Genomic DNA, 132,702 nt, shown 5'->3' with positions numbered 1-132,702 from the left:
ACACTAATCTAGTGACACCTCCAGAACTTATATATCGGAAGGGTTTAGGGGAGGCAATCTGTTTGGAAAGAAGAGCCGTTTTGCATAATGTTTAGGAAAATTCGAGAAAATACTATATGTTCTTATTAGACGGTTGGGTGAGGATGGAGGGTTAGTGATGGAGATTCAGGCACGGCCACTGCAGCCATGTCATACAGAAGTGTTTCAGACTTTCAGACGGTTCTGCCAAGTGGGGAATAAAAACTTCTAGGCCCCAAATTTCTTTGCCTCAAATCTTAATTTTCTTGAAGGTCCACCTAGCTAAACAGGTCTTCTTCCCACCTCTGACTTGGGTGCTCAGAGAGGTCATGCAGTGCCAAAGACTTGCAAAGATGAGGGCCCTGCCTCTCTACTCCCACAGCTGCCACTTCTTTTCATCAGAAGGACAACTCTTGGGGCTTCCCTGGTGGCGCAGTGGTTGAGAGTCCGCCTGCCGATGCCGGGGACACGGGTTCGTGCCCCGGTCTGGGAAGACCCCACATGCCACAGAGCGGCTGGGCCGGTGAGCCATGGCCGCTGAGCCAGCGTGTCCGGAGCCTGTGCTCCGCAACGGGAGAGGCCCGCGTACCACAAAAAAAAAAAAGAAGGACAACTCTTAGCAAGAAAGGCAAAAAAAAAAAAAAAAAAAAAAGAAAGGCAGCTCCCCTACTTTTTTTTTTTAAGCTCTCAGCCCACCCTTAACAAAGACATCACAGTAGCCTTCTCCAGATTTTGACTAAGCAACCTTCTTCTGAAAATATTTAGGTTGAAAAATAACTAAATTTAATGGGGAGTTTGTAATGTAATGTGAAGATTAGCTCACCAAATGTGTGTAATATGTTTGTATATGTGTATGAATGTACATTCAAATTACATACCATGCTGGTGGGACTGTACATGATCTAGCCCCTGCATACCTCTCCACCGCATTTGGTCCTGTGCCCCCTTCACTAACTGGGCCCTAGTCATGCTCACAGCTGCCTCAGGGCCTTTGCTTTTGCTCTTCCTTCCACCCACTAGAATGTAATTCCATTACATGAGGGTCCTGTCCTCTTTCTTACTGTATCCCCAGAACATATGGGCACACAGTAAATACTTCAGTAAATAAATGAAAGAATGGGGCTTCCCTGGTGGCGCAGTGGTTGAGAGTCCGCCTGCTGATGCAGGGAACGTGGGTTCGTGCCCCGGTCCGGGAAAATCCCACATGCCGCGGAGCGGCTGGGCCCGTGAGCCATGGCCGCTGAGCCTGCGCGTCCGGAGCCTGTGCTCCGCAACGGGAGAGGGCACAGCAGTGAGAGGCCCGCGTACCGCAAAAATAAATAAATAAATAAATAAATAAATAAATAAATGAAAGAATGAATGAATATTTCACTATATCCTAAGCACCCCAAAGGCAAGGATCATTTGCCATTGTATTATTACAACTAACGGGCAATGTGTAAATGTTGAATAAAAGAGGGGATAATTGAATAGGAAGCATAAATAATATAAAAATAGTATTTGTTGAATAAAGGAATGACTGTATGAATGGATTCAGGAATAAAAGAAAACTGAGATTTGAGGCAAGTGATCTAATTTGGAATACTTTTTGGTTTTATTGAAACATAAATGTATATCACCGAGAAGCACTTGTCCTTTTCTAGTTCACTTTTTTTTTTTTTTTTTTTTTTTTTTTTTGTGGTACACGGGCCTCTCACAGCTGTGGCCTCTCCCGCTGCGGAGCACAGGCTCCGGACGCGCAGGCCCAGCAGCCATGGCTCACGGGCCCAGCCGCTCCGTGGCATGTGGGATCTTCCCGGACCGGGGCACGAACCCGTGTCCCCTGCATCGGCAGGCGGACTCCCAACCACTGTGCCACCAGGGAAGCCCTCTAGTTCACTTTTGATAGAACTGTAGTTCCTCTGGGGATTCCCATCTCATTCTATAAATGAATCTCTTTTATACCTTTTTAAATTCATCTAAAGACCTGTAAACCATCCACTCAAAGCACATTCCGTTATCCCAATTACTGTCATCATTAAACACTTTTGTGATTCACAGTGTGCTAAGTACTCTATATGTTTCTGTCCTTAAGGGTTTTCATCAAAATTGGACTGAACAAACCACTTCACATAATGAGTGGCATTTTGTCAAAGGTGTAGACAAAAAAAAGTTCATTTACTGGTTAAAAGATATAGCGATCCTAGGAATGCAGTTACACCTTGCTATTTTTTATGGCCCACAAGAATTGGAGAGCGCCCAGAATGAGGGGGTGGAGCTTTGTGGATCCTCTGCTTGGCATTTATGTCTGTGCCAGCTGTGCTAAAGGTTGTTCTTTTAAGCACACACCACTACCAAATCCCAGCCAGGATGTCAGGTAATTCTACCCCAAGGACAAACTTTTTAAAATAGCACGTCAACCCCTGTTCCTTGCCTCAATTAGACTGCTCCTACCTTTCATTTTCAGGGCATATATTACCTGATTTCCATGTCACTCACAAGAACCGGTTGGATGAGATGAGCAGCAACATAAGATGTGACTCTGACGCTGGTAACCTCTGCTCTGTTGGGGTGACTGTTTTCACAGTTAAATGATACGAGTGCCTTGAGTTTCCTGCAAATGAGTTTTCTGCAAATGAGTTGCTCTTCAGAGCACAATGTGAACAGAATCCTTTCTCAAAGATCCTTTGCACCTTTTCGGAAAGGAGAGGAGACAGGGCCTCATGTTCCCTTGAATCATTTATTCCAGAGCCAGTTCTAAAAAGTTTCACTATGTGGGGAAGCCAGGAGAGGGTACTTTGAAAAGAAAAAGAAAACCGTCTTCCCCTGCCCTCCCGCAGGAGCACAATTCACTTGTGACATTTTGCTAGACTTAAAAAGCCCTAAGAGTTTTCTTCCTTAACAGAGTTACATTCCTAGCACTTCAAGGATTCCTGGGAGGTCACTTGTCACTCTCAGAAGCGAGCAAGTGGTGAAAATACTATCTGTGTTCCCAGAGCACCTCTAATGGCATTAGGAAAGAGCTTTGCACTGGACTCACCCCCAGCACCTAAAAAAAGAAAAAAAAAAGGCATGAATTCCCTAATGAGATTTTCTGCCACACTGGTACACTGATCTTGTCTGATTTCTTTCTGCTAACCTATTCAAAATGAGAATTAATTAGTTTCTCATCCTTGGTACTATTGACATTTGGGGCCAGATAATTCTTTATTGTAGGGGGCTGTCCTACACATTGAAGGGGGTTTGGCAGCATCCCTGACTTGTACCTACTAGATGCCAATAGAACACCTCACCCCCTAGTTGGGACAACCAAAAATGTTTCCAGAGTCTCCAGATATTGCCAAATGCCCCTGGGGCTGGGGGCAAGCAAAATCACCCCCAATTTAGAACCACTGGGTTATACTGATGCCTTGCAAGTGAACAAATATTTGGGGAGCACTTGTTAAGTCTGAGGCTCTGGGCTAAGGATAAAAAACGTTGGTGCCTTCATGGCAGTCACAGTATTGACACAGAGGGTTAAAATTAAGTAAATTTAGAGAGAAAATAAACACCACTTGTTGAAATAAAGGAGTGTGAGGAGGAGAAAGAGGACCCATTGGGGTGGGAGAACACTCAGGGCACCTCACAGAGGGTGACATTTGTGAGAGGCCTACATGGACAGAAGTCTGAGGAGGGGGTATAACCAATCCAAGTGAAAGAAATGGAAACTCAGCGAATGCAGAATGATTGGAGAACAACAAGTAGTCTAGTGCAGCTCAACCTTAGGGTTTGAATGAGGAATAATGAGAAATGGAGCTAGGAAAATAGTTTAGGAACTATTTAGCCATAAAAAGGAATGAAGTGCTGATACATGCCTCAACATAGAGGAACCTTGAAAACATTATACTTTTTTATTTTTAATATTTATTTACTTATTTATTTGGCTGCGTCGGGTCTTAGTTGTGGCACACGGGATCTTTTAGTTGCAGCATGTGAACTCTTAGTTGTGGCATGCAGGATCTAGACCACACATTGTATGATGCTATTTATATGAAATGTCCAGAATAGGCAAACCCATAGAGACAGAAAGCAGATTAATAATTGCCAGAGGCTGGGAGGAGGGAGAATGGGAAATGATTGCTAATGGGTTTGGGGTTCCTCTTTGGGGTAATGAAAATGTTCTGGAATTAGTAGTAACGGTTGCATAATCTTATATATATACTAAAAAACAATGAACTGTACACTTTAAAAGAGTGAATGTTATGATATGTGAATACCTCAATTAAAAAAAATAGGACCTACTGCAGAGGGCCTTACATGTTAAGCTGAAGGTACTTAATGCTGGAGACACCAAGGAGTCACCAAATGCTTTTAATATGCTAGTAATAATAATAAAATAATAAATAATATTATAATAAAATAATAAAACAAGAATAGTAATGAAAGTGAGAGCAATAGATACCATGGCTTGAGCAATTCCTATGTGCCTTACCTGCATGGTCTGCACTGACCACCTATTTACACATGAAAACACTCAACAGTCCCGTCTGCATTTCACACAGGACTTATTTTGTTTATTGTTTGTTTCCTTCCTGACTAAAATGTACGTTCCATAGGAGCAGGGGATTTTGTGTATTTTATTCACTACTTTATCTCAAGGGTCCAGAACACTGACTAGCATACAATAGGTACTGAATAAATACGTAAGAAGTGAATGTTGTTGATTAAGAGAACCTTAGAGGTCACATAGAACAAGCAACTTGTTTTACAGCTGAGGAAAGGGGGGCAAATAACATGTTCCTTCCATAGGAATTTAATGGGTGGAGCTGGGCCAACTGGAGAGGTATCCAGGAGACTCTTGGTGCCTGCCCTGCAAAGCCCCTTTGAAGGCACTAGCCACAAGCTGTTCTCTCCATTGAACTTACCTTTCTTTGCATTGTGTGTGATGGTCATGTTTCTCCCACCTAATATCCATTCCCCCCATTCTCTGAAAATAGTATTTTGATTCCTTGGAGGAATAATCCATGTTGGTTCATGTGGTTTGTGTGGAAATAGATGGCAGAGAGACACATGACCCAGGTCTGACCAATCAGTGCACTGCATTCTCTTGGTCACGATTGGTCCAGTAGGAGGGCACATGACTCAAGCTAGATGAGTGAAACTCCATCATGGGATTTTGCTGAAAGCATTAAGGAGACATTCTCACACGGTTTCTAAGCTGGTAGAGTGAAAGCTTGGAGCTGCTGATGGCCATTTTTGCCACTGCTTGGGAAGAGCTAGCCTGAGAATGAAGGGAATTCAGAGAGAAGCAGAGTCTAGAGATGGTAGGAAACAGGCTTCGTGACAACGATTAAACCCCTGAATTCAGCTTTGCCTGAAGAAAGATCAATCCCTCTACTCAAATTAATTCCCTGATTTGCTTAAGGCACTTTGAGTTTGGCTTGCAAGGAAGTGAATCCTGACAAACACATCATATGATCCTCATAGCATGACTATAATTACTGAATCAAGAATAAGTCACCAGGGGCTTCCCTGGTGGCACAGTGGTTAAGAACCCGCCTGCCAGTGCAAGGGACATGGGTTCGAGCCCTGGTCCAGGAAGATCCCAGGTACCGTGGAGCAACTAAGCCTGTGTGCCACAACTACTGAGCCTGCGCTCTAGAGCCCATGAGCCACAGCTACTGAGCCCACGTGCTACAACTACTGAAGTCCACGTACCTAGAGCCCGTGCACGTACCTAGAGCCCATACTCTGCAACAAGAGAAGCCACCACAATGAGAAGATTGTGCACCACAACGAAGAGCAGCCCCCGCTTGCCTCAACTAGAGAAAGCCCATGCACAGCAACAAAGACCCAATGCAACCAAAAATAAATAACAAATAAATTAATTAAAAAAAAAAAGAATAAGTCACCAAACCAAAGGCAGCTTTTAGAAGGAAACTTATCCTCCGCCAGTTTACATAGAGGAGAGGGAACTGCCACTTCTCAGTAGAAAAACTGCTGAAGCAAAACTTCTGCTCTCTTTCTTTACTACCTCCATGAGATGAGGATAGGGTCTGATTGGTGGATTCAGAAAAAGATGCTGACGTTACTGAACTGAACTCGGGTCCACTTGCCTGATGCTCAGCAAAGCCAATCTACTGAAGCCAGGTTGTGGTAAAGAAAAGTACAGCATTTATTTGCAGGGCACCAAGCAAGGAGAACAGACAGCTAGTGCTCAAAAGACCAAAACTCCCCAATGGCTTTCAGGCAAGGGTTTTCTGTTTTTTGTTTTTTCTCTCTATTTGTGGCTTATTTTTTTCACCTCTTAACATTGTGTCCTTTGATGAACCAAAGAATTTTTTTTTTTTTTTTTTTTTGGCTGCATCGGGTCTTCGTTGCTGCATGCAGGCTTTCTCTATTTGTGGCGAGCGGGGGCTACTCTTTATTGCGGTGCACAGGCTTCTCATTGCAGTGGCTTCTCTTGTTGAGGAGCATGGGCTGTAGGCACGCGGGCTTAAGTAATAGCACGCAGGCTCAGTAGTTGTGGCTTGCAGGCTCTAGAGTGCAGGCTCAGTAGTTGTGGCACACAGGCTTAGTTGCTCTGCAGCATGTGGGATCTTCCTGGACCAGGGCTGGAACCCATGTCCCCTGCATTGGCAGGCGGATTCTTAACCACTGCACCACCAGGGAAGCCCCCAGGCAAGGGTTTTTAAAGGCAACATTGGGAGTGAGGGTTGCAGGGTGCATGATCAGCTCGTGAACATTTTTCTGATTTGTTGGTTGTGAGGTAACAGGGTGATGTTTCGGGAATCTTCATCAGCCTTCTGGTTCCAACCAGTCTGGGGTCTTCGTGTTTGTGGTCAGCATGTTGTCACCATCCTCCACCTTGGGGGGAGGGTCTTAATTTCTGCAGAACACTTCAAAGATATGTGTCAGATTGTTGTCTATATCCCTTTGGGAGGAACTAGGAATTCTGTGACTCTACTGTTCTAGTCATTAACTGCTTTAGTCTGCTTTTTGAAACTTGGGGAAGGCCAAATAGGAAGTGGGGTACACGGAGGGGCTTGTACCTGGGAAGGCCCTGCAGGGTCCTGCTCAGTTTCAGTCCCACCTTTTCTTTGATACTGCTCAATCCTGAGCGGAACAGGGGTGGGACAAGAAAGGGTATAAAGTGTAGGATAGAGAGGTTAATCATAAAGGTGGCAGGGGAACTCAGTTTTAGGGGGACTGGGTTTCAATGAGCATGTTGCCCAGTCCTTTCTCTTTATTCTTTCTTGCTGTGGTCTGTCCTTTGGATACTTGTTTCCTCCCCTGCCATGGGGAGCCTGTCCCTCTGGAGGAGGCCTGCAGTCTGTGACCAGATAACTCAGTGTAATCCAGATGTAGATTGTGTGCACAACAAAGCCATATTCTCCAATCAGGCTCATCAATAAAGCTGATACTTGGAGCCCCAGCTGCCTGATTCATGCATCTACATCTCAGTGGGTTTAGAATTTGGAAGGGTCAAGAAGGGGTAATTAATTATCACTCCATGAACCTCAAACATGTTAATTTTCTCTTCAGAAAACCTCAGAGATGGGCACGAAGGCTGACATTTGGGGGCTAAAATAACACATGGGATCAGGTTTCTGGTGTAGTCAGGGCTCTAGGCTGAAAGGTAATTGTGGGTTAAGTGGATTCTTGACCTGAGCAGTTTGTGACAGCTACAGTTGTTCGGTAAGATTTTAACTGGCAAGGGCCTGAGTACGAGGGCCTCTGGGGCAGGCCTTGACCTAACCCATGAGAGTACAGCTTTGACCTCAGCAGGCAGCTGGGACAGGGATTACGTTATTGGGAAAAAAGCCTTTCTGTCCCAGGGAAGGCTTACCTTAAAGAGGGCAAAGCTTTAGCTTACAAACATTTAGGCTCTGATGGGTAGAAGATTTTTGCTTCTTGTATTAGGTATTTCAGCAAAGCTTCAGGATGGATTTTAAGCAGCAAAGACAACTAAATTCTGGAGCCAACAGAGATCTTGTCTGTGAGATCGTAGCCTTTTTACAGCATGAACACAGGGAATAGTAGGTGGATGCTGCAAATCTGTTCTTCTGTAGGTCGTTCTGAGCTTCATTCAGGGTCATGAGCAGAACCTGTGAAGGGGCTGATCTCTTGATTCCATTTGGCTTGTCACATGCTGGTAAGGTTCACCCCACTACTGGGATCGAGGTTTGCTCTGATTTGTTAATTGCATAAGCCTTGATCATGACTTTGGATCTGGGGAGCCAAGACCCTGAGTTTACCTGCAGAATGGGGGCATATTTTGTTAGTGAAAACAAATGAATAGAACAGGACCCTTATATAGGAGATATGCTTCTTCTGGGGTTGAGGTAGAGAAAGCTAATGAAAATCCAAAAGCTAAGAAGGCAGTTAATGAAGCTTATGCCTAAAAGACTTTGTCTCTGGGAAACAGGTTTGTTCAGGCAATCAAGGAAGAACTAGGTTGTTTTAAAAAATATGATTCTGGGGCTTCCCTGGTGGCGCAGTGGTTGAGAGTCTGCCTGCCGATGCAGGGGACGCGGGTTCGTGCCCCGGTACGGGAAGATCCCACATGCCGCGGAGCGGCTGGGCCCATGAGCCATGGCCGCTGAGCCTGCACGTCCGGAGCCTGTGCTCCGCAACGGAAGAGGCCACAACAGTGAGAAGCCCACGTACCACAAAAAAAAAAAAAAAAAAAAAGATTCTGTCATGCATATTTGAAAGTTGCTGAGAGTGGATCTAAAAAGTCTTCATCACAAGAAAAAACATTTTTTTTTGTAACCATGTATGGTGATGGATGTTAACTAGAATTACTGTAGTGATCATTTTGCAATATATACAAATATCAAATTATTTTTAAACTAGTATAATGTTATATGTCAAATACACCCCAAATATAAGTTTTTAAAAACAGCTTCTGTCATGCCACCAGAACAGAACCAGTGGAAGAGTGAAAGGCAAATAAAAGAAAAATGACTGACTAAACTGGAGGAAGGCAGGGATTTTTTTTTAAATTTACAATATTTTTAATCATGCTAAAGAGAAACAGACACATAGATCTGGAAGTGAGACTGGCAGAGGTAACAGCAGATTTCTGTCTTCTCCCATCTGTTGCCCCCTGTGGGGCATGAATCCTTGGTTCAGGGAGGAGAATGGGGGGATGTTTGCACTCCTTAAACTGCTCTTTTTTGCTTGGAATTTTCTTTCAATGTGGGTATAATTGACTTCACCCAGGTTTTCTGTGCCCTGTGGGATGCTTTTCCTCTGTGGTCTCAAAAGTCTTTGCTTCCAGCTTGCTCCCATCTTCACAATGATTACTCTCCTCAGCAGGGCAGAGATTTTTTAAAGCTAAAGCTGTGATCTTAGTAGACAGACCAGACAGATATGAAAGGGAAATGAGTTTGGTTTTTTTAAATTATACTTAAAAAATTTTTTTTCTTTCCCTTTGGCCACGCCCCGAGGCTTGCGGGATCTTAGTTCCCCGACCAGGTATCGAACCCGGCCCCAGAATGGAAGCGTGGAGTCCTAACCACTGGACTGCCAGGGAATTCCCGGGAAATGAGTTTTTGAAGGCTCAGCTAGGTAGATATTAAGAGGGTGAATAGATTCATACCTATGTGGAAACGAGAGGAAATAGAGGTAAAATTACAGATTTGTGGGAAGATATTATTTTAAAAGTGGTGGGAGGACATTGATAATCCCTCTGGGGGAAAAAGAAATTAAACTGGATCCCTAACTCACAACATATACAAGAGTAAATTCCAGAGGTCAAAAGCAAAAGCAGGGGCTTCCCTGGTGGCGCAGTGGTTAAGAACCTGCCTGCCAATGCAGGGGACATGGGTTCAAGCCCTGGTCCGGGAAGATCCCACATGCCGCGGGGCAACTAAGCCTGTGTGCCACAACTACTGAACCTGCGCTCTAGAGCCCGTGAGCCACAACTACTGAAGCCCGCGTGCCTAGAGCCTGTGCTCCGCAACAAGAGAATCCACCGCAATGAGAGGCCCGCACACCACCACAACGAAGAGTAGCCAGCGCTCGCTGCAAGTAGAGAAAACCGGCTCGCAGCAACGAAGACCCAAAACAGCCAAAAAAAAAGAGAAAGGACTTGAATAGACATTTCTCCAAAGAAGGTAAACAAATGGCCAATAAGCATAGGAAAAGATGCAATCACTAATTGCCAGGGAAATGCAAATCAAAATCACAAAGAGATACCCCCTCACACACATTAAGATGGTTACTATTTAAAAAACACAAAACCCAGATAATAAAGAAATGTTATCAAGGCTGTAGGAAAAATGGAGCTCTTGTGCACTGTTGGTGGAGCTCTTTTGTGTAAAATGGTGCAGACTCTGTTCCTCAAAAATGAAACAGAATTACCATATGATAGAGCAATTCCACTTTTGGGTATATACCTGAAAGAATTGAAAGCTGGGACTCAAGCAGATTTTTTTTTTGGCTGCATTGGGTCTTCGTTGCTGCACCCTGGCTTTCCCTAGTTGCGGTGAGCGGGGGCTACTCTTCGTTGCAGTGGGCGGGCTTCTCATTGCGGTGGCTTCTCTTGCTGCGGAGCACAGGCTCTAGGTGCGTGGGCTTCAATAGTTGTGGCTCGTGGGCTCTAGAGCGCAGGCTCAGTAGTTGTGGCGCACGGGTTTAGCTGCTCCGCAGCATGTGGGATCTTCCCGGGCCAGGGCTTGAACCTGTGTCCCCTGTGTTGGCAGGCAGATTCTTTTTTTTTTTTGGCAGGCAGATTCTTAACCACTGCACCACCAGGGAAGTCCCTCAAGCAGATATTTGTATACCCATGTTCCTAACAGCATAATTCACAATAGTCAAAAGGTGGAAGCAACCCAAGTGTCCATTGATGGGTGACCTGATAAACAAAATGTGATATATACATATGATGGAATATTATTCTTTCTTAAGAAGGAAGGAAATCCTGATACATGTTACAACATGGATGAATTTTGAGGGCATTATGGTAAGTGAAATAAGCCAGACACAAAAAAGACAAACACTATATGTTTCTGCTTTTATGAGGTAGCTAGAGGAATCAAATTCATAGAGACAGAAAGTAGAATGGTGATTGCCAGGAGCTGGAGGGCAGAGAGAACAGGGAGTTATTGTTTAATGTGTACAGAGTTTCAGTTTTGCAAGATGAAAACAGTTCTGGAGATGGATGGTTGTGATGATTGCAGAACAATGTGAATGTACTTAATGCCACTGAACCATACATTTTAAAATGCTGTCTTATTTCTCCAAAGAAGATATACAAATTGCCAACAAACACATGAAAGAATGCTCAACGTCACTAATCATTAGAGAAATGCAAATCAAAACTACAATGAGGTATCACCTCACACCAGTCAGAATGGCCATCATCAAAAAATCTACAAACAATAACTGCTGGAGAGGGTGTGGAGAAAAGGGAATCCTCCTGCACTGTTGGTGGGAATGTAAATTGATACAGCCACTGTGAAGAACAGTATGGAAGTTCCTTAAAAAACTAAAAATAGAACCGCCATGTGACCCAGCAATCCCACTACTGGGCATATACCCTGAGAAAACCATAATTCAAAAAGAGTCATGTACCCCAATGTTCATTGCAGCTCTATTTACAATAGCCAGGACATGGAAGCAACCTAAGTGTCCATCGACAGATGAATGGATAAAGAAGATGTGGCACATATATACAATGGAATATTACTCAGCCATAAAAAGAAACGAAATTGAGTTATTTGTGGTGAGGTGGATGGACCTAGAGTCTTGTCATACACAGTGAAGTAAGTCAGAAAGAGAAAAACAAATACCGTATGCTAACACATAATATGGAATCTAAAAAAAAAAAAAAGTTTTTGAAGAACCTAGGGGCTGGACAGGAATAAAGATACAGACGTAGAGAATGGACTTGAGGACATGGGGAGTGGGGGAAGGGTAAGCTGGGACAAAGTGAGAGAATGGCATGGACATATATACACTACCAAATATAAAATAGATAGCTAGTGGGAAGCAGCCTCATAGCACAGGGAGATCAGCTCAGCGTTGCTTTGTGACCACCTAGAGGGGAGGGATAGGGAGGGTGGGATAGGGAGACGCAAGAGGGAGGAGATATGGGGATATATGTATATGTATAGCTGATTCACTTTGTTATAAAGCAGAAACTAACACACCATTATAAAGCAATTATACTCCAATAAAGATGTTAAGAAAGAAATGCTGTCTTAAATTTCATGTCATGCATGTTTTACCATAGTTAACATTTTTTAAAAGGTTAGAGCTTCTGCATAACAAAAGTCACCATTAAAAAAATACTTAAAGAAAAACGATAAGCCACAGCCTGAGAGAAAGTATTTGTGATGCATAAAACCAAAAAAGGATTAGTATCCAGAGTACATCAAGAACTCCTTCACATTAGTAAAGAAAAAGAAATAACTCAATAGAAAAGTAGAAAAATATAAAAAATGCCCAACAGTATGTTAAATTAATTAAACAAGGAGGCCATTAGATTGAGGTGGTTCTAAGGCCTTAGCAGCCTGCATAAGCCAGCCGAAAAGTGCCTCAAGGTTAAGAAATCGAAACCTAAAGACAACCAATCACAAACAGCCAAATAGTCTTTCCCAAATAAGGCAACGGCTTAAGTACAGCCAATCAAATAATTTCCTTGCTTTGCTTCTGCATCTTCTCAATAAAAGTCTTGCCCCTAGCTCCTGTCAGTGAAGCACACCCAACCACTTCTGGTTTGGCATTGCCCTATTCAAATTAATTTTTGCTCAAGTAAACTCTTAAATTTTTTTTCTTTTTAAAAATTGAAGTATAGTTAATTTACAATATTGTGTTAGTTTTATTAAAATTTTTGATTTGCCTCAGTTTATCTTTTAACAAGAGGCATTTCAGAAGAGAAAACCCAGTAGACATATGAAGAGAGACCCAATTTCATTAGTAATCAGGGAGATGACTGGAATGGGGAGGCTAAATTACAGTGGGCAGAGAAAGCCTCTCTGAATAGGTGTCATTTGAACTGAGATCTAAGTGAAAATTTGAGCAAAACAGCCATCCGTACAGAGTTTTGGAGGGGGACTTCCCTGGCTGTCCAGCGGTGAAGACTCTGAACTCACAATGCAGGGGGCCCGGGTTTGATCCCTGGTTGGGGAACTAGATCCCACATGCCACAACTAAGAGCCTGCATGCCGCAACTAAAGAATCCCACATGCTGCAAGGAAGATCCTGCACATGGCAACGAAGATGCCGTGTGCCGCAACTAAGACCTGGTGCAGCCAAATAAATAAATAAATAAATAAAGTTCTGGAGGAAGGGCATTCCAGGCAGAGGGAAGAGCAAATGCAAATGTCCTGGGCTGGAATAAGTTTGGCGATGTCTCAGTCAGCCCAGGTTGCCATAACAAAATACCACAGACTTGATGGCTTAAAGAATAGAAATTATTTTCTCACAGTTCTGGAAGCTGGAAGTCTGAGAACAGGGTGCCAGCATACTTGGGTTCTGATGAGAGTTCTCTTCCTGGCTTGCAGATGGCCACCTTCTCATAGTGCCTTCACGTGGCTTCCTCTTCTTATAAGGCCACAGTCCTATTGGATTAGAGCCCCACCCTTATGACTTTAATTTCAGTTACTTCCCCAAAGCCTTATCACTAATTTCAGTCCCACTGGGGGTTAGGGCTTCAACATATGAATTTTGAGGGACACAGCATTCAGTCCATAATACCTCAGTGTGGGGCTTGCTTTAAAAAGTCAATTTGAGGGAATTCCCTGGTGGTCCAGTGGTTAGGACTGCGTGCTTCCATTGCAGCGGGCACAGGTTTGATCCCTGGTTGGGGAACTAAGATCCCACAAGCCTCATGGCTAAGAAAAAAAAAAATGTCAATTTGAGGAGGCCAGGACTTCAGTACTGAATGTGGAAGTGAAAACCTACAGATCAACTGTAAGATAGAATGACTCCTCCCACAGTCCATTTTTGGAAGTATAAAGAAGTAAAGCTTATGCAGGCTGAGGGGAGGGGAATTTGGGGGGAAGTTATATTGGCTTTTAATTCCTTGCCAAAGGCACAAAAACTCTGTTCCCCTTCACAGGGGGTTTCCCTCCTCTGTCCTCTGAGTTTGACAACAGAATGAGATGCAGTTCCTAAGTTCCTTCTTTCTTTGCTACCCTCCATGGTAACACAGGGCTCTTAGTTAATAGGTTTTACTGCTAATTACCAGGGAACAACAAAAGTAAAACAAACAACAATGTCTAAACATGACTCATTCAAATAGAGAATAATCACATGTCAAAAATTTCTTCACCTTGTTAAAGAGGAAACAGTAAGATGGTGAAGCTGGTTCAGAGAGTATTTTGAGGAAGTAGATATTTGAGGAGGGGGTCTTAGATACTAAACTGGTTAATCTCTGCAGGGTAATAAAAAATGATAAGCTTTGGGATTCTTTTTTATACTGGAAAGGAATACTTTGGAACTCAAAACAGACAAAAATCTGAGCCTTTAATAAATAGTAAATAGCTAAGCAAACAAAAATACGTTCCTTGGCCTACATATATGGCCAGTGGGCCAAATCTGGCTCTGCTGCTTGCATTTATAATAAGGTTTTATTGGACCACAGACACATCCATTTGTTTACATATTGTGTAAGGCTACTTTTGCTCTAAACAACAGAGTATTATGATGACAGAGTTGAGTAGTTGACAGACAGCAGATAGCCCAAAAGCGTAAAATATATACTATCTTGGACCTTTACAGAAAAAGTTTGCCAACCCCTGCTAGAGAATTAATCCTTGGGTGGGCTTGTTAATCAACGTCCTAGATGACATGGCAAGAGCTACACTGCCCTCTCTTGGTCTTATTTGCAAAATTTGGCCAATTTTTCTTAAAAAGGAGACGTTTGGCTTAAAAGTTGAGGGACATTTGGAGAGTTGTCATCTCTGGCCTATAATTCATAAATCCTCCTGTCCACCCACTTCAACACCCCAGCACCCGCTTTGTGCATTGGTGACTGTCTCAATGCACCTCCTTTTAAGGGCAAGGAGGCCTGAAAAATAATTGGTGGTAAGTAATGTCCTTTACAACGTCATTTTGCTCAACAGGGCATTCTGTCTTGGAATTAGGACTCCAGTTAGGGCTTGTGCCTCATAGTAATAGTACATTCACATGGAAGGGTTTCTTGGGATGTTCTCTGAGCTTCTTTGAATTAAGTTCTACAGCTGTTGCAAACTGCAAGTTTTGAGAAGGCAGCAATAGTGTGTGCTTGACCACTGCTGCTTCCCTGGTTCCTGGCACATAGTAGGTGCTCAGTAAAGTATTTGTTGATTGAATGATAGAGCCAATGAAAGACTAAAGACAGAGGGTTTGTTTTCTCCTCACGGTCAGCCCCGTGTGAGGAACAAAGTTTTGGTGACAAAGGCTGCCACCTGCAGGAAGAAAGGTGAAACTGCAAGATTCAGAACTGCTAGGCCCCGAGGAAAATACAGTCAACTGCAAGGCAAGAGAATCAGTTTTTTCTCCTTTAGCTTAAGACAGAATTAATCAACATCATTTTGTCCTTTACAATTAAGGAAACCTGCACCCTTTCTTTAATAACATTTAAAGCCTTTGGAGTGCTTAATAAGTGCCCAGCACCATCCCACGCACACACAATTTTGCGGTAGGTACCACTAGTCATCTCCATTTTATAAATGAGGAATCTGAGCAGAGAAAGCATGACCAAGTTACACAGCTAGAAGGTGGCAAAACTAGGAGTTTGAACCCAAACATCGTGGCTTCAGAATGTGTGCGTTTAATCATTTCACTATAGTACCTCACTATGCCTGATATGGAAAATGTTTATAGGAAACATAGAAACATGGCGAATGGAACCCATGCAGATATCTCTGCTCTCTCCTGAACACTACTAAAACTCACAGAGAACAGGAGAGAAGATGACTGTTCATGAGAGATGTCAAATCCTTTTCAGAAGGCAGGAAGTAGATGGATGATTTAACTGAGTGGAGAAACCCTAGGAAGGGGAGGCCAGTGAGGAGTAAGCCTGAGCCCTTGGCAGTGAAAGCGTGGTGTTCTAGCCACTGGACAGCCAGGGAATTCCCCTGAAAACAGATCATTAACTGTACATCTATACTAGGAGCTGTTAACCCCAGATTCCCTCCTGTGACTCCTTACCCCAATCCCTGCAAAGATTATTCTTTGGAGAACTTGAAACGTGACAGCTCTAGGTTCAGAGATCACAGTCAGAGAAAAGGATGGAGCTGAGGCAACATGCTAAAAACAGAGGGGTTAAATGAAAGTGTGTAGCTAAAAAAAAATCGGAACTTTTTTTTAATAATCATGTGTTTGGTGGTAGTATTGGTATTGCTATTCTGAGACTTAGCACTATGCTAAGTGTATTTTGGGACAAATAATAAATTATGTTGGAGTTTTTGAGAACCAAGCTTTATGGTGTGGAAGAAAGGAAATATGTATGGTCAACATGGTTAAGTAAAACCCCTCTAGTCTTAATTTTAATTGGAAACATCAGTATGATGGACTTTGTCAGAGAGGTTAAATAACTTGCTCAAGGTCACCCAGCTGATAAGGGATGGAACAAGAGTAACAGCCTGGTCTTGCTCCAAAATTTGTGAGGGCCTCCTGGAGGAGGTGAAATTTGAAGGATAAGTAGGATCAATAATAGACTTCTCTCGATCTATGGAAGATGTGTTTACCATGACCCAGGAATCCTGGGCTGACCTGGAAAGAGTTTGTTTCTGAAATGTCAAAACCCAAGGCCAGCCTCCAAGTCATAGTGACCAGATGACCAACAGAAGTTACCTGGGTCTCCCCCTGTGCCATCTCTTTAAAAAATTTCAAGAACAGTGAGATGTATTTTCACTAAGTCCTCAAAGTAAACACTTCTTACAGTACAGCCATAGAAGACTACACAATTTGTTTGAGTCTAATTTTTTTTAGACTTGAAAAATGTTCACAAGATTTAAAATTTGCTTTCATGTCTAGTTTGAGCAGTAGATGTTGGGCAAGGCTGGCAGAAGGAAAGGATTTGTGCCCTAGTTTCCAAATGCTTCCCCTAATGGAACATAAGGATGATGTGATTATGAGAGGGAACATATGTTTTTTCATTTGTTTTATTGTTGTAGTTATTTAATTTAAAAATTAGTTATTGGGAGTTCCCTGGTGGTCCCGTGGTTAGGACTCGGCGCTTTCACTGCTGTGGCCTTAGGTTCAATTCCTTGTCGGGGACCTAAGATCCTGCAAGCGAGGAGGCATGGCCAAAACAAAAAATTAGTTATTAAGTGAAAAGCAACACGTGCAAAATAGATTGAAGATCGATTCTCCTTCCTTCCTCCTCCCCAGAAACTGTTACAACTACCAGCTTCTTATGTCTTGCAGAGAACATTTTAAGAGGAAACTTTTAGGCTGATTCATCTCAGAAGGTGACAGAAGTTAAAATATGACTGATCTTTTATTCCCACTATAGTAAGCAGTTGCCCTCTGAGGGAGAAACTACAGCTAGATTTAGATTGGACGGACTTTCATTATTCGTCTTAAGGAATACACAAATGATCCCTATCAAAAAGAGGTACCAATTTAAGTCTTTGTCCAAACAGACCTAGTTAAACTTCATCTTTTCTTATCAGGCCATCTTTTTTTTCCCCCCCTAATAAGTGGACAATAATGTAGAGGTGGGGATTCTGGGGTTTGGATTTAGGGTTAATTCCATCCAGATTTTTCATAACTATGACTATAATAATTCTGATGTTTCCAGGACATTCTAATTTTTAAATTGTCTTCTTAACTACCTGCATGCTTGTCAGACCATGGATTCTGATTTGGGGCATGGAGAACATGCTTTAACAGTGTGAGGTTGGGGCTTTTGACATAGGCTTATGCAGTCTTGTATTTGCTTTTCTTTGGTCTCCACATTCTTTCCAACAAATTTGGGTTAACAAAAGGTAAAGTCTTTAAACAAGCTGTAGCAGAAATGCCTGACCCCATGGCCAGGTAAAATGAAGCAGGTTCAGGCCTCAAGAAGAACTCACTCACAGGCTGCCAGTAAGGGGTGGATGAAAACGGGGCTACCTGCAGATCCTGAGAACAAAACGATGAAAACATGTTTACAACATGGAAACAGAAATTGAAGTGGGGCAGGAGTGAGCAGTGCCCTTCAGTGGTACCAAGAGGTCAGCTCACTTCCATTTTTTTTTTTTTGTGGTACGCAGGCCTCTCACTGTTGTGGCCTCTCCCGTTGAGGAGCACAGGCTCCGGATGCGCAGGCTCAGTGGCCATGGCTCACCGGCCCAGCCGCTCCGCGGCATGTGGGATCCTCCCGGACCGGGGCACGAACCCGTGTCCCCTGCATTGGCAGGCGGACTCTCAACCACTGCGCCACCAGGGAAGCCCACTTTCATTTTTTGAGGCTCTTTGTTTACAGAAAAATGAAGAGTTAAGTTCTTCATTTAATATTTAACAAATTCATTTTAACCCCAAGGTTAAAATGCCATGTAAATGTGCCATTACAAGATGATTGGATTTATTAAAAGCCAACTAATAAAACTGCAGTGAGATACCACCACACAATTATTAGAATAGCTAAAAATGAAATTGCAAACAAAACTGACCATACCAAGTTTTCACGAGCACGAGAAGCAACTGGAGTCTCATACACTGTTGGTGGGCATGCAGAAGGTACGTCGCTTTGGGAAAAGGTTGGGAATTTTCTTATAAAATTAAACAGCCACTCACTATACAACCCAGAAATCTCATTCCTAGGTATGCACCCAAGAGAAATGAAAATCACACAAAATCTGTATGTGAATGTTTGTAGTGGCTTTATTTGTAATTGCCAAAAACTGGAAAAACTTAAATTCCTTCAATTTGTGAATGAATGAAGAAATGGTGGTATATCCATTATGGAATACTTGTCAGCAATAGAAAGGAGTGGATTGAAAGAAACTCTTGCATATATGGCCAAATTATTTTTTAACAGTGGTGCTAGGACTATATAAGGGGAAAGGACCGTCTCTTCAACAAATGGTGTTGGGAAAACTGGATATCCACATGCAAAATAATGAAATTAGACCCTTACCTTATGCCAAATACAAATATTAACTCAAAATAGATTGAAACTATTAAATTCCTAGCAGAAAACATAGGAGAAAAGTTTCAGGACATTGGATTTGGCAATGATTTCTTGGATATAACACCAAAAGCACAGGCAACAGTGGGACTACATCAAACTTAAAAACTTCTGTGTGTCAAAAGAAACAATCACCAGAGTGAAAAGGCAACCTATGGAATGGGAGAAAAATAATTGCAAATCACATATTTGATGAGGGGTTAATATCTAGAATATATAAGGAACTTCTACATCTCAAAAACAGTAACAAAAACCCAATTAAAAATTGGGCAAAAAACCTGACTAGACATTTCTCCAATGAAGATATACAAATCGCCAATAGGCACAGGAAAAGATACTTGATATCACTAATTATTAGAGAAATGCAAATCAAAACCACAATGAAACATCACCCCACACTCCTCTGGATGTATGTTCTAGAGATCTGTTGCACAACAATGTGAAAACACTTAACACTGCTGACCTGTATACTTAAAAATGATTACGATGGTGTTTAATGGTATGTGGGTTTTTTTACAATAATAGTAATAATAAAAGTAATAAAAGAAACACCCCTTTCCTCAGCTGCCGCTAAGGTGCTCAGTCCTTCCAAGGAAGCTAAGGCTGCCTTGGGGTGAGGCCCTCACTTCATCTGGTGACGAGCCCCTGCCTAGCACTGGCCCGTACCATGGCCTCCGTCTCAGGGCTCACCTGCATCTACTCGGCCTCATCCTGCACGACAATAAGGTGATGGTCACCCAGGATAAGATCAATGCCCTCATTAAAGCACTGGTGTAAATGTTGAACCTTTCTGGCCAGGCTTGTTTGCAAAGGCTTTGGCCAATGTCAACATTCGGAGCCTCATCTGCAGCGTGGGGGCTGGTGGGCCTGCCCCAGCAGCTGGTGCTGCCCCAGCATGAGATCCTGCCCCCTCCACCACTGCTGCCGCAGCTGAGAAGAAAGTAGAAGCAAAGAAAGAAGAATCTGAAGAGTCCGATGATAACATGGGCTTTGGTCTTTTTGACTAAACATCTTTAGTAACACAGTCAATAAAAAGCTGAGCTCTTAAAAATAAATAATAATAATAAAAGAAACAGACTGTTGATACATGCAATGTGGATAAATCTCAAAGGCATTAGGTTAAGTGAAAGAAGCCAGGCTCAAAAGGCTACATACTGTATGATTCCATCCATGTGACATTCTGGAAAAGGGAAAATCACAGGGACAGAAAATAAGCAGGTCAATGTCTTACAGGGCTGGGACAGTAGGAGGGGCTGACTATAAAGGAGCATGAGGGGAATTTTCTGCGTGGTAAAATTGTTCTGTATCTTGATTATGGTTGTGGTTATATGACTGTATGTGTTAGTTAAAATCATAAAACTGTATACCAAAAAAACTGTACATTGGTGCATGAGAAAACCTGTATATAAAAAACTGTATGCAAAAATTTATACTGTATATAAATTATCCCTCAATAAAACCGACTAAAAAGAAATGTGGAGTAAATGTGGAAAAATGTGAAATCTGAATGATCTCGGTGCAGTGTACAGTGGTCTTTTTTGTACCTTTTATTGTGATTGAAATGTTTCAATCTGAAAAAATTTTTTTTTTTTGCGGTACGCGGGCCTCTTACCGCTGTGGCCTTTCCCGTTGCGGAGCACAGACTCCGGACACGCAGGCTCAGCGGCCATAGCTCGCGGGCCCAGCTGCTCCGCGGCATGTGGGATCCTCCTGCACCGGGGCACGAACCCGTGTACGCTGATCGGCATGCGGACTCTCAACCACTGTGCCACCAGGGAAGCCCTTTAAAGTTGTTCTTAAGAAGCCAATTAGTTGGGACTTCCCTGGTGGCACAGTGGTTAAGAATCCCCCTGCCGATGCAGGGGACATGGGTTTGATCCCTGGTCCGGGAGGATCCCAGATGCCGCGGAACAACCAAGCCCGTGCGCCACAACTACTGAGCCTGTGCTCTAGAGCCTGCGAGCCACAACTACAGAGCCTGTGTGCCACAACTACTGAAGCCCGCGTGCTTAGAGCCAGTGCTCCGCAACAAGGGAAGCCACCGCAACGAGAAGCCGGCGCACCACCGCAATGAAGAGTAGCCCCCGCTCACCACAACTAGAGAAAGCCCGCATGCAGCAACGAAGACCCTAACGCAGCCAAAAATAAAAGTAAATAAATACATTAATTAATTAATTTTTAAAAAGCTGATTAGTTTATTCAAACTTCAGTATGGTCCAATAATAGGATGCAAGTTTAAAGTTGTCTGGTAAACAAAGAATTGTTTCATTCTTGTCAATGCATGGCTGTGACTGTATTTATTACTTCACTTTCAGAAAAGGTCAAACTTGTAAATTTGAGACCTTTCAAGAATGTGAAGTCTGCTCAAATAGCCCTTCTGCCCCCATAATGTTTCAGAAAACATTTGAAGAACAAGAATAGTATCTGGTGGTTGACTAGGCATGTGGGAAATGCAAGGAGGAGAGAAGCTGGGGATTATTTTCTTCTGGGTGTTGATTTAGAAATGAATTACTCGACAGTTCACTTCAGTCAAAACAATAGAGTCAGTCCTTTCTCCTCACACAGGCTTCATCTCCTGTCGTTCTAAGAAATCCCTTTATAAAGCCTAATGATTCTGCCTCCCTATTTGTAAAATATTTGGCTCAGATGTATAAAGATGGGTGTATATACTTAATCATAGGCAAAACTGCATACTTAGTTTTAGACAGATTAGAAGCCACGACTTTAGCAATAATAATAACAACAATAATAGTCAACTCACCCCAAACCACACCAAAGACCAAGACAGAGGGGTATCACTGCTATATGAAGTCAGACTCAGCTATTTTTCCACCCAGCTACTCCTGTCTTTGGTTTTTCAGGCTCCTCACGTGCGGCAGCTTCCAAGTGCAGAATTCCAAAAAGCTGAAATTGTCTTGATTCCTCCCAACGTTGGCACAGGCTATAAGGAATTGAGAATGCCAATAATCCTAGAGAAACAGATGGACATTTTAGATCACAAACATTTACGCACAACGCAAATGCTGCAGTTTTGGACAAAATATGGAAATAGATCTTGGCCATTCTTTGTGTCCTTCCATCTTAATGAGGGAATCTGCCAAGGCCGGGGGACAAGGAAGAGAGAAAGGATCCTTTGGGTTGAAAGATGAAAAAAAAACCTGGCAGAAAGGAGTCGGCTGTGAAATGAAAAGTTTCAATGTTCCCAAGGTTTGCAAAATGGATCTGAGCTGATGCAGCCCTCATCTTGACTGTATAAAATGTCATAAAATTACTTTTGGGCCACCTACGGAGTGTTTGAGATTGAACCAAAAGGGGTGGTGAGATTATTTCCCAAACCATAAACTCGAAAATGTTAGAACTGACGGTCACTTTATCAAAATTTAATCCAACAGGCTAAAATTTCAAAACAGAAAATAGGACAACATGATTGACAGATACTAAGGTATAGAAAAGAAAGTAGAGGCCTGGAAGTAAAGAGAAGATTGAAAAACAAGTCATCCTGGATTTAGAAGTTGTGAGATGAAGGTTTGGAAAATAATAGTTTTTTTTTTAAAGGAAAGCGTTACATACAAGCATTATTAAAAGTGGTCCAGAATTTCAGGTGGATGTTAAAACAATCCTCTGTAGAAAAGAATTGGAAATATCTGTATTACACATTTGATCCAATTATATTTTATACACTTTCTCTGGAATGCCATAGGAAGGTGCTAAATATGTCATTTTGATGATTTAGCTTTGCTGTATAAATTTAATAAACTAGGTATATATACTGTTTTGGCATTCTTCTTTTTTTTAATTTTAATTAATTTATTTATTTAGTTTTGGCTGCGCCGTGGCTTGTGGGATCTTAGCTCCCCAGGGATGGAACCCAGGCCCCCAGCAGTGAAAGCGCCAAGTCCTAACCACTGGACCAACAGGGAATTCCCTTGGCATTCTTCCAAATTGGAAAAATGTGTTTCCTGAATAATTACCATGATACGTTTAAGTATTTTCACATTCACTTCTGAATTGTAAGGAGATTAAGTATCAAAGATATAGCCAACATACCTGGGCTGGAATACTTCTATAAATATGGCAGCTTAGAACTGAGGGGCTTCCCTGAGTCTTGTGGTCTTCAATTCATTTTGTAGAGTTACAGTAGATTTGCCTTGTTTTTTCCTTTTAACACCTATAAATCATTCTATTTAATTTTTGTCAATTTTTTTTGTCTGTAGAAAAAGTTATTAAGTTTTCATCTGTCCCCCTTATCACAACACAGTGAACAGAAGTTATCTGGCGACTTCCTGGGATACAAGCCCTAGAGGTAGTTACTATCCCTGTCATACAGATGAGAAAACCGAGGCTCAGAGAGCCTAAGTGGGCTAAAACAAAAACGGCAAAGAAAGTGTCGACAGGTGTGAGACAGAGAAAATTCAAGGATAGTGATGTGATCTCTGCTCCTTCAAAAAGCCCTATTTAGTAGCTTTAGGAGAGTGGGTCCCCAAATTTCTGTCCCCCCCACTGGTTGCATTAGGACATTTGTTAAAAATATTGATCCTTGGACCCTGCCCTAGGCTTATTGATTCAGAATCCCCTGAGGCGGAACCTGGAAATCCGCATTTTTTAAACAAGTACCGCAGTCCGCTTGGAAACCACATGCGGGATTCACAAGCCCCAGGTGTCCACTGGCTTCACACTGCCCCGGGCCCGCGTTCCACAGTCCCGCCCCTCTCCCCCGCCCCCATCCCCGCCTCTTGTGCCGGCCCCGCCCCCGCCCCGCCCCTGCCCCGCCCTCCGCCCTCCGCCCTCCGCCCGCCTCGCCCAGGCCCCGCCCTCCGCCCCCAGCCTCTCGCGTCCTCTCGCGACCCTTCCCGTGATGCCCCGCACCCAGCCGCCGCGGTTGCCAGGTAGCGCGCGGTCCTTGGCTGGTAGCTGCGCGGGTTTCCGCTTGGTGATGGAGCTGCGGGATCTCCCGCCGCTCCTGCTCTTGCTCGTGGACTGCTGGGCCTCCGTGAGCGCCCAGGCCGGGGACACCCCGGTGGTGACGACGGAGGCCCTGAGCTCCACGAAGCCAGCCCCGACGACTTTCCGACCTGCTGTATCTCCTAGGCCCCATGAAACCCCCAGAGCTCCCAGGCCCTCCTCCGACCCCAGGCCCACCCCGGTCACGGACGGTGGGTACCAAGTGCCAATTCCTGGGGATCTACAGTGATCCAGACTGCGGGGGGTGGTAGCCCGGGTGAGGATGTAATAATAATGATAGTAAACGTTTATTGACCACTTGTGTGCAGGCATTGCTAAGTGTTTCATAGGCATTAATTCTCTCAACAACCGTTAGAGGTAGATGTTATTGTTCACTGTCAGACAGATGAGAAAACCGAGGCTCAGAGAGGCCAAGTGGGACAATATAAAAAGCTTTGAAAGTACTTGCAGTGGTCTTGGACAACATTAACGCTAAAGGTGATAATGAATGAATACTTGCTTGCAGCTTTGCAGCTGAACACGAAATTAAATCGAAAGTTTGTAGACAGTTGTGGGAATTAAGTGCATAGGATACATTGAACTTTTCACTTATCAAAAAGAGACGCAAAAAGTCTAGTTTACTGAAAGTGACTAGGTCAAGGCCCCTGTCTGTTGACTTGAATTATAAGAACCCAGGATTCCTCCTGTGTTGAGTTGGAGGTGGGAAGTTATGGGGTGAGGGGTTATATCCACTTCTCAAGATTCATCTTTAGGGATAATTGACATATTTCTCAGAAAGTGATCTAATCCTTGAGTCACACATTTGGTGACTATTTAGTAATCTGATTCGACATGGATGACTTCAGGGGATAGCTGTGACTCCAAGATAGAGTGCAAACTTTTGTGAATATGCATTTTTCTGGGGTGAGAGTTCGTAGCAGTGAGTAGTTTGTCAAAGGGGTTTGTGATCTCAAAAAAATCCCTTTTAAGCCCTCTGACTGTAACTCCAATAGGTATGCAGTATTTTTTATCCCTTCTTAAGAGAAAAAGATCTTTTCTTAAATTGAGTAAGGTTCAGTATTAGTAGATAGAAAAGTCATCATTGGCTGACATTCTGAACTCTAGGACTTCAGTTACTGAACCATTATTTCTCCTTTATAAATTATGAGTAGTCCTGAGAAAAAGTACAGAGAAATATATTTGCTATTTCAATATAAAAAAAAGCTTTGTTTTATATCAAAACTATTTATTTGATGAATTAGGGAAGTTAAGTGATAAATTGGGACAGAATACAGCAGAGTATTCAATATCTGAAATTCTCTAAGATTTTTTGGACTGAGTTGTCTTTTATCCATGTAAATATTTCATCTGTTAATGCACTTTCTCCCCAAAATGAAGCTGTTCATGAACCATCATTAATAGGTGTTCAGGGCTGTTTTTCCAAAATGGGAGGGTGAATTTACACTTTCCTTTGTCTTTTTAAAGGGCCTCTGTTTAGACCTGTGCAAGTAATGATAATAAATGACAGCTGGCATTTATTAACTGCTTACTGTGTAGCAGCCCCTGTGCTAAGCATTTCATCTGTGATGTATCTCATTTAATCCTTATAACAACCTTAGGATGTTGGGTTATTCCCATTTTTCATGTTAGTGAATTACTTGCCTGATTTTAGGTCACACCCTGGGTACGTGTTGTAGCAGGAGACTGACTGGGAGTGGAGAACTGGGCAGCCGTTTGCAGAATGGGTTACAGGTGGAAGAGAAGGATGATAACTTTCATCTTGAATGTGAGCTCTGTTCATTAGTACCCTGTAGACGTGAAGAGGCTTGGAAGAGCAGCTGAGTGCTACTTAGACCCTGGGAGTGCTCAACAGATACTTGTTGGCTGATTAAGTATACTCACATGGATAGAGACCTTTTTTTTTCCTAAGTAAAGTTATTAAACACTATTGCTTTGTCCCTAGTAGTCTTATAGCTACCTACTTACAAAGGCGTTAAGTTTTGTAAAACAAATCAACATTAATTTTGAACACATAAGGCAGGGTGCCTCAACACTTCTAAGCACACAGAGGAGTCCTTGGCTAGAGGGAAACATTGTAAAATAATTCATAAATGCAAATAAGAATGTTGTATGTATTGTCTACCAACATTTGCTTGAGATCCCTTTTTTAAATTTGTTTGTGCATGAAATCCTTTTTCAAAAAAAGAAAAAACATTACAGGTAAGATTGAAGCACTGATATTATTCCCTCCCTTCCAGCAGTAATTAAACTACCATGAGTTCAGTATTTATCATTCTCATGCTCTGCTATCTCTTTAAAAGTTTTTTGCCCCCCTGTTTGACAGACTAAAATAGGGAATTAAAAATCCAGGTAGTCATCATTAGTAAAAATTAAAATTTGCTAAGTGGGGCTTCCTACCTCTTCCCATGCTTTTATTGTCTGAATTATGAAAGATATTTCTAGGATCCCAAGTACAAAGAACTTGAGCCAGTTTGATTCTTGGCCAGTAGCCTGTGAATGTGGGCTCAGCTTCAAAGCTGCAGTTGACGTCTGAGGAGAGGAACAAGATAGAGAACCCTGATTCTTGGCAGCCTTAAGTGGGCCCTTCCTCTGAATTGGAATCTCTGGAGGAGGGGCTCAGGAGTCTGCAGTGTTAAACTGGTGGTTCTTTTGGTCAGGCAATCGATTTACTGTGGTGGTTCTTAAACCTGTTTTAATTATCAGCATCACCTGGAAAGTTTTTGAAAAACAGGTGTCTGGTTTCATAGTTAGCTTACCAAATCAGAGTCTTTCTAGGTAGAATACAAACAGAACTTTCCAGGTGAGTCAGATGATTATCCACTTTGGGGAAACCTTGGATGGAGGAGTGCTCAAACTGACTTATTTTCACTTCGCAAATTTCCCCCAAAGTGCAATAGGAAAAGTAAAATGGACCTTCTGTATGAGATGGATTTTTGGTACCTTGCAGTGGCAGGGGGGCAGTCACTACCTGCTGATTGTGACGCCCCGCACCCCACCTCTCTTGTTTCTGTAGTTGCTGCTCTGTGTGTCTGTGACTTGTCTCCAGCACTGTGTGATGTCAACTGCTGTTGTGATCCTGATTGCAGCTCCGTGGATTTCAGTGTCTTTTCTGCCTGCTCAATCCCAGTTGTCATGTAAGTTTGTGACACATGCAGCTTTGATAAAATTGGACCAAGATTATAAAATTTTGGGACAGAAAGTGAAAAATCCCCCAGGCTGAAAAACGCAAACCTGATTTTCTGAATTTTGCATCATTCAGAAGTCATGCTGTCCAAACCAATATGTACAAGAGTGTCTATCCCTTATTTGCATCCAGCCAGATGATAGCTCAGGCAAAAGAGAAGAGAGAGTGTACTTTTTACAAAGGGTATAATGAAATCTCTGTGTTCAGATACTGAATTACGTTTCACTGTGATTTGTAAACAGATAAGGTGTCACATTTTTGTATCTGTGAATTAGTCTCATGTATAGCCTAGGGTGAAAAGTACAGTTTAATTTTACAGCTTTTGTTGTAGACATAATACTTGGAACAAAAAATTAAATAGATAGGAAAGCTTTGTTTATACTTTTCTGATGGACGAATCTACCAGGAATTCTCACAGTTCACATTGTCTAGGAGAATAATGGAAAACGACATTCCCAGTTGATTATAAGGTAAAGAAATAATCTCTTCTGATTTATCTGCTTCTCATAATTCAGATAAAATAGCAGCACTTAGGAGAGGTTAATTTATTCAGGATGGGACCAGTTTATTATTCAGAGATAGCTAATTTACATTTAGTCTTGTATCAAGTTTTAGCGATTGAAACTTGATAGGTTGAATGCTTTTTGGAAGTGTGATGTGTTTTTCCCATGGGAAATTTTATTGCCCAATGGGAAATTGAATCTACTTCTTTTTTTTTTAAATTAATTAATTAATTAATTTTTGGCCATGTTGGGTCTTTGTTGCTGCGGTGCGGGCTTTCTGTATTTGCGGTGAGCGGGGGCCACCCCTCGCTGCAGTGCACGGGCCTCTCATTGTCGTGGCTTCTCTTGTTGCGGAGCACAGGCTCCAGGCACGCGGGCCTCAGCAGCTGTGGCATGTGGACTCAGTAGTTGTGGCTTGCAGGCTCTAGAGCTCAGGCTCAGTAGTTGTGGAGCACGAGCTTAGCTGCTCCACGGCATGTAGGATCCCCCCCCCGGCCAGGGCTCGAACCCGTGTCCCCTGCATTGGCAGGCAGACTCTCAACCACTGAGCCACCAGGGAAGCCCTGAATCTACTTCTGATATTGTAAAAATGCTTGGAGCATGGGGTGTTGTAGTCAGATTATTTTTTTTTATTTTTATTTTTTTTTGTGGTACGTGGGCCTCTCACTGTTGTGGCCTCTCCCGTTGCGGAGCACAAGCTCCGGACGCGCAGGCTCAGTGGCCATGGCGCACAGGCCTAGCCGTTCCGCAGCATGTGGGATCTTCCCGGACCGGGGCATGAACCCGTGTCCCCTGCATCGGCAGGTGGACTCTCAACCACTGCGCCACCAGGGAAACCCTAGTCAGATTATTTTTCTGTCTAGCTGGACTATATTGTAGTTCAGTCTTTGTTGAAAATCATTCTGTTTTCCTGTCTTAGTAAGTACCAGGAGCCTGAGAGTGAGGTATCTGCTCCAATCTGAGATCATTATTTAGAATGTAATTGTTTAAAAAAAATTAGCCAGTATTGTAATTTTAGATATAGACTATTTAGAATGGGGGTCAGCCAGCTTTTTTCTGTAAAAGGCCACATAATAAATACTTTAAGCTTTGCAGGCCATAATGGTCTCTGCTGCAACTTCTCAACTCTGCCATTGTTGAGCAAAAGCAGCATTGGCAATACGTAAATGAATGGGCATGACTATGTTTCAGTAAAACTTATTTACAAAATTAGGTGTGGTTTGTGGACCTCATGGTTTAGAAGTTAGAGCTGAATTTGTAGTGCCCTCAGGAGAGGACCTCAGAATTTTTTGAGTTAGTTTTGCTTGTGACTTTCTCCTGAATATGGAGTGTAGAAATACTGAAATCAAAACTAATAGTTCTAATTAATTGTGTGTTCTTGTTATGTAGATTCCAACTCATAAAAAGTTTATTTACATTTGCTGAACTGTCATCAGCTAGTCCTATCGTCCAATAACTTGTAAATTTATTGTTAAGATTATTGGATTAATGTCTGTTTTCCTCATGAGATGTAAGCTTCTTGAGAGTAAGAATTATCTTTTATATACCATTTACCAGTAGTGCCTAGCACAGCTCCTGCCACATAGTTGGACCTCATTAAAAATGAGTTAAATGGATGAATGAATTTCTCCCCTCCACCCCTAACTGACCCTCAAGTATCCCCTTTTGACTTTCTCTACCCAGGCAGAAATCCAGGCCAGAAACCTGGAGGCTACCCTGGCTCCTGTCTCTTCCTTGCCTTCTCACATCTAAAGCCGTCTTTCACATCTCACCATGCCTTTCCTGAGCCCTCCTGTGTGCCAGTACCAGGGATTTAAAGATGAGTTAGACATGGTCTTGCCTTCAAAGAGCTCATGAATAAGGGAGACAGATGAGTGGATGGCAGTTTCTGCCCCAGACACTAGGAGAACTCAGAGGAGTGGCATCTAACCCAGAGAGTGGGAGTAGGGAGGTCTTTCTAGAAAATAACTGAGCTGGGTTCTGAAGAACAAGTAGAAGTTGGCCAGCGTGGAATCAGGAAGGGCATTCCAGGCCAAGGGAGCTGCATAGGGGTGAAGGAATACAGCCTGTTGCCTTAACTGCAGGTAACTCAGCATGGCTAGGGAAGGGTGGAGCCAGAGGAGTGTGGGGAACGGCAGGGGTCAAATTCTGAGGGGCTTTGTGTGTATGCTGAGGGGTTTGGATTTTTCCTGAATTCTTCAGGGGGCCGGGAAGTGAGGTGATTAGATACCCAACTTAATAAATTTAGCAGCAGCATGGACAGTAGATCACAGGGCCCAGGCCTGGTAACAGGGAACCAAGTAGGAAGCTATTGCAGATGAGGATTAATAGGTGCCCTCTCTTTTACCCCTGAAGGTTGTGATAGTGGGACTAAAGAGAAATGTACGGATGTGATACTGATTCACTGCACAGGATTGGAGAGCTGCCTGACTCGAAGGGGAGGGGTGAAGAGTCCCATTCTGCTGAGTTGTCTTTTACGATTGCCCTCATATTTATCCATTCCTACTTTCTTCCTCTTCATAAGCTCACGCCTCGACTTATCACTCACTTGCTAAAGAACCTTCAAAAACTCTCATTACCTACAGAATCCATAACCTGGATTCATATCCATCCCAGCCTCTTTCAGATCTTATTTCCTACTAACCCCATTTGGTATCTACCATCCAGCCCACCTTTGGTACTCTGTTTTCCAAATACCATCAGTACATTACCCATCCTTGGCCAATGTCATTCTTGTACTTGGATTAGTGTCCCATTCCCTTTCTGTCTGATTCCTACTCATCCTTTAAGGCCCAGTAGGACTCGTAGATTTTTCAGTGCTGGATCTTTTCTTATTAATACTACTCACAGTTTTTCAAAAATATTCTTTATGCCTACAATAACAACTGATATACCATTAGAACTATACAGAGCATTTGGAAAAGAGGCCAGTTACAAAATAAATCAATACCCCATCAATAAACATTCAAAAAATATAATGGAAATGGATTCTATTCATAACACCAATAGAATAACATAGTTAGAATTAAACTTAACTATTCAGAATTTTTGTGAAGAAAAACTTCAAAATATAGTGAGACATAAAACATTTGAATAACTGGAGAGATACGGTCTGTGTAGTGGGATGGGAAGAATCATTACTTATACATTTCAATTTATTATAATGTAATTCTAGTCAGATGGGAGAGGGATAATGTCAAAATGATTCTAAAATTCATCTGGAAGAATAAACAGAACAGCCAAGACGTTATTGAATAAGAAGAGCAAACTTCTAGGTTTAAAACAGTTGTAACACTATAATAATGAAAATAATGTGTATTAATTCAAGACAGATTAGTAGGTCATTGGAAGAGAATAGAAAGGCCAAAAATCAGTTGTGTGTACTGATTTTACACCAGCTCACTTTTTAAAAAAGTATTATGTTTTTTTCTACTTACGTATTTAATATAAATATGGTATTTCATCTCTGTGGAGTAAAGGTTGGATCATGATGTAGGATTTACATCCTAAATGATGTAGGATGATTATTTAAAAACAAAAAACGTTAGGTTCCTGCTTCATAGCATTACATCGAAGTAAATTACCAAGAGATAGAAACGTTAAAAAAAATTAATGAGCAAATGAAAAATATAGGTGAACATTTATTAATCTTGGGTTAGGGAATGTCTTTTAAGCATAAACCCAAAGGCAAACTATAAAAGAAAAGATTGGCAACTTCATTATTTTTTAAAAAAATCAGGTACTTCCCTGGTGGCACAGTGGATAAGAATCCGCCTGCCAATGCAGGGGACACAGGTTCAATCCCTGGTCCAGGAAGATCCCACATGCCACGGAACAGCTAAGCCCTTGCGCCACAACTACTGAGCCTGCACTCTAGAGCCCGCAAGCCACAACTACTGAGCCCGCGTGCTGCAACTACTGAAGCCCACGCACCTAGAGCCCATGCTCGGCAACAAGAGAAGCCACTGCAATGAGAAGCCCGTGCACCGCAACGAAGGGTAGCCCCTGCTCGCCACAAGTAGAGAAAGCCCACATGCAGCAACGAAGACCCAACGCAGCCAAAAAAAAAAAAAAATATATATATATATATATATATATATATATGGGTTATTATAAGTCAATGAGAAGACAAACGTTCTAATAAAAAATGGTCAACTTACTGAAGAATAAATACCAGTAAGCAGAAACTATATGGAAAAATATTTAACCTCACTAGTAAAAGAGAAAATTCAAATTTAAACAATGAGATAACAGGCTTTTGCCCATGAAATTGGCAAAGGGTAAAAACTGAATGATAATATCCAATCTTGGCAAGAGTACAGGAAATACGCTCTCTTATTATTACAGTGTTGGTAAGGATGCATCTTGCCTTTCTGGAAGGCGATTTGGCAGTATGTCCCAGAAGCCTTAAATTACGCGTACCTACCTTTTGACCCAGCAATTCCACTTCAGGAGATATGGCCTAAGGAAATAAATGGCGATATTAATAAAAATGTATGTACAAGGATGTCATTACAGCATTATATATAATCGGGGAAAATTAGAAACAGCCTAGATCAACAGTAGAGGATTGGTTAAAAAAATTGGGAGTATCTTAATAAATTGGTATAAATGAAGCTATTTAGTATAATAATACAAAAACATATTTGATATGGGAAATATTGGGCACTATATATTAAGTGAAAAAAAGCCTTAAAGCAGTATGTAATATCTCATTTTTGTTATATCTCTATGCCATATCTATCAGTATCAAATAGATTAGGGTTTGTTAAGTCTAGGATTGGTTGAAGATTTATCTGTACTGTAACTTCTAAGCCCCGAAACTTCCAGATGACGTTACATTTTCTCATTCTCACAATCCTTTGTGAAGACAGCTTTATTCTAAAGATTAGGAATTTTGGATCCATTCTGAGTACTTATAAACAATCTGAAGTTCTGCAAAATTTTATGTAATTGATTCTGTCAGAGTTTGCAAGGTTCATTTACATCAAAATTATACTCTGATCTATATTCCATACTTGACAAGATTTTCTTAAAGGTGATTCTAGTTGTCTTCATATTTTCATTTTAAAGGCATTTTAAAGGAAGAAGTTTAAAATGCCAAACAATTTAACACTGAATAAACTAAATAAAAGTGGATTCAATTCTAACATCGCACTTTCATAATATCCTCCATGTAGTTGTTAACATAGTATAGTGCAAGCATCTGACAGTTTTAAAATAATCTTGCTAAGATTGTGTGCATTTGCCTTAAAACTTTGTCTTATTATTTTTTTAATTTTCAGGGGTGATAGTCAGTTTTGTAGTCAAAAAGCAGCCATCTATTCATTGAATTTTACAGCAGACCCACCTCAGAGAGTATTTAAACTTGTTAACCAAATCAATCCATCTATTTTCTGCATTCACATTACAAACTGTAAGTATTTGATGGTGATATACTTTGTGAAACTCTGAAAATTTTTTTCTTTTAAAAATTCTTTTATGGAAAAATGTCCCATTGTTAGATTTAAAGCAGTTATTCTGTGGTTTGGCTAGAGTTTATCTTGAGGCCATTCCACAGACAACTGCAAGTAACTTTATAAACCTGTGGCCATGCACGTTTTCTTTAATTGTGCTTGTGTAGTTATCTTTTGAAATCTCATACTTTATTTCAAAGGTGTTTATAATATGTAAACATGCATAGGAATCTAGATTTATTTGGGGGGGGTGTGTGTGTGTGTGTATGTATGTGTGTGTGTGTGTTTTACTTTATTTCCTCCTGATTTAATAGTTGAGAATCAGGTTCAGCTTTGGTTTCAGGTTCCCTTTTTCTCTTTTATTTTTACTAAGAATATTTGCATGAAAACAGGATCTTTATTTTTTTATTTCTTTATTTTTTTTTTGCGGTATGCAGGCCTCTCACTGTTGTGGCCTCTCCCGTTGCGGAGCACAGGCTCCGGACACGCAGGCTCAGTGGCCATGGCTCACAGGCCTAGCCGCTCCACGGCATGTGGGATCTTCCCGGACTGGGGCACAAACCTGTGTCCCCTGCATCGGCAGGCGGACTCTCGACCACTGCGCCACCAGGGAAGCCCCAGGATCTTTATTTATTTATTTTTTTAAATTTTTTTATTTTTTTAACATCTTTATTGGAGTATAATTGCTCTACAGTGGTGTGTTAGTTTCTGCTTTTGGGAGGTCTGAGGTCTTCTGCCAGCGTTCAGTAGGTGTTCTGTAGGAGTTGTTCCACGTGTAGATGTATTTCTGGTGTATCTGTGGGGAGGAAGGTGATCTCCGCGTCTTACTCTTCCGCTATCTTCAAGGTCCCCCCCAGGATCTTTATTTTTATCTGAGCATTTAGCTCAGTTAGGTGTCTAGTTCCAAAGTACATGTGAGTGTAAAATGTTATCAAGATATCAAAGATCAGAGACACATTTATGGTTTTATCTAACTTTATTGTCTTTTCAGAGTGTCTTTATATTTTGTTCCTTTGCACCTGAACATTTAGGCGATTGCTCTGTGATTTGTAATCTGAGGTAATGACTGGTCAGTCATTGTCATGTTCTCTGACATAACAGGCCCAGTGAACAGACCAGCCTGTTCCCTCCTCTTCCCACCTCTTATGTACAGGGCACATTATCCTCCTGGGCTTTGGAGGTGGCTGTGTGAGGGTAGAAACAGGGTCTTTCATTCCCATAGCCATCTGGAGAGAGTTGTCCCTTAGAGGTTTATGCAGCAGATGCCTCAGTCCATGGGCCAGAGAAAGAGATTGATTATTATTGGTTTCTCTTGTGCTCTTTACCTGTAGGCTTTAGAAACCATTGCTTCCACAATAGAGAAAACCCTATTTATTTAATAAGATTCAAGAAATCTTGGGGAAAGTGAATATAAAAAGAGACACTTTAGTGTCTTCACATCAACCTTAATGCTACTGAAAGTTGTTTCCAAAATACTACATATGTTATATATACTATACATGTTATGTTTTATACTGATCTAAAATGTTTTTTCTAAAAACAGATAAACCTGCATTATCCTTTATTAATCCGGAAGTGCCTGATGAAAGCAATTTTGATAAATTGATGAAAACATCGGATGGTTTTTCAACGAATGCAGAATCAGATGTTTCCTTGACAACCAAACCGGATGCTCCAAATACTGCAAAATATGAGGTGAGCCAGGAACTTAAGTCCACTCATCCCGTCACAAATATCTTGTCTTTGTAAGTTAACTTTTCAGTTTGTTCCCAGTAAACGGGCTTTCCTGAGACACAGAATTCATATTATAAACTAAAAAACTTAATGTGCGTGCTTGTAGATCAAAGATCATGAAAATTAAACTTGAGTAGTTGAATTCTAACATAGGGTTGTGAGGCATTTATTCTGTGGTAAGCTTGCATTTGTCTCTGCAGAATTTTTTCTTTTCCACCTCAAAAGATGCAGCAAAGTGCTTTTTTCTTTGCAAAAAAAAAAAAAATTTGCAAAGATGCAAATTTTATGCATCTTCCTGTGTCACTATAAAAGTTACCACTTCTTGAGAATTTCCCATGTGCCAGGCACTGTGCAGAGCTTTTCAGACATAATTGCACACAACCCTGGGAAGGATGTGTCATTGTCTCCATTTAAGTGATGAGGAAAACAGAGGTATAGGAAGGAACTAGTGTTGGAGCTATATTTTACTGGTACAAAGTATTCCTTCCATGGATGTGTCGTTATTTATTATTGAGTCATTCCACTATTTACCAGACATTCGTTTCTAGTTTCTGCTATTGTAAATAATCCACAATAAACATTCCTATAGGTACATATATATATATACATATATATATATATTTTTTTGGCTGTGTTGGGTCCGTTGCTGTGCACGGGCTTTCTCTAGTTGTGGCGAGCGGGGGCTACTCTTCATCGCGGCACGCAGGCTTCTCATTGCGGTAGCTTTTCTTGTTGCAGAGCATGGGCTCTAGGCACATGGGCTTCAGTAGTTGTGGCCCGCAAGCTCAGTAGTTGGGGCTCACGGCCCTGGAGTGTGCGGGCTTCAGTAGATGGGACACATGGGCTCAGTAGTTGTGGCTCTTGGGCTCTAGAGTGCAGGTTCAGCAGTTATAGCACACGGGCTTAGTTGCTCCGTGGCATGTGGGATCTTCCTGGACCATGGATCAAACCCGTGTCCCCTGCATTGGCAGGTGGATTCTTAACCATTGCACCACCAGGGAAGTCCCTAAATACATATATTTTTGTCTGATTAAACCTTAGGATATGTTCCTATAAACGGGTTAACTTGGTCAAAGTGAATGGGAATTTAAAATACCGATACCAGATTGCTCTCCAGAAAGATTGCAGGAATTTATACTCCCAGCTCTGGTGAAGGACAGGGCTTGTTTCCCCCTTGCTGGCACCTGTGTCAGCTTCCTACATACCCTTCCAGTGGAATGGAAATAAAATTGCCTAGAATAAAAAAGCCTGCAAATGCAGTAACATGCGTACACAGAAACACACATCCTTAAAAGGAAAAGGGTGGGGCAGCTAGTTAGAGGTAAGCTCCCTGCGGACAAGGACCACATCTGTTTTTTAATCACCCCTGTGTTCCCGATGCCTGCAGTGCTGCCTGTCACATAGTAGGTGTGCAGTAAGTGTTGAAGGAACACCTTAGTTGCACCTTGACAGCTGTTTGTTGTTCTGTTTGCAGTATGGGGTTCATTTGCAGACTTCACATTCATTTCTGAGATTTCCTTCTCCCCTTACATCATCTCTGTGCACCGATAATAACCCTGCAGGTAAGAGAGTGGGCACTTTTCTTCCTCTCTGCAAACAGAGTTTGTTCTTAGTTTATATTTATAGTAGTCATAATTAAACAGACTTCGTAACTAGAAACAGAGAGTCTTAGAGTTGAAAGAGGCCTCAACGGTTGAATAGTTCAGTTTCCCACCCAGTGCCAGAATCTTTTCTACAACATGCAGTCACTGTTTGAGCACTTGCAATGATGGGGAACTCACTACTTGTAACCAGCCCATTAAGTTGTTTAACTCTTTCAGTTGTTGGAAAGTTCTTTTTTTAAAAAAATATTTATTTATTTGGCTGCAGCAGGTCTTAGTTGCAGCATGCAGGATCTTTTAGTTGCAGCATGTGGGATCTAGTTCCCTGACGGGGGATCGAACCCGGGCCCCCCTGCATTGGGAGCATGAAGTCTTAACCACAGGACCACCAAGGAGGTCCCTGTTGGAAAGTTCTTTCCTCGCTGGAGCTAAAGTTTGTCAGTAGTTAACACTGATTAACTGTATGCTGGGTATTGTGTAAAGTGCTTGCATGTGTTTTTCCATGTGATCCTTACAATGATCCTCTAAGGGAGGGTTGTTTTCATTATTTAGATGAGGAAACTGAGAAACATTCAGTTTCTTACTCAGGCGATGGTGGAGCAGGGATACAACCCATGCAGCTGCCTCCCATGGGTCCTGCTTCTCCTTCAGGAGCATCATAGACTCCATGGAGTAACCCTCTTGGCAGTGGAAGGCAATAGGCCTGGCTCTCCAGTCCTTAGCCAGCCTCACACTATGCAGAAACCTGCTAAGCCGTGGATGACAGTATGTGACCTAATGAAGCAACACTTGCTACACGAAGGAAAATGTGTTCTATTGAATAGATGCTTAACCTTGCTCACACAAAGGAACAGTGTAAATTAAAACGAAACTGAGGGACTTCCCTGGTGGCGCAGTATTTAAGAATCTGCCTGCCAATGCAGGGAACATGGGTGTGAGCCCTGGTCCGGGAAGATCCCACATGCTGTGGAACAACTAAGCCCGTGCACCACAACTGCTGAGCCTGTGCTCTAGAGCCCATGAGCCACAACTACTGAGCCCGTGTGCCACAACTACTGAGGCCCGCGTGCCTAGAGCCTGTGCTCTGCAACAAGAGAAGCCACCACAATGAGAAACCTGTGCACCTCACGAAGAGTAGCCCTTGCTCGCCGCAACTAGAGAAAGCCTGCAGGCAGCAACGAAGACCCAATGCAGCCAAAAAAATTAATGAGAAAAAAAAAAAAACAACGAAACTGAGATACTGTTTCCACCTAATAGATTGGCAAAGCGTAAAGAAATTTAAGTCTGTGGATAAATAGGCACTTGTCTATATTGCTGGTGGGACTAAAAATTGGTAAGGCCTCTGTGAAGAGCACTTTGGTATTATGTATCAATATTGCACATGAATATGCCCTTTGACCTAGCTTTTCTACTTATAGGAGTTGGTCCTACAGAAACTCTGGCCCACATGCAAAACAATAGATTGCAGCATTATTATAGCAAAGCTGGAGACAGCTTCCATTAGTGGGGAACTGGTTGAATAAATTATGGCATGTCTATAATAGAATACTAATTCTCCCTAAAAAGAGTAGGAGGAAGCTCTTTATGTACTGAGATAGACTGAACTCCAAGATACATTGTTCAGTGAAAAAAACAAAGGGCAGAATATATATTGTGAGTTTGTTTCCAAAAGGGGAAAGAACTACTAAAAAAAAAAAATTTATACACGCACACACACATACATATACATATATATACATACATATATATACACATGCGTTTATTTGCGTAGGATATTTCCAGAAAGATACACAAGAAACTTCATGCTGACTGTCTCTGGGGAAGGGAACTGGTGGTTGCTGGGGGACAAGGGTTGGGGGGAGACTTCTCTCAATATCTTTTTGTGCCTTTTGAATTTTGAATCATGTGAATGTATTATGTATTTGAAAAATATTTTTTTAAACCCTATATTAAGCATATTATGTCTGTGTCGTAACTTTGCAGTTTTACTTAGATTACAATTTTTTAGTTACTGTTGGACAGTTAAAATTTTTCTTGTTTTAAAAATTTTTTTCCCTTTCCCTTGGGAATGCTACGATTTCCAGCATTTCTGGTTAACCAAGCTGTTAAGTGCACCAGAAGGATAAATTTGGAACAGTGTACAGAAATTGAAACCCTGAGCCTGGCTTATTACAGCAGCCCTAAAATTTTGAGGGTAAGAATTATTTTGAAGTGAAACTTGATTCATTGGGTTTATTTTCCGTTCTTTGTACCCTTTTAAAATATAAGTAGAGCATCATTTCAATACATGATTGACACTCAGAATTTTTCTTCTCCAGTTCTTTGGTATACTGATACCAAAGATATTGAAATAATCACTTAAAATAATTTTTATTTTTATATAGTTAGCTCATATTTTGCTGCCTTTTTTTTTGGTTTCATTCATTTTGATGGTAACCAATAGTCTGTCTCCTGAATTAAAATGACCTTTATTAATAACCAAAACCTTTAGAATTATAAAAACATCTTAATGTCTGTCACGGGAATGATCATGTTAGCACCACAGAGTTATCTTTCTGGTTGGCAGATGAAATAAACACCCAGGAAAGGACAGGAAATATGTTTGCTGGAGAAGAAGAGGCCCCTGTGTGAAGAGGCCCCTTCTTCCTGGTTACGGTGACTGAAGCCTGAACTGAATAGATGAGAGGCCACTGGCCTGCTTGGTGGGTGATGTGAAGGGCTGCAAGGGGAGAAGACAGTTTTCAGTGATTTAAAACTATATGATTATTTTGAAAGCCCCCTTCCCCTTCTGATTTCCGGAGTGTGGTGACGGGGGCGTCCATGGCACCTGTATTCATCTGGGCTTCAGTTTTCAGAATCAGGTTGAATCTTTCCTCTCCCTGCCCTTTCCCTCTCCCTCTCTCCTCAAAGTCAGCCATCTATGCCTGTGAATTCTTCCAATTCGTGTGACTTCTCACAGTTGTCCTGGAAGCATTCCCTCAGGCGTGCAGGCACAGTTCTTTTTCAGTTTAGCTCCCCCGCCCCACGTCCACTCATCCCCCTCCCCAAAGCTCCCATTAGCCTAATAGGGCATCTTGGGGTTAGAGAAGTGGGGTTGGCAGCGTGGGGACAGGAATGAAGGGAGGTGGAGCCCTTTAGGAAAAGAGTTCCAGCGGTGCTGGGGAGGCAGGAGCCTGGCCCCGAGGGGGCTTGGGCTACAGGCAGGAAGGCCACTTAGGAGACTGGACATTGCCTGGGCAGGCAGTGGTGTCCTTCCGATGAGGACAGGCGCAGCGCAAGTGACCAGGAGGATGGGAGCCATGTCTTCCCTACAGTGTTATGTCACTGATGACCATATGGAAAATACTGCACAATTACACTGAAGTGTGGAGGCTTCCTGAGACTAGCTCTGCTGGGCTGGTCTCCTGAGCTTCCATTCAGAAGGAAATGAATATAGAAGGGAAATGTAAAGTTATTATGACACAGATACAAAAAATATATAGGTGGCAAGTCTTGATTAAGGAAATTCTGTTTTCCTCTTTGAGAAGTCTTTAATAAGATGAATGTGCCCTTTAACCCACGGTCTGAAAAAGCAATAAAAATGCTTCTTTTTGTTGTACTTAACAAAATTTGTTGTTCTTTTTATCTAGGTGCCTGGTTCAGGAACAAAGGTAAGAGTACTTCTTAATGGAATTATTGTCTTACTTCGGGGCGTTTGAAATGAATACACTTATGGTCAGAAGGGTACCTTACTGCCAATAACAAAAACATTTGCCAAAAAGCAAGCAGAAATGAAATAGGGAAACTCCTTAGTAGACCATCCTTTTGCTATCACAAAAGGGTCAGATTTTCAAATTCCTTAGTTTTTGTAGTGCACACTTGTTCATGTTTAAATGACGTAGCTGTCTTGACTGACAATGGGTGTGATTGGCTTCTGTGATTTCAGGGCATCCCTTGATATCTTCTTGGCCTCTTGTCAAGAGAGCTGGCTAGCTCCCAGGATTCTGCCTGTCCAGTGTAGAAGATAGAAAGAAACCTTTTGCCCAGTGAATGTACACACCTGTGTAGGAGGTGTGCACTCTCAGTGTAGCTTCCAGTGTTGAGTTGCAGGTAGGTTCTATTCAAAGCCTTATGGCCCCAGCTCAGGGGCCCTATAGAACTGTGGTCAGGAGGCCACGGTCTCTTTGCAGATATGTCAGGGAGAAGTATGGTGGATCCACCTCTTACTCTTGGGGCTGCACCCTGTGCCTGCCTGTGAATACAGTCCCCAAGGAGGCCAAGGCAGTGGCCTTGTCGTAGTCTCCCAGAGCCTGTAGAATTGGTTGCCCTTGGTTCAAAGGTCAGCTTTGCTGTTGTTTTCTTGTGTGACATATGCCTCAGTCTCCCCAGTTGCAAGTGGATGGTAGGTCTCTGCTCCAGAGGCTTGATGTAAGGCTCGAGGGAGAATGCACATAATGTAAGACTTGGTGCTTGGTGCAGCAACTAGCACGCAGGAAGCACTGCGGACAGCAGTACCCACTGTGATTGATTTCATTACGTCTCTGGACACAAACATGTTTGAGGTAGGCATTTGGAAAGGAATGGTTGTGTGACTTTGGACTTCACAATACTGTGTGTGGGCCTGGATTTCCTCATCTGTGAAGGTGCTTTCAAACTTATTTCAGTTATAGTGCTTCTTCAAGTGAAAGAAGGGAGAGCCTTCCCTAGTGTGTAACATGGATTGAATCCAAAGCCCCTAGTTGGGGCTTCCCTGGTGGTGCAGTGGTTAAGAATCCGCCTGCCAATGCAGGGGACACGGGTTCGAGCCCTGGTCCGGGGAGATCTCACATGCCGTGGAGCAACTAAGCCTGTGCACCACAACTATTGAGCCTGCACTCTAGAGCCCATGAGCCACAACTACTGAGCCTGCATGCTGCAACTACGGAAGCCCACGTGCCTAGAGCCCGTGCTCCACAACAAGAGAAGCCACTGCAGTGAGAAGCCCGTGCACCGCAACGAAGAGTAGCCCCCGCTCGCCGCAGCTAGAGAAAGCCCACGCACAGCAACGAAGACCCAGTGCAGCCAAAAACAAGTAAATAAAAATAAATTGATTAATTTTTTTAAAAACCCAAAAAACAAAGCGCCTAGTTGGAGCAGGGGTGGGGTCCGAAGCCCTTTACCTGCCTGACCTCCCCATCTTTCTCCTTTCTTGGTCCCTGTGAGGAACCCTACAGCTCCCAGGGACCCAGTTTGAAAGTCATATAATAGACTAGCTCTCAAATACTTCCAGCCACTAAAAAGTGCCTTTATTATAGCATTCAAAGCTTGAACTGTCTGTGGGGACAACTGCCCTGTACGCCATATAGTGTTGGTACTAAGATGGTGCCTAGTAGGTACTGGGCACTCAGTGGGTTATGTGTTAATTGAATGACCAAGGATTGATTCAATCAAGAAGGGAAGACCTATTGTGAGGGATAATAGGACGTTACTCAAAGGCACGTACTATGTGCCAGGCACTGTTCCAAGTGTATGTGTGTCTGCAGTCCTTTAGTTGTCCCAGTGGTTCTAGGAGGTAGGTCCTGTTGTTGGCACTCTGGCATGTGAGTCACAAAGAGATGACTTAGCTTGCCCAAGGCTACACAGCGGGGAAGAGGCAGAGCTGGGACAAGAAACCAAGCTATCTGGCTCCAGAGACCTTATTCTTAACCGTGACATTGGACTAGCTCTACTGTGTGCCAAGCCCTGAGTTTGGAAGTTTCACACACGTTCTCTCTTTGCGTCCTATGGCCACACAGTCAGGAAGTGGCAGACTGCGACTTCCAACTCAGATCTGTGTGACACCAAAGCTTGTGCTCCGAAGGATATCAACTAATATCAGGGATGTGTTTAAATTCTTTTAAAGTGCAGCTTCCAAGGTCTGTTAGAGGATGAGGAATATAAAAATCGGATCCAGTCTCCCCATTAATGGAAGCCCATTGTGATTGCTTGGAATTATTGTCAATATCTATTGAACCATCAGTGAAAGATTGTCATGGCCCTGTAGTTTCATTGTTAAGTATGCTTTACTTCTTTGCCAGTGGGTAGTTTGGGAATGGGATATGATTGAATAGGACATTCAGGAAACCAGAAGAGCCGTACCATTTTCATTCTTGTGTCTGGTCCAGTGGATGGTGATATACTAGTGCAGCTCTTGCCACTTACACTCATCCATCAGTCTTTACAAAGCCAACTGAACCCTTCCGTTTCTGCCAGCCACACCCACACACCATGGGAATGGCTCCATCAGAGGATATGGAACGGTGTGCACTTTCTTAGAACACAGTATCATTGCTGAATCAGGGCCTGTTCAGATAAAGGAATCCAGGGTTATCTTTTGATGACTTGCTTAAGAGCTAATTAACTGGTAGCATGGGACTCCCTGCATAACTCTTTTTTTTTTTTTTTTTTTTTTTACGGTATGAGGGCCTCTCACTGTTGTGGCCTCTCCCGTTGCGGAGCACAGGCTCCGGACGCGCAGGCTCAGCGGCCATGGCTCACAGGCCCAGCCGCTCCACGGCATGTGGGAATCTTCCCGGACCGGGGCACGAACCCATGTCCCCTGCATCGGCAGGCGGACTCTCAACCACTGCGCCACCAGGGAAGCCCCCTGCGTAACTCTTAAACCCAGTGGTGCGACTTGTTATGCAGAGGATGTTGTGGTGACTGGTGTTGCCCTCCTGCGACTCCATCACATGACATCTAGTCTTTGCTTCTGAACCACGTCACGTTCTTATATTAGAGGTTTGACTTACAAGGATAGTTGCCGGTCTTCATGGTCATGGGAGCAGTATATAAAAACTCCTTGTTTATCTATAAAATTACAGCTTAAATACTTAATAATTTTGAATTATAAACAACGTAGTACATGGTTGAGGGCAAAGTTCAGAGCAATATGAACAACTAGATATAAATTAGATTCCTTCCTAAACAGTGGTTCTAAGAGCAGGCATTTAGAGCAAACATCAGACTTGTCTCATGGTACAAAGAGGCCAAAATATCTAGAGGTTTGAGCCATTTAAAGGATTGCTTGGTGCTTTGTCACTCTGCTGGCAATGGCCATAAGTGAAAAATGTCCTTTAATAGCATTGGTCTAACCAGGGCTTCCTGATTTTGCTTTAAAAATTTGTTTGTCTCTGTTTTTCTTACCCATGATCCTACCACCCATTGTGTGCGTGTGTAAGGGTGTGTGTAGAAGTTGTGTGTAAACTGGGTCAAGCATATATTCAGAGAGGTTGTGGGGCTTTAGGAGGATGGACCCTGGGATTGTGTGAAGAATGTGCACGTGCGTGTATACAGTGAGTGTGTTTATCAGTAGGAGCTGTGGTTTGGAGGTGAGAGTGTATGTGTGCATTTGATGGTGTGATGGGAGTTTGTGTGTATGTGTGTGTGTGTGTGTGTGTGTGTGTGTGTTTGTGATATAATTCACGTACTATAAAACTTACCATTTTAAAGTGTACAATTCAGTGGTTTTTGGTATATTCACAAGGTTATGCAATCATCACCAACATCTAATTCCAGAACATTCTCACCACCCCAAAAAGAAACCCTGTGCTCATTAGCAGTCACCCTTCATTCTACCCCAACCTTCTCCCCCAGCCCCTGGCAACCGCTAATCTACTTTCTGTCTCTATGGATTTGCCTATTCTGGACATTTCCTATAGATGGGATCATGTAGTACGTGGTCCTTTGTGTCTGGCTTCTTTCATTTGGCACAGTGTTTTCAGGATTCATCTATGTTGTAGCATGTGTTAGTGCTTCTTTCCTTTTTATAGATGATTCTTTTTATTTATGATATTCTTTTGTATGGATAGACCACATTTTATTTATCCATTCATCAGTTGATGAATGACAACTGGGTTATTTTCAGTTTTGGGCTATTAAGAATGCTGCTGTGAACATTTGTGTACACGTTTTTGTGTGAATATGTTTCCAGAGGCAATCACTTAACATTTTGAGTATATCCTTCTCAGATATTTTCTTTGTGAATGTATTCATGTGTTTACATATAAATATCTGTGTTTTTGCAAGTGTGGAATTCTAGTATGCATATTGTTCTATAGCACGCTTTTCCCTTCTTGGCAGTGTATCTGTGGAGGTGTGTTTCAAGTTTTTCGTTATTTTAACCCATTCACCTCTGTTGTGGTGTGTCTTTAATAATCCAGGACTTTACTTTGCAGGTCCCTATCACTGTTCAGTCCATCATCATTCAATCTCTAAATAAAACACTAACCCGACTGGAAGACACTGACACTGATGTATTGAGGCCGCTGGTTCTTGTCGAGGCTGGGCATGATAAAATCTGCACTAACATCATCCTTGAGGTAGGCGCCCAATTTGGCTTGAAAGTTTGCTCTGTTTGTGGGCGACTCAAGCTGCGTGGTGCTGAGGGGTAACTGGACGCCCTCCAAAGGGGGCTCTGGCCATCCGATGGTATCACTTTTCTTGTCTTGGCCTCCTACTTCCCTTTATCCTATCTCATCAGAGGTCGCTTCTTTGTCTCTGAAATAATCGTGTAATTTTTCTCCACAAACCTAGTAACTTACAAGGATACGTCAAAATTTGTTGTTGCTGCTGTTGTGTTTGTTTGTTTGGTTTTTTTTAGATGTTGGGAGTAGGAGTTTATTAATTTATTTATTTTTGCTGTGTTGGGTCTTTGTTTCTGTGCAAGTGCTTTCTCTAGTTGTGGCAAGCGGGGGCCACTCTTCATCGCGGTGCGCGGGCCTCTCACTATCGCGGCCTCTCTTGTTGCGGAGCACAGGCTCCAGACGTGCAGGCTCAGTAGTTGTGGCTCATGGGCCTAGTTGCTCCACGGCATGTGGGATCCTCCCAGATCAGGGCTCGAACCCATGTCCCCTGCATTGGTAGGCAGATTCTCAACCACTGTGCCACCAGGGAAGCCCCATGTTTTTTTTTTTAATATTTATTTATTTGGCTGCGCTGGGTCTTAGTTGCGGCACACAGGATCTTCATTGTGGCATGTGGGATCTTTTAGTTGTGGCATGCAGGATCTTTTAGTTGCAGCATGCGGGCTCCTTTAGTTGCGGCATGCAGGATGTAGTTCCCTGACCAGGAATCAAACCTGGGCCCCTGCATTGGGAGTGCAGAGTCTTAATCACTGAACCACCAGGGAAGTCCTGCTGCTGTTGTTTTAGCACATTTATCTGCACAGATAGGCTGATTACATTCTGCTCAGACCAACTGATTTGGAACTTATGTAATTGGGCACAGAAAGGCTTAGATGCCCCTGTCTGTCAGCTGGGGCTGATGCTGAGATAACACTTCCCATGATCCGATTGGACAGGAGAGAAAAGCTTTAACACGTGGAGAAGTGGGAAAGTATTTGCCTCCTAGATACATGTTTTTTTATCTGAGTTATTAATGCAGCTACAGAAATTTATTGGAAACAGGTGTATTTGAAGTATCATTTTGTTTTTTAGGTGAAGTATAGCCTCACGTATACAAATGCAGGTGAGATAATAAAAGCTGATGTCTTTGTTCTTCTGGGAGCGGTTAGCAGTGCGATGGTTCCATTCCAACAAAAGTTTGAAATTTATTTTATTCAGGTAAGTTTGATCAGTTTTGTATAAGTATGTAATTGCCAAGTATAAAGAAATCATGACTTAGTGGGGAAAAAAAAATCAAATTAGAAGTATTACCACTTCTAACCATTTGTATGGAACAAAGGACTTGCATGTATCCTGTGGAGCTTGTAATGAAATCAAGCCAGAGTCCTTGTATCTTTTCCATTTGGGAATAAGATGCTCTTCCATGTGAGCTTGTTCTTTTACAGCATGATGTACTCCTACACTCAGCAGATATATTTATAGTTCTGAGTAGGGAGAGAGATTCTTTTATTGGTTGGTAATCCCACATTATGAAAACCATTTCATTTTCTCTCTGCCATTTCCTTATTAAAATGAGAATTACTGGGCTTCCCTGGTGGCGCAGTGGTTGAGAGTCCGCCTGCCGATGCAGGGGACACGGGTTCGTGCCCCGGTCCGGGAGGATCCCACGTGCCGTGGAGCGGCTAGGCCCGTGAGCCATGGCCGCTGAGCCTGCGCGTCCGGAGCTTGTGCCCCGCAACGGGAGAGGCCACAACAGTGAGAGGCCCGCATACCGCAAAAAAAAAAAAAAAAAAAAAAAAAAAAGAGAATTACTTGGGGCATTTCTGCGTTGTCTTTCAGCAAAATACAAAGCCAGTTCCTCTCAGTGGAAACCCTGGTTATGTTGTGGGACTCCCGTTAGCTGCTGGATTTCAGCCTCAGAAGGGATATCCTTTTGGCACCATAGAGAAGCTTGATTTCCCTGTCCATGTGTGTGGGCTGCACTTCTTATTGCTGAGAGTCCTGAGGGCTGGACTCTCGCCAGAGCTTCCTGTGGGTGCCTCTGCCTGCACAGCAGGTAGGGCTGTGTGGAGCCTGACAGGGTGGAGCAGTACAGCGCAGGAGAGTGTCAGTGTCTTACAGTGAAAATCTTAAGACAGAAAGCTTGACAGACATTTAGAGGTATTTAATTTTATACTTAAACAGAGACTCTTAAACAAATTGAGTGATTTTGAAAATTTGGAGTTAATTTTGAAGGGCCTGTTTCTGAGAAGTTTTCTCCTGAGGATCTCCTAATCAAGGAAAATAGTTATAACTATTTTTTGCTTTCTTCTGGGAAATAACTGTCAAAATTCCCGAGACCTAGAGAAAGGGATATTTGGGTCTCTCCCATGTGACTCATATGACACCATCTCTTAAGAATCAGCTGCTTTAGTACTGGGCAACTCCCTTAACCTTCTGTGAATGTCTGGGATTATGCAGACCACGAACAGATACGGACAACTTACTCTTCTTCGTAGCACAGCTGAGCAAGACTGCTTAGCAATAGCGGGGATCCGGACCCCAGTATTATTTGGTTACAACATGCAATCTGGCTGTAAACTCAGGTAAGAGAGTAACTTGCTTCTGTTGGAGCCCATTTGTGTTGATCAGAAAACAAAGCATTCTTACCCTTTGCATTTTAATCAGAACTCTGCATCAGCTGACAGGCTCATTAGCATTATTATTAGTGGGTAGTAGCAACAGTAACAATAACTTACAATGTTGTAGTTTTGGTTTTCTAATTTTAATTCTCATAACCGTAAACCATTTGTCATGATTCAAAGGAAAGTGTTACAACCCTTGCGCTTATCAAATATGGCAGAGTAAAAATCTCAAGGCTTCGTATGTTTTGTTTCTAAGGTGGCATAGCTCTTGAGTTCATAGCAAAAATATGTTCTCTGCAAGTCCTTCCTTTATTTCTGAATTTTAATGTACTCAGCACAACAAACCCAATGAGAGGCAGCCTGAATGTGATCTGTTTTTAATTTATCTTTTTATTATCAAACATAATGTAAAATGTCAAACAGCTCTTCATGGCTTGTTCTAAAGACAGCAGTTCTTACCTTCATTTCCCCCATCCCAGAGACAATCACTTGCAACTCTTACAGCTGATTTTTTGGAAATTTACCCCCAAATATTTAAATAACCCACACGTAATGCTACTTCTTGATTTTTTTGGTTTTATGACTTATTTATTTTTAATTTTAATTTTTTAATTCAAGTATAGTTGATTTATAATTTCAGGTGTACAGCAAAGTGATTCAGTTATATTCTTTTCAGATTCAGATTCTTTTCCGTTATAGGTTATTACAGCAATTGAACATAGTTCCCTTTGCTATACAATAGGCCCTTGTTGCTTATCTATTTTATTATGACTTTTTTTATTTATTGAGCTCCCACTGTGGAGGATGAAGATTTGGCTCTTTCTCCTTTGATCCCCTACCCCACCACCCGCTCACTTCCCATCCTTATGTCTCCCCAGGGTATCTACATCATTATTTTGGTTAGACCAATATTCACCATTTACATCATTCTGATTGCTTTAGACTAGCATTTCTCAAAGAGGGTTCCATGGGATACATTTCCATAACATGTCAGTAGGGGTAAGTCTGTGGTCCAGTATGTTTGGGAAACACCAAATTAAAGTTAAAAACATGATTCCTTACTAAGTAAGCACTTCTCAGAGTCTTCAGTACACCAGTGTACTTCAGGGGGGACATGGGTATGCAATAGTTCCCAAATTTTTGGCCATGGAACCCTTCTTGTACAGAGCCTCTCCATGGAATACAGTTTGGGAAACATTGTTTTGGATTCATCTCCCTGGCCAACCAAGATTTCACAAAGTGAGAGACACTTTCACTTCAAAAAATCCCCTTTTAGAGAGTGAGAAAAGAAACTAGAGAGAATATGCGTGTTGTTGAGGGCTGTAAAAACTGCAGGTACGATATTCTATAATCAGAGATGTTATGGGTACTAACACTGTATTAAAGTGATGCATTTCACAGTTGTAACATAAAGGCTAATACCTTGTCTCTCATTTTTTAGTACTTTTTTTGTGTACCAGAGAAATGTCAAAATAAAATATGACCCTGACACTTATTTAAAAAAAAACCAAAAAACTGCAGGTCTGAACAATCACCTCATTCGGTTGATCTTGTTTCCTTTCCCAGACTGACCAAAGCTATCGCGTGTAGGCTGGTAGCGCAGAAGGTGGAGAGCCTGCTGAAGGGCCAGGGCTTCCCAGATTATGTGGCCCCTTTTGGAAATTCCCAGGCCCAGGATGTGCTGGACTGGGTACCCGTCCACTTCATCACCCAGACGTCCCACATGAAGGTAAAGGGGGAGAAGTTGAAGGCCACATGCTAGTGGTCTCTCCAACGTGCACCTGCCCCTCACTGTGGGGAGGTAGAGGCAGTGGGGGAGCTGGCGGTGGGGGGCTCTGGGTAGGAGCTTGGGCTTTGTCGTTAGATGAGCCTGGATCTTGAACACTGATTTTGCCCCTAGTTAGCATTGTCGCCTTTGGCCAGTGGTTTTACAGGTTTGAGCCTCTGTTTCCTCATCTGATAGCTATATTACTGACCTCATGGACTTGTTGAGAGTTAAATGAGGTAACATTCATGGTGCCTAGTGGTCACTCCATAAATGGAAACCACTACCAGTCACCATCCTATTCCTTGTTGGTGTTATGTAAGGCCTTCTCTAGGCATCGTGATATGATAGGTAAATGTCAGAACTGTTTCAACAAGACTTCCGTCTGCACAGCTGTCCCATCCGTTGTTCCCTGGTCTATAAAAGCAGTCCACATGTCAGAGCTTTCAATTCTAAAGTTCCCAGAAGAGTTTAATGGAAGTTGACGTCCTCCAAATAGGTTCTGGATCACGTGCGGTTCTTCTGCCCACCTTTTTCTTTTGTCTCAGCAGTCAGAGTGTGGGCCAGCCCCCGTCACCGCAGGCGTGCTCCCCATCTTATCCTTTAATTGCCCGGCTTTTTCTTGTCACAGTTTCTTCAGGCCTCTCATTACCTGCTTAGCACATTTATAGCGTGGGGATAATGGGGGTGAGGACTAGCTCCGATCCTGCCCTCCCCACCGAGTCCCCAGCAGGGACCCGTGGTTACTCAGTCCCTGCTGTTCACCTAAGTCTTGGCTCAGCTCTGCTGCCTCAGTGAACCAGGCAAATTGCTTCTAGTTTCTCAGAGATGGTTAAGACATCCAGTTATTACTTATCCCTCAGAAGGGAAGACATAGGTTGAGGGGAGAGGGGCAGCAGTGCAGACACTAGCACTGCTGGGGTCTGTGCTGGTCAGGGAGCTCAGAGGGCCTGGAACGGGTTTTGTACCAGCCTTCTAGGCATAGCCAGCACGAGAGCATCTGCTAAGCTCAGTTGATACCAGCTGCGTGTTGCATCTTTTCCTAATAACAGGATATTCTCAAGGATTTTTCAGCTTGCAAATTTCTTAAAAGGCAGTTTTAAGCCAAGGAATTCCACCCGTGCCTTTTTGGCAGGCACCAAATTTAGCAGGCCTGCTAGCTTTTCATGCCCTAAAGAGATGTATTTTTTTAAACTTTTTATTGTGGAAAAATTTCACACACAAAAGTAGAATACTCCAGTGGAACTCCATCTCCCCGTTGGGCAGCTTCAACATTATTACATTTGCCAATTGATGAGACTGTAAAGGCAGGAGAGAGGTCTGGAAGGCCCCCTTGCCCATTTTCCCCTTGGGGCTGAGCAAACAGGGGTCCTGGGCAGAGGCCTCAGGCCCAGGTCCCAGTGTCTAGCCTGAACTCGGGCAGCTTCATTGTGGCACCAGTGCTCTCGGTGCAGAGGGAGAGTTAACATCTGTGACAGCTTAAGATGCCGCCTGTATACCCCCATGTAGCATCTTAATTGCCAACGGATGAAATCAGATAAGTGACAAGGAAGCACTTAAATTTCCTCTAAGTGCATTTTAACATGATATGCAGTCAGGTTTAATTTCTGTCTGTTAATAATACCGTTCTCCCTCTCCCCCCTCCCCCCGTGCCAACTTCGCTCCTGAAGTATCTCTGAGGTAGATGTAAACAGGCAGGTGCAGTTAGAGCTGTTAAGGCCCTGGAGGTTCCACAGTTGGGTATTGGGGTTACCACAGCTGCCAGGTAATGCTGGCCTCTTTAGAGATGGGAAGGGATGGAAAAATTATGCTTTAGGTGTTAAAATATTTTTGGAGCATTGAGTACTTTAAAATATGTGCTTTTTCTAAGCTGTTTTTATCTGAACTTCTAGAGTCTATTCATCCTCTTGTTCAGAACATTTTGTAATATGTGAAACATTTTGTAATTAAAACCCTGAACTGCAGATTAAGTTTGACTTGAGGTTGTTTAATACTCAAATTGATTAATGGCATTTTGTTTGGCAGGATTCTTGCCAGCTCCCAGTGGCGTTGGCTATAGAAGTGAAGTGGACTAAATACGGATCCTTATTGAACCCACAGGCTAAAATCGTCAATGTAACTGCAAATCTGATTTCATCCTCGTTTCCTGAGGTAGGCCTAATTTTAAAGGTATAGGTTAAGACACGAGTCCAGACAAAACTGTGATAGGTGAGATTTATTTTGTAAAAAAGATAATTAAAATTTAAACAATCTGGATTCTTAAAACAATTTAGCAGTCATTATCTTTTATTTGGAGAAAAAACTCCCCTGAACACAGGGGTTTTATTCACATTAACATTCTTGTTTAGACTTGATCTTTTAAAACTCTTGTCTTAAGTTGTGAATGACATCGATGTGTTAGGACAACCTGAGTGAAAATTGTATCTCTCCTCTGAGTTAATGGCTGATTAGCCCTCCACGTACCTACCAGATTCATGAACCAACAGTGGTTGGGTGAGGAAGGAAATGAAAGCTGTCCCATCTTTGTTATCCTGGTGAATACACTGGAGGGTAGGGCTTGCATCACTCTGATTTTTTTTTATTACAGACCAACTCAGGAAATAAAAGGACAATTCTTATTTCCACTGCGGTTACTTTTGTGGATGTGTCTGCACCTGCAGAGGCAGGCTTCAGAGCTCGCCCAACCATCAATGCTAGGCTGCCCTTTAATTTCTTCTTCCCATTTGTTTGACGTAAGTCATTAAATAGGGAAACTACACCACACCTGCCTAATCAAGCGCGTGTGGGGCCCAGGGCTCCTTGGAGACATCCCACTTTATTATACGTATAACCCTTGAGGTTGCCCCCAGACCGACACACTTCCCCTCTCCACTCACTTCCCTCCTCTCTTTTCTCCCTTTGGGAATTTCATTCTACTTGCTTTGACTTTAGAAGGGGTCTGGCTTGGCCATTTCCAGTACTCTCAGTACATAGGTCATATGCGGGAGCCAAGTTGCACCTTTGGGAAGAACGTAAAGAGAACAGACCTTGAAGTAGTGCAGGCGTTGAGGGTTTATCCAGTTTATTCATCCCCTGCTTTAATGTGAGTTATTTTTTAAAATATTATTTTTAGTGCTCGCTTCGGCAGCACATATACTAAAATATTATTTTTAGTTCAGGCTTTTCAGGTCCCGTTAAAATGAGTACAAAAATAGCAAGTGGTATAAAATCATGCAAGTAGAGTACAAGGCCTCACGAGGGGATCTTCCCCCAAATGTCACGTTAATTACAGTGGAGTCTTGGGTCTAATTGCTACTTCTGTACCAGGCACTGACGCTAGCTTGCTCTCCAGCTAGTGGGCCGGTATAGGATGCCACAGAGTGATTCCAAGCAGTTGAACCTAGAAAGAATACAGTAGGAGGGCCTGCGGGAAGGAGAGAGTTTATTTTATACATTAATTGTACAGTAATTGAGAAAAATGTTGTCAGGGTGCAGAACTGGGTGGAGCCAGCTAAAAGTTGGAGGACGCAGAGGAGGGGCTGGGTACTTGAGAACAAGCCCCTTGGGGGACATTGTGATTAGCTCTTTAGAACAGCTTGGAAATAGAAAATATTCTTCTAGCATGTGCTGATAGCTAAGGTAGCTCTCTTTTTTCTCTTGTGTCTTTCAGAGTGGGCATATGAAAGGATGCACTGGTTCCTTACTATACGTGTGAACTGTGAAGACTGTACATTTGATGAGATTAAGTTTTATATACAGCTAGTAATTGTCCAGCTTGTTGTTCATTTTCAAGCAAGAGTCAAGTGTTCAGCATGAGAAAAATATAGTTTATGATACATTTGTTAAACAGTGTGGGGTGGGAATGGGATGGGACATTCTCAGTCACACCAAGGAAGAAATAGAGCCTCTGAAAGACTGTGTCCCCCAGAATCCGAGCTGGCAGCAGTGAGACAAAGCCATCAAAGCAAACCTCTCCCCAACGTGGCCCCAGGAGGGGCGGCTGTCTTCCTCGTCACAAGCCCGTGAGGCAGGTCTTCCCTTTGGGGTGGGTGGAGCAGGTATGCCTCTAGTTCACCTCACCAAGAAGTCCATGCTGTCTCAATAGCTTGTTAAGTCTTTCAATTTCTTGTTCCTGTTATTACAAAAAGCAGACAAATAATTTACTTCTGAGCCTCACCAGGGATGTGGCAGTCACACAGTGAGCCGCAGACATGCACAGGGAAGCAGAGCTGAATGAAAGCCATACTCCTCATGCAATCAGTCAGCCGGGGCCCAGCAGCGATGGCAGTGAGGAGAGAGACCTGGCAAAGCTGCAGGGAAGGAGGCAACGCCTAAACTGAATCCAAAAGGACGAGGAAGGCCTGACCGAGGGAAGTGGGCTCCAGGCTAAGGGCACTGAGTGAGCAGAGGCCTGGCCTGGAGAAGCTCAGTGCTGGAGGGAGGGAACGATCTGTGTTCACAGAGGGCATTTTCCCAGACACCTTCTTACCTTCTCAGAGCAGCTGAATTCAAGGTGTTGGATCTTGGTGGCCAGTTGTATATTTATCTGTTTTAACCTTAGTAGCTGCCGTTCAGAACGTGTCTTAACCGAGATAATTATCCCTGAAAAATAATTGCGAGGGTCTCCATGATACTGGTCTCTAATTTAGCCCCTTGGGAAAAAAACTGTATTCCTTACAAATGTATAACTGGGAAGAGTGGTGACAAGTAAAACAGTCATCATGGCTTAAAGGCATCAGAACTAGGAGGGTCAGAGTTTTCATTTCTGAGCTACTCAGTACCCAGCTGTGAAATACTTCTTTGGCTTTTCTGGTGTGAGAAATCCTTAAAAATAATCACTGACCAGATGAAGGTTAAGCTCCTTAGTAGGGGGCAGTTCACAACAGTCTTGCTACTTAGCAGCAGTTGTTCGAAAGGCACTAAGTGCAAGCCTGGAAATGCTCAAGCTTGGGGTTGGGACTGTCACTTTGCCAACTTTCTGCCTCCAGAGCTGTGGCCAGTTGTCAGACTATGACCTGCATCTTGGCTTGGGGGCTGGCGGGGGGGGCTCCCAAATGCCCACACCACACTGCAGACACGGCCTCAAAGACTGGGCTGCAGTAGGGCTGCTCTGCCCCTTTCCAAGTGTGAGTGACAGAGTCTGGACCTTCCCCCACACGTGTGGCGCCCACAAGGCCTGGGAGTAGCCGCCTCTGGTCCACAGTGTTCCTGGTTGTCTCACTGAATCCGGTTTAGCCTTGTGTTGCTTCAGTCACGCTACTAAATTTGATAGCAGTGTAATAACGGGCAATAGCCAGTCATATGCCTCGCTGCCATTTAGACAAAGAAAATGAACAAATCTCACAACAGTGTGATGTAAGAGTACTGGGTAGTAACTGCTTCATGAGTCATTTATAATCAGTCATGGTCTATCTACCTCACATAACCTTTGCAGAGAGTATTTTTCTGTTAGATTAGATGAAAAAATCGACATAAGCATCTAAAATATTATCTGAAAAGCCTCCATTATTTCCTTTGACAGAACCCAAATAAAGGTTCTTAATAGGCTTTACTTTAATCACTAGGTCTGAACTGGCCGCCCCCAAAGCCCACATGCCCGACAGAGCCGCTCTCACAGCCCTTTCCCCGGCCAGGTGGCACCACAGCAGGCGGCCACAGCAGGGGATGGGCCTGCTTCCAACAGGCTGCACTGTCGCTTAGTCAGTCTCCTGACAGCGACCCACAGCCCGTCGTGTTGGGCACTAGTCTAGGGATTCCCAACCCTGCTGGACACCCAGTCACCTGGGAGTGCTTCACAGACGGACATCTCCCTCTGGGCTCCGCACCAGACTCTCCCCTTAAAGTGTCGAGGGTGATTCTGATGCGGCAAGTCTGAGGACAGGCATTTGATCAACTCTGACTAGTTCGCTGATGGCTGAACCGCTAACCAGTCACTAGGTCCACATAAAACCACAGCACAAATGGCTTCTCTGACATGGAGGCTCCCTGCACCAACAGAGAGTGTGTGAGGAAGAGGATCTGTACCTGAAATACGGTAAAGCAGTATTTCCCCAAGTGTGTCCTCCAGAGCCAGAGTCTACAGCACGCTCATAGGTGTTATTTCCTCCCAAAGTGTTGAACTGGTCAACTTGGAAAACAATTACAGTTCTCAGAGCCTTCATCATGCTAACTCGTGTTGTGACTTTCTCAAAGGGGGCAGAGTCTAGTGTACAGCATTTCTCAGCTTCCTTGCTCCCCTTCCGAAGGTGCCCCTCCCAAGGTGGGATGGGGTTTGGTAGAACACTCTCCAGGAAACACCAAATGAAAAACAAAGGTGCTTTGGGAACCAAGCTGGCAGGGATTGATCAGGGATTAGTCTAACCCTTGCCATAACCATCTTTCAGTAATCATAGAAATGAGAGTCTGAAGGAGAAAGGCACTTCCTCTCAGAGAACACGTCCTGGTGTCAATTTGTAGCCACAAAGGTGACGGTGGGACACCAAATCAGACCATGTTTCTCTTGGTTGCCAAGAGGAGGAGGACCAGGGCCTCTGCGCCCCTTCCAGGCTCCACCCACTGTCCCATCCCCCGCCCCCCCCCCCCCCCCAGCCCAGGAGCACAGGGGACATACCGTTGATGATCCGGGCCACCCGCCACAGGCGGAGCAGAATCAGCAGCCCTAGAGCCTCAAACTCATGCTCCCGGAAAAGGAGGACAACGTCGAGGATGAAGGAAACCACCACGACGATGGCGTCCAGGATTTCAAACTTGTGGTGAAAGAACTCCAAGCAGAAGACAAATATTTTAAAGAAAATCTCCATCATAAAAAAGGTCAAGATGGCAATGCTCATGTAGTGGAACACCTGAAGGGGACAAGGAGATACAGAGTAGACTCAGGCTGTCATGGGCTGGGGCAGGTCACACGGACGAGCTGGCCTTGAATGCCCCTGCCCAGTCACCGAGAGAATCCATTCATTTGACCAATCGCAAATTCCTGCCAGCACCAGGTGCTGTTCTCGGGCCGGACTGTGGCTGAGAACAGCACACACGTTGCTCTCTGAAGGGCAATGGGGCAATGGCAGTTGAAAACATCCGCCATGCCCTTTGGCCCTGCAAAGCTCACGCGTGCACAAAGACAGTAAGGATATTTACTGCAACATCATTTGCAGAACAAAAGATTTTCTACATTGTTTGGAGAACAACAGAAACGTCCACTAGACTAGGGCACTTGTTAAATGCATTATGGTATCTCCACATGGAGCATTACGCAATTGTTCAAAAGACCAAGGCTGATCCGTATGTATCGACTAGAAATGATGGTAAGATGGTAAGTGAAGAGAGTTCCCAGATCTTGATTTATAAATACTAGCCTTCACTAAAGTAACCTTTTCCATTCTGGGGCAGGGAAAGTACGAATGAGCTGGGACATCATCATCCAGGGCCAGAAAACAAGGAAACGCTCAAAGGCTATGGAGTCATGTCAAGAGGACGGAGCAGTCAGCTTGAAGAGGCTCACAGTGACCAAATTTGGGACAGTTTGGATATTTAGTATTTAGGGGCGAAGTGCCGTGATGTCTAACTTACTTTTGAATGGTCAGACAAAAATAGATGGGTGTGGGGTGTGTTTGTGGATACATATATATATATAAAGAAAGCAAATACAGCAAAATGTATATTTGCCACTTTTCATAATAAAAAGTAAAGAAAAAGGCACAAGACAGTGAGTATAGGAGGTATATTACTGATTCTATTAAACAACAGGGAGAGGAAAGATAATCATCTATGGGAGGACTTGGGTTGGCACAGAAGAAAACGTTAACGGCTGCCGTGGTGAAAGGGGCCATGAGTAGGAAGGAGGTTTAATATTTTCTGCCTGCTCTTTTACCATTTGAAAAGACATTTTTGCATTGTCCACTGAATTTTTTTCAAAGGGTGTGGGGAGATGCTTTTAAGCCCCTGGCCTTCTCCCCAGTTACTGGTGATGGGCCGCACAATGCATTTTCAGTGTGTCCACTGCCCTTTGGGTGAATGTCTGGGACGGGCTCAGGCAGGAACTGTGAATCAGGGAATAAATGGTGGGCACATCCCCCCCAAATGGCTCCAGCACAGGGACCACATCAGAATGTTGACAGGAGGAAAAACAGCTCGTCTTCCTCTGGGGGATGGGAAGGAATCATGCTCCTGGTTTGATAATCAGTGACAAACTCCAGCTCAGTGGTCTAGGATAGCTCAAGGTTCAAGCCATCAAGTGACTTGAGGAGGTTTCCTGCTTGTAGTAAATTCGTATCTATAATTGGGAAAGGAAGACATTTTCTCTGCTCTTTGACTGAAAGCACCCAATCAAACTACCCTCAAATAGGCCTGGTTACTCCAAGGCAGGTGCTGCCCCACCCTGCTCACCCACAGAGTGAACCACATTAAAGGGCTGCGGACACACTACCCTGGCGGCATAGTTATTCTTGTCAGGCTGGATGATCTTTAGGTCCAGAACGAGCTCGGCGAGCACCAGGAGGGCATCCAGAACGACCAGGCAGATGATGATAACCTGTGGACCAAGGGAAGAAGCAAGAAACCATGAGACCTAAATGGGGACCCTCCTTTCATCTTTAAGGGCTGGAAACATCTGAGTGAAACCACTGGGGAAAGACGCCAAGGATGGTAGGCCACTGCCCACAGCCCGAGCGCCCTGCAGGGAGCCTGCTGGGGGCCAGCTCCTCTGGACAGGAGCCCCTCCTTCCAGCCCTGGGCAGTGCCTGTCCTCCTAAAGCCTCCGTGTGGCCCAGTGACTGACCCTCGGTCACCATTGGTCTTTATCTTACTCATAAATTCACTGCTTCTCAGCATCTCTCCAACCAAACTGCTAATTCCTAGATGGCAAAATATACTAAAGTTTCTAAAAGCATTTATTTTTCTAGTTCTGGGGATTGCTCTTGCCAGGGTACGCCCAGAACAGATGCTCAATAAGCAATTTAAAATTTAAAACATCCAGCCTCAGAGATATGGCCTCCTCCAGGCAGCTGGGTTAGAGTGACGTCCACTGTGCCCATGAAACAGCTTCTGGCTGGAGCCGTGAGGTACCCACCCCAACTCCCATGTGCTCGCTGGGAGTGAAGGGGGAGGGAGTCCTGCGTCTCCTGGAGAACAGAGAAGAGCTGCTGTAGGAAAGACAATCCGGTGGGTTTTGTGACCTGCTGGAGGGGGGAGGAAGGTGGGAACCAGGGTGAAGTGAGTGGGTGGTCTTATCAATGGCAGTGGGGGTAGTCATGGTGACGGAGGTGGTGATGATGGTGAGGACATTAAAGGTGGGGTGGAGGTGACGGCATTTGGGGAGACCCTGGGGATGACATGGTGGTGGTGGAAATGGCAGCAACGGGAGGAACCCCAAAGGACACTGCGTGACCCTTCTCTTCCCTTGGAAATACTGGACCATCACTTACTTCCCCCAGGGCCTTGCCTCTTACACTCCCAGGTAGATAGATTTTGATCTCTGAAAATTAATCTGCCATTATCTTGGCAGTTTCTACAGTTTCAGGGTGAAATTAAACAAGTTCAGGCCTATAAAGAGTGGACTCTTAAACCTTTTGACCATTTCAACCTGTAGTAATTATTTCAGTAATTAAGTATTTGATGACATGGTTTATTGTGAAAATTGTATGGCAAAGTGCTTTGTAATGAAGTTTTCAGACAAATCCAAATTCAGTAGCTTAGTAAAGGTTCAAGGGACTTCCTTGGTGGCTCAGTGGTTAAGAATCTGCCTGCCAATGCAGGGGACGTGGGTTCGATCCCTGGTCCGGGAAGATCCCACATGCCACGGAGCAACTAAGCCTGTGCACCACAACTACTGAGCCTGCGAGCCACAACTACTAAGCCCGTGTGCCACAACTACTGAAGCCTGCACGCCTAGAGCCCGTGCTCCGCAACAAGAGAAGCCACCGCAATGAGAAGCCCGTGCACTGCAAGGAAGAGTAGCCCCTGCTCGCCACAACTAGAGAAAGCCCATGCACAGCAACAAAGACCCAATGCAGCCAAAAAAATACTCAAGCCTCAGGTGAGGTCTTTCTTTCCTTCTTTCTTTCCTCCCTCCCTCTTTGGTTTTTAGACCTAAAGGGATCTAAGAGCTCATCTGGTCTAAAACCAAGGCACAGAGTTATTAAAAACAGACTGAATATTATATATATATATATATATATATATATATATATATATATATATATATTCCCAGTCTGGGAAGATCCCACATGCCGCGGAGCGGCTGGGCCCATAAGCCATGGCCGCTGAGCCTGTGCGTCCAGAGCCTGTGCTCCGCAACAGGAGAGGCCACAACAGTGAGAGGCCCGCGTACCGCAAAAAAAAAAGAATGAAAGCACTGACACATGCTACAATGTGGATGAACCTAGAAAATATTATGCTAAGTGAAAGAAGCCCAACACAAAAGACCACATATATTTTATGATTCCATTTACATGAAATGTCCGGAACAGGCAAATCAATAGAGACAGAAAGATTAGTGTTTATCAGGGATTGGGGATTATTGTTTAATGGGTACTAGATCTCTTTTTGGGGTGATGGAAATGTTCTGGAACTAGATAGTGGTTGACAGTTGGACAACATTGTGAATGTACTAAATAAATGCCACTGAATTATTCACTTTAAAGTGATTAACTTTATGTGAATCTCACCTCAATTTTAAGAAGTGAGAGCGAGACCCAAGGTCACAAACTATAATGCCCAGGTCCCAACTGCAGCTTCTATGAACTAATCCCTAAGGCCCTGAATTTGCCAGTTCACAAGGCAGTACTAGTTCTGAAGGGAGCCACATCACAAAGAAAAATGCTGAGAATTCAGGGAAGCTGGTTAATTCCAAATCGTCACTGGAAAATGGGTGTGCCTAGCCTCAGCACGCAGCAGCGCAGAGCGTGGACTGTGGGGCAGCCAGTCCTGGGCCGGCTCCCCCATTAGCCTGGACCTTGGGCACAGCTCTCAACTCCGCTGAGCCTCAACGTTAACTCTAAGCTTCAGCTTCCTTCAGGGGATAATGGGGTTGGCCACATTTTCTACCCTGAGTGACAAGGGGAGCATCATGTGAGATAATGTGTGAGGAGCGCTCAGCAGAGGGCCCGGCCCCGGTGAGCAGGTAATAGAAGTGAGGCTCCTGGCCTTCCTGGCCATCCTCCCCTAGCCCAGCTACCCTGTCCGTCCATGGTTTCCACAGAGGCCTGACTCACCCCAAATTCTCTCCCTTGGTTGGTTGTGCCATTCTGTGGGAGAAGTGACAACAGTTAACTATATATCATGTCACCTTGGTCACCTCAAACCATGGGAATAGGTGGAGACTGCACCCAAGAAAGGGATTCCAGAATCTTCCTGTATGCTGATTCTATCTGCAGAGATCAAACCCTTAAACCCTCACCCCTACTCCAAGGTGGCCTCCCTGCTTCTACTCTGGGCCCTTCTACAAACTGCTCATGTCAACCCCTCCCCACCCCCATACTCAGAACCTTCGATGGCTGTCCACTGCCCACGGATGGCCTTCCAGTGCCTCCTCTCCCTCTACTGGATACATATATGCCATGTGGACTCTTCTCAAATTCTCGAATACTGAAGACCCTTTCCGACCCCCGGCCCTTTGCAAACACAGCCCCCTCTGCCTGGGAAGCTCCTCCCCTTCCATCCACAGAGCTCACTACTGCCCAACCTTGAGGTATCAGGTGAAATGTCACCTCCTCTGCCACACGTCCTCCACCTCACATCCTAGGTCGGGTCTCCCCCACCCCCAAGATCTCTGAGAGCCCCCGTCAGTTTCCCTACAGAGGACTTCTCTCCACTTGATTCCAGCATCTGTCTGATTACTGGAATGCCCACCTCTTCACGGACCATTAATCCTCCAAGACTGAGGGCAGGGACATGCCCACCACACTCACTGCTGTACCCCTGGCACATAGTAGAAACTAAGAAGCGACTGCACTGCTGAGTGAATGAATAAACGTCTCTACTCTGCTTTCCCCCAGAGCCACGTGCCCCTGGGGGGCCCGGTCAGGAGAGGTGGGACCTCCCAAGGGCTCCCCTTGCAGCTGGAAGGAAGCTGGCTCCTTCCTTCTCTCTGAAATTGAGGGTTTGGGAGTTCAACACCAACAACTTAACACCACGTCTTCTCTTCTGTCAGAGCCACAGAGGAAAGCACTAAGCTGTCAGGAGTGCTGTGTTGCCTGCTTTGTTTCTCTAAGTCACACAAGAGTGGAAAAAAAAAGACTAAAATAATTCCTTCTTTCTATTTACCATGGAACAAAGTCAGTGATGGGAGAGGCAAGGGCTGCTTCTCTCTGCTTCCAGGGGGGGCATTAGCTCTAGGGAGGGGCTGGATTATCGTAGTTATCCCTGCAGCAGGGACCCCAAAATGGCTCCGTTCAGGGACTGGGCTGACAAGGAGCCTCCTGCTTTCTCCTGGGACTCAGAACATGCTTCCAGACACCTGCCTGCCCACATCGGGGACGTGGGGTGGGGTTCAGACAGGGCTGGCCAGACTCCACCCGCGTTTGTCCTTCAAAATCGGCAGATGTTGGGACAGACATTGAACCCTGTAGAAGTCCCATTCCCTTTGCCATTCTTTGAAGTCTGCATCTCCCTCTCAGGGTCTCCCCATAACCACACCTGGAGGCTGGCGGTGGGTTAAGCAAGGCAGATATTTTTGGCATCACTTCACAAAAGAAGAGATGCCCCCCCGCCCCCGGTCTCCTTTGTGTGTGTGTGGTAAATTTTGCATAACATAAAATTTACCATTTTAACTATTTTAAAGTTGGCATAAAGTTCAGAGGCATTAAGCACATTCACAAGGTTGTGCAACCATCACCGCTATCTAGTTCCGGAATGTTTTCATTCCTGCAAATGGAAACTCTGTATCCATTAAGCAGTCACTCCCCCCGTCCCATTCCCTCCAGTCTGCTGTCTCTGTGGATTTACGTGTTCTGACATTTCATATAAATGGAATTATAAGACATGTGGCCTTTTGTGTCTGGCTTCTTCCACTTAGGATCACGTTGACAAGGTTCATCCGAATTGTAGCATGTGTCAATGCTTCAGTCCTTTTTATGGCTGAGGACAGATAGATCACATTTTGTTTATCCATTTTCATCAGGTGATGAACTTTAATTGACTTTTGGATTAAGACTTACTTTGCCCCAGACCACATGGGACCTGCCCAGCACATGGTCAGTGCTCCGTAGATGTCTGTGGAGTGAAGAAGCTGGTGGCAGAGAAGGGCCCCTACCCTGCCCTCGTGACTCTTTGCTGACGGCTCTGCCCCACCCCAGGCATCTCGGGCCTCTGCCCACCTACCTGAAACCTGTGGGCGCTGAAGAGCTTCCTCAAAGTGGTCCTGAAGTCGAGGCGGGGCCTGGGCACGGGGGCAGGGGCCGCGGTAGGATCGGCATCTCTGCCCTCTGCGCCCGAGGCCGGTGTGGGCGGTGGCTCCTCCTCCTCCTCCTCTTCATTCTCCCACTTCTTGTAGTTGATGTTCCACGCGTGGCAGTCATCGCCAACGACGGTGAAGTGCTTCAAGAACTTGCTCATCCTGTCGGCGGGAGCCACCTTGGCCCTGCGGGTGACTGCCTGAAGGGAGGGGACAGAGAGGAAGCGCTCAGGTGGCCCATCTGTCACTCTGGGGGAGCAGGGCCCCCGCTGGGCCGGGCCACGGGGTGAAGACAGTCCCCGTGCTCAAAGCACCGTGCAAGCACAGACCATGAGGTCACAGTGGTTTCTCGTGCATTTATTTTTGGAATCCAGGGTCTCAGGGCCGGTGAGGCAACAGGAAACCCCAGATTCCGTCAGGCCTGCCACTGTGGTCTGGTTGGCAGTAACCAACAGGAGAGGTACTGCCACCCAGTCGCAAAACACCCACCACAGGCCCTCATGTAAATACTGGAAGAGCAGCCCATGGTTCAGAGACATCACAACCTAAAACCCCAGAGGTGAGAGTTGGCAGGGCGGGGAGAGAGCAAAGGCAAAAGTAAAAGTACCCGAAGTTTCACACAAAAGTGAAGCCACCCTCCCCGCCTTCCATGCCACAGATCAGTCCTGGAAAGGTCTGAGCAGCAAGCGGATTTTCCTGAGTTCAGCCAGTGCTGTTTTAAATACATTATGGACAGCTGTTTAAAGATGGATGGACTTCAAAGCAAAAAAGCAAATATCCTCCCATTCCTTTGCCCAACTTACCCTACCAGACATCACATTTTTTATAAAGTTCAATAATGAAAACTTTCATGTATGCTTACTAGAATAGGCAATATGATCAGCATAACAGGAAAAAAGAGCCCCAAACAGACCCAGGTCCCCGTGGGAACCTGGATGTGATGGCGATGGCAGTACAGGTCAGTGAGAAAACACTGGAGAGGTTAGGATATCTGGCTTTCCCAGCAGGGAAAAAAAAAAAAATCCCTACCTCACACCACACACCGAGTAAATTTCAGTTGTGTTAACCTATATAAATGTATTTTTAAAAACTTTAAAAGCCTTAGAACAAAATACAGACAAGTATCTTTATGACCTCAGGTCTGGGAAGGATTGCTTAACTAAGACACAAAACACAAAAGAAATGAATAGACCTAACTCATCAAAGCTAAAAACTTTTATCTCTTGCTCTCTCTTTCTCACACACACATCTGTACAAAGTCAGATACACCACAGACCGGGAGTAAATATTTCCAATGTATTTAATAGACAAAGATTTTAGTGTTCAGAATATATAATGAAATCTTACCCAAAAAATACAACTCCATGTAAAATTAGGTAGTGGATATTAACAGGCAGGTCACATGAGAGGAAACCCAGATGGCCAAGACACTCAACTTCACTAATATTCAGGAAAATGTGAATTGACGTAACAATCACACAGCTTTTTGTTCCTCACATTGGCAAGAATTTAAGTCTACAATAGCAAATGCTGGTGAATGTGTGAAGCAAAGGGGGTCTCCTGAACCCTGAAGACAGGAACAGACACTGGCACCACTATTTTTGGAAGCAATCTGGCATTGTTTTGTCAAGAGGAAGCTGTACTAGTTAATGATCTAGTAATCCCACCCCTAGATAGGCTTCAAAGAGAAACTCACCCACATGTACTCAAATCAGTAACATGTTCAAGAATGTTCACTGCAAATGTTCACCTAAATGATAGGAGATAGAGAAGTGAATTTTCTCTATTCATGTGATGGAATTTTATACACAGTTAAAATGAATGAACTATGTCTCTGTGTATCACTGATGACATCCACGTGTACCCCCTCAGCAGTACTGAACACAGCAGATCACTCCCTTTCTTCAAAAACTTCCTTCATTGGCATCTGGGATTCCACACTCTCCTAGTTTTCTTCCTACGTCAATGGCCGCAAAATATTACTATATATTGTTTTCGGAATGTGTAAAATGTGAGCATAAACATACAAAAGAATGGGATTTCTGATTCTGACCATGATACAGTAACTGGTATAAACAACTATACCAGTTACAGCAACTGCCATAAAATTAACTATACCAGTTAAAGCAACTGCCATAAGACTAGATAAACTATAAAACTGGATAAAATATATGAAATTTACTGTGATCCCTGAGAGAAGAGAAACAAATGAGATGAGCCCCCACAATCACCTGCCTGGAAGTACTTTCTGGACTCTGGAGACAAAGATTATAGTTCAGGGCTATTGAACTTTCCTTCCTCAGGAATTTGTGTGTCAAGGTACCAGAGAAAAGGAAGCAGCACAGAGAAGAAACTAAAAAAATTGGACTTTAGCTGAGTCCACATGTGCAGAGCAAGACTCCATGAGGCAGGGCAAAATATAACTTTCAGGGAAAAAAAAAAACTCTTGGGGAACTGTGAGCTGAATTACTGCCAATTACACAGGGCTGAGTTAGGAGATCTGAGTTCCAAACAGCTAGAGTAGAGAGATCTTGTTGAACACTCTGAGCATGCAGTAGAAATTCCAAAAAAGCCATGCCTTATAAGTAGACCTAATCTAGCCCTCCAGTCAGGGCTACCTTAGACCTCTCCCAACTAAGCTTAAAAATAAGGCTTCTTCAAAAGATCAAACTTATCCCTAAGTAAATTAACTGCCCGTTGGAACAAAACTCAAAAGTGCTCTTTTGAGGAAGACAGCAAAACACCCTCAACAACATAACATTCATAATGTCCAACATATAATAAAAAATTACTAGGCAGATAAATAAGCAGAAAAAATGTGGCCATAACCAATAGAAAAATTAGCTTAATAGCTCAAGAGGGACAGAGGTATGGAATTGGCCAACAGAGACTTGAAAATAGCTATTCTAAATATGTTCAAGGATTTCAAGGAAAACATGAACTTAATGAGGGAACAAATGGAGAATCTCAAAAGAGAAATGTAAACTACAAAAAAGATCCAAATTGATACTCTAGAACAGAAAAATACATATATGAAATGAAAAATCACTGGATGGGCTTAATAGCTGATTAGATGCTGCAGAAGAAAAGTTCAGTGAACTAAAAGATAAAAAATTGAAAATATCCAGTGGAAGCATGGAGAGAAAAAAGACTGGGAGTAGGGGGAAGAATAGAGCCTCAGGGACAATATTAAGTGGACTAATATACATGTACCTGGAGTACCAAAAGGAGATGAAAGGAAAAATATTTGGAGAAATAATGGCTGAAGAAAATTTCCAAATTTGATGGAAAAATATAAACACGTAGATACAAGAGTCCATGTCCCCAGAGTATCATGTGACACCTGACCTAGAACAGAAGCCCATCAAGTGCCTGTTGGCTGAGGGCACTGGTGCCCTGTCTCCCATGCCAGCCCTCCAATTGCTGGGTTCCCAGGGCTGGCTAAGGGCCAGGCCCACAGATGTCCCAAATCTCTCTGGGTGGCTACTGGCCATAATCTGCCCCCCTCAAAACACCTCACCTAGCAGATGGAAACCTCCTGTACTAGTTCTCAGCATGGTGGGAACCTCAGGGTGCTTTGCAAAAACCACATTTTATATTTCATACAGGAAAGGAAATTTTTTTTGAAACTTTGCACCCAGTAAAGAAGCAACTTTCAGTAATTTGGGATGAAAATATTTATGGCACCCAGCAGAGCACAAAACAACTCTGGTTTTAAGTCAAAAATCTGTCATTCTGGAAGCAGAAAAGTTCCAGAAAAGGGCAAAGATCATGAAAACGTTGTGGGCCTCAGCAACTGCACCACCCACTCTGGACTCTCAGCTCTCGGGATCCCCCCACCTTGCCTGAGTGGGACGGAAGGACTGACTCAGTGAGCTACGGGGACCACTGGCCTCAGTGCCTAGCCTGGAGCAGCCCCTCTGTAAGCACCAGCTGGTATTATTATTCCTCAACAACAAAAGCTCTCACCTCCACTCCTCCAACTTCATCATCACCCATGGATATCTCGTTTCTCTGGTTACTAGCCCCGCTGCCTGCTCTGCAACCCCCAGACTATTTAGTTACATGAACTGAAAGATTCCTTTTCTGGCTGAAGCTATATAGATTGAGTTGTTTCTTTCACGTGCAACCCGGAGAATCTAGATCAGTGGAGGCCCTGGCACTGGACACCCCCATCTCCATCTCCCCTGCATTAACCCTTGCTGTCCCAATATATCCTGGCATTGCTCTCTCTGGGGTCACCTTTCCGTATCAAAGCCCACAACTATGGTTCCAGCTGGACTGGACTGTATTCTCTCACACTGTGGACTTGGTTCTGTTTGACAACTGCGCCTCTTGATTTTTCTCCCATCTCTGGCCTCCCTTCCTGTACCATGTCCCTGCCCCCACGCCACCGGAAGTCCTCAAGTCCCCAACCCTGAGCTTGTCCTGGCACAGGGCGACTCTCTCCCTTCGGTGGTCTCTACACACCTGTGTTTTCAATGCTGCTCAGGTGCAAATCAGCCTCCAGCCTGCTGTCTGATATCCTGCCAGGTCATTAGTTGCTATGACCCAAACTGAACTAATTTCTTATCTTTCCCCCCAAGTCCACTCTTCCTTACATGTTCCCCTAGGTCATGGTGTCACATCCACCCTGCTGCTCAAGCCAAGAACTAAAGATCATTCCTGGCTCCTCTCTCTCCGTCAGTCTAACCTCCTAAACACCACTCATGCTGCACCTTCTCTTCTCCGTCTAACTCTCTCCTACCGCTCTCACCTCTTGCCGGGACACCAGCACCAGCCTCCTCACTCAGCCTCCTGCCTCTGACCCTTTCTCCACCCAGTGGTGGCCAGGGTCACCTTTCTCCAAGGCTGGTCTGGCTGTGTCCCTGCCCTCGCCTATCCTCCCCCTCTTCCCATTACCTTCAGTCCCTCCACCCTCACCCACTGCCAACCGCTGCCTTCAGGACAAGGTCAAAGCTCTCTTGGTCTCCTCCCCAGCCTCCGCCACACTCCAGTTACACCAACTGCATTGCGGTTCTAGAATAAACCATGCTCTCTCTTGCTTCCAGGACTTCACACGGCCTGCCCCCTGTCTGGAATACCCTCGCCTGTCTCACCCTAGTTCTCTTTCAAGTCTTACAGACGTTGATTTTACCTCCCCTGGGAGGTCTTCCTTAACCGCCGCCTGCTGGGTGAGGGTCCTTCCTCTACTTCCCCATCAAGCCCCTCACTAACAAACACTTTGACATCTCAGGGTTGTCTGTCTCCAGCACTGGTCTGGGAGGGCAGATGCTCTTCCTCCTCCAGTCACAGGGAGGGGCTCAATAAGTATTTAATAAGTATTTAATAAATACTTACTCAATAAGTATTTAATAAATGCATTAACAGCAAAACCGCAGGAGCTACCCATCAAAGGTAATCGCCTACTTCTGGTTTACACATGACAGGTATTATATCTGAAAAATTACTACCTGGGAAAGAGGGGGAAAACAAGAAAAACAGACCCACGATTGATGGAGAAGAAAACGTTCTTGTGAATGTCTATTCTTACAGACTCTGAAGCTGCCATCTGTAGGAGGGGGAAGTCCCTATTTCATGGTCATTCAACAATCACTGAAAAAGGTACTTTTAAAGAAAGTCAGCCGACTCTTGATTGCCAGGGCCTAATATCCCGTAAGTCCCCATTTCCCTGTTCCCTCCCACAGCCTACTTTTAGGGACCTGATTTGCTTTTTTTTTTTTTTTTTTTTTTGCGGTGTGCGGGCCTCTCACTGCTGTGGCCTCTCCCACCGCAGAGCACAGGCTCCGGATGCGCAGGCCCAGCGGCCATGGCTCACAGGCCCAGCCGTTCCGCGGCATGCGGGATCCTCCCGGACTGGGGCACGAACCTGCGTCCCCCGCATGGGCAGGCGGGCTCCCAACCACTGCACCGCCAGAGAAGCCCCTGATTTGCTTATTAATCAATACTCGTACCCCAAACAAGACACAACAGCAGCAACATCTATTATTGTTGATTGTTTATTATTTGTCGTATCAGCACACCGGTAAATTCCTTAAATGCACCATTTCATTTTAATTCCTAACACCCCTCTGAGGTCGAAGCCATCATTTTGGGTCTGGGTGAAAAAGGTGCCTTGTCCAAAGTCATACACTCAGAAAATGGCAGAGCCAGGATATGCCCTTGAGCTGTATGACCTGGAGCCCCCGTGTTAGAAGACATGGCCGAGAAAAAGCCAGGCAGCCCGTGACTGGAGATCTGCCTGTTAGGAGGGTGTAGTGGGATGTATTGTGGCTGCCTCCAAATTCATGTCCCTCTGAAACCTCAGAATATGACCTTGCTTGGAATACAGGCCTTTGCAGATGTAATTAGTTAAAGATCTTGCTGGGAATTCCCTGGTGGTCCAGAGATTAGGACTCCGTGCTTTCGCTGCCGAGGGCCTGGGTTCAATCCCTGGTCAGGGAACTAATATCCCGCAAGCCACACAGTGAGGCCAAAAAAAAAGATCTTGCAATAAAACCATTCTGGATTTAGGGTGGACCCTAAATCCAGTGACTGGTGTCCTTACAAGAAGAGGAGAGGACACACAGAGGAGAAGGACATGAGAAGATGGAGGCGGAGACTGGAGTGATGCATCTACAAGCCAAGGAACGCCAAGGATTGCCAGCAACCACCAGAAGCTCGGAGAAAGGGATGGAACAGACCCTCCCTCTGAGCCTCCCTCTAACCCAGCCAACACGCTGATTTTAGAACTCTGGACTTCAGAACTGAGAGAATAAATGTCTGTTGTTTTAAGCCATCTGGTTTGTGGTCATTTGTTATGGCGACCCCAGGAAGCTAATACAGAGGGTGTGTGTCCGAGTCAGCCCAAGGGTACTACAGACCATGTGCTCTCTCATTCTCTCTCTCATCTTCGCGGGCCACACATCCATCCTGCATTCCTGGGAGAAAGCAGGCTCCTTTGGAGGCCACAAAACCACTTGTTTCTTTTTGTTTGCTGCTTATAGGCCACCTCCATCCCCTCTTGCTCTCACGTGATGCTGACAAAAGTCCTGAGAAGGAGGTAGGACAGGGAGGTGTGGTCTCTCCATTCTACAGAAGGGGAAACTGAAGTTTGGGGAGGGGAGACCTACTGCCCAAAGTCACCTGGTGTGGCAGGGTGACAGAGATGGGGGGAGGAAGGCACTCCCCTATACCACCTGCTGGGCAAGGAAATGGGTACATCCTTCTTAGGAGGGCAATGAGGCAGCTTCATCTTTCGAAAAAATATTTGAGTCTCTCCAATGTGCCAGGCATGGGAGCAAAGGAGGATTAGCCTTAAACCAGTTTCTATCAAAATTTTAAATGTCATTGTTTGACCTGACAAGGGACTCACACATGAGCAAAAAGCCACTCACGCATCATGCTCACTGCAGACCTGCTACAACCTCAAGGTCCATGGTTAAATACACTGTGGTAGACCACACTATGGAATACCACACAGCTGTTAAGAATGCAGTACGCCAGTGTGGCTGTACGTACTGACATAGAAAGGTGTCTTTCATCTGTGATCAAGTAAAAACCAGCATATTACAGATCAAAATGTATAATGCCATTTTTGTTAAAAACAAAATCAACAACCCAAACAAAGTGGTTACCTCTATGAAGGGATAGGGATTGGGATTGGGTTGGAGGGTGAAGAGAAACTTTTTTTTTTCCTATTAGGTTTAACCATAAGAAATAGTCATTTATGTAATAAGATCTAACCTGCAGAGAATGAAGTATTTGGGGGGAGTGGGGAGGGAGGGAGAATGAAAAAAATATATATATATACACATACATACAGACACACACACATATCTAATGTATACAACTGGAATCCCTGAATAAGAAAACCAAAACAATGGAACAGAATGGTTCAAGATATAATTCAAGAAAACTTTCCTGAAATAAGACTTTTAAAAAAAATGACCATTTTCAGAGACTTCCCTGATGGTCCAGTGGGTACGACTCCACACTCCCAATGCAGGGGCCTGGGTTCGATCCCTGGTCAAGCAACTAGATCCCACATGCATGCTGCAACTAAGAAGCCCATGTGAAGCAACTGAGAAGTCTGCATGCCGTAACTAAGACAAGGTGCAGCCAAAATAAATAAATATTTTTAAAAAATGTTTTTAATGACCATTTTTGTAGGTCAAAATTGGTAGAAACTGACAATTTCATGTGGTTCAACCTAATATATACTGTTTGTTGTTTTAATTTCTTACACTGAGAACTTGTTTGTGTACAGTTTTTAAAAACAAAGAAACATAAGTGGTAAAGCTGGCATATGAACTCAGGTCTACTAGCTTTGTTCTTTCTGAGATGCTCTGCCAATGAGGGGGAAAACATGCCAGAAAAGCTGCGATTTTTAAAGCAACAAGAACGATGATATTGAAAGAGGCTGAATCAAGGTTCTGAGATGCAATCCTCTCTCCCTTAGCAGGGGAAACTGAGACTTGCAACATGGCAATTGCCACCACCCAGTGGACAGTCCATGAACTTGCACCTGCACCTTGTCTTCTGGGTCCAGGAATCTTCAGACACACCCAGCCAGGGTCAGAGAAGTTGTCCCCAACCCCTGACTTCCATCTCCCTCCCCCAAAGCCCACCTATCACTAAGCCCTGTGCATTTTAGCATCTGAATGACCCTTGAATTCATCATCTACTTCTCCCATCTTCTGCCCACCTCCCTGCCCCAGCCTCCACCTTTTACTTGGAGGATGTACCAGCTCCTCACTGTTCTCCCCATCACTCTTAGATTCTCGTCAGCAGCCTGAGAGCACTTCTTGAAACATAATCATGTCACTCCCTGTGCAGAAAAGGCCTGGGGCTGCTGCCCTTAGAAAGGCCTGCTTGGCCCTTGGCTGACATCTGGGAACTTGGATTTTGGGAGGGTTCCCACCTGGTAAGGACAGCTCACTGTGACCGGACTCTTTGTAAAGACAAGTGGTTTATGTAGAACAGCTGCTTTCCCCTGGGTAGTCTGGAATTTTTGGAGTTTGGAAGGTACCCATGTGACCAGCCCCCAGATAAAAACCTTGGGTGCTGAGTCTCTAACAAGCTCTCCTAGCATGTGTTGTCACAATTTGCTGCTGGAGGAATTAAGCAAGTCCCATGTGACTTCACTGGGAGAGGAATCTGGAAGCTTGTGTCTGGCTTCCCCTGGATTTCACTTCATGTATCTTTTCCCTTTGCTGATTCTTCTTTGTAAAAATCTTAGCCATGAGTGGAACTGTATGCTGAGTCCTATGAGCCTTCCTAGTGAATCACTGAACTTGGGGTGATCTTGAGGACCCTAATGCACTCCCTTATTTGAAACTCTTCTTTGGCTTCCCACTGATCTTAAAAATAAAGACCCAGGGAATCTCCTGGTGGTCTAGTGGTTAGGACTCCACGCTTTCACTGCCAAGGGCCTGGGCTCAATCCCCGGTCAAGGAACTAAGATCTCACAAGTGGTGCGGTGCGGCTGGGAAAAAAAAAAAGACCCAAGTGCCTTCCAGAGACCTATAGCCATTCTGCACTCTGTGGCCTCTGCCTGCCTATCTAACCACACCTGTCACCAGTCTCTCTGCTCTGGCCACATGGTCTCCATTCAGCCCTTTGTACTCAGTAGGTTTCTTCGACCACAAGGCCTTTGCACACGTGATTTCCTCTGCCTAGAACGCCCACTCCTCTTCCACCTTGTCATTTTTCTTTTCCTCCTTCACGAGGTCTCCCTCAAGCATCTCAGCTCCAGGAAGCTGACCATGTACCTCCCCTGTTGCATTCATGCATGGCCCACATGCCTCCCCAATGAAGATGGATCCACCTGTTTGTGTAACAGAGTCTGTTTCCTCCCCCACTCCCCATTAGGGGACTGGGTAGGTGGGTTTCTGCTCATGCCATATCTTCCGTATTCTTCATGCCTGGAAGACCACAGGTTCCCTCCCACTAAACATACCTGGAGGGTGGAATGAATCCCTCGAGCAAATATCTCCTCTTGGGGGACTCATGTATCCCAGAGGCTCACGTACTCTACCGCCACCTCCCCCTACCCTGTCCCCAGGGATTTATGTACTGAGGAATGCCTATTTTTAAAATCAGGGAAGTCTTTAAATAAGCATAGCAGCTTTTCCTTCTCTAGGGTGGGGAGGAAGTTTGAGGTTTCACGAAAATAACCACCGTGACGGCTGACTAGTTTGGGCGGGGGGTGGTGCTGCTGGTAGACTGAGAAGCCTGACTGGTGGCCCAGGTGCCCCAGAGACGTATTCTCCAACTTTTCTCTCCATTTCCTGTAGGGTCAGAATCCCTCCTGACTTGATGGAAGAGTCTGTTGACCTGGCAAGTTGATCAGGAGGCTGGGTGGAGACGATGTGGGAAATAATATTTAAGGTAGCGGAAACTGTAGCGATTGTAACTATCCCCAGAGCAACTGCCATTTTCTGAGCTCTGTGCAAAAGCCCTTTGTAACATACAGCAACAACTCGACAAGGTGGGGACTGAATCCTCTTCATTTACAGGTGAGGAAATTGAAAACAGAGAGGCCAAGCAACTTGCCCCAGCTCACACAGCCAGTGAGAAGCAGAGCTCAGACTCTGACCCAGGCTGCCTGGCCCAGAGCCCTCTCCCTCCTGCACGACCTCTCTGAATGCTGCCCTGGACCCAGCTCACAGCTGGTGAAGGCCAATGCTGGGCGGGGAGTTCAGCCCAGTGTTACTCAGTAAGAAACACATTTTATATCCTGCCACTTAGTACACATTGACATATATACGTTCTATAACCAACACTAAAGTTAACATGTGAGAGACTTATGTTTTCCACTTTATTCTATTTCTTAAAAGGCTGATGGCAGCCCATTAATGGACTTCAGGAATCACTAATGGGTTGAGTTTGAAAAACACGGGTATGGTGGGATGTACTCTATTTCCCTGGGGGAGGGAGAGGATGATTGTCAGAGAGGTGGCAGTCTTGCCCAAAGTCTGTGAATCAGCCATGTTAACTGGGAAGCATAAGTCAGGCTGCTATTTGTGTTAACAAAAGCATAGAAAGAAATGAAAGCATAGAAAGAATAATATAGTTACCCAGCTAGAAATCAGGACCTATCACCAGTACAACTGAGTCATCTGGGCCACCCCATCCCCCAACATCTTAGTGATGCTTCAGCCATGGAAAAGATGGGATAAACAAGAATTCAGGGCTCCCCTCTTTCCTGCCCCACTGTGGCTCGGTCCTTGGAAGGAGGCCAGTGCAGCTGCAGTTTAACCAATGGCTCTCAGCTCTGGCTGCACACTGGAACCACCTGGATGCTTTAAAAAAAAAACCCAGTGCCTGGGTCACAGGCCCCAAGATTGTGATTCAGTTGGTCTGGGGGTGGCCTGGGTGTTGGGATCTCCAATGTACAGCCAAGGTCAAGAACCAGCATCGTAAATGAACCTGGTGCCTCCAAACACCTTGTGAGAAGTGTGCCAAAGGGCCACAAGGATTTCTAAGCACACCTGGCAACCAGGTTCTCCAGATGTGGCTGGTGACATGCAATCATCTGAGCTGAGGACTAGGTCAGCTGATGGGCTGAAAACCGTTTCACTTTATCCTCATGATGGCGTCAATAGCTCCTGTGTTTCAAGCGTTTGTTATAGCCCGGCACCCTGCTAAATGCTTTCCAGTCACTATCTTGTTTAATCCTCACTGTTCTCATTTTACAAAAGAGGAAAACGGAGGCTCAGAGAGGTGGGAAGGGGCAGGGAGGGCCCTGCTGGGGGCCCCTCTGGGCAGCTCTCCTGCTGAGGGCCCCTCTGGGCAGAGCTGGCTACAGCAAATCAGGTCTGAGCCATGGCTAAAAACCCCACCAGTTTCTTCCATGACAGAGCTGTTTTCCTCTCCAAAATCAGAGCTGGACAATTAAAAATCTCCTAAAAGCAATCCTATTAAAATAGTTTTTTAAAAACATAATTAACTTCACAAGGTAAATTATTAAAAGGAACTTGTTCTTTGAATCAGTAAGAGGCTTATTTGCTACACGTGGCCCTGGTCCAATTTCCCCAGCTCCCCAGCAACGCCGCTGGGGCCACCCCTTCTTTTGGCCTCTGTTCGATGACAGACAGGCTCCCGCCCCCAAGAGTCCCCCGAGGTGTGTCCTTGGCTCTGCATTCCAACACTCTGCTTGCCCTGATGTTTTTGTGTCCTCACCCCCACCCTTGCGACTTGTCCCTGCAGCCAGACCCCCTGACGTACCCGGAATCCCCAGCTTTACCTGCTGTCATTCACCCCAATGAGCAGATCTTTACTCCAGATCTATTTCTTTCAGTATTACTATTGTCAAAACATGAGCAAAAAGAAATAATAACCCCAACACACCAAATTTATCATCTACTTATCCACCCATCTCACTCTAATCTATGTCTTTTACAATTATAATCGAAGACTGCAGACAACTTTGTATCTTATTTTCTCCCCACTACCTATATGCATCAGACTTATGCCTTTTTAATGGCCAAGAAATTTTCCAAGAAGTCAGTGCTCATTATTGCATTTTCTGTTCATTTTTAGCACCTCTATCACCAATTCTAAGACCACATTTTCTCACATATTAACATTTCTGAAGTCTGTCTTACAGTTGACCAGTGTCAGTGTTGTGTTACATTAGATCACAGTAAATGGCGGCACTTTTTCTTCTTCGTAGCACATAATATAATGGTGCATCTACAATCAATGGCATCTTACATGCTAAGAAACACATAAATTTGTGTTTCTAAATTGTGCTGTAAATTATACTTTTTCCTTTTTATGGGTTGTTTCCTTTCCCGCAAGTAAGATGACCAGGTTTGATTATGACTATTTTCATGACTCTTGATACACCCTGCAAGTTATTTTCCAGCAGTCGTGTGGGTTGATCCACTTGTGAGATGCAGGAGTGAGCCGGTTACACCACAGCATAACCACCATCGAGCGTGCGTTTCCGCTTGTTTTTTTGGTTTGCCTAGTAGGGAGCTAGAAATGAAGGAAACTGTTCCATTTGCCTTTCTGTGAGTATTAATGATAACTGGAACTCACGGAGCTCCTGTTACTGGGTGGCAGGCACTAAGCTTCCCATATCTTATCAGGAATTGACACAACTCTACAGAGGGCGATTGTCATCCCTCTGCTGGAAATGCCACCATATTTCATTAACGCAAAGTTGAACATTTTCCCACATTCCTGAAATCAGAATTGGTGGCATGTTGTAAATGCCATTGGTCACTTCCTCCTCCCACATTGTAAACAGCTTTAAATCAGAAATACTCTTACAGTTAAAGGGGCCATCAGTTTGACGAAATGCAAGATCCCCACCACCACCACCACCACCACCACCACCACCATCATCATCATCATCATCATCATCATCATCATCATCATCATCATCATCATCAACATCCCATGGTCCTCTGACCCTCACACTTGCTTCTCCAACTCTGCCCCATCACTCTGCTGCTACCCTGAGCTTCTGGCACTGCCCTGACAACTCTACCTGGCCAGGCCCCCAGAAGCTCCAAGTGAACAGCTGAAATGGAAGCCAACACTTCCTCTTCACCTTGCCCCACCCTTCACAACTAATGTCTCCCCAGATCCAACAAGCCTGCACCCCAGATATCAAGGACAGAATTTATTAGACCTACTCAGGTTGGCCACACAGCACAGGAGGCAGAGCATTCGCTTTGGAGTCAGGCTAGGTTGAAATCTCATTTCTGCCACTTCCTACCTGTGTGATCTTGAGCAAGTAGCTTTACTTCTCTGTGCCCAAGTGTCTCTACCTGTAAAATAAGCAGTTGGGAGAAGCACTTATGGGCTCAGTATTGGCCTAGCATTCTGAGACCATTGTCTCCTCAACTCTTCCCTGTGAGCCTTCAGGAACGGGGGTGGTTAATTAACTTTTCCCCATTTTCCAGATAAGGAAACTGAGGCTCGGGGAGGTGAAGGGCATGACCAAATGATACAGGGCTATTAAAATGCAGAGCTGGGTTTCGAATGTTTCCGATTATCAGGCTATCTTGAGGTTCCTTCTATAGCTTTCACCTCGGTGACTTTTAACACTTTGGTATGGTGGAAGCACCCTGAACATGTGTTTTTCCTCTATCTTGTTAGAAACACCAAACAGAATTATCTTCTCAAGCTGGGAGGTCCCTTAACGCTGCTAGTCTTCCAGAATTAATTTACCTTTTCATCCCAGGTGGCCATTTTCCTGTCGTCTCCAGATCTGGAAAATAAGAAAACATTTGTCTAGATCTATCATCCTACTATCATTCGCCATAGTATGTGTTTTCCAACACTTTCTTACAAATTATTTTTAACTTGCTTAGGTTAACAGTGTCCGAAAATAGTAAATAATAAAGCTCAAAGCATGTGGAGAAGGATGTACATCCTGAGTATATACCCAAAAGAACTGAAAACAGGCACTCAAACAAATACATGTACACGAATATTCATAGCCAAAGATGGAAACAATCCATGTCCATTAACATATGAATGGATAAATAAAAGATGTTATATCCATACAATGGAATGTTATCCAGCCATAAAAAGAAATGAAGTACTTTTGCAATATATACAAATATCGAATCACTATGTTGTACACCTGAAACTATTGTAGGTCAATTATACCTCAATAAATAATAAAAGAGATATGAAGTGCTGACACACGCTACAACATGAATGAACCTCTACAACATTATGCTAAGTGAAAGAAGCCAGACACAAAATGTCACATAGTACTTGGTTCCACTGATGTATAATATCCAGAATATGCAAATCTGTACAGACAGAAAGCAGACTGGTGGTGGCCAGGAGCTACAGGGAGAGGGGAATGAGGAGTGACTGCCTAATGGGGACAGAGTCGCCTTTTGAGGTGACGGAAGTGTTCTGGAACTAGATAGAGGTGGTAGTTGCACCACATCGGGAATGTATTATATGACAATGAATTGCTCACTTTAAAAGTTAATTTAAAAAAATTTAATTTTATGTTATGTGAATTTCACTCCAATTAAGAACCAGACAGACATATGTTAGTGTTGAGATTGCTCTGGAAAGCAGCAAAGAATCTAAATGTCCACCAACAAGGGAGGGTCTGGTTGAGTCAGTTACAGTACATCTGGGAGTGGGAGACTCCAGTGCTGTTACATTTCCATATGTGGATGAGGAAAGATGTAATATAACAGGTGCCCCCCCATCACATTATAGCATAGTGTGTGCAGTATGATCCCATCTATGTGAAAAAATGATATATGCATTTTTTTAAAAGTCTGTAAGGATACAGCCAGACTCTTTACAGTGGTTATTGCTGAAGAAAATGGGAGTGATTTGAGGATGGGGTGGGTATTTTCTTTCTCTTGGCTTCTGGAAGGTCTGAACTTTTACAATGATTATGTGTTACTTCTTAAAACTTATTTTTAACATAGGTGACATATGTAGTAAAAAATTTAAATACAAAAAGATACTACGACAAATAAGTCTTCTTTCTACTCCTGTTCTTCCCAGAAAGCCTCTCCTACCAGTTTCCCACACAGCTTTTGGAGGTATTCTATGTCTTTCCAAGCACAGCCATACTTATTCTTTTTTTTCCCCTTAAACAAATGTGAGCCCTCACACTGCTCTGAACCTTGCTTATTTCCCTTTAGGGTGTGGGAGGCTGAAAGATAGCCCCATCAGTCCTAATCCCCAGAACCTGTGAATAGGTCAATGTACACCGCAAAAGGGACTTCCCAGGTGTGATGAAATTAAGGACTCCAAGATGCGGGGATTATCCAGGTGGGCCCAGTGTAATCAGAAGGGTCTTTACAAGTACAGCAAGAGAATCAGAAGAACAGGAGACATGACTACAGAAGCAGGGATTGGAGTCAGAGTGAGATCTGAAGATGTTATGCTGTCTTGAAGATGGAGGGATGGGGTCATGATCCAAAAAATAAGGGAAGCCTCTAGAAGCTGGTGAAGGCAAGGAAACAGATTCTCCCCTAGAGCCTCCAGAAGCAATATAGCCCTGCCAACACCTTGAACTTGGTGTACCAAGACTGATTTGGGGCGTGTGACCCCTAGAACTGTTAGATAATAAATTTATGTTGTTTTAAGCCATCAGATGTGTGGTCATTTGTTACAGCAGCCACAGGAGACTAACACAGTGTCCCAGAGACCGTTCTACGCCGTGTGCTCTAGAGCAAGTGCACTCTTTGGATGACCACACAGGATTCCCCTGAGGGGGTGTGTGTAGTTCCCATTAGTGACCAACGTTAGCTTCCCAAAGTTCCAGTGAATGATCTTATGTATCATGTGTTATTTTTGTAATTAAAAAAATACTACCATTTTGAAAAAAAATCACGAAGACCTAAAGAAAAAAAGAGTTCTTTTTCTCCCCACGGTACCATGCTTAGGGCACAAGGGACTCAGTTTCTTGCTGGTTGACTGGTAGAGCAGCTTCTGCACCCAGCAGAGTTCACCTGGCTGTGTTCCTGTTCCAGCCCCTGGGGGCCCTCACCCTGCTCTCACGAGGTGGGCTCAAGTGGAACCACCACCAAAAGTGAAGGTGAAGGGAAAAATTAAGGTGCCCTGGAGATTTCCTTCCTCCACAGGACAGGAAACGGAACTAGTGCATGCATAGAAAAACACCCAGATTCACTAATTTAAGCAATGGAAAATTTAAACCTGCCCTAACCTCCCCATTAAACTAGACAAAACAAAAAATGAAAAAACCCAATGCTTGCGGGGCTGTAGGAAAACTTGCACACGTTGCTGGGGATAATTTTTCTAAACAGTCACCTGGTAATAAGTGGTATATGCCTTCAGGATGATCATACCCTTGACTTGAACACATCAGTTTGGAAACTGTAACTCAAAAATCATTTGAAAGCAAAAAAAAAAAAGGTGCAATTTGTACCACAGTGTTTAAAGCAAAGTTGGATATTAGGGTTAGAACCTGGAAACAGCCTATAAGCCCCACTGTAGGGAAAAGCTGAGGAAGGCAGTGGGAGGAATGACAATTCTGAGGTTTATGTAGAAATGTAGAAAGAAGGCTATTAAGCAATGAGAAGTAGAACTCTGATGGTTGCACACACTGCTTGCAGAACTTTTATCAGTTATCAGAACTTTTACTCTGTGCAAGGGCATGGCACTGGGTTCTGGCGAATCCAAAGTGAAGAGACAAGAAAAAGGTCTGGGCCCTGGTAGGCTGACATTTTAGCCAGGAAACACATAAGCAAGGTAACATCACTCAGGGCTAAGCTCCGGAAAGAAAAACAGTAATGCAATAAAGGGCAGGCAAGAGTGGCTCCTGCGGCTTGGGGTGGTGAGGTAAGGCTTCTGAGTAGATGACTTTTATGGTCGTCTCTGAATTGCAAGGAGGTGCATCACAAGAAGATGGCAAGGAAGAGAATTCCTGGGAGAAGGAAGGGCATGTGCACAGACCCTGAGAGAGCAGAGAATTTAGTATGTCCAAGAAAGAAGGAGGAGGCCAGTATGGCTGCAGTGAGCAGGCAGTGGAGTGAGGATGGGGGCATGAGAAGAGTCAGGAATCAATCAGGGCCTGACTGTGCAGAGAGTTCAGTAGACAGTGCTGAGGATCTGGGGGTCACGGTGGGGATGCAGAGGAGTGACCAGATTCAGAATATGCTGAGAAGTAGCACTTGCTGCTGGCCTAGATGTCGGGGACAAAGAGAGGAGCAGGTTTTGGAGCAAGAATATGCTAGGCTTCCTCCTTCTTGCAAAACTGGTGGTGGGGGAGGGCTTGGGGGCTACAGGGCAGTCCTGGAATTGTGCAAGCCTCACCCCAAAGATTTTCAAAACCCGCCCCTACCAGCCTTTCCCTCAGAGTCAGAGAGGGAGGAGTTGCAGCCCCCAGCCTTGGTCTTACTCAAGAAACTCCCAGCTGCTGGCGGGGCTGTAGGAAATACTGCAGATCTCAGATAGCTCTGACTTGAGGGTGAAGGACAGAGAAGTGCTTTCAGATGAGTGGGGATGGTGGAGGGGGCACGGCTTGAGTCACGCACTAGGCTAGGCCTTCACATCAACCATCTCATTTAATCTTCTCGGCAATCCTCTGAGGCACGAAGCATGCTTAACCCCGAGGTTACGGATAAGCAAAGGAAACAGACAAGGAAATTGAGGCACGGAGAACTGAAGTCCCATGGCTAAGCCTGCAAGAGCCCCCCTGTGCCCAGCGGGAGTGCTGGTACAGGCTCGGGAGTTCCTGGACAGGGGCTGCACCGCCCTCTCCTCTCTGTCCTGGAGTTTAACCTGGCCCCAACCCACTGTTCTTACTCCTTGGCATCCCCTACCCAGGCGAAGGATTTGTTGCTGTGGAGGTTCTTCCTGCAGGGATGAGCAGGCTGGCTCATCTCGGCCTCCTCCCCTATTCCCAGCACTGGTTTCTCCCTGCCGTCTCCCTAGGGGTGCAGGACAGGGCGGGGCAGGCATGATGAGTAAGAGGACTTAGGTGTTCACACCGACCTGGGTGAGTTCTGGCTCTGCCTCTTTTGGCTGTGTGACCCCTGGCGAGTGGCTTGGCCTCTTTGAGTCTTGGTGTCTTCACCTGGAAGAGGGAGACAAGGATGGTACCTACCTCACCTGTTGCTGCTGCTGCTACGAGGCACGTGATGAAGTGAAGGCACCTGGCCCATGTAAGCACTCCATACAAAAGGGTAGTTCTTCAACACTTCCGTTTTCAAGGGGGAGATGCGCGTGCTGTCTCCTGTCCTCCTCTCCACTGGATTCTAGAATCCGTGGGCCAGGCAGGGATCCCTGAGTTATCACTGCCTGCCCGCGTTCCCCCAAGCTGGGAAACGCTAGAACCCACGGCAAACCGGGGCCTCCTGGGATCCCGCGGGGGTCCCTGGCAGACTCGGGCTGGGGGAGCTCGGAGAAGGGCAGCGCGCCCCGCGCCGGCCCTGGAGCACTTACCCTGCGCCCGGCCCGCCGGCGGCCACCGCAGCAACTGCGAGCTCGGCGCCTGCCCAGCCGTCCCGCCCGCCCCCCCCGCCCCCGCCCCCGCCCCTTCCTCCCGCCCCCGCCCTCTAAACTCAGTCAGCTGCTGGTCTCAGGCTCTGGCCCGCGTCTGTCCCGTTGCCTTCGTTCTTGCTTATCTGTCGGTCTCCCGGTTGTTCTCTGGCTTCCCCCAACCCGGCCCCCTCGCTCCGCAGGCCCGAGCCTGACCTGGGCCTCCTGCAATCCCGCAGATGGACAAAGGTCCCGCCCGTGGGAGCCAATCACGAATCATGAGAATCCTAGCCCAGGCGACCCTAAGGGAAGGGGTGGGAGGAGGGAACCACTTCCTTCCTCCAACGGGATGTATTGGCAGCGGGTCCACCCGCCTCCCCACCACACACACTCAGGGAAGCAGGGCTGGCTCCTGTTCGGCCCCCCTAACCTCTGCCAACTCCTGGTTACTTAAGGGGGGCCTGAGTGTCCCCTGCACAGTATCTGCAGGCAGGGGTTGGAGGGTGGGCAGAATGCCCTAAGGGGGTGGCCAACCTCGAAGCTGTCAGGACGCCCCTGCGTTGGGGGGGGGAGGTGAGGCTGGAGGTGAAGAGGAGGTGCCCTGCAGCTGGGCTGGTATTGGCACGAGGGAGGAGCCTTCCAGCCTCGAGGCAGAGCACACCCTTGCTCAGGCCGACTAGGGCTCCCCTTCCCCAGCTTTACCGTCCCTCCCCTGCAGGCCCTCCCTCACCCAGGCTTCTCCAGCGCTCTGTCCATACCTTATTTCTGTTACTGTTCGCTCTGGTCTCAGTTCTTCCGTTAGCTTCCGTCTTCCCCAAAATACCACTTGTCCCAAACTTCCAAGGGCAGAAGCCATCCACCTTCTACACACCTCCCTGTTTCTTCTGGTTAGGCTGGCGGGCGGGGGCGGGGGCGGGGGCGGGGCGGAGGGGGAGCCATACTAGTTTTCTGTGGCTGCTGTACCAAGTTACCACAAACCTAGTCGCCTAACACAGCACAAAAATAACACTTAAAACAACAAAACACTGGAGGTCAGAAGTCCGGGGGGGGGGGGTCTCAAAGGGCATCAAGGTGTTGGCTTGGCTGTGTCCCTTCTGGAGACCCGAGGGGGGAATCCATTCCTTGCCTTTTCCAGCTTCGAGAGGTTGTTTGCATCCCTTGGCTCCTGGCTAATCATTCTGACCTCTGCTTTCATCGTTAAGTCTCCTTCTCTAGATCTGACCCTTTTCCCTCCCTCTTTTATATGATTTTTAAAAAAATTTATTTATTATTTACATGTGGTTGCATTGGGTCTTTGTTGCTGTGCGTGGGCTTTCTCTAGTTGTGGTGAGCGGGGGCTACTCTTCATTGCGGTGTGCGGGCCTCTCATTGCGGTGGCTTCTCTTGTTGTGGATCACGGGCTCTAGGTGCGTGGCCTTCAGTAGTGTGGCACACGGGCTCAACAGCTGTAGCTCGTGGACTCTAGAGTGCAGGCTCAGTAGTTGTGGCGCACGGGCTTAGTTGCTCTGCAGTATGTGGGAACTTCCTGGACCAGGGCTTGAACCCATGTCCCCTGCATTGGCAGGTGGATTCTTAACCACTGCACCACAAGGGAAGCCCCTCCCTCCCTCTTTTAAAAGGACCCTTGTGATTATATTGGGCCCACCTGAACAATCCAGGATAATCTCCCCATCTCAAGATCCTTGACCTAATCACATGTACAATGTCCTTTTGCCATGTAAGGTAGCATATTCATAGGTTCTGAGGATTCAGACTTGAATATCTCCGGGGGCCCAGCATTCTGACTATCACAGAGATACTGTCTCCATTAGCTCCTATTGAGTCTGCTCCTCCCAGTCCTGCCTCCTGCCTCCTGCTGGGTAGGGGGCTTTCTTAAAACATGTCTGATCTGACTCCCCAGTCACATTTTGTTATTACAACAGTCCCATTCTGGTCCCTAAGGTGTAGTCTGGTCCATTCTAAACTTCCACTTTATATTTTATTAGAAACTCCCTTCCCGCCCCCAGGGCCAGCCAGACAGAGTAGAGGAGTGTGGACTCTTCTTCCCAGCCCTCCCCTGCGTTCACTCCCTGAGGGCTGGGGAAGGGAAGAGAGTGAGGGAACAGGTTCAGGTATTCCTTCACCTAACTCCCACTGCAATCCTCTTTCTGTCGGTTTTTTTTTTTTTTTTTTTTTTTTGCAGTGCGCGGGCCTCTCACTGTTGTGGCCTCTCCCGTTGCGGAGCACAGGCTCCAGACGCGCAGGCTCAGCGGCCATGGCTCACGGGCCCAGCCACTCCATGGCACGTGGGATCTTCCCAGACCGGGGCACGAACCCGTGTCCCCTGTATCGGCAGGCGGACTCTCAACCACTGTGCCACCAGGGAAGCCCTTTCTGTTGGTTTTAACAACTAGTCCTGCCTGTAGTTTTAAGCTTAGTACAGACAGCCGGTGATCTCAACAGGCCCTACCAAGGAAAGGCTCAAACACTGCCCCTGGCCTGACCTTCTGGCTGACCCCTGCTGGAGGCACCACTCATTATTCTTCCCATGCACTTCATCGTTGACCTACACTGCAGTGTTCCTGGGAAAGCCTGCAGCTGCCAACCTTACCTATGCCCTGGAGGCTGGGGCCACCAGCAGGGACCTATTTCCATACATTTTTAGGAATCAGGATCCTGAGGGAGCTGGTCAGCAAGTCTGGAGAATTTGGTAATGTTCTCAATACTGCTGTCTTCACTGGAATCCCTGTACTACTTAGTCTTCTCAGTGGACAGGAAAACATCTCAGTTGTGTTAACATCTTTAGCAGAGAGTCTGGCACAGCAGGTGCTTTACATGCCGTTATGTAATTATGCAACAGCATAAATTAACAAATGAGTACTGAGCATAATACAGTAAGGGTGCCCACCATCACTGTTTCTCTTCAGCATTGTACTGAAGATCCCAGCTAATGCAATAGGACAAGAAACATGAGGTACAAAGATTGAAAAGAGAAAAGCTAATATTTGCAATCAATGTGATTGTCTACCTAGAAAATCCAAGGGACTCAACAGACTGGCACTGGATACCAACTGTATGGCAGGCCTTTTCTAGATACTTAATATGAGATGAAGGAGCACCTCTGTCCTCAGAGAGCTCCTATTTAAGTAGTTGAGGTGAGGTGAACAGTCCTTACAGCAGAGTCACCTGCAGTCCACAGAAAGAATCCAAGAGGTCCATAAACTTGGATGGGAAAAAAATTACATCTTAATTTGCATTAACCTCTAACTTAAATTTAGTACTTCCTTCAGTTATGAATGTAGGTAACAAACCACAGTTGTATTAGCAGCACCCATGATTTTGTAGTCAGTCAAAATCACAGATGTTTCCACGTTACAATATAGTATTTATAGATATCTCAAAATATAACTTACACTCACTCAAAATTACAGTAGTTATTAAACTAGTTCTTATAGTTTAATGTGTTAACAAAGAATTTCATATATTACTTTATCACAATTAGAAAAATAACTGCATTTCAAGATAACTGGGGTCCTTTGTAAAATGATGCATTTTCTTTTATGCATTTGAGAGGAGGACCCATGTTACAAAAGAGATTAGAAACTCCTGCTTTTTTTTTTTTTTTTTTTTTGCGGTACGTGGGCCTCTCACTGTTGTGGCCTCTCCCGTTGTGGAGCACAGGCTCCAGACGCGCAGGCCCAGCGGCCATGGCTCACGGGCCCAGCCGCTCCACAGCATGTGGGATCCTCCCGGACCAGGGCATGAACCCGTGTCCCCTGCATCGGCAGGCGGACTCTCAACCACTGCGCCACCAGGGAAGCCCAAAACTCCTGCTTTAAATGAAGGCCGTCTTTTCTGGTTTGGGCAATGCTGACACAGTTCTCTTTCACAAGGGAGTCCCTGCCGCACCCCCCATCCTTCACATTTCTTATCAAGCAGTAAGCCCAGCTTGCTCAAGTATGTGTCAGTCATTGTCCCAGGAGCTTTCTGGGTGTCCTGCCTTTTGATATTCATGGAGCATTTTGGGAAGCTCTAAGCTTTGGGTCTAGGCTGCTTGCGCCCCTGAAGAGCCAAAACAGTGACAGTTCTGGTTTTACCCAGTAGGAAGAGAGAGGGCTATCTCTGCTGGTTTTGGTTCCTTCACAGTCGACCACTTCCCTTCCTCGGGGAAAAGCCAGGCTCTAGGAGAATGTACGAAAATGGAAAGGAGGAGAGAGAAGTCGATGCGATCTCAGCCAGGGCCGGGGGCAAGGGCTGTTTGGATTTCCCAGAGTTACATCTACTGCCTGGGTCAAGAGATTCCTTTTCCAGCAGGTATGATTCATCTATACCAGTGACAGCCACACAAGGATACCTATGTATGATAGGTGTGGGTACCTACATAAGATAATGTAGCTACAGTAAAAGGTCGTGACTATCTTTGACCCCCTTCTCTGATACTTGGCTTGAACTTCTGCTTCATAGTTCAGAATCATATGAAAGGGTAGTAAGGATATAGGAGTTGGCATCCAAGAGACTTGGGTTTAAATCCTGCCTCCATCCCTTCCCTTGCTAGCTGGGTGATCTTTCATTAATTTAGTAAATAATTTCTGAGTGTCAGCTATGTGCTAGACACAGAATACAGAGGTGAATGAGACAGGTTCCACCTCCTCTCATCAAACTTACTCCTTAGAGGAAGACACAAAGAATAATAGTGGTGGGGATAGAGATGAGGCCCCACCAAGGTAGGACAGTTGGGAAAGTCCTCTCTGTGACGTTTAAATTAATACTGAAAGCTCATATAGAGCTGACCATAAAGAGAGGGGAAAACCTTCTAAGTGGAGGGAACAGTTTGTGCAAAGGGCCTGAGGTGAGCATGAGCTTGGCCTCCTGAGAAACCAAAGGTGGCCAGAATTACTGAAACATGGTAGGAGGGAAAGACAGTGGTGAGAAGTAAGGTCAGAGAGGAAGGCAGGGGCCAAAGGGAAGGCTGCAGTTCAAAGTACAAGAAGCCATGCCAGTTCTAAGCAGGGGGAGAGTCACAGTTTGATATATGTATTTTTTTATTGTAGTTAAATATACGTAACATTTTAACCATTAGAAAGTGTACAGTCAGTAGCATTTAGTATATTTATAATGTTGTGCAAGCTTCACCACTATTCAATTTAAGAACTTTTTCATCATCTCAAAAATAAACCCTGTACCCATTAAGCAGTTACTCCCCATTCCTGCCTACCTCCAGCCCTAAAGTACCCACTGATCTGCTTCCTGTCTCCATAGATTTGCCTATTTCAGACATTTCATATAAACGGAATCATATAATATGTGGTCTTTTGTGTCTGGCTTATTTCACTCAGCATGTTTTTGAGGTTCATCCATGTTGTAGCACGTGTCACTACTTCCTTCCTTTTTATGGCTGACTATTCCACTGTATGGACAGACCACATTTTGTTTACCCTTTCATCCACTGACATAGTTTGATTTTACAAAGGTAACTCTGCTTGCTGGGTGGGGACTGGATTATAGAGAAGGCAAAAAAAGGAAGTAGAGGTGAGAGATAATGATGGCTGGAACTAGAATGTTGAGAAGAGGGAAGGAAAAAGGGCATGGGTTCAGGATCCATTTGGGATATATTGAACAGATGAGAAATTGAGGGATTGGACATGGAGGGTGAGCCCCTGAGTGCACAGTGGTGCCATCACTGAGATGGAGAAGGCTGGGAGGGGAACAGGTAGAGGGACGTCCTAGTTGGTTTTGATAATGTTTGGTTTGAATTGTTAAAGTGGCAGTGTCATGAGGGCAGTAGGATTTGAGTCAGAGATTTAGGGTGTGATTTTGTGATAGAAGAACTATATATTCCGGTTTTTGTCCCTGGGCTCCTGGCCAGAGCTCCTAAAACTCTTGTAATTTCCTAAGTGATAAGAGTAATAGGAGCATCTTTCCTTTCTTTAAAAAAAATTTTTTTTTTTTTCTTCTTGGCCACACCGCGTGGCACATGGAACTTCCCCGACCTGGGATCCAACCCGTGCCCCCTGCAGTGGAAGCGCGGAATCAACCACTGGACCACCAGGGAAGTCCCAGGAGCATCTTTTATTTGGTTTTGCCCCCAGCTCCTGAGATGCTCTAGTAATTAAGGTTAAAGGAGCATCTCTTGCTATTCAAAATGAGCCCCTTTGAACCACACCTGAGTTTACATTAATGAAGTGACTTTGGAAAGCCCCCAAGGATGGGGGGCTGGTTGCCAGGGGAACCAGCTAAGGGGTTAGACGGTTGGAACTTTTAGTCCCCCACCTCTCTTGGGGAGGGGAGAGGGGCTGGAGGCTGACTTAATCACTGGCAAGGAAGGATGGCATCATCCAGATTGGTCTAGATACTGGCAAGGAGACCAATGATTTAGTCAATTACACCCGACATAATGAAGCCTCAATTAAAAATCCTAACTGAAAGGGTTCGAAGAGCTCCAAGGTTGGTGAACCTGTGGAGGTGCTGGGAGAGTGGTGTGCCTGGAGAGGGCGTGGAAGCTGTGTGTTCCATCATCCAATACCTTGCCCTATGCACCTCTTCCATCTGGCTGTTCCTGAGTTGTATCCATTTATGGTAAACCCTAATTTGGAGTAAACCATTTTCTAGAGTCCTATGAGCCATTCTAGCAAATTATTGATTGAGGAGGGGATCAGAGGAACCTCTGATTTATAGGTGGTAAGAAGCACAGGTGACAACCTGGACTTGCAACTGTTGTCTGAAGGGTGGAGGACGAGAGAGGGGAAGGCGTATGGGGCTGGGCCCTTAACCTGTGGGGTCTGTGCTAACTCCAGGCAGTTAGTGTCAGAATTGCTTGGTGTGCAAACCCCACACACTTGTTGAAATGAAAGTACTGAGTAGAGAGCAAAACATGGAGTTTTCCTTTTAGGGGGTCATGGGCACACAGCTGGTGTTGAAAACCATGGACCAGGTTGAGATTTCCCCCTCCCGAGTGTAGACAAAGTGGCCCAGGACTGAGCTAGAGATGGATCAGGTGAGGAAGAGGCTGCAAGGGAGACAGAGTAACCGGGAGGTAGAAGGAAAAACCCAGAGCGTGTAGGATCCTGGGGACCAAGAGGAGAGTGTGTGGAGGATAGAGGAGTGAATGGTGTCAGATGCTGATAGGAGTGGGCTGAAGAGTGCAGAGAGGGAAGGAAGTGGAGGGAAGGCACTTGAGAAACCACTCAAGGAAGAATGAGAGCTCATGAAAAGGAGCAGAGAAACAGGGCAGAAGTGGGAGGGCTGGTAGGGCCCACGCCGGAGTCCCCCTGGCCTAGCACGGAACCTGGAATGTAGGAAGCTGCGTTTATTCAGCTCTTACTGTATGTCAGGAGAAGATGTGCTAAGCATCTTCACGGAGAAGACTGTGAGTTACAAGGCCACACAGCTGGTAAGAGGCAGAGGTGGAGCACGAACCGTGCCCCAAACACAGGATTCTCAGTGGACTTCTCCCCGACCTGTGCCAGGAGCAGTGGGTGCCAGCGTTCAGGGGTCAGGTTCTCCAGTTCTCTGGAACCTTTCCTGTCGAAGTGGGTGAGACTTTTACACTGGGAAGAAGAGGACAGAAGGCACTACAAATACTTTCTGACTCTCACTGTGGTGAGCAGAACCTCAAACTAAAAGATTTAGCAGCATCGCTTTGTTCCACCTGCTGGTTACTCATGGAAACTACTCTTGCCCATGTGGTTCGGCCCTCCTGGCCAGCTGGAGAAGGTCCAACCAGATGGATGGGTCCCACGTTAGTCCAATGGTAGACTGACTCCCCAACTTCTCTCCACCCAGGAGATCAGTCTAGACCAATCTGGGTGATGCCATCCCTCCTTGCCAGTATCTGTTTCAGGAGAGGGCATATGACCCAATGCTCTGGCCAGTGAGACCTGAGGGGAAGCTTGCTCTTTCCAGGAGCATCGCAGGAGCCTGCTGCCTTTCTCCTTCCTCTGGTCCAGGTCTGGACCTAATGCCTGGACTGCACTCCTGCTCCCCGCTTGAGGAGGGCAGAGTGAGGGGCGGAAAGCACCCAGGCCCCCGATGATGCTGCCGGGTCACCAATCTACTCAGCCCACGGCCACCTGCATAATTCTGCTTTTGAGAGATGACACATTTCACTGTTGTTTGGGTGAGGATTTCTGTTACTTATTGCCAAGAACATCCGGCGCTTGTCGGCACTTGGACACTTGTTGGGTTTTGGCTGCCGCTTAGCACCCATTCCTGTTAAGGGAACTGACTCACCTGTTGGGTCCAGTCTGATGGAACTGTTCAAGGTGTCCCCCTCTTCTAATTGAGAGGTGGGCACGTGACCCAAATGGAGCCAATGGGAAAGAGACAGCGCACATCAGGGCGGGGTCTGCAGTGGAGAAGTTCTGGGGTTGTTGGTGCCTGTCTGTGCCAAGCCTGGGTCTCCAGCCTTCCCTTCCACCATGTGGGTGTCTCACTGCCTTCCGATAAACTCCCTGTTTGTTTCTGTCTGCCTGAGCTGGTCTCTCTCATTTGCATCCAAGGCACCCAGGCCAGGAGCTGAGGGAGAGAGAGAGAGGGGAAGTTCCTGCTGTTAAGGTACAGTGTCCTCAGTGTGGGAGGTGGAGCTATAAACATCCCCCTGGAATGTGTGGCAGAACAAGGGCAGGGAGCATGGTAACTGGGAGAAAATAACAGCCACCTGCATTGAGTGCATGCCTACTGCACGTCAGGCACTGTGCGGGCACATTCAACACATCTCCTTGTTTAATCTCTGCAACAACCCCGTGAGGCAGGAACTCTCATGAGTTAGGATTAGGTCCTGCTGTCAGAGAAAGTCCGAAGTATCAGTGGCTTAAACAAGTCAGAAGTTATTTCTTGTGCCAAAGGCTGGAGGTGCCTCCGCTCCACAAAGCACCTTCCAGCTCGCTGCTCCACCTTCCTAGGGCCTTCATCGTCATGGTCAAAGATGGCAGCACCTGCGCTTCAGGCAGGAGGACGGGGGATAAACAAGAAAAGGACACTATATGGGTGTATGCCAGCCAGCTCTTCAGAGCGGCTTCACAGCACTGCTCCCACCCCATGGGGAGCCCTTGGTCCCAGGACACCCAGCTGCAAGGGAACATGGGAACTGCAGTCTTTATTCAGGGCACCTTGTGCCCAGCTAAAAAGTCTATGGTTGTTGAAGAAGTGGAGAGAGATCTTTGGGAAACGGCCAGTAATTCTACAGATGAGAAAAACAAGTCTCAGACAGGTGAAGTCACTTGTCCAAGGTCACCCAGCCATGGGTGGTGGCAAGGCAGGACGTGAACTCACTGTCCATGGGAGCTGTGGTTAGTCACACAGAGGAAAGCAGAGTCACAGGGCAGCTGCAGGGAGGAGGCCTCTCAGGGGAAGTGGTATTTAAGCTGGGTCTTCTCGGTTGGGAAAAGAGGAAAGAAGAACATTGTTAAGAGCCGAGGTCTAGAGGAAAGAAAATCATTTCTCGGGGTAGCATCTTATAAAGTGCACCCTGGGCACAGGTGGACCATCTCCAGCAATGGGGAGCTCATTACCTGTGAGACAGCTCATTGTATTTGGGCGTATTTCTAGTCAGACTTCCCCCTTAGAAAGCGTGGTGGCTACCTTTAGTGTTTCCCTGCTCGGCATTGTCCCCCTCCTTCTGGTAATGTCAGCCATCCCCTAATTTCAATACAGGTGGTTTGAGAGAGGCTGACCCAACCAGGCCAGTGGGGTTCCATAGAGGACTCTGGCTGGAACTCTTCACTGAGAAGTCCTCTGCTGGGACCGCTATTTGCAAGGATGGGTAAGCCTGGACCTGTGGGCCATCATGCGGAGAAGGCCTGCCTGGGAGTTAGGCCAACACAGAGGAGAGCAGAGGTATCTGATGGAAAAATGGGAGGCTGCATCCTGCTGATCTCATTTGAGGCCCTGCATCCAGCTGTGCTCAGAGCCCTGGTCATGTCAGTTGTACAAGCCAACAAATTCCCTTTTTGCTACAGCCAGTCTGATTGGTATTCCTGTCACTGCCAACTAACAGAGGTAGAAATGTCAGCCCTCTTTTTATCACCACCTAGGAGGAGGTGGGGAGTATCTGTGTATTTTATGAAAGTAGTAGGGCTTACAGCAGAGTTTCTGCAAGTGTGGTCCATGAACCCCCAGTATCTGCATCACTCTGATACTGAACTTGATGAATGCACTTTCCTGGGTCCCAATTTCCAAATCAGGATCTCTGGAGGTGAGGCCCAGGACTCTGCATTTTGTCAAGCACTCCAGGAGGTTCTCGTGTCACCCAATCTGAGAAGCAACGGCTGAAACAGGTGACCTGGGATCCAACAAAGATCCTGCCACCAACTTGGGTGTTACAAATCTCTTTAGATTTCCAGTAACAGCCAAACAGAGCCCTTCCCTTGACTCGTTGTTTCACGGGTGCCCAGCAGAGTGCTGTGGAAATGCTTTATGTGTGCACCCCCCCCCCATGTAATCCTCACAACCACTGAAAATCTTTATTTTAAGGAAAGGAATGGAGGTTCAGAGAGGTTTATTGACTTGCCTAATGTCACTCTGTTGGTGAATTTAAAACCAGTTTCTGTATCCATTCATCCGATGATGGACACTTAGGTTGTTTCCATCTCCTGGCTATTGTAAATAGAGCTGCAATGAACATTTTGGTACATGACTCTTTTTGAATTATGGTTTTCTCAGGGTATATGCCCAGTAGTGGGATTGCTGGGTCATATGGTAGTTCTATTTGTAGTTTTTTAAGGAACCTCCATATACACAATGGAATATTACTCAGTCATAACAAGGAACGAAATTGAGCTATTTGTAATGAGGTGGATGGACCTAGAGTCTGCCATATAGAGTGAAGTAAGTCAGAAAGAGAAAGACAAATACCGTATGCTAACACATATATATGGAATTTAAGAAAAAAAAATGTCATGAAGAACCTAGGGGTAAAACAGGAATAAAGACACAGACCTACTAGAGAATGGACTTGAGGATATGGGGAGGGGGAAGGGTAAGCTGTGACAAAGGGAGAGAGTGGCATGGACATATATACACTACCAAACGTAAAACAGATAGCTAGTGGGAAGCAGCCGCATAGCACAGGGAGATCAGCTCGGTGCTTTGTGACCACCTAGAGGGGTGGGATAGGGAGGGAGGGAGACGCAAGTGGGAAGAGATATGGGAACATATGTATATGTATAACTGATTCACTTTGTTATAAAGCAGAAACTAACACGCCATTGTAAAGCAATTATACTCCAATAAAGATGTAAAAAAAAAAAAAATTCCTCCTTGTTCCACCCCCCGCCCGCCCCAACCTGATAACTCCCCCGAAGCCCATTTCTGGCCCCCTGGTGTCTGTCTTCTTTCTGTCCTCACTGTAATCCATCCTGGGCCATGTCACCACCACCTGCTGCTTCCAGCAGTCTTTCTACTTTCACTCTTGTCTTCCTCAGACCTGCGCTCCCCACCCAGTACTGAGAGCGACTTTCACAAAATCATATCTCTTAAAAAATATCACAAACATTCAAAAATTATACAGAATACTATAAAAACAGCCATGTCCTCACCACCAGGTTAAGGAATAAAGTATTTTTCTTGAGTCACAAAGCTCAGAAACCTTCACTGGTTTTCCCTTGCTCTTGAGATTAAAATCCTGTGGCCAAGGAGGCCTTCCCTGCCTGGCCTGGGCCCTGCTCCACTGAGCTTCGTCCGCACCCCTCTACTCTGCTCCTGCTGCCCTGCCTTGATTTCCTCTCCTGCACCAGGCTCCTCACTCAGGGCTGGCATGCCTGTTATTCCTCCTGTAGAAACGCTGGCCTGCCATGTGGGTGCAGCTTGCAGTGCCTTCTCACGCTCAAGTCTGTTGCAATGGCACTTCCTCAGGAACGCACCCCCAACCCCCAAAGCAGGCCGTCCCTGGTCATCCCCCCGCTCACACTGATCCATGCTATTTAGCTCTTGGCTTAATGCCTGTCTCTTGTACCAGACTGAGTTCCATGAGGGCAGGACTCCTGCCTTCCCAGGGCCTATTGCAGAGTAACTGCTATAGTACCTGGATGAAGAAAGGTATTAATGAAGTGTCAGCCTTTTGCAACCCCAGTAAAATATGTAACACGTATTCACCTGACAAACATTTACTGAGGGCCTACTATGTATTTGGCTGATCTTTATTTCATTAAAAAAAACAACAACCAGGGACTTCCCTGGTGGTCCAGTGGTAGAGAATCCGCCTTCCAATGCAGGGTACGCGGGTTCGGTCCCTGGTCGGGGAACTAAGATCCCACGTGCTGTGGGGAAACTAAGCCTGCGCGCCACAACTACTGAGCTCGCACGCCACAACTAGAGCCCACGAGCCCTGGAGCTCACGTGCTACAACTAGAGAGAGAAAACCCACACGCCACAACTGGAGAGAAGCCCGTGCGCCACAACTAGAGAGAAACCCAAGCAGACCACGCGCTGTAACGAAAAGATCCCGCATGTCTCAACTAAGACCCGACGCAGCCAAAAAAAAAAAAAGGAAAATAAAATAAATATTAAAAAAAAACACCCCACATCATTTGCCTTAATAACAATCTGTGCTTCAGTTTCCTTATTCATTAATAATATGGGGATCTGAGTACCTACCTTGGGCATGGAAAGACAGAATGAGTTAATACAGGGACGGCTCAACGTGGTGCCTGGCACACACAGTAGCAGGGGCTATGAGGGCCAATATCGGGACAGGCACTGGTTTTCTTTTTTTGCGGTATGCGGGCCTCTCACTGTTGTGGCCTATCCCGTTGCGGAGCACAGGCTCCGGACGCGCAGGCTCAGCGGCCATGGCTCATGGGCCCAGATGCTCTGCGGCATGTGGGATCTTCCCAGACTGGGGCACGAACCTGTGTCCCCTGCATTGGCAGGCGGACTCTCAACCACTGTGCCACCAGGGAAGCCCAGCACTGGGTTTTATACCAAACAAAACCTGGGCATCACCCAACACTTGCTGGGTCTTTTCCTGGGCCATGGATAGAATGTCCAGTTTCCTAAGCTGCACCAGTTTGTGCTGGCAACACTACTTCTTCTCTGCGCTCCCCAACTTTAGGCTTGGCTATTCATCTGGCAGGATTACAAAAGCAACTTCTCTGGAAGGTGCTGTCTTTCTATCAATGTGGGGGAATTCACTCCTCCACTGGTTGTTAATTCTAGCTATAAGTATTTGAATGATACAGCTGTTGATATTTGGTAGCATTTTAAAACCATTCTGTTGAGAAGCTGCTTTGTTTCCTATCATTGCACAAAATAAGTTGATGGAAAATCCAGAAGCCCATTTTGGCTGCAAATAACAGAAAACTCAATTCAAACAGGAAATGTGTCACTTAACTGAACTAGTCCAGTGGTTGTACAGGCTTCAGGTATGGTCTGATCAAGGCTCTGGCTCTATTTCTCTGCTGTTCCTTGGCCTTTCTATTCTCCTTGGGTTGGTTTTTGTCCTCAGACTAGCTTCCCTCCTTGTTGCAAAATGTAGCAGTTCTAGACTTCACACTGGCATACCACAACTTAGAGGCCTTCTTGCCCCATACCCCCATCACAGAATGGTCCTGGGCTTCCTTCTGTTCTGATTAGACCAATCTGGATTGTCTTTCTATTCCTGAACAACAAACTCTGGCCAGCGAAATACCATGTGTTAGGTGGCTTGGGTTGGGCTGACCATGACTAGACCAATTTTTCTGCCAATGAGTAGTGGCATTAATTGTGTCCCACTTTGGGCTCTATATACAGGAGAGGGGGAGGTGCAAGTTGGGAGGCAACTGTACTGTCCAAAAGTTGGGGAAATTTTTAAGCGTGAGCAACAGAGTTTCCCAAAGTAAACCTGAGAAGGGATACTTGAGCCCAGGGATGCATCAAACACTACTACCTCAGCCTGAAATGCCCATCTAGAACACCGTGAGGAAGGCCCTGTTGTTTTCTGATTATGTCCAATTTTACCCTCACAGAAATAACCCTGAACCCCAGGAAGGATGAAGAATCTGTTCTGGGACCTCTAATGTATGCTGAGGACGTGCCAGCCATTCAATTAGTATATTTTTTAAAGGAAAGAACTAAGGATGTGTTGACCTGTAATCAGAAGGCACTTACTGTCAAATCATTGAAACTTGGTGTCTGACACATGCAGACATGCACCCACGCACAAGTACACATGTGCTCATAAATAAAAATAAATGATCTAGAAGAACACAAGGGCAATGAAAGACCATGGAAAATTTGGCATCTAAATGGCCCTGGTTTTTGGTTTTAACACAGCACAGCACAGCCACGCTTCCTTGTCTGTGCCTGGCCTATGTGGCCCCGAGTCTACCTCCTGTGACATGGTGACTCATCAGGGCTCAAGGGGTGAAGCAAGGACACCTGTAACACACAGGGACACTGAGTTGGATGTCACTGCCATGCAAACAAGCATTTCAAACCAGTCTACTCTCAAAGGATGTTGGTGGAAGGCAGGCAGTGCTCTCTTTGAAAGGCAAGTTAATATATCAAATTATTAAAAAAATGCATATACATTTACCCCTTGACTCTTCTTATGAACTTATCCCAAAGGCACTGGGCCAGTGACATGGAAAGATGTATGTGCAAGTTACTCACCACAGCGCTACTGAGAGAGCACGGGCTGGGAACCGCCCCAGCGTCACTGATAGAGAACTGGTTGAAGAAACCGTTCCATTCCCACCCTGGAGGACCATGAAGCTGGAAAAGTGCAAGAGGAACTCAAATACTGCTATGAAATGGCCTCCAAGAGAAACTGTTACAGAAAAATGTATGGTATGAGCAAGTGTGCCTGATACACTTCCATTCTCCAAGAAAGAGGGGGTCTGGGAATATACAGATGTATTTACTTATATTAAACTCACACATATGCACACACTTAGGAGTATTAACAAACAGGGTGAGGTCAGGACAGGGTGGAGAGGGCAGGGAGAGAAGTTAGACTTCTCTGAATATAACTTGCTTTGTATATTTGACTTTGGGACCATGTAAATAGTTTATCCTTAGGTACAAAAGCAAAATTTAAATAAAAATAAATTTAAAGAAGCAAGATGAGAAAACTCCCTGGCGGTCCAGTGGTTAGGACTCTGTGCTTTCACTGCTGAGAGCCTGGGTTTGATCCCTGATCCCTGGTCAGGGAACTAAGATCCCACCTACAAGCTGCGTGGTACAGCCAAAAAAAAAAAAAGGAGAAGCAAGATGAAACAAATGAACAATTTTGTTTTATTCTGGCATAATCCCACTGAGAGGAATTGTCTCAGGTGACTGTAAAACATGGTAATTGGTGCATCCAGTAGGATTTAAAAGGACTCTAAGGACAAAAAGAACTCTTAAAAAATTCAGTACTCATATTATTAATAATATTCATATTTTTCTGCAACTATTATAGGTAATATAGGATGAAGCAAATAAATAATTGTTACCATTGCTGGGAACTAATATTTTCATTATAAGAGAATAAGACACAAATGTAAAATCAAAGAAGTAAAAACCATGTAATCCTAAATTTGGATTGGAAATATCAGCATGAATGAATGATCTAGTTTCTCACGTACTTCCTAGCTTTGTTCACTGAAAAGACCTAGAAACAAACTCAGTAGCAACGAGCCCCAACCCCAACACTAAATGACCAAAAGCCATTTCCCACTGAAGGGAACTGTGGCTCTGGAGAAATGGAGGGAAGTTCAAAATGCACTTAGCACCTTGTCAGAGCAGAAGGCACGGAAATCCATAGTAGAGTCACGTCAAAAGGACACAGCCAAAAAAAAAAAAAAAAAAAGATGTAGGGAAACTCAAAGAGGCTCTGACTGGCTAAAGATGGTAAAAGGTAAACTTTGAGAATATGAATTGCAACGGATTGAAGCCCACGAGTTCATAATGATACTAAAACAGAGCAAAACAAAACAAATCCTGACTCTCTGGTCACCTCTGAAAGGATGGTGACACATTTATTTTGAAAACTGGTAAATAAGGGACTTCCTTGGCAGTCCACTAGTTAAGACTTCGCGCTTCCACTGCAGGGGGTGTGGATTTCATCCTTAGTTGGGGAACTAAGATTCCACATGCCACGTGGCATGGCCAAAAAAAATTTTTTTTAATTGGTAAATAAAGGGAAAGAGTCAAGCGTTTATCCTTTCCTGTACACGTTATAACTCAGGGTAATCATAGAGCAGAGGAAGGAAAGTTTCTCTGTAGAGACATATTCCTGGTAACAAATGAAGAAAGAATGTCAGAGTATGGACAGTTTCCAATCCCTAATGTTTTAGTATCATTATGTCTTTCAGTGTATTTGAATACTGACTGGGTATTAGGTGTGATCATGGTATCATAGTTATGTTTTAAAAAAATCATCTTTTAGAAGTACAAACTGAAATATTTATAAATATGATATCTAGGACTTACTTCAAAATGATGTTAGGGGAGTTAAGTAGAAATGACACAGCTCGGCTCCAAGTTGACTGTGCAGGCTGAATGACACCCACATGGGGGTTCACTACTCTTCTAATTGTTTACATATTTGAAATTTTTTCAGAATGAGAAGTTGAAAAACCTGACCTCCCCTTCTGATTAACAATTTGACTTCATGGAGTCTATTTAACAGATAGCACTTGAGTTGAACATGTGTTCACCTCACTATGGACAAGGATATTTATTCAGCATTAGTATAGCAGCAAACAAGGGCAAACAACCTAAAAGTCCATCCAATGGGGGCTGGTTAAATCAATTATGGCAAAAATATACAAATAGCTCTAAAAAAGAATAAGGCAGCAATATGTACACATAATATAAGATGATCTCCAAGATTACTGAGTATAGGTTAATATACTTACATAAACCAAAATGTAGAAGTGTGTTAAAAATTAGTGTGTAAGGAAAAAAGATCAACTTACAAATACACAGGATTGGAGATTTGCTGTCTCTGAGGAGGAAAACTGAAGCTTAGAAGACCTTTCACTGTCTATCCTTTTTTACCTTCAGGAAAAAAACCCTTTTTAACCACATGCATGGTCATTATCCACTACATAAAATCAATGAGAAAATCTGAACAAGATGCTCTAGGGTACATGGGCACAGGGGTAGCAGCTAATGAACCATCATTTTGAGTGAGCTGCCACACCTGGCAGGTGCCCCAGGCCCCCTCATTGTCTTGTGCTCAGCCCTTGCTTGGTTTTGGGGGTGCGGTCCCTGCTGCTTCCTTCTAGCACAATCACAGAGCTGTACTGGGGCCCCCTGAGCTTATTTCCGTCTTTTGGAACTGATTCAGAAGGCACTCCTCAACCTGCACTTGAGAAACCAGGGCTGGGAACGTGGCTTGTTACAAAGAACAAATGTTTACAGGTAAATACTGTCAGTTCTGTTGGCATAAAACAGCTTTCTGTGTCTGATTGTGATAGGATTTTCCTCCCCACATTTTACTATTGTATTCCTGACTTCACACTTCTCTATTTTCCACAAAGGGAGGAAGAATGTTCTTTTAATAAGCTTTTTGAAAAATTAGAACCAGGGGTTGAGTTCAAAGAATGAGGTAGCTGTATAATATACTAATACGGGAAAATCTACCATAATAAAAACAATGTTCCAATACCACTGGCATTAAAAAGAAAAAAAAGATTGAGTAAGATTTATACTCATACACACTGGTTTAAGTAGCCATATCCATGAAAAGTGCAAAAAAAACCAGGAACAGCTTCATCTGGGGAGGGTGGCCAAGGGGCCAGGGAGAATGGAAGATTTACTTTAACCTTTTAGAGTGTTTTGGAAAATGACTTACGTGCATTACACCTTTTCAAAAAGTGAATTAATTTAAAAGGTTAAAACATGCCTTAAAAAAAGAGAATTAATTAGTTGTAATTGATTTGTTGAGACTGTGTGTGAAACAATTGATATTTTTCCTTCAGTTTCCTGGTTGGCTTGGTGTGACTTGTAGAAAGCTTGTGGATCTTTGTAGAACAGAATTTCACAACAGTGCATTTTGCTAAGTAATTCCATTTTTGGTTATCAACTATAAGACGGTAAGGAGGCTGGGATTAGCGTTTTAACTGTTTTATACCTTTCATTTAATGCTACATGGTTTGGTGGCAGGATGCAGTCAAGCAATAATAGTAATGTCTCATATTTACTACACAGCTATTATGGGTCTGGGTCTCAGTTCTTTCCATGTATTAATGTTTAAAATCTTTACAGCAATCACTGATGTAATGTTTCCATCCCTATTTTTTAACCAAGGGAAACACTGAGGCACAAAGAGGTTAAATGACTTGCCCAAGGCCACACCATCAGCAGTGGCCGTGAGGATTCCCACCTCAGCCCTAGGGTACAGAGTCCATGCTCTAACCACTGCCCAGTACGGTCCTTAGGAAGAGGAAGAGCTGCGAGCTGCTGCATATGTGGGCTTCTGCAGACTTGGGAGCTACTGTAACTAGCTCAAGGCCACACATATCCATAAATTCATTACAGAAATGGGTACCTCTGTGTATGTAAGAACTAGCTTGAGCAGCAGTTTGCAGAAAACTCTATAATTGAGTTACTTTTCCTACTTCTTTGTAACAAACGACTCCTAAAGGAATAGGAAGCTTAAATTGAATCTCACCCATCTATATTGTAAAGAAACTACTAACAATTCAGAAAGTTCCCTTATGGCTGTAGATGTATGATTCTACTGTTTTTTCATCAAAATGAACACAGATCTGCTCATCATAAATACTAAAGTTATTACCAACAGGATTTCTGTTACTCCTGGCAAAGAAACCATGAGTGAGATAATTACTAAAAAGAGTGCATAAATACCATTTTAAAACCAGAGATATAAAGAAAAAAAAAAGGGAGAATTAAATTCCAGGCCTGGAAATTTTCTTTGTATTTTAGAAACCCTCTCTAGAATTAAAGTAGTCATCATGAGAATGGCTACCTTCAAACCAAATGAAGTCTGAGGCAGGACCCTGGCCCACTCACTCATTCAAACCAGCACTTACCCCCTCTAAACTATGCAAACTTGATGAAGCTATAAATCCTTTCCTTAGAAAGATTCACAGGTAATATATTGCATAGAATTTCAGGGAGCTCACAGACCCAGATCAATAACCCCAGAGGCTGAACTGTGGAATTATGGCGTGAGGAACCTCTGCTGCCTGGTCTCGCTGCTCAGTTCCTTTGACCTAAATCCTGATAGTCTTTCCACCACAGCTGCTTCACTTCCTGGTGTGGAATCCAAGTGTATAATAAATTCTTATAAAAGGAAAACTGCATAGCAAATCAACATGGGTCTTTAAAATAGTAGTAAATACACCCACTCAGTAAATTATTTCCTATATCAAACTCTGATCTTAAAAGGATTTGCAGGTGGTAACTTCAAACAATTTAAATATAAAGTAAAAAATAATTCCCATTTGAAGTGGCATCCAGGATCAAAGAAAGGAACTATTAAAGAGAAATCTGACAGGCACCTGAATACTAAAGTCTCTGGGTTTAAGTGGTGGTATGTTTGAATTCATAAAACAATGCCAAGGATTCAACTTAATTAGATCAACTACTGAAATAGAAATGAGCTAAAGAGACTCGAAGAGACCAAAGGATGGAGAAAGACCCTGAAAGATTCTCTTGATTAAAATAACTAAAATATTAAATGAAATGTAAAAACTATGTTAAAAAATAAATTATAGGGCTGGCAGGAAAGAGATTAGCAGAGTGATGCTTAAACAAAGTGGAAATAGGAACCTTGAACTTTGGGAAGCACATGGGCACCAAGATGGCTTTGTCTTAAAAGGCTTCTTCAAAACCCTGGAGACCTTCCACTTCAGTTTTTATAACTCTCTAGGGGTGCTGGGGAAGGGGATAAAGCCCAGAACCTACTCAAGGCAGGGAATCTATTAGAAAGCTGCCATTTTTTTAAGACCCCAAACTTTATGACATTGCTGAATTATGTAGGCATACCCCCATAGTTCAACCTAATTATAGCAGACCCCAATTACAGCTGGGTATATGGCATTAAAAACAGAAGAAATAACCCTGCCATGCAGGAGATGGCAAAGAAGCCTGTCTTGACCCTGGCACTGGGTAGAGGGGAGTAAAAAGCTCTTTCCTACGAATTCATTGCTAGGACCTAAACATTTGAGGCTTAATTTTATGATACCTGTATGATGTGAAAAACAGCAAGTGAGGAATTAAAGATTCTATGTTGCTACTGCACCAGTTTACCCAGAAGGGCAAACTCCTATCTTCTCTGGGGAAACTTAACTTCAATCCAGGCTGCAGAGACTCCCCACAGATAAAGATAAAAAGGACAAGTAAAACGGACAACTCCAAGTAAAATATCACAAAACACACAGAAATGAGAACCAGCAGGAACAACAAAGAAACTCCCAAAGGTTTCAGATATTGGGATAACAACCGTTTTACCATATTCAGGGAAATAACACTTAAGTTTAAAAAGATTAGGAGGACTTTCCTGGTGGCGCAGTGGTTAAGAATCTGCCTGCCAATGCAGGGAACACAGATTCGATCCCTGGTCTGGGAAGATCCCACATGCCGCGGAGCAACTAAGCCCATGTGCCACAAATACTAAGCCTGTGCTCTAGAGCCTGTGAGCCACAACTACTGAGCCCATGTGCCACAACTGCTGAAGCCCGCATGCCTAGAGCCCGTGCTCTGCAACAAAGCGAAGACACCGCAATGAGAAGCGCGCACGCAGCAACAAAGACCCAAAATGGCCAAAAATAAATAAATAAAAAATTAGGAGAGAGTAAATGACAACAAAGAATAGCCAAGCAGATTTTGAAATCTAAACAAAACAAAACATGAAATAAAAATACAGTGATTAAAATTTAAAATTCAGTGGATGGATTAGATAGATTAGGCATGACTGAGGAGAAAATTAATAAACTAGAGGACAGAGATGAAGCTATTTTTGAGAATGCAGATCATAAGGACAGAGACTGAAAAAAATGAGAGGTTAAAGAGAAATGGAAAGATGAGGTCTAACACATATCTTGCTGTAGATGTCAAAGGAGAATGGGAAGAAGAGCAAAGATAGTAACTTCTAACACTAATAATTTAAATTAAATTTGTTAGAGTAACCACTAAAAGAACAGTGAGTTATAAAGAACATAACTTCAAATAGAAAAAAAGTGGAGGAAAAGAAAAGCAAAAAGGAGGGGAACCCCCCACCACACGCCCACAAAACCAAAAACTGGGAATCAAGCATGTCAACATGGATAAACCCCTAAAAAAAAACATGTTGAAAGAAACCATTTATAGAAGAATACACAGTGTAATTTTCATTACATAAAGTTCAAAACTTGGCAAAATTTAACATATTGTTCAGGGATACAATGAAGAAAAAGCAAGGATATGATTATATACACACATTGGAATACATTTAATTACACCCACACACTCAAAAAACATAAATGGCATGGAACACCCTCAGTGAAAAGCCCTGGTCTCCTAAAGGATGTTTTGTTAGGATCTGCAGGATGCTTTCCTGATCTACTGTGTCCCATAATGCAATGCTAGGAAATGAAAGCCAGCTAAATAACTCTCAAAGTGCTACCTTGTTTGACTTTCTACCCAAAGAGTACTTAGCTAGTTAGATCTTAGACATGGCATCACAAAGTTTGAAAAGGCTCTAATAGTAGAAGGTTATACTGACATCCTATCGACGCTTACAAGCTTGTAAGTATATAGAACGATAAGCCTCTGCTTCTAACAGAGGCTTTCTGATTTTATTTTACAAATGATGCCTTTTGGTACGTTTTTGTTTGAAGGGTTCCACCTGGCAAAAAAAAAAAAAAGTGTGAACAGCACAGCAGGAATCCTAGCTTCCTGGAGTTGGAAGGGAATGCAGATCACCTTTCTCAAGTCTCAGTATAAATACAACTGAAAACTGTGTGAATCTGAGCAAGATTATGGATTTTAAAAATAATCTTATAAAAGCACATCATGGTGACCAAAATGTGCACTCAATAAGCAAGCTGCACGGCAGCAAATTTTAGGATTGCTCGTTTTCTTTCCTCTCTCTAGTCCATCATCATTAGAAATACCCAATGGCCCTAGAACAGCAAAAGGAACACAAAGCAAATCTCAAACCAATCTAAGCAAAGCAAAACCCAGCCAACCCCTGCCCTGATCCACCACACTGGATCCGTGCATCTTATTTATCATGTACAGCCTCCCGACCAGGGGATTAAGTCTACAATCTGTTGAAGTCAACTCCAGCTATCCCTTAATCAGAAAGATTAAACCTAAATATGAGAAGGAAGATATTGGTGTTTGTCAGCGGGTCATCAAAATTTGGAAAGTGACTTTATTTTGGTAAATAAAAGGTAGAGAATTTGCCTCCACTAAAGGCTTGTGGAGTTGGTGAATGAGAACATTTCCAGCAGATGGCATGTGAACTTCTGCCAACCTCAGCAAGAACATCCTTAATCCCACCCGCTCTCCTGCCACACCTACCTAACTTGCCAGGGTTTTGCTGGAAAGGTCAAGCAGCCAGTCTGTCCCAGAACATAATGACTGGTTACTGTTCTCTTGTTCACCAGCCCTGAACAACTGGTGTGTGGGCTGGTCATCTCTGGGAGACATGGTATTTGATACTGTGCTAACTGGCTGGCTAGGAGAAAAAAAGAATACACATTTTTTAAGTGGTTCCTTAGTATTTTTTCTACAGTTACATCAAATATACATCTTGGCTGAATGATTATTAAAATTCAGTAGTGGTTACAGCCAAATATCACTGCTAGAGAACTGGTTGTTTGGGACATAAGAATGAATCTGAAATTTATCCCAAAAAATCTGTCTTAAATTATTAAAATTGCCAGAATTTTCCAAAGTAGACACTAGGCAGGAACGATTCTTAGCACCATCAGTTGCTTTACTGCCCCGTGTGGTCAGCATCTGCACATCTGTAAATACTAGGCAGATGCTCACGGTTACCTGAAGCTGTGGAAGAAGTTGTCGTTTGGCTGGCCCTAAAACCAAATTGAGTGCTGCGTCCTAACAGTAAGATAATGACGTTAAAAGCACTTAAAAGATTGTTGCCACACTGATTAATTTCCAACATTTTGCAGGCTTATAAACTTCTGTTAGCTCAGAGAATATAAAGTGCATCCTTAACTTATCTAGGTAACAGTCTATTTCCCTACTTAATTATTTCTAACTTTCTTAGTTTTAACTTCTTGGTTAAAAAACTGTGTTTGTAATTAACTGAAGTGCTTTACTTAATCCTATAACATGTACTTCAAATAACTGACACTATACATACCCATAATTCTCACAACTAAAATGCTTACCTGTACTTGAAATTTTTCAGATATTTGCAATAAATCCAAATGTCATGACTGAATGACTGAAGCTATTGTGCTGATCAGATGGATAGCAGTCACCTCTGTGTTCACACAATCATTAATCACGTACTAATTCACGAATGCAGAAAATTTAAGTATTCATTCTATTTCTTGGGCTGAGGTTGATGGCACTGACAGTACATCTTCATTTTCACTTTTTTTTTTTTTCATTAGTTTATTTTTGACTGCCTTCGGTCTTCGTTGCTGCACGCAGGCTTTCTCTAGTGGCGGCGAGTGGGAGCTACTCTTCGTTGTGGTGCACGGGCTTCTCATTGCGGTGGCTTCTCTTGTTGCAGAGCACGGGCTCTAGGCACACAGGCTTCAGTAGTTGTGGCACACGGGCTTCAGTAGTTGTGGCACACGGGCTCAGTAGTTGTGGCTCACGGGCTCTAGAGCACAGGCTCAGTAGTTGTGGTGCACGGGCTTAGTTGCTCCGCGGCATGTGGGATCTTCCCGGCCCAGGGCTCGAACCCGTGTCCCCTGCATTGGCAGGCGGATTCTTAACCACTGCACCACGAAGGAAGTCCTTCATTTTCACTCTTCATCTGAAGTTCACATACATAATCCAGTAACGATGAATGAAAATTGACTTTTGCCTGTACTTGTATCAAATTTTCCTAATGTAACTTTTGTGCTGCCATCGATGTAAATCTTGGAAATATTCTTTGGTGTCTTATAACTCTACAGTGAATGCTTACTATGCGTAAGTCAAGTTGTAGGCACTTTTTATGGGTTTAAACTTCACAATTCCACCATTTTACAGGTGAGGAAACCGTAGCCTGGAGCAGATGTCACATTCTTCTGGTGTAGGCTGACGTGTACATCTGATTTGCAGAACAAAAAAAAGTGAAGAACCATCCTTGCAGATTCAAACTAACTGGTCTGCAAGGCTGAGTGAGCTTTGGGTCTGTCTTTTCTTAAGAGGTAGGAAATGGCATACAGAACTTGAAATCTTTTTTTTTTTTTTGGCTGTGTTGCATGTAATCCTAGTTCCCCGACTAGGGATTGAACCCACGCCCCTGCATTGGAAGTGTGGAGTCTTAACCACTGGACTGCCAGGGAAGTCCCCTCTTTAACTTATTTTTGAAGGAGCTCTTTAATTTCTACGTAACCACACACGAACAAACACTGCTTCCTTGCCCTCATGCCAATAACCAGCTCTATGCCCTCTCTTCTACTACATTCATGATAACTTGGATGAGACCCTTACCTTCGAGGGTGTTTCTGTCAAAATAAACCTAACATTTTTCATGTAGCACCTCCTTGCAATGGCTTTTGCCTTTCTCAACTACCAAGATGCCCACCTTGTCTTAGCTGTACTGGTTGATCTTACATCTTCACTTCCCCACAAACTGGGTTTTCTTTCAACCTTTCATCATGGCTCCACACTGGGAAACTTAGGTTCTCTTCCTTTCCAGCAGTCTAAATCCTGTGCCATCTTCATGGATCAGCAGTCATTTGTTCCCAGCTCCCATGTCTCATATATTCCACTTATGTGTATGTTACTTGAAATGCCTCTAGTCTTATATCAAGCGCCTGAAGAACAAGATGCTATGTTAGAATCTGCTGTTTACTGCAGATAGATGTGGGCAAGCCTAATCCAGTAGGTACAAATCAGTAATTTCTGTGAATGGGTTTAAACGTATTATGTTGACTATCTAGCTACATAAGGATGGCAATACCTGTCTTTCTGAATGGTTTTGTAATGGTGCTATTGAGAACTGAAATACTTTATAAAATACTTAAAAAAAAACTAGAATTGAAAAAATTACACTAATAATTGCAACAAATTCATTTCCTAGTTATTTCTTTTGTATCTGCTGAAAATATCTATAGGTATTCTGTATGCAGTCAGTGCTCAGAAATGCTTTGCTAGGGACACCACTGACAGCACAGTGGTTAAGACTCCACGCTCCCAATGCAGGGGGCCCGGGTTCGACCCCTGGTCGGGTAAAAGGATCGCACATGCGTGCTGCAATTAAAGAGCTGGCGAGCCGCAACTAAGATCCAGCGCAACCAAAGAAGTTAAAAAAAAAAAGGAGAAAGAAATGTGTAGCTAGCTATGGCTCAGTATCAGGTCATAATAGGGCTACAAACAAAAGGCAGGTGCTACTTAGAACTCAGCCAATTGAGATATTCATACACATGAAACAACTGGGATAAATTATAAGCCAACAAATAGCATATATTTACTGAATACTATTCTGAGTCAGGCATTCTTCTGAACATATCTCATTACTTCATTCAGTGATTCACAATGAGAGGCAGATACTGTCCCTGTTTTATAGCTAGGGACACTGTGGCTCAGCATTTAAGTCACACACTCAAATCACACAGTTGGGGAGGAGCCAGGACCTGGACTGAGTACAACCACTAGCTTATAAAGGCAGATGTGACCTCAACTGCACACGGAGATAAAGGACAAATGAGAAAGTAAGGTCAGTGCAGATTGGGATTTACAAGGCAAAGCCTCGAGTTCTATCATCACATACTAGTTTCAAATTACTTGAGTCTCTCCTAAGATCTTATGTCCTAAAACCAAAGACTGATTTTGTTCTCTACTTAACCAGTGCTATGCCTGTTCTTTTTGGAAGAATTTTAAGCTAGATAATACACTCCACACTTTATAATCCAAGCCCAATGGGTTATAAATGGCCCAATTTTACAACTTTATAGGATTTTGAAATCCTACAAGTGATACAATTGATAATGTCCAGGGCATAGGTTAAAGATTTATGAAACTGACACCAATTATTGTTCATCTTCTTCTTCTTGTAGTCAAAGAGATCTGGGAGAATATCATAAGTAAAATAATGCAAACTCTGAATTTGTCACAAACATGGAGCAGGAAGGAGCTAGGGCTCACGAGGTCATCCTCCTTCAAGTCAGGAGCACACTGTGGGTAAGGACACAGACTATGCCTCAGGGCCAGAGCTTGTAGTGCAGACTTTGCTCTTCTCTCTTCTCTCCACAAGCAAATGTCAGTTCAAACAATCCCTCACTAGGAGGTCCTCTCCCAACTCCCTAAGAGACACCAGTTTTTGATAAAAGAAAGTGCTTTCCAAATGACACTCCCTCCACCCACTTTTAATGTACTTGAGAGATTAATACGCATTCGACACACTTGTGACAAATGTAAAAGGACACAACACTGTGTTCCATATGAATCAGGGAAGGGAGAAGAGAGCAAAGGTCTGTGTATAAAAACACTGGTGGTTGATTTATAATAATTTAAAAAGTAGTTCTTGAATTTTGCTGCCAAGTTCAAATGAACCCAGATAAAAAGAAAACTATGTATACAGATGATGTCACAACTCACTAAGTCCCACACCTCCCTAAATAGTAGGGGAAGACAGTTCAATCTCATTGCTCTACTTCAGAAACTTAGTTATATCCAGGTAAGAACTCGAAGAATGTGATCATCCATATTATAATCCATCTTGGAAAACAGACTATTTGAAGGAAGACAAATCCAAATTGAAACTGTGTGGTTTCCAGAGCAATTTATTCATTAAAGGCTACTCAATATGCCATCAACAGTTCTCCTGTGTGTATTGTGCTGATAAACTGACACTGAGAGAATTTAACAAGTTGATCATTTAATAAGTCTGAATTTATTTTCACCACATGGTATTGTACATGGTCATCTGTTGAAACAGATTTCTTTTTAACAGATCTTAGTTTAAAAAAGTCATAGATACTGTGAGTTCTGTATAAACTGCTGGATAGTAAGTTAGTTCCTTTGTTTTGACTTATAAGCCTCAACTTCACCGCAGAATAAAGAATGTAGGCCAAAGAAAGCATAATCAGTCACTCGTATAGAACAGTATTGTTTCTATAATTTGAAGCTTTCTGAATGGACGGGTTCGGGCCTGATGTAACTGTAAAAAGATTACTTAATGAATAGGCTATATGGAAATTGTACAAAATGTTATTAACTTTAATCATTAATAGCTTAAACAGCACTATGTTACTAATTGCTATTCAAACTCAAAAACCTGTTTTTGAATCCCCATAAAGGCGGCAGATGTACACAACCATGCCACCTTGTACTTAGGGGAGTGTCAGTATATATTTCAACAGGAACTTTGGCTTCAGGAAAGAGTCACAAACATTTAAAATAATGGCTTTAATCGTCATTTTAAGTATATCACAGGGGAAAGTGTGCTTTAATTAAATATACATACCAGTGATGCTGGCGAGGTTGAAAGTTACTCCTAATGTTGATAGCTATAAAAACTAGCTTGTACATGATAAGACAATGAGAAAAAAAGCAATCCCTTTGAAAACAAAAAACAAAAATAGAGTTCACAGTGGTTTGTATCCAACAATATGCATTTTATGACAATAACATGTACAGATTGAGCACCCTAGGGCTCTCTTTATATCCTAAAGAAAGTGAGCATTTACATTATTCATGGGCTGTACTGAATTTAAAAAAAAGATCAGTTGTACACTCAACCCCTTAGAAAGGATAAAATGTCCTGGGGTGTACAGCTTTAACACCATCATTAAAGTTGTTTGCAAAAAGGAACAGAGAACTAAACAAAACAAAACATTTTTCCTTGGGAGTGGAGAGTCTTTCATTTGCTGTTATAACCAGCAAATACTATTCATTAAGTCAAAAATGGAAGGGGGGGCCCACAAACACTTTTTGAGCAAGCTGACCAATACACATTACACTTTTAAAAATGAAGGTTATACACTATATGTTACAAGTCCGAACTAGGCAGTGTCAAAATGACATCTATTTCTTTGCTTGCTTTGTGATCATACCCCTTGGAGGTGTTACGGGCCTCGTGGCATTCGGCTTCTTTTTTTCTGCAGGTTTTAAAATCTGCAAAGATTCAAAAGACCATGCATTTTAGGAATACACTCAACCTCAAATCTTACATTTCACTCAAATCTTTTGTTAGAAAGTTTTTTGTTTAAAACTGACCCAACAACTTGGAAGGCCCCACTGGCATATTAATACAAACCAAGCTGACAAACATTTTGGTAATAAATGCTCTGATGAACAGCTAAGATATATGAGCTGAACAAATTTTGCCTCTGGATAAAATGACAATTTTTGGAAGTCACACCTTTAGGTATCCCTTCTGATGGGTGGTGGTGGGGGAGTTCTTTAGAATAGTATCCCTCAAACCCCTAGGGCAGCAGTTCCCAACCTTTTTGGCACCAGGGACCGGTTTCGTGGAAGACAGTTTTTCCACAGGGCGGGGCTGGCGGCGATAGTTCAGGCGGTAATGCAAGCGATGGATGAAGAGCGATGGAGAGTGGCAAATGAAGCCTCAGTCGCTCACCCAGTGCAGCCAGGTTCCTAACTTGGCCCCGGGGGTTGGGGACCCCTGCCCTAGGGAATCCTATCACAATCTCTGGGAGCTGCAAGCTCTCCCTGATACTTGGTTAAACACAAAAAACACCTGTTTTAAATTCAGTTAACTGATGACTGCCACATGACTTCAGTGGCTGTATTTTTGTTATGATTGGGCTAGCCTGAAGTCATACAAGTTTATTCATAACAAGTGAATGAGAAAAAGACTGAGGTAGACTTTATGTGTAAATGATTCTTTTGTGCCAAGTGAAGGCCAAATGATGTCATGGTGAATCAATAAGAGGTTTTATAGAAATTAGACTAGAGAAAAGTGGTGGGAGAAGTGAGTAATTACATAGCACATCTGGCACATGGCAGTCAGTATTACTTTCACGTTCAAGTGGTGATTTAATTTTAGCTGAACGTTGCACTGACACTGTAGTTTTAGACTTGTAGTAAAGGAGCCATAAGCATACGAAGCTAATATATTGTGGTTTTTATGTATTTAAATAATGTAAAAACAGTTAAATTCAACACTGGAGGAAGGGTTCTATGATAATTTTTTTCCTTTAAAAGGAATTCACTCATTACTGAACTAGGACAAACACCAGTTAAGGGAAAATAAAAATTCAGTCTACTCAACATAAATGAATAGTAGGCAGAAAGTAGCACTTTTTAAAAAAATCAGTAAAATTCAGACATAATAAAAGGACACAATGCTGAAAGCATCCTCTACCTGAAAAGAACACATTAGTGTTTCGTCCACACTCATCATGGCACCTGCATTGTCAAACTCTCCACAATAATTGGGTGCAGAAAACAGAGTGACCAACTGCCTCTTTGCAAAAAATTCATATCCATCTTCAACCACCTTGGAGAGAAAACATTTTCAGTATAAGGAGGTGCAAATTTTAGGTGGGTAAAACCACTCTTCAGTTTCCCGTTGAGCCTGATATCCTGTAGGTCACACTTCCAGAGACGTTTTGTATAAATAAGCAATACCTACCCACCAAAATCAACAAGGAGAATCTGTGCTCACACACATGCTCTTAAGTGTACATGTAAAATTCAAAATCAATACCTGATGGGCTCTACATATAAGATCCAAATCATGCTTATGGAGAAATTTTGCAACCACTTCTGCACCAAATGTGAAGGACACTCCTCTGTCATTTTCACCCCAGCCTAAGACATCTTTATCGGGGTCAGACCACAAAAGATCACAAAGAAGACCTTGATCTGGTACATCAGTTGGTCGCATAATTCGCCGAATCTGCTCCATAGATTGAAGATCTGGTGATAAACCTATTAAGTGAAAAAAAAAAAAAAAATGAAGGAAACAGAACTTTAAAAAGGATGTTAGACCTGCTGTATAAAAAAAAAGGCTCATGTAGCAATGCTCCTTACCACTTAAAAAAATAAATAAATAAAAAGGATGTTACCACTTTAACAGCTCCATTTGTCTACAGAGACACCCAGGGACTCTTACAAAGGCTTACATTAAATCTTTGGCTACATTTTCTTATTTAGCTTTGGTTAAAAAAAGGTGGGGGGGGGCTTCCCTGGTGGTGCAGTGGTTGAGAGTCCGCCTGCCGATGCAGGGGACACGGGTTCGTGCCCTGGTCTGGGAAGATCCCTACATGCCGCGGAGTGGCTGGGCCCGTGAGCCATGGACGCTGAGCCTGCGCGTCCGGAGTCTTGCTCCGCAACGGGAGAGGCCACAACAGTGAGAGGCCCGCATACCACAAAAAAAAAAAACCCAAAAAACACGGGGGGCACTGGAACTTATTACATGCACTAATTTGCAAGGTACAGTGTGCTTAAATAGCATATGGAAAGTTACCTCAATATACAGAGCACCCTGGTGACCATTTGTAGTGACTGGGCATAGAGGATGCAGACACTCAGGTGATGTAGCTTTCTAGGAAACCGGCGCTGTCCAAGGACCATAAAATCTATCAGACCAGCTCAGATGTAGCCGACTCTCATATGAGTTTAAAATCACATGCCCAACTCTACCAAAACCAGTTTAAGTATATAAGGAAGGCAGGGATAGTGGATTTATTAAAATATAGTGAGTTGGCTCTGATGGTTGTCTAATTTCTGATCACAGATGAAAAGAAATCCTCTTTGCAATTATTATTTTAATTACATAATATACAGCACAACCACCAAGCAAAATAACTTTTAACATCTAAGTCGAAAAATTTCTGAAAGGATCAAAAACAGACCAAGGAGAAGTCTATTCACATATTCAGTATCCTAGAGGATCTATGGTACAGCATATTAATTGTTTAATTTTATATTCAAAAATCCTTTTGCTCTATTTTCAAAGCTGTTACAGAACCCTTAATTCCCTGTAACAAATCAATTGGGTACTCTGGACTTGTATCCAAATGATCCTGGATGTGCCAAAGTGGACCCAAGATTTAACACAGCAACATAGGAGTTACCTGACAGAGGAAGTCATCCCAATGATAACTCATTGGGATGATAAATATCAAAGTGTACACTCCTTAGAAGAGATCAAAATCTATGTGGAATTAAAATCAGCCCGCATACCTCCATGACAGCAGAATATTTTCTCATCCACGATGGCTGCTATCGGTAAACAGTTAAAGCAGTCTGTGAAAGTTTTCCATAGTTTAATGTTATATCTTCTTTTACCTGTAAAAATTTTGGGATGGTTAAAAAGAGACTGGTGTTCTGTAGGTACATTCCCTCAGGACAAGTCCTCCAAGGCAAGGTTTTGACTACCTTAAGTAAACAAAAACTATGCTTTTATTAAAAAAGAGAGAATCAGATATATATAATACTTGGAGATGTCTGATTTATAAGCAACAACTTACAGTTTCATATGAAGTATTTTAAAATTCCATGGAAGTCTGAAATCAGAATTCCAGATATAATGATTAAGGATAACCATTAAACCTCAACAATTATTTGATAACACCAACTCTGTTTGAAATCTAGTCTGTCTTGTCCACTCTCAACCTGCAAGTAGGTTCCTATTTCTAAAGGCAACTAAGAACTCACACATGTGCCATTATAATCTTCCTTCTGAGGAAGCCTCTGAGAGTTAACACCCATCTCATCTACCACCACCCTCAAGAAGCTACTGGAACCATTTAATTCCCACCCCCCCTAAATATTCTAGTAGGAAGCACAGCGACTGCAGAGGAATGCAGACTGCTTATTGCAGGCACACCAGGAGAGCCCTAACATGCTGCACAAACACTGAGAATGCCCCCCCCACCAAAAACGTTACAGAGTGGTTATATTCCCACCTCACCAACCCATATATTCCATGCATTCTGGAGTCACTGTGTGCTTTCCACAGGAAAACTACGTTTTGAGTAAAAAACCCACTCATAAACCCTGGAAATACAAATCTTTCTGAATTGGATGAGGAAGACCCAATTGTTAGGGTGCCTTCGTCTCCTGTACACTCCATACTAAGGTTAAAAGCACTAAAGTTAAAAGCACAATCTTACTCCTAAACCAAATTTGTCCTCAGTCTCTTCTCCATTTTCATCCTGTGGATACTGAAAGGTTTACAGCTTTCAATGTACCCTTTCTTTTGAGTTCGAGAAGGGCCCAAGCAACAGGCTTCCTGAACCACATCTTCCACTCCACAGCAAATCAAGTCAGGGAGAAAGTTTAGCACAGGTTTGAAACGCAATGCAAATTCAACAAACGTTTGACTTCTCCCTTTGCAGAGGAGGATTTCTGTTTTTTCTCCTAATAGTTTACGTTTCTCTATGACTGGGTATAACCCTCACCATGGTTCACCCTGTTTTGTATTTCTTTGGAGGCCACTAATTCCCTTTGTCCCACATCTTCCTTCACTGGAGTTTTCTGGAAGCCTAACGGAATTCCTCTCAAAAAGCCTGAAGGGGAACCTGTGCACCTCCAATTTCCAACAATGGTAATAATACAAGAACAGGGCTGGGCTGTCCTAACCCCTATGTATAAAAGTGATTTGGTTCTGTCTCCATTTTCTACTGAAGCCTGTCTCTGAACAACATTCCAATGGCTCCCCTAGATTTTTCCTTTGCTCAGATGCTGCATTTGCCAGTGCCAACAGATTCTCTTCCTTCTTGAAATCTGCTTCACTCCTTGATTCTTTAGTTTCACAACGCACTCCAGCTACTCTTATGGATTCCTTTGCTATTTTTGTTGGCTTCTCTATCAAAAATTAAGATCCTTGGGCTTCCCTGGTGGCTCAGTGGTTAAGAATCCGCCTGCCAATGCAGGGGACACAGGTTCCAGCCCTGGTCCAGGAAGATCTCACATGCCGCGGAGCAACGAAGTCCGTATCCCACAACTAGTGAGCCTGCGCTCTAGAGCCCACAAGCCACAACTACTGAGCCTGTGTGCCACAACTACTGAAGCCCACGGGCCTAGAGGCCATGCTCCGCAACAAGAGAAGCCACCGCAATGAGAAGCCCGCGCACCACGACGCAGAGTAGCCCCTGCTCACTGCAACTAGCAAAAGCCCGCACACAGCAACAAAGACCCAATGCAGTCAAAAATAAATAAATTAAAAAAAAATTAAGATTCTTCCTCCTGTTGTCTCTGAGCATCTTAACTAAGTCCTGGGCTCCTGCTTCCTCTCCTCTCTACACTTCCTCCCTAAGGCCACTTCAGACCACTAGGAGCATCTGGCTCCAGGATTCCTGGATAATTGCCAAGGTCTCTTCAAGCTTCCAAATCCTCAGATTCTGAGCCAGAACCCCTAATGCAGTTTCCTATTACTATAGACCAGACAGCTCTGGTATCAGAAAAGTATAACACACATTCACATTTTATCCAACAACAGATACCTCGGCTATTCCAGGACTACAGTCATAAAATTGGGGGTGGAGGGAGAAATTGTAGCACAGAGTGCTTGTTACACTTAGGAAATAAGTCTACCACATAAAACAGTGGTTTTTAAATTGTTCCATGGACATTTCCATTTGAATAAAATTTTTCAGTACAATAAAATTTTTAAAAAATTATCAAGGTTTTTAAAAGAAGTCAGCAAAGCATCAACTGAAAGCCACCTAAGTCAAGAACACTTTTAGGCCCACAAATTATACCTGCCTGATGGGAGAGGGGAAAGCTGGAGTACAAGGTCATTACATCAGTCTTAAGGACGAACAAGAGTCAAAACTAATTCCAATCAGTGCTGACCTTCTAAATCATAGGGCCTCACATTAAACAGAAACAAAAATGATGTAGCCAATACCTTTAGACTAGGATATATGCCACAAGGAAGAGATCTTATGGATTTGAACTTCGTTAATGAAAACAACAAAATACTTGCTAACAGCTGTGTAAAAAGGAACCTGTTCTAAAAAGTAGTACCTGTAACAAATACCTAAAACAAAATTATAAAATTCTCTGCCTCTCATTTCATTACCTAAGGAGTAGTAACTAACTGCCTTACTAGTACTTCTCTAATAGACTCATTGTCAATATCAAGTATCTTTCCTGCCCAACTCAGGTGTCCCAGTCAGTTCAGAAACCACAGTATTTTTCTTCTTGGTAATCCCTCCTGCCTCATCCTGTTTTGTTTTGTTTTAATTTTTTACTCAAGTATAGCTAAAGACAATGGTAAAGACAATGGTAAAGACAACTGGTAAAGACAATGCTTTACCAGTCTTGTTATAATTATACTGGCAAGTGCTAGTAATTCAAATTCCTTTTCCTCCCAGCCTGAACCCTCCTGCTGGCAGAAATGATGAATACAAAAGGAAGATGGAGGTAAGGATTTTTTTTTAATTAAAAAAAAAAAAATTTTTATAGTTACTTAAAAACAGCAGCACCAACAATAAAACTCTCCACCAAAACTGATTATTTTCAAGGCTTTAAGAAACTTGTTTCTGGGACTTCCCTGGTGGCGCAGTGGTTAAGAATCCACCTGCCAATGTGGGGGACATGGGTTCGAGCCCTGATCCGGGAAGATCCCACATGCCACGGAGCAACTAAGCCCATGCGCCACAACTACTCAGCCTGCGTTCTAGAGCCCACGAGCCACAACTACTGAAGCCTGTGCGCCTAGAGCCCGTGCTCCACAACGAGAAGCCACTGTAATGAGAGGCCCGTGCACTGCAATGAAGAATAGCCCTGCTCTCCGCAACTAGAGAAAGCCTGTGAGCAACAACGAAGACCCAACTCAGCCAAAAATAAACAATAAAAGAATACATTTTAAAAATTAAAAAAAAAAAAAACTCTTGTAAAAAAATTTTTTTTTTTTGCGGTACGCGGGCCTCTCACTGCTGTGGCCTCTCCCGTTGCGGAGCACAGGCTCTGGACGCGCAGGCTCAGCGGCCATGGCTCACTGGCCCAGCCGCTCCGCGGACCGGGGCACGAACCTGTGTCCCCTGCATTGGTAGGCGGACTCTCAACCACTGCGCCACCAGGGAAGCCCTACAAATATTTTTAATTAGCTTCCCCCCCCCAGTTTTGTTTTCTCCTTTCAGCACAATTTCAGATAGTAACTGCTATTTTTCCTGGGGTGCAGATGTGCCAGAAGGAAAAAAACTATATTACAAATTACAAGAAGTAATTATTTGTATATTGCAAGTTTCCATTTACATGAAATGTCTAGAAAAGGCAAACCTATAGAGACAGAAAGTAATTAGTGCTTGCATAGGGCTGTGGTGATGGTTGCATAACTATGAATTCACTTAATCACTGAATTGTACACTTAAGATGGATGAAGTTTACAAAATCAGATTTTATCTCAAAGTTGTCAAAAACGAAGGTAATTATATGGACAGATTCTCAGAGTTGTACTAAGAATTAAATTATCTGTGACTATTCATCACAAAAATTATCTTAAAGAAATCATCACTGTGATTGCTACTTCCTAATCTAATCATCACATCATACAAGAATCCAGGGGATTATTATATGGCAATGAGTGCTATTCTTTACACCAAGAAAGAAAAACCAGGATAAAAACAAGTTAATGAAATAGTAAACATGAGAAATTACAACACTACATCTAAACTCGCAAATCCTAACAGAAATATGTTCAGTTTATGACCAAGAATCTCAATTTGAGTAAATCTTCCTTAGACGTAGAAAGTACTTACATTCATCATAAAATCCATAAATTCTATTGATGCTGGCACATTCGTGGTTTCCTCTGAGAAGAAAAAAATTCTCGGGATATTTGATTTTGTAAGCCAGTAAGAGGCAAATAGTCTCCAATGATTGCTTTCCCCTGTCCACATAGTCCCCAAGAAACAGGTAGTTGCTTTCTGGTGGGAAACCACCGTACTCAAAAAGTCGAAGCAAATCATAGTATTGTCCATGGATATCACCTAGAAGCAAGAATTCTGTTACATACTGTCTTCATACATATAGTCCAGACCACTAACATTACTAATTTCCAAACTTGTATCATATTTAGTTCAACTGAGCTTAGTGATAATTTTAAGTGTATGTGTGTATCCAGACTCTCACACAAAACTCAACTAATTGAGAATTTATTTTATGGAAAGGATTATTAATGCCTAGGCAGGGCTTCTTGCCAAGTAACACGGTTTTCCTTTCAGGTTGGCCGATCAATATCAGATCTCCCACAGCTCAGTCTCTGGGGACCGTGTCAGCAGAAGTGCTGCACTCTTAACAAGCCCTGGCCCGGTGTGAACAAAGGTGTATACACAGTACACCCACCAATGCATCTGGCTTTCAATGTCTCCCTGCTAGATAATGCCAAAGAGCATTTTACTTAAAAACAAAAACAAACACCACAAGATTCATCAATGCAGTCAAATATGTTAGAAGAATAAATATAGTATTTCTCAGATAGAGTTTAGTTTTTATACCAGTTATCTGTATTTATCATGTAGAAACAGAACTACAAAATGGCATATTTTTAGGCATAACCAGTGTTGCTTTAAGCTTAAATATAATCCCTATATACTCATAATTCAGGCCTTTTTTTGGCTCTCCATTCTGTTTCATTTCTTTCCTTTCTTCTGCAATGTTTATATTCGTTTAGTGAAATAATTTTAAGAAAATGCGAAGTACGTCTAAGCACATTAAGTCCATTAGAGGTATTTATTCTAAAGCTACAATTATTTAATTTTAAGTAGTTCCAGGTTACTCATAAATAGTAAATGATTTTGTTGGCTAACACAAGGTCATCTATATATCCTTGACTCAGTCCATCAATCACGTAACCAAAGATAACTGTTAGTGTGCCAAAACTTACCACATATTTTGAGTGGTGCTTCAAGTTCTAGTAGGATAGGCTGACTGAGAAAGATCTCTCTGGACTTCAAGCACAGTCCTCTGATTTCATTCTCCTGTAGCTGGACATTCTTACCAGGCTTGGACCCTCTCACTGTAGGGGAGAAAAACCCCAATTCAGTCAAGAGAAGTCAAAATAAGATTTAACGTAAAAATTAAAAATATCGGAAAAGGTAGAAGTTTTAAATAAAGAGGAGGCAAAAACATAGTTTAACTACTTTCTGGCTAGGCTTTATTTTCAGGACACTTATAAAGAACATGATTTTAATGCCTAATTACAATCTTAAAATCTTAAGACAGGATTTCAGAGATTTAGTTGCATTTTCTACACCAAGGTAAGACTTCTTTACAGTATCCTGATCAAGGGGTCAACCTCTCTGTGTATGAATACTGTTAGAAAAGTCTTATCGCTTGCGAAATCAGACTCCCCCTGGGCACAGCTCAAGGCCTCAGTTCTGCATCCAAGACATACAATTGGCCTGGTTCACCTATAACCCGCCCACCAGGCCAGCTCTTTTTGCCTCTCTGTCTTGTCTTCCCTTCTCCAGCCTTATAAATGAATTAGTATTTGTGTAGCAGGAGATTTTAGAGTTTGTCATGTTACTGAGTTGGTTCTAAGAATTCCTCGTTTTAAAATGTGAGATTGGAAATGCTCATCTCCCCTCTCAATCAGTGTTTTTCAGAGGTCCACAGGTCTCTCAAGGGTCCCAGATTTATCTATGAAAAAACTTAAGTGTTGTTTTCATTTCATTAAAACACACTGTATGCTTGCTGTGCATATTTTGCTGTGCAACTTTCTGGGCCTGCATTTGTGAATACAATCATGCCTCTACAGGGCAAAGGATGTCAGCGTGTGCTGTGAGAAAGGTATCCTAGTAATTTGAACAGATTAAAATTGAGAAAAGGCAAAAAGAAATCATGGCACAGCACCAAGTGTCCTAAACTCCCAAGTGCCCGCATCAGAGCACTCTGAGTGCTACTTACTATCAAAGTGAAGTACTATCAAAGTGAAGTACAAGATATCCTCTGGCCTTATAACAATTCATTTATCAGCAGGTAAGTAGTAGTAGGAAACAAAATTGTTTTGATTCCAGTTGTAACAGACTAGACAGTTATTAAATACATAATAAATAGCACTGAATTGCTAAATTTACCTTATTTTCACAGTTATGAACTGGCCTGCTTGCCAAAAACTCACAATCAAAGTCTTAATACTTGTTATGTATAAAAGACTTATGAAAGCAAGCATTCTCCAAATTAGAATTGAAGCAAAAACTCCAGACCAGACTAAATACAAAACTAAGGCTACACTACATCTTTCCACCATTAAACCCAATATAAAGTGATGAGCAGATTAAATCAATGCTGTTAATTTAAATTTTATCAGTTTTGGAGGCTTGCTTTATATTCAAAATCACTTGGCCTAATAGCTGAACAAGAGCAACAGGTTTAACTGGTTTGTATCTAGCTTTGTTCTGTAAATATCTAAGTAACATTACAGAGTAATAAAAACTACAAGTAATAAACTCTGATGCCTGTTGAGAATTTTTTTCCATTAAAAAGGGCTGCGTCCAAGTTTGAGAAATACTGTCTTAGGGGAAGCCATCCTTCAGCCTGAATAGCCACTGAAACTGAATTCCCTGAAGAAACAAGTTTTGAGCAGAAATGGAAGGGTGTTATTTTTTTTCAATGAAAGGCAATAAATAAGAAAGGATGACACGTGAGAAGAGTCAAACTCTTGAAGGGCACAAAAAAAAGAAAATGTTGAGTGCACTGAACTGGGAGCCAGAAGCCCCAAGTTTCTGTCTTGATTTTATAGCTTGGGAAAATCACCTCTTTGGACTCCAAAATATGTGAACTAAACTAAATGACTGCCAGTCTCATTCTGATCAAATATTAAGAAACAAGAAGCAATTAAAGGGAAAGCATAGTAAGGATAATCTTTTGAGGGAATTATGCAAAATAGACACATATATAATATTTACAACAGCAACTGAGCTATTTGTACAACAAAAAATGATTTTTTTTTCAGAACCAAAGTAATTTTTTCTCTCTAGACACACAAAGGAGAGAATTCAAGAAACACTTCCAATGGAAAGATGGTGGGATCCCTGCTTCACTGGCCAGAAAACCCCAATCATTAGTGATTTTACCACAAGTCAGCCAGAAGCTTGGGCAGACTGCCCAACAGGAAACTTTATTTTTGGCTAGGGGACTCCTAGATGCTTCTAGTTTCAACCAGAATCTTTTTCAGAAGAGCCCCCACACCTGTAAGTGAACAGCCCACTCTAAGTCTTTTGGGAGAATATGTAATAACTGACTTACACCTATAAGGAACACACAGGCTATTCTTTTAATATGAATGCTATCATATTACACCAATGCCATCAGATTAAATCAATGCTAATATAAATTTTACTGGATTTGGAGGCTTCCCACTACCACCATTAGACATAGTTCATGGTAATTTTAGTCCTCTTATTCTGCTTGTCCCTCAAGTGGGAGTGTATAGAGATTAGTAAAGAACAGTACTGACAATTTAAAAAGTATTCCTAATGTGGAGTGAGAATTTTTTTTTAATTGGGGTACTGTTGTTTTATAATGTTGTGTTAGTTTCTACTGTACAACAAAGTGAAGTAGAGATCCCTGTGCTATACAGCAGGTTCTCATTAGTTACCTGTTTTATACCTATTAGTGTGCATGTGTTAATCCCAATCTCCCAATTCATCCACCACCCACCCCCTGCCCCTTGGTGTCCACAGTTTGTTCTCTACCTCTGTGTCTCTACTTCTTCTGCCTTGCAACAGGTTCATCTGTACCATTTTTCTACATTCCACATAAAGGCATTGGAGTGAGGATTAAATGCAGTTTTTCCAGAACAAATCAAGATATATTTTATATTTGATGAACAGCACTCATTAAAAACAACATAGTCCCAAAGCTTCTTAAATTCCCTACAATTAGATCAAAAAATAAAATTATAAAAATAGAAACTGCCAAAACCATCTACCAACTGGCGAATACCTGCTCATTTTTCGTGACCGCTTAGATATCACTTCACTCTGGAAAACCTCTCTTAGCCATCTCCTCTCCCCTCAACAAGCCTGCTTTATGCTTTCTGAAATGCTCTCACAACACCTGGTCACCGCCCAGCACATACTGTGTATTATAATTGCCAGTCTGCTTCCACCTATTCATCTGGACCTCCTGGTAGAATGTAAACGCCAGGACCACATCACTTGCTCTGCAGTGTACATGCCCATGGTCAGTACATGGTAGGTGCACAAAATCTGTTGCATGCATGAAGTCTGAATAAATCTCTGTTAATTTGTGGCATTACAATTAGCGTGCATTCCAAGCTATATACTTTTTTTTTTTGCAGTACGCGGGCCTCTCACTGTTGTGGCCTCTCCTGTTGCGGAGCACAGGCTCCGGACATGTAGGCTCAGCGGCCATGGCTCATGGGCCCAGCCACTCCGCAGCATGTGGGATCTTCCCGGACCGGGGCACGAACCCGTGTCCCCTGCATCGGCAGGCGGACTCTCAACCACTGCGCCACCAGGGAAGCCCTCAAGCTATATACTTTTGATTAGCAAAAAACAAGAACAAAAATTGTGTCTGTGCCTTAAAATTACAAAGCAATAGTGTCATTTCCCCATAGGCTTTACTAGAGTTTCTAGTTTAGCACATAACTGTTTTTGTCATTTTACAAATTCATAAGCAATAATAAAGATGAAAAAGTGAAAAAAAAAGGAATTTGTTCTTCATTAAACTTCTAAACCAAAGGAGTTTTTATAGGGCAAACTACTGAAACTCCAACATACATCGCTCCCTAAGAAAAATTTGATATGGGATATAAAATCATAAGGCATCCTTACATACAGGAAGCATTAAATAAGAACTAAATGATGTAATCTGTTTAAGACTTTCAATATTCATTTTTACCATGCTTCATTCAAATATTCAACAAAATAGTTGCTGGGCACCACTACATGCCAGACCTTGTGTTGGATGCTGGGGATACCCGGGCAACAGGACAGACAACTCTGTCCTTTTTCTTGAGAGGTTTACATTCTAGTGGAGGATGCACAAAATAAGACAAACTAGGTAACCGCAGATTATTATAAACGCTGTAGCTAAAACTAGCCATCCATAAAAACTATAAAACTAAAAGTTTATCTCAGGGACATCTTCAATACCATTAAAAACACAAAGCCTTGAGTATCTACTTTATCGCTATTAGCTACAAAGAAAATATGCAAACAGTACAGCTCTGCTCAATAAAAGCAGTCACTACTTCATGGTTTAAAACCCTCACTGTGCTCTGTGCATGATGGGAGAAACCTACACAAAAAGGAGACCCTAGGTGGGAAACTCAAGGGCTGTCTCCTCATGATACCTTCCTAAGTAGTAGTTCAAATTGCATGTATCAAATCATTTCAACAATTGCCAACAGAATCCAAAATATTCCAACAAATATGAATTCCATTTTCCAGGTGGAATGTTTCTCATAAGTCCAGGTGCTAGGCACTGCATGGAAATAAAATCAGCAGGCACAGTGAACATAGGTAGGTTAGTGATTGATATATCAAAATGGTCAACTTAGATCTGAAACTTAGATCTTAAACGTGTGACTTCTCTCTCTTTTTTCTGCTGCACCGTGCGACTTGTGGGGGAACAGCTATGGGATCTTAGTTCCCAGACCAGTGATTGAACCCGAGCCCTCGACAGTGAGAGCTCAAAGTCCTAACCACTGGACCGCCAGGGAATTCCCAAACGTGTGATTTTTGAGCGAAAACTTTTCTTTATCTGGTTAAAATGGTAGATTCAGGAAAAAATGCACTATGGCTGTTACCAGCAAGGACTGCTCTGTTCTGACTTATCTGATCATTTATTTATCTGGCAAATCACTAACATGAGCACATGATAAAAACTCCCATGCAATTTTACTGAAAACAAACTGATAAAAACCTGATATAATAAAAGAATGTCATTGGTGATTATATGCAATGCCAGCTTTTTCTCACAAAACAACATTAACTTTTCTGACAGCCTGGTAACAAAGCAGAGATGAAAACCATAGAGGGAAATTTAAAACTACTCTGGGATTATTTATGAGGAATAAGCAAGTATTCTTCTTGCCCCTTAACTGTTAAAAGAAGATCATAGGGCTTCCCTGGTGGCGCAGTTGTTGAGAGTCCGCCTGCCGGTGCAGGGGACATGGGTTCGTGCCCCGGTCGGGGAAGATCCCACATGCCGCGGAAAAGCTAGGCCTGTGAGCCATGGCCGCTGAGCCTGCACGTCCGGAGCCTGTGCTCCGCAGCGGGAGAGGCCACAACAGTGAGAGTTCCATGTATCGCAAAAAAAAAAAAAAAAAAAAAAAAGAAGAAGAAGATGATCATAGAAAAGGAATAGCATACCCACCAAAAAGCCTCAGCTGAACTATAATCAAGTTTTAAAACCTAAAACTGGCACAACCGGTGTAAAAATAAATCAACAGAGATTTTGCTAACAAGATAATCCTATTAAAGTAAGTGGCAATCTTAACAATATGCCACATCATATTCATTTCAGTGACAATCAATAACCTCACAATATCTGACAGATTTAGGAAAATAAAACCTCAAACCAAAGCAAACAAAAAACAGTGAATATTTGTAACATTAAAACTTTCCTGCAAACAATGGAGTTCTTTTCTACAAAAAATATAAGCCACAAAAATGTTAATCGAGAATCACTTGGTTTCTCTGCAAAGTCACCAGCAGGAAGACATCCACTTTCTGGCCATCTTAATTTCTAAACCACCCCTCCCCCATCCTGACTTTCCTAACTGCTGGTGTTATACTTTGGGCATTTAAAGGTGATACCAATTTTCTCAAGGCAGATAATCAGGATATAGCTGCAAAACACTGTCTATTGCTCTCAGTAAAGAACGTTGAGTTTTCTACATCTAGAGTGAAGCCAATTTATTGAAAAATGTTTAACTCTCTACAGTCTAGCCACCAATTCTGATAAACTACCACTGATTAGACTTCACATCTGAACCTACGTTTGTAATGAGTGGTTTTCATTTTCATAAGCCTTAATATCAGTGACATACACTCTCCTCTAGATGAGGGATGCCAGTAAACCCCAGAGTAGGGGTGAAATTGGAGATTTCAGATAAAACATCAAGACCATTAAGTAAATCATCTATTTTTACATGCTTTGGATACAGTGGTCTGATCCTAAAACATAAAAATTTGTCCCAGAATTCTAAACTCCAAAGAGATTGAATCCTTCCTTTTTCTTCTTGAATAAGATTTTCCAGCTTCCTCATTTACAAAACAATTCATATCAGAATATTATCTCCTTCACAATTCAATCTTTAAGGTCTACTAACAGCCGTGATGGTAAATTAAGTGAAATGATTTCCCTGCTTCAAGATCAGTAATCCTCACCCTAGTCAAGCAGACTGACTGGCACTGGCACATACTTTTGCAGAATAGGTTATTATAGGACTGCAGTTTCCCAGATATAAAACAATCTCACCAACCTCTACCGCAGACGGGCTACCAATGCATGGCGCAGCATGGCATGCATTTCCCCAGCTTGGAGGAGGAAAGCCTGGCCTCCTGCTCCTAGGGCTAACATTCCCTCCCTCAAGCACAACAGAATGACACACACCACCCCGTTAGATTTCACTGCTGGGTCTAACATTCCCTCCCTCAAGCACAACAGAATGACACACACCATCCCATTAGATTTCACTGCTGCCTCCTGCTACTGACAGGCGAGGAAGCACTGTGGGCACAAGGAGAGTAATCCTTTCCATGCTGTGGTTTAGGATTGGTGTAAGCTTCTGATCATGCCTCTAAAAGAGCTTTCTTGCCTTACCTTATAGGAGAGGATGCAGCATACAACTGACATGCGGGAGGGGTGGGAAGAGCAGGGGGCTCACAACACAGACTTCTTGTAATTTAGAGTATTAGTAACACATTACTTTAATATTACTGTCTTTATCAGCAAAATGCCCTATGATCATTGATTCCAAGAAAAGCCTCTAATGGGTGAAATTATCTGATGTGTAAAGAAAAAATAATTGCAGAGGTCTCATTAGGAAAGATTATTTTTGTTTTCTTTGGTCAGCATTTTAAGATTTTTTTTTTCTTTTTGCCATTACGATTGTCCTTTATTATCTTCAGGACCCCTGTCTTTTAAACATTACAATATAAACATATTTCATTTCACACCGAATATCTAAACACATGGGTTACTTTTACAAGTCAGAGGATTATGTTAGTAAATGCTGAGGGCCAGGGCTGAGGTCATATTTAAATCACTAAAGCAAGTCAAGCAATTGTGCAGAGCTTGGCACAGTCTTTCAGTTTGACAACCGCCAGCTTCAGAGCCAAGATGCTTCTGGCAAATCAGGATGTGAAAATAAGTTACAACTGCCTGCTCTGCAAGAAAATAGCTAGCCATCACCGCTCCCCGAACGAGATCACTTACAAAGTCACTCTGCCTCAAACCTCACTTTTCTCCAACACAGTAGGACTATGAGACAAATCAGCAGCTGGCTTATTCTCTAAATCCAAAGTTTTACTGTGCAGTTATTTAAATAAGTGAACATGAATGATACGAAGGAGTGACAACCTTAAGGTTTTATCACCCACAAGGCAGAGATCTTCTCAGGTGGGTTGCAGAAGTGATGCCTCCTTAAGGAAAATCCACTAAAAAGTTTAGAGTAGAAAAGAACTGCAAAGCTGTAGTGACTAAAATCTAAAACCAACACGGTATTCTCCTAAATAAGACTTCACTTTTGAATGGTCTTTTTAGTACTATTACCGAACTACTTCTCACTTAGCTTGTACAGTCCTCCACCTTAAAAAAGGAGACAATCTCTAACATGTAAACAATTCTAACAAGGCCACAAAACTCACATTTCCCTCCATTTTCAGATATACTCAAATCTTAATTAAAATTTTTACAGGAAAAAGTTTGTGGGGCATTAAAAAATGGAATCACAGAAATTATCAACCTTTTCTACCTTGGATTATATATATTCTCAATGGATCATTTTCAACCCTTTCCCTGCCCATTTAACACTGACTAGAAAAGAAGGAAATTTACGTCTGTTGAGCAGCTAGCTTATTCCGGAGGAATTAAAACACAATGCTTTATTAATTTCAATGAAAAAATGAAATGTTAAAAAAAATCTGGTTTTCAAGTACAAAACATGTATAGAAATTATTAATAAACAAAGACTGATCTCATTATAAATAATCCAAGTTTATCAAGGCAAATTTCTTGGCACAATTTAAAAAACAAGATTAAAATTAACAAAATGTTATATGAATACAGAGTTATGGGCAACCCTGGACTTAACAAGACTTACCTAATCTTAAAATTCTAATGTTTCTAATCCACAGATTCCATTTTTTCCTGCCTTCTCAACGAAATAAAGCCAGCTCTTAACTAGTCGCACGTGTCCCTCCACAGATATGCAGAATTTACAATTTTTGAATGAAAAACAAAATTTTAAGTTCTTTTCTTATTGCAAACTGTTTAATCCATTTCTGACCCACTGCTGCCTCACATAAATCGAAGAACTGTAGTAACTAGTATTAAAAGTGTGGTTCTTCAGTTTGCAGGGCAGAAGTTGAGACACAGATGTAGAGAACAAGCGTATGGACACCAAGGGGGGAAAACCCCAGTGGGTGGGGATGGTGGTATGCTGAATTGGGCAATTGGGATTGACATGTATACACTGATGGGTATAAAATTGATGACTAATAAGAACCTGCTGTATAAAATAACAATAATAATAATAAAAAGAGAAAATAAATACATTCATGAAGGTGCAAAAAAAAAAAAGTGTGGTTCTTAAATAAATGCCAGGTACTGAACAAATAAGGTTTTCACCCACAAATGGCAGCAACATTTCAGGGGTCTATTTAATGGGTTTTTCTTTTAAGAAACTATAAAATGAAAAAACCTTACAGAGATTAAGAAGAGATATTTTTAGGAGTTTCATTCTAATGACTTAAACAAAAGATCTGCAAATTCTAACACCAGAACTGTCCAACTGTTTATGCTCTCGACTCCATCTCTCACAGCATTTATAGTCCAACAATACTTAGAAATGTACAAAGACAAAAAGCAGTTAAAACTCAGCCAAATCTACATTATCCAGTATTCAAATTAAGAAAGGGATCTGAATTCTTTCAAAGTTTGGAATTAGATGTTAGTATTGATAGATGTACTCTGGAATTTGGGGGGTGGTGAGGGGTGATTTCATTTCGGCGTCCCTCCTTAAAATCCGAATTTCATCCGTCTCCCACATCAATATAAATCAATCGCCAGGCACCTCACGAGTCTTAGGTCAGCCAATATTTAAGATTTTTTTTAACCTTTGCTCAACCACTTGACACCTCCTTCCTTCATACATAGGGTGACTTGAATGACTTCTAGCTCCTGGCTGCCTGGGTTTGAAACTTGACTGTTACTGTGTGACCTTGGTCAAGTGACTTCACTTCTTTGAGTCTTATCTTCCTCTGAAAAACAGTAAAATATAATAGCACCTACCTCGTAAGGTTGTTGGGAGTATTACATGAAATCTGTGTAAAGTGCTCCAAAAAATGCCTGACACACAGTAAGCGCTTTAGAAGCGCTGGCTAATATCATGACTGTATTTATCCGATGAACGCAAAGCGCTTACAGAGCCTGGCACATTGGAAAGATCCTAACGAAACTGTCATCACTGCTGGCTTCTCGGTTCAGAGGCACGTTCAGAAAAGAGCGCGGAGACCTCTTCAAGATAAGGACAACTTAAAAAGAGTATTTGGAAGGGCAGGAGAATATGAGTTCCAACATCCCCTTGAGATATGAACGTTCGTCACCAAATAACAAGTAATGGGCCCCTCGACCCCAGCCTCACAAAAAATAAAAATGAGCAGGATAGGAAAGAAGCCCCCAAGCCCGGTGGAATCCATATCCCCATCATGTTGCTTTCCAAGAGAACGAGGACCAGAAAGTTCGTAACGTGCCGTCCTGTAAGTTGGACTGGGGCCCCCAACCTTCATCCAAAGATTGGTCGGGTGTGCGGGGCGCACTGGGGTACGTACCGGAAACGTGGGGGTGGGGAGCGGAGTTTTCAAATTTCAAGGCCAGTAGGACGGCTGCACCCTCGTGCAATGAATGAGTGGAGCCAGGAGTGTCCGCGGGTTGGCCCAAGTGCGGAACCCCGGGCAGCCTCCCTCCCGCTGCAGCCCCCGGCCCGCGGGCGAACTCGCGGGGCTCACTCCTCTCGGCGCTGCAAGTCCAAAAGGCCTCCCAAATCCCCCTCCCCCCTCGAGTCCCCGGAGCCGCCCGCCGCCCCCTTCACCTTCCAGCAGCCGTTGGATGATGCTGTCGATGTTGAGCTTATCTATATCCGCCATCGCCTTCCCACCGCCGACCCTCCCGCAGTGGCGCCGCCGCCGGCTCGCGCCCGGGATTTACACCTCCTTTCCCACGCCACGAGCACAGAGATGGTGGTGGCGGCGGTGGCAAAAGCCGCGGCGGGTCCCCCCCAACCGCCCCACTCCCTGCTTCCTCCTTCTCTCCCCACTGGAACCACGAGAAGAACAAAATGGCCGCCGACTCCTTAGCCAGCCTCGGGCGGCGCACGGATGTGCGCGGGGAGTGCAGCGGCAAGGCCGGGACTTCTTTGTGGGCCATAGGGCACCCGGGAGGGGGCGGGGCCAGAGCGCGGAAAGGGGGCGGAGACAGTTGACGTAACTGCGATAGCGCGCGGAATCCTTCCGCCAAACGGGCCGAGCAAATAGGCCTCCTGGCGGGAGCATGAGTTACAAAGTTGCACGCAGGAGTTGGGGTTGGAGGAGAAGAAGCAGCTGTGTACTCGAGGATTGTGGGATCCGCGGGACGCTGTTCACTGGGGCCAGGTTTTGCAGACCTGGCCATGTGAAAAGCCCACGGAGGGGATTCGGAAGCCCTGGAATCTCCCCTTAAGTTAAATCTGGGGTGGAGGTGAACAGGAAGGATAATAAAGAGAGGTAGGTTGACTTTATTTGGTTTCAGATTTGCTGGGATTTGGAGGAAAGGGAAAGGTTTATTTGATGACTAATAAAGAAACTCTTCTCCTAGGTAAATAAAAATGTTAACAGTTATTCTTTCTGAGTGGTGGAAATATGGGTATTTGTATGTACGTTTTTTGTGCTCTCTGTAACTTACATTTGGGGAAAATTTTTTTTAATCCACCCTCAAAAAAATTTGATCATCCCTATCTTTGGATTGTCTTTCTTGAACTCGGGAAGTTATATAATCATCGGAACGGTTACCCTGATTCCAGCCAGAACGAAGATGAGCGAGCGTGTGCAGCAGATAAAGGGAGAATTTGCAGATTTCGCGCGTCGGAGCTCGAGACCGGAAGAGGAGAACTAGTGTGCATCCACGGGCATTGCGGGCGGGTCCCGGGTTCTACAGACACCCCGGGAAACTTTGGCCCATTTCCTTTGGCTTCCCAGTCTCCCCAAGTGCATCTCTCTCTCGGAGACCCCTCCAAAATGTGCCACCTTTGGGGACTATATGTCTCTTCTAGCTTGGTTTTGAAGTGCAGTTTATGCTCAGCAAACACATCTGCTCTCTTGCATCCTGACTTTTTCATTGAACTGCTTTTTCCTGCAGCGCTTCACAGTTTGCAAAGCCCTTTCCCTCCCCCTAGAGAAATTAATTTTGTTTCTCAAGGCACGCAGGATGCACGAATTCCCATCCTGAAATGCCATCGAAGTGATTGCATCCAATCTCAAAATCGGTGTTTCCCCCGCCCCGGGGGGGCCCAAGCGGTGGGGGGGGCCCAGGCTCCTTGCACATGGACCTATGGCCTCCCTGCTGCCAGTTTGAGGGCGTTAGGGTTCAGAGCTCCCCTTGCTTGGCTCAGCTGCTCACTCCACTTTCCCCAGTCACCAGCTCACTCTCCCGCGCTGTAGCTCTGTTCACCAGAAGACACACAAGTGTCATTTGTCAGCCCAGGGCACAGAGCCCAGTTGGTGATATCAGAGTTGATGCCCAGCGCCGCTGTGAACAGCTGGCTGTCAAGGTCAGGGTGGCTCTCCCCGGAGTCCACAAGCTCCTCCAAAGCGCATTATGGTAATGGCAATTAGAGCAGGAATATCAGAGACAGCGGTTCATTCAGCAAATATTTATGGAGCACCTATTCTGTGCCAGGCATTGTTCTAGGCGGAGAAGCAGGGGTGAGCGAGAAAGACAAGGCCCTTCTCTCATGGAGAGTCATCTAGTAAGCCAGACAGACAAAAAAAGCCGCAAATAAAAATAGCAGCTTCTGATAAATACTAGTGGAGAAAAAAAAACCACTGCACTTGTTTTCTTTGTATGTGTCAAAAATTATCTCACTGAATCCCCAAGATAATCCTAGGAATTATGTACTATTCCTAGCACACCCATTTTACAGATGAAGTGAGACACAGAGGCTAGGTTGTTTGCTGAAGGTCACACAGCTAGTAAGTTTCAGAGCCACAGCTGGAAGTCAGGACAGCCAGAAACCAAAGCCCTTGTTCATATTTAATAAATTCCCACTGCAAACCCCCAGTACCTAGCACAACTCTGGCCCACACTAAGCACATAACAAATGTGGGAATGGTCTAAACATATCTCTATGGACAATAAGAGTACCATAAATTTCCATGCTCAAAGTAGCATGTGTGTTAACCTCTGCTGACATCATCAGGGCTGGAGGAGAACTTCAGACTGGACTGGGACACGGCGAGGGCTTCTGTCCACATGCCATTCTCTGCCAGGCAACTCCCCTCTAGAGTCCAGTTTTGCTGAAACATGTCTAAGAGAATTAGCTGGTTCTGAGCCTGAGAGTGGCATGAGCTCACAGGGTAGGCCTGAAGGGCTCCCAGAAAATAGCCAATAGCTCTGGGAGGAAAGAATGTATCGCCTATTGACTTTTCTCTGCTGTTATCAACACTAAGGACTAGCAGACAAACATTTGCCAGAAAGGCTACTGTTCCAACAGGTGGAGTGTCTCTTCCCTCCTCTAGTTTGCCTATAGTGAGGAGAATGGATTAAAATGTACTGTGGGGGGACTTCCCTAGTGGTCCAGTGGTTAAGACTCACCGCTTCCACTGCAGCGGGCACGGGTTTGATCCCTGGTCAGGGAGCTAAGATCCTGCATGCTGCGTGGCGTGGCCAAAAAAAGGAAGAAAAATGTACTTTTTGAACTGTCTTCCTTGGATGCACAGAGTTTTCTTAAGGGCCTGCTGAAGATGATGGGGACCTGATGGGGTTCTGATCCCCAAACCCTTGAGTCAACCAAAGCAGAACCATGGCACACAGTAAGCACTCAATCAAAATGAACTGTTATCACTATTATCTGTTTTAGACATTGAGCTTCCATGTAAGGTTTGAAGAGAGGGGCTGTAGTGAAAATATTTGAAAACCAGTAGTATTCCTAAGGATACTTTAGCCTTTGAGGGGGAATCTTAGTGACTAAAGGGACCAGGCTGATAACATGAAAGAATTAAGCCAGGTGGATAGTGACTGATAAACTGAAGAGCACACACCCCAGCTCTAGTCCGTTGGGACCCTGTGGGAAACTGGGGCCCACTGGGGCCAGATCCACTTGAGTTTTCAGGAGAACTTGGGCATCTGAAGTTTGATATGAAATGTTCCAGTTTTTAAAGTTTGGTCATGAGCTCAAATTCTTCTAAAATGTGTAAGGCTGACAAAGCACATCCATGGGCTACATTTGACCCTAGGCCAACAATTTGGAATTCTGTTCTAGAAGGTTGGGGGTGAACTCTTCCCCTTCCCTTCCCCCAACTTAATAAGCATTGGAATTATTGTTAAATGATTAAATGAAATGTTGTTGATGAGGTTTGCCAGCAGATCTGGACCTACCTGGATATTCTGGAGGTTTTGTACAGAGTAGGGAACCACAGGAAAAAATATGGGTGAAAGCCCTTTGACAAAGTTCACCGTTTTATTTCAATGTCCTGTGGTATTACCAGCAGACACTGTTTTTTGTTTTTTGGGTTTTTCTGGGGGTGGTTTTTGGCAAATGTTTATTGAGGCCTTACTCTGTGTGAGAAGCTGGGGATATAGCAGTCTCTGTCCTCATGGAAGTACCAGTCTAGTGGAGGAGACGGAGAGGAACAGAGAACCCAGTGAAGAAGATAATTTCAGAGAGTCATGAGTTTTGTGAGAGAATTAGAAAGGATCATGTGACCACACAAAAGGGATTCTGAGGATTTGACGTTTGAGTCAA

The 132,702-nt window shown here is 43.7% G+C and overlaps 3 protein-coding genes and 1 pseudogene across 15 annotated transcripts; 2 read left to right on the top strand and 2 right to left on the bottom strand.

The window, feature by feature from the left end:
• The first annotated feature begins 19,760 nt into the window (after positions 1-19,760).
• Positions 19,761-20,100, top strand: LOC307196986 (large ribosomal subunit protein P1-like; annotated as a pseudogene). Its single transcript has one exon. The product of its transcript is annotated as a large ribosomal subunit protein P1-like (transcript).
• A 3,883-nt stretch (positions 20,101-23,983) lies between these two features.
• On the top strand, positions 23,984-53,052 carry TCTN1 (tectonic family member 1). Of its 4 annotated transcripts, XM_079942384.1 has the most exons (15): positions 23,984-24,246; positions 27,069-27,189; positions 33,028-33,158; positions 34,742-34,893; positions 36,407-36,494; positions 38,618-38,727; positions 40,163-40,183; positions 44,708-44,851; positions 45,968-46,093; positions 46,715-46,931; positions 47,379-47,460; positions 49,066-49,228; positions 51,290-51,415; positions 51,852-51,996; positions 52,914-53,052. In XM_079942384.1, exons 1-14 carry the CDS (start codon positions 24,027-24,029, stop codon positions 51,993-51,995), a joined length of 1,845 nt encoding a protein of 614 aa, XP_079798510.1. In that variant the 5' UTR covers positions 23,984-24,026; the 3' UTR covers position 51,996; positions 52,914-53,052. The 4 variants fall into 4 exon arrangements, with proteins under 4 accessions (XP_079798510.1, XP_079798511.1, XP_079798512.1 ...); XM_079942385.1 differs by lacking the exon at positions 44,708-44,851; XM_079942386.1 differs by lacking the exon at positions 46,715-46,931 and having other exon boundaries at positions 47,336-47,460.
• Positions 53,053-53,238: 186 nt separating this feature from the next.
• Positions 53,239-82,384, bottom strand: HVCN1 (hydrogen voltage gated channel 1). Of its 8 annotated transcripts, none has more exons than XM_079942400.1 (9): positions 81,641-81,727; positions 81,072-81,153; positions 76,797-76,836; positions 76,342-76,393; positions 62,555-62,827; positions 57,663-57,767; positions 55,854-56,085; positions 53,733-53,845; positions 53,239-53,375 (listed from the first exon to the last, which is right to left on the bottom strand). In XM_079942400.1, the coding sequence occupies exons 5-9, from the start codon at positions 62,786-62,788 to the stop codon at positions 53,310-53,312; spliced, it is 750 nt and encodes a 249-aa protein (XP_079798526.1). In that variant the 5' UTR covers positions 62,789-62,827; positions 76,342-76,393; positions 76,797-76,836; positions 81,072-81,153; positions 81,641-81,727; the 3' UTR covers positions 53,239-53,309. The 8 variants fall into 8 exon arrangements, with proteins under 8 accessions (XP_079798526.1, XP_079798527.1, XP_079798524.1 ...); XM_079942401.1 differs by lacking the exon at positions 81,641-81,727 and adding an exon at positions 81,522-81,534; XM_079942398.1 differs by lacking the exons at positions 76,342-76,393; positions 81,641-81,727 and adding an exon at positions 82,316-82,384.
• Positions 82,385-108,244: 25,860 nt separating this feature from the next.
• PPP1CC (protein phosphatase 1 catalytic subunit gamma) lies at positions 108,245-129,039 on the bottom strand. Of its 2 annotated transcripts, XM_079943170.1 has the most exons (8): positions 128,797-129,039; positions 118,393-118,524; positions 117,266-117,496; positions 112,740-112,844; positions 111,259-111,482; positions 110,914-111,048; positions 109,640-109,700; positions 108,245-108,744 (listed from the first exon to the last, which is right to left on the bottom strand). In XM_079943170.1, exons 1-8 carry the CDS (start codon positions 128,849-128,851, stop codon positions 108,674-108,676), a joined length of 1,014 nt encoding a protein of 337 aa, XP_079799296.1. In that variant the 5' UTR covers positions 128,852-129,039; the 3' UTR covers positions 108,245-108,673. The 2 variants fall into 2 exon arrangements, with proteins under 2 accessions (XP_079799296.1, XP_079799295.1); XM_079943169.1 differs by lacking the exon at positions 108,245-108,744 and having other exon boundaries at positions 108,810-109,700; positions 128,797-129,036.
• Positions 129,040-132,702: the final 3,663 nt, after the last annotated feature.

Source organism: Stenella coeruleoalba, assembly GCF_951394435.1.
Source record: "Stenella coeruleoalba genome assembly, chromosome: 14".
Lineage (NCBI taxonomy): Eukaryota > Metazoa > Chordata > Mammalia > Artiodactyla > Delphinidae > Stenella > Stenella coeruleoalba.
The sequence above is the reverse complement of the archived record's forward strand: the minus strand, read 5'-3'. Positions and strand labels throughout refer to the sequence as shown.

What these genes read in the sequence shown, in the direction of transcription:
- TCTN1 (XM_079942384.1), top strand. Translation starts at nt 24,027, where the DNA reads ATGGAGCTGCGGGATCTCCCGCCGCTCCTGCTCTTGCTCGTGGACTGC. An exon ending in CAAATACTGCAAAATATGAG is followed by an intron (nt 34,894 to 36,406) that starts GTGAGCCAGGAA and finishes TTCTGTTTGCAG; the next exon opens with TATGGGGTTCATTTGCAGAC. An exon ending in CAATCTGGCTGTAAACTCAG is followed by an intron (nt 47,461 to 49,065) that starts GTAAGAGAGTAA and finishes TTCCTTTCCCAG; the next exon opens with ACTGACCAAAGCTATCGCGT.
- HVCN1 (XM_079942396.1), bottom strand. Translation starts at nt 81,241, where the DNA reads ATGGGCCAGGTGCCTTCACTTCATCACGTGCCTCGTAGCAGCAGCAGC. An exon ending in AGAATAACTATGCCGCCAGG is followed by an intron (nt 56,086 to 57,662) that starts GTAGTGTGTCCG and finishes TGTCCCCTTCAG; the next exon opens with GTGTTCCACTACATGAGCAT. An exon ending in GGTGGCCCGGATCATCAACG is followed by an intron (nt 53,846 to 55,853) that starts GTATGTCCCCTG and finishes ATTATTTTTCAG; the next exon opens with GGATAATTATCTCGGTTAAG.
- PPP1CC (XM_079943170.1), bottom strand. Translation starts at nt 128,851, where the DNA reads ATGGCGGATATAGATAAGCTCAACATCGACAGCATCATCCAACGGCTG. An exon ending in CATCCAACGGCTGCTGGAAG is followed by an intron (nt 118,525 to 128,796) that starts GTGAAGGGGGCG and finishes TCTCCCCTACAG; the next exon opens with TGAGAGGGTCCAAGCCTGGT. An exon ending in AATATTCTGCTGTCATGGAG is followed by an intron (nt 111,483 to 112,739) that starts GTATGCGGGCTG and finishes TTCACTTAATAG; the next exon opens with GTTTATCACCAGATCTTCAA.